At 44.0% G+C, this 133,982-nt stretch overlaps 22 protein-coding genes, 2 long non-coding RNA genes, 1 other non-coding gene and 1 pseudogene across 39 annotated transcripts; 17 read left to right on the forward strand and 9 right to left on the reverse strand.

The window, feature by feature from the left end:
- The first annotated feature begins 998 nt into the window (after positions 1-998).
- LOC133920854 (4-hydroxybenzoate polyprenyltransferase, mitochondrial-like) lies at positions 999-4,435 on the forward strand. Its single transcript, XM_062365432.1, has 9 exons — positions 999-1,537; positions 2,091-2,226; positions 2,365-2,486; positions 3,182-3,251; positions 3,348-3,497; positions 3,597-3,732; positions 3,816-3,912; positions 4,009-4,221; positions 4,320-4,435. The coding sequence occupies exons 1-8, from the start codon at positions 1,119-1,121 to the stop codon at positions 4,079-4,081; spliced, it is 1,203 nt and encodes a 400-aa protein (XP_062221416.1). The 5' UTR covers positions 999-1,118; the 3' UTR covers positions 4,082-4,221; positions 4,320-4,435.
- A 525-nt stretch (positions 4,436-4,960) lies between these two features.
- Positions 4,961-5,624, forward strand: LOC133920859 (uncharacterized). The gene has a single exon (XM_062365443.1). It carries the CDS (start codon positions 5,098-5,100, stop codon positions 5,326-5,328), a length of 231 nt encoding a protein of 76 aa, XP_062221427.1. The 5' UTR covers positions 4,961-5,097; the 3' UTR covers positions 5,329-5,624.
- Positions 5,625-6,461: 837 nt separating this feature from the next.
- LOC133920861 (uncharacterized) lies at positions 6,462-8,573 on the forward strand. Its single transcript, XR_009910173.1, has 3 exons — positions 6,462-6,878; positions 7,217-7,382; positions 7,449-8,573. It is a non-coding gene; the product is annotated as an uncharacterized LOC133920861 (long non-coding RNA).
- A 4,414-nt stretch (positions 8,574-12,987) lies between these two features.
- Positions 12,988-16,239, forward strand: LOC133920857 (transcription factor TCP7-like). Of its 3 annotated transcripts, XR_009910170.1 has the most exons (3): positions 13,002-14,251; positions 15,644-15,727; positions 15,877-16,239. XR_009910170.1 is itself a non-coding variant. In XM_062365436.1 (2 exons), exon 2 carries the CDS (start codon positions 13,190-13,192, stop codon positions 13,904-13,906), a length of 717 nt encoding a protein of 238 aa, XP_062221420.1. In that variant the 5' UTR covers positions 12,988-13,136; positions 13,173-13,189; the 3' UTR covers positions 13,907-14,538. The 3 variants fall into 3 exon arrangements, 1 of the variants encoding a protein (XP_062221420.1); XM_062365436.1 differs by lacking the exons at positions 15,644-15,727; positions 15,877-16,239 and having other exon boundaries at positions 12,988-13,136; positions 13,173-14,538; XR_009910169.1 differs by lacking the exon at positions 15,644-15,727.
- Positions 16,240-23,066: 6,827 nt separating this feature from the next.
- LOC133920852 (uncharacterized) lies at positions 23,067-26,035 on the reverse strand. The gene is made up of 2 exons (XM_062365430.1): positions 25,300-26,035; positions 23,067-24,792 (listed from the first exon to the last, which is right to left on the reverse strand). Exons 1-2 carry the CDS (start codon positions 25,875-25,877, stop codon positions 24,069-24,071), a joined length of 1,302 nt encoding a protein of 433 aa, XP_062221414.1. The 5' UTR covers positions 25,878-26,035; the 3' UTR covers positions 23,067-24,068.
- A 158-nt stretch (positions 26,036-26,193) lies between these two features.
- LOC133920850 (uncharacterized) lies at positions 26,194-34,977 on the forward strand. Of its 7 annotated transcripts, none has more exons than XM_062365426.1 (13): positions 26,197-26,320; positions 30,713-30,811; positions 31,623-31,878; positions 31,970-32,044; positions 32,210-32,268; positions 32,346-32,481; positions 32,634-32,730; positions 32,831-32,897; positions 33,122-33,220; positions 33,747-33,836; positions 33,995-34,149; positions 34,330-34,431; positions 34,622-34,977. In XM_062365426.1, exons 3-13 carry the CDS (start codon positions 31,626-31,628, stop codon positions 34,716-34,718), a joined length of 1,230 nt encoding a protein of 409 aa, XP_062221410.1. In that variant the 5' UTR covers positions 26,197-26,320; positions 30,713-30,811; positions 31,623-31,625; the 3' UTR covers positions 34,719-34,977. The 7 variants fall into 7 exon arrangements, with proteins under 7 accessions (XP_062221408.1, XP_062221410.1, XP_062221407.1 ...); XM_062365425.1 differs by lacking the exon at positions 26,197-26,320 and adding an exon at positions 27,572-27,683; XM_062365424.1 differs by lacking the exon at positions 30,713-30,811 and having other exon boundaries at positions 26,194-26,320.
- A 55-nt stretch (positions 34,978-35,032) lies between these two features.
- On the forward strand, positions 35,033-37,307 carry LOC133920849 (pentatricopeptide repeat-containing protein At5g38730). Its single transcript, XM_062365422.1, has 2 exons — positions 35,033-36,471; positions 36,666-37,307. Exons 1-2 carry the CDS (start codon positions 35,205-35,207, stop codon positions 37,181-37,183), a joined length of 1,785 nt encoding a protein of 594 aa, XP_062221406.1. The 5' UTR covers positions 35,033-35,204; the 3' UTR covers positions 37,184-37,307.
- Positions 37,308-37,515: 208 nt separating this feature from the next.
- Positions 37,516-40,255, forward strand: LOC133920846 (uncharacterized). Its single transcript, XM_062365417.1, has 8 exons — positions 37,516-37,840; positions 38,017-38,104; positions 38,228-38,316; positions 38,684-38,762; positions 38,846-38,905; positions 38,998-39,119; positions 39,201-39,272; positions 39,795-40,255. The coding sequence occupies exons 1-8, from the start codon at positions 37,581-37,583 to the stop codon at positions 39,895-39,897; spliced, it is 873 nt and encodes a 290-aa protein (XP_062221401.1). The 5' UTR covers positions 37,516-37,580; the 3' UTR covers positions 39,898-40,255.
- Positions 40,256-40,800: 545 nt separating this feature from the next.
- LOC133920862 (uncharacterized) lies at positions 40,801-50,358 on the reverse strand. Of its 2 annotated transcripts, XM_062365445.1 has the most exons (12): positions 49,787-50,357; positions 48,949-49,151; positions 48,669-48,861; positions 48,494-48,579; positions 48,099-48,190; positions 47,712-47,881; positions 44,317-44,561; positions 43,266-43,956; positions 42,841-43,195; positions 42,311-42,405; positions 41,744-41,938; positions 40,801-41,661 (listed from the first exon to the last, which is right to left on the reverse strand). In XM_062365445.1, the coding sequence occupies exons 1-12, from the start codon at positions 49,853-49,855 to the stop codon at positions 41,008-41,010; spliced, it is 3,048 nt and encodes a 1,015-aa protein (XP_062221429.1). In that variant the 5' UTR covers positions 49,856-50,357; the 3' UTR covers positions 40,801-41,007. The 2 variants fall into 2 exon arrangements, with proteins under 2 accessions (XP_062221429.1, XP_062221428.1); XM_062365444.1 differs by having other exon boundaries at positions 48,669-49,151; positions 49,787-50,358.
- A 6,493-nt stretch (positions 50,359-56,851) lies between these two features.
- Positions 56,852-59,209, forward strand: LOC133920863 (uncharacterized). Its single transcript, XM_062365446.1, has 5 exons — positions 56,852-57,246; positions 57,732-57,852; positions 57,983-58,258; positions 58,351-58,416; positions 58,852-59,209. The coding sequence occupies exons 1-5, from the start codon at positions 56,969-56,971 to the stop codon at positions 58,942-58,944; spliced, it is 834 nt and encodes a 277-aa protein (XP_062221430.1). The 5' UTR covers positions 56,852-56,968; the 3' UTR covers positions 58,945-59,209.
- Positions 59,210-59,638: 429 nt separating this feature from the next.
- Positions 59,639-60,280, reverse strand: LOC133920755 (transcription factor CSA-like). Its single transcript, XM_062365349.1, has one exon. It carries the CDS (start codon positions 60,278-60,280, stop codon positions 59,639-59,641), a length of 642 nt encoding a protein of 213 aa, XP_062221333.1.
- Positions 60,281-62,760: 2,480 nt separating this feature from the next.
- LOC133920308 (uncharacterized) lies at positions 62,761-63,420 on the reverse strand. The gene is made up of 3 exons (XR_009910084.1): positions 63,316-63,420; positions 63,058-63,183; positions 62,761-62,960 (listed from the first exon to the last, which is right to left on the reverse strand). It is a non-coding gene; the product is annotated as an uncharacterized LOC133920308 (long non-coding RNA).
- A 3,805-nt stretch (positions 63,421-67,225) lies between these two features.
- LOC133920756 (transcription factor MYB77-like) lies at positions 67,226-67,831 on the forward strand. Its single transcript, XM_062365350.1, has one exon. It carries the CDS (start codon positions 67,226-67,228, stop codon positions 67,829-67,831), a length of 606 nt encoding a protein of 201 aa, XP_062221334.1.
- Positions 67,832-68,082: 251 nt separating this feature from the next.
- Positions 68,083-72,928, reverse strand: LOC133920864 (sucrose transport protein SUT4). Of its 3 annotated transcripts, none has more exons than XM_062365447.1 (14): positions 72,259-72,921; positions 71,638-71,703; positions 71,434-71,532; positions 71,292-71,356; positions 71,126-71,210; positions 70,953-70,986; positions 70,765-70,864; positions 70,119-70,194; positions 69,608-69,964; positions 69,367-69,510; positions 68,930-69,163; positions 68,785-68,848; positions 68,662-68,705; positions 68,083-68,585 (listed from the first exon to the last, which is right to left on the reverse strand). In XM_062365447.1, the coding sequence occupies exons 1-14, from the start codon at positions 72,520-72,522 to the stop codon at positions 68,415-68,417; spliced, it is 1,803 nt and encodes a 600-aa protein (XP_062221431.1). In that variant the 5' UTR covers positions 72,523-72,921; the 3' UTR covers positions 68,083-68,414. The 3 variants fall into 3 exon arrangements, 2 of the variants coding, with proteins under 2 accessions (XP_062221431.1, XP_062221432.1); XM_062365448.1 differs by having other exon boundaries at positions 71,292-71,331; positions 72,259-72,330; XR_009910174.1 differs by having other exon boundaries at positions 68,487-68,585; positions 68,785-68,856; positions 72,259-72,928.
- A 4,474-nt stretch (positions 72,929-77,402) lies between these two features.
- LOC133920866 (plant intracellular Ras-group-related LRR protein 6) lies at positions 77,403-84,044 on the forward strand. 3 transcript variants are annotated; one of them, XM_062365451.1, is made up of 21 exons: positions 77,403-77,636; positions 78,179-78,242; positions 78,301-78,457; positions 78,549-78,635; positions 79,041-79,116; positions 79,260-79,334; positions 79,429-79,498; positions 79,581-79,658; positions 79,748-79,808; positions 79,899-79,977; positions 80,468-80,558; positions 80,835-80,895; positions 80,988-81,058; positions 81,211-81,284; positions 81,573-81,731; positions 81,822-81,926; positions 82,298-82,422; positions 82,530-82,626; positions 82,748-82,822; positions 83,181-83,236; positions 83,458-84,044. In XM_062365451.1, exons 2-21 carry the CDS (start codon positions 78,233-78,235, stop codon positions 83,531-83,533), a joined length of 1,683 nt encoding a protein of 560 aa, XP_062221435.1. In that variant the 5' UTR covers positions 77,403-77,636; positions 78,179-78,232; the 3' UTR covers positions 83,534-84,044. The 3 variants fall into 3 exon arrangements, with proteins under 3 accessions (XP_062221435.1, XP_062221433.1, XP_062221434.1); XM_062365449.1 differs by having other exon boundaries at positions 78,321-78,457; XM_062365450.1 differs by having other exon boundaries at positions 78,321-78,457; positions 81,594-81,731.
- Positions 84,045-84,286: 242 nt separating this feature from the next.
- LOC133920757 (uncharacterized) lies at positions 84,287-84,724 on the reverse strand. Its single transcript, XM_062365351.1, has one exon. It carries the CDS (start codon positions 84,722-84,724, stop codon positions 84,287-84,289), a length of 438 nt encoding a protein of 145 aa, XP_062221335.1.
- Positions 84,725-86,228: 1,504 nt separating this feature from the next.
- LOC133920867 (ABC transporter F family member 3) lies at positions 86,229-92,153 on the forward strand. Its single transcript, XM_062365453.1, has 18 exons — positions 86,229-86,497; positions 87,188-87,403; positions 87,520-87,709; positions 87,878-88,086; positions 88,214-88,378; positions 88,689-88,817; positions 88,887-88,988; positions 89,119-89,265; positions 89,822-89,884; positions 90,059-90,105; positions 90,187-90,246; positions 90,454-90,536; positions 90,637-90,731; positions 91,133-91,219; positions 91,361-91,448; positions 91,522-91,607; positions 91,709-91,771; positions 91,876-92,153. The coding sequence occupies exons 1-18, from the start codon at positions 86,279-86,281 to the stop codon at positions 91,990-91,992; spliced, it is 2,166 nt and encodes a 721-aa protein (XP_062221437.1). The 5' UTR covers positions 86,229-86,278; the 3' UTR covers positions 91,993-92,153.
- A 675-nt stretch (positions 92,154-92,828) lies between these two features.
- Positions 92,829-93,381, forward strand: LOC133920868 (uncharacterized). Its single transcript, XM_062365454.1, has one exon. It carries the CDS (start codon positions 92,993-92,995, stop codon positions 93,215-93,217), a length of 225 nt encoding a protein of 74 aa, XP_062221438.1. The 5' UTR covers positions 92,829-92,992; the 3' UTR covers positions 93,218-93,381.
- A 7,614-nt stretch (positions 93,382-100,995) lies between these two features.
- Positions 100,996-103,362, reverse strand: LOC133920869 (uncharacterized). The gene is made up of 6 exons (XM_062365455.1): positions 103,046-103,362; positions 102,502-102,661; positions 102,211-102,398; positions 101,952-102,075; positions 101,655-101,785; positions 100,996-101,431 (listed from the first exon to the last, which is right to left on the reverse strand). Exons 1-6 carry the CDS (start codon positions 103,271-103,273, stop codon positions 101,300-101,302), a joined length of 963 nt encoding a protein of 320 aa, XP_062221439.1. The 5' UTR covers positions 103,274-103,362; the 3' UTR covers positions 100,996-101,299.
- Positions 103,363-105,258: 1,896 nt separating this feature from the next.
- On the forward strand, positions 105,259-110,034 carry LOC133920870 (DEAD-box ATP-dependent RNA helicase 48-like). Of its 2 annotated transcripts, none has more exons than XM_062365456.1 (10): positions 105,259-106,425; positions 106,866-106,972; positions 107,339-107,394; positions 107,486-107,710; positions 107,801-108,007; positions 108,133-108,219; positions 108,524-108,619; positions 108,707-108,922; positions 109,027-109,209; positions 109,601-110,034. In XM_062365456.1, exons 1-10 carry the CDS (start codon positions 105,374-105,376, stop codon positions 109,829-109,831), a joined length of 2,460 nt encoding a protein of 819 aa, XP_062221440.1. In that variant the 5' UTR covers positions 105,259-105,373; the 3' UTR covers positions 109,832-110,034. The 2 variants fall into 2 exon arrangements, with proteins under 2 accessions (XP_062221440.1, XP_062221441.1); XM_062365457.1 differs by having other exon boundaries at positions 108,530-108,619.
- Positions 110,035-110,292: 258 nt separating this feature from the next.
- LOC133920309 (uncharacterized) lies at positions 110,293-112,673 on the forward strand. Its single transcript, XM_062364921.1, has 4 exons — positions 110,293-110,511; positions 110,921-111,317; positions 111,400-111,621; positions 112,100-112,673. Exons 2-4 carry the CDS (start codon positions 111,150-111,152, stop codon positions 112,409-112,411), a joined length of 702 nt encoding a protein of 233 aa, XP_062220905.1. The 5' UTR covers positions 110,293-110,511; positions 110,921-111,149; the 3' UTR covers positions 112,412-112,673.
- A 1,001-nt stretch (positions 112,674-113,674) lies between these two features.
- LOC133920310 (uncharacterized) lies at positions 113,675-116,047 on the forward strand. The gene is made up of 3 exons (XM_062364922.1): positions 113,675-113,828; positions 113,934-113,995; positions 115,632-116,047. The coding sequence occupies exons 1-3, from the start codon at positions 113,771-113,773 to the stop codon at positions 115,752-115,754; spliced, it is 243 nt and encodes an 80-aa protein (XP_062220906.1). The 5' UTR covers positions 113,675-113,770; the 3' UTR covers positions 115,755-116,047.
- Positions 116,048-117,170: 1,123 nt separating this feature from the next.
- On the forward strand, positions 117,171-124,152 carry LOC133920871 (AT-hook motif nuclear-localized protein 9-like). Its single transcript, XM_062365458.1, has 5 exons — positions 117,171-118,354; positions 119,273-119,340; positions 122,650-122,781; positions 123,161-123,322; positions 123,560-124,152. The coding sequence occupies exons 1-5, from the start codon at positions 117,766-117,768 to the stop codon at positions 123,782-123,784; spliced, it is 1,176 nt and encodes a 391-aa protein (XP_062221442.1). The 5' UTR covers positions 117,171-117,765; the 3' UTR covers positions 123,785-124,152.
- A 3,112-nt stretch (positions 124,153-127,264) lies between these two features.
- On the forward strand, positions 127,265-127,336 carry TRNAC-GCA (transfer RNA cysteine (anticodon GCA)). The gene has a single exon. It is a non-coding gene; the product is annotated as a tRNA-Cys (tRNA).
- Positions 127,337-127,816: 480 nt separating this feature from the next.
- LOC133920311 (cytochrome P450 714C2-like) lies at positions 127,817-130,041 on the reverse strand. Its single transcript, XM_062364923.1, has 2 exons — positions 129,376-130,041; positions 127,817-129,224 (listed from the first exon to the last, which is right to left on the reverse strand). Exons 1-2 carry the CDS (start codon positions 129,886-129,888, stop codon positions 128,160-128,162), a joined length of 1,578 nt encoding a protein of 525 aa, XP_062220907.1. The 5' UTR covers positions 129,889-130,041; the 3' UTR covers positions 127,817-128,159.
- A 2,652-nt stretch (positions 130,042-132,693) lies between these two features.
- Positions 132,694-133,911, reverse strand: LOC133920758 (putative chloride channel-like protein CLC-g; annotated as a pseudogene).
- Between the last annotated feature and the right edge of the window lie 71 nt (positions 133,912-133,982).

A 133,982-nucleotide genomic window follows, 5' to 3' on the forward strand; every position in this document is an offset into this window, starting at 1 on the left:
TATCTGCGGGCAGATACTCAAACCCACGAGCAGGATTGCGATCGCTAAGAGTTTTCTCCAAAAGCTTCTCTAAAACTCACTCTCTATATCTTCATATAAGGAGTCTTCCCAATAATATTCACTCCCTAAATCATCTTACTCTTCAACAGACTCTTAATACCGCATTCCCTATATTTCTTTCTACTTGTCACCGACAGTGAACCCCACCATCATCTCTACATTTTGCACCATATCCTACCTAGCTACTGAGACAGAACGTGAGACCAGAACCCGCCACTAGGCTCGTCGGCACGCACGAGAAACCCGACGGAGCTTGAGCTCATTCCCCCACAGTAGCCACCATTTTCCTCTCCTAGCAAGAAGTCTCCCTTCCATGTCCGCTTTTGCCTCCTTCTATGTCGTCGGGCTAAGCCCCAACTCAGTCCTAGGCCTTCGCTGGCGAGCCACGCCGGAGCTTGAGCTCGACGGCAACTTGGGCAGGGGGGAAATCCGGCGGAGCTTGAGCTCGTGTCGTGCAGGGGAGAAGGTTGGGAGGTGCATCCTCACCGTGAAGCTCGGATTTCGTCGGCAAACGATGGTCAGTTCGGCAGAGGCGAGCTTTGGCGAGGGAGAAGAAAGGAGAGGGAGGAGGGAGGAGGCTGAAAGGGAGAAGCCGGAGGAGTGTTGCTGCTAGGTGGGTGGCCGGGCACGGGACGACAGGTGGCGGCTGAACGGGTGGGGTCTGAGGGCGCTCGAGCTTTTTAAAAGCGAGGGGACGCTCACTAGAAATAGATAGTGGGAGGGGTGATTTTGAGGCTTGGTAAATATTGGAAGTGGTATCGAAAAACTGTTGGAGATGTATTTTAGGGTTAAAATTCTTATATTTAGCTATAAAAAATTTATTTAGTGGATCTCTCGGAGATACTGTAATGAATCCAAAGGTACCTCAGCTATCCAAGAAAGAGGGATGCATGGGTGAATACCCACCATATGGATCGAAAGGTACCTGGGCTATCCAGGTTGAGGTTGTTGCCAGGAAACTTGAGCTAGGCCCAAATACAGTGGGGCACCAACAGGGGCTGCTGGATCACATTCACATTCGATCCCTCCCGCCGCCGCAACTGATCTCATAGCCACCCATGGCGCCGCCCTCTCTGCTCCGCGCCGCCGCAGCCGAGCTCCGCCGCCGAGGCCATCGCGCACCTCTCCCCCTCCCGTCCCTCTCCTCCCTCCTCTCTCCGCCTCCCCAGGCCCCAACCTCCAGCTGCCCCTATCCCAACCCTGATGCCCACTGCCGCCACCTCATCACCCTCCGCCGGTGCCCGCTCCCAGCCTCCGCCTCCGACCTCTTTTACAGCAGGGTTCTACTCCCGACCAACTTCTCGCCCGTCTCACCCTTCTCGACCTCATCATCCTCTTCCGAATCCGCGGACAAGGCTTCGCCGCCACCACTAACGTGGGTGGACAAGTGGCTTCCGGAGGCGGCGCGGCCGTACGCGATGCTCGCCCGCCTCGACAAGCCCATCGGGACGTGGCTCCTCGCTTGGCCCTGCATATGGTATGTGTTGCATCCGGCTGCTTCTTACTACTGCCGTTGTCATGTGTCGCCTCGCGACCTTGTCTTTGTGCTTGTCTTCTCAGTAGGACTAGTTATGGAGTTCGTCCATGCGTAACACCAACTGAACCGATTTGCTCTCGCTCCTGATTGCTAGCATTTGAATTCAGGTGCTTAGGATTTCCTGCAGCTCGAGGTGGTTAGCAATTCAGCTCACATATATTGTACATGCCTTCCATTTGCCTGATAAAAAAAGTTACTAGATACAAGAGCAACTTTTGTTCCCCTATTACACATTGCCTACATACAGACTAAACAGAGTACTTCTAGCTAATGCAAAACAGTCCATTTGCAACAACTTCATCTAATGATACATGGGTTGGACGCTTTTTGAGCTAAATAGACCATCAGGCTGCTGTCTTATGGCTTATGAGAGCTTCTCATGATGAGAACAATTTTTGCTCTGCTATTCATGTGTTGGTTTCCTGTACATTATGTAGTCGATAGCATGTTTTACCTTCTGTGTTGAAGAGAGACAAGAACCTTTTCTTCACAGGTCGATCACAATAGCAGCAATGCCAGGGGAGCTGCCTGACCTGAAAATGCTTGCACTTTTCGGATGTGGAGCTGTCCTCCTCAGGGGGGCTGGTTGCACAGTGAATGATCTTCTTGATCGCGACATTGATAACAAGGTGATTTTGCTTTCTTTAGCTCTTCCGGGTGCAGATCCTGCCTGGTACTTTCACTGTACAAAGCTCAAATCTAAGTGATCTATGAACATCTTCTGGAAGCTGCATGCCTTTAGCTGACATGTTTCTCCATCTCCATAGGTCGAGCGCACCAAAAGCAGGCCATTCGCATCAGGTGTTCTTACTCCTTCACAAGGAGTGTGCTTCCTCGGATTTCAGCTTCTATTGGGACTGGGCATTCTTCTCCAACTAAATAACTATAGGTATACTATACCTTTATACTCTATGCTTCTTTGGCTAAAATGTAGATTGGCTTTTTTGGATGCATTTGAACTATCCATGCTACCGCAAATACTTATCTGTGAATGTACACAGCAGAATGTTATGAACAAATGCTGGATTGTTTAGCTACTCTTTATTCTTACTCTTGTTTCTTGAGGGTAAGCAGGATCATTATGTCACATCTGTGGTATAGATGCTCTGATGCTGCAACTCGATGTGATGGAAACTGCACTCAGCGTACTTTTCATATCATTATCCCGCTTATTTGATGAATTCACTATGTCTGGAGCTACACCCGCGTTGGCTGTGTTACTGATACAGTACTCAACATTTTCTGGGTATCTTTATCTCTGTCCAAGGATCATTGTGCTACTTAGAGCCCAGTGACATTTCCTTGATTGATAAACAGGAAATTGCCTTTGTCTATTTTATTAAGGAATGGCTGCCAGTATCTCTGCATATCTAATATGTACGACTGCCATCTTGCAACAATGTTAGTTCCTTGTGAATACAGAAAAGAATACCTACAATCCCAATATGTGCCTGGTAGTCCTCTCTCATTTTTGCATTTCCACGATATCCAAAGAAAGGAAGCTTGCACTGTATGCACATTGTTTCTGGTGATTTTATTACAGTTACATTCACATATCATTTTGTGTCATTTTTGTTCTTGTAGCCGTATTCTGGGTGCATCTTCACTTCTTCTGGTCTTTTCTTATCCCCTGATGAAGAGATTCACATTTTGGGTATGTATTAAAAGATAAAACATATGGGAGCTTGAAACACTATATTCTTGTTTACAGAATATAATGGTTTATATTCCCTCGCTGTGTTAATAACAGCCTCAGGCATATCTTGGCCTGACATTCAACTGGGGAGCTTTATTAGGATGGGCTGCTATTAAAGGAAGCTTAGATCCTGCCATCATCCTTCCGTTGTATTCTGCTGGTATATGTTGGACACTGGTATATGATACCATATATGCACATCAGGTGATTCACTATTGATGCTCTTTCATGTTTAATCCTCGGTGAAGTCATCTTTTCATACTGATGTGATTTCTTATCTGCATATATCTACATACATCTCAGGACAAAGAAGATGACCTTAAAGTAGGAGTTAAGTCCACAGCATTAAGATTTGGAGATTTGACCAAGTACTGGATTAGTGGCTTTGGTGTCGCATGCATTGGCAGCTTAGCACTCAGTGGCTACAATGCTGATCTTGGTTGGTGTTTAGTGTCATGCTTTAGTGAAGAATAGTATTATTTTTACTTAATATTGACTCTAGGCCTCAATCATGTTGAACAGGATGGCCCTACTATCCTTTTCTGACAGCTGCGGGTGCACAGTTAGTGTGGCAGATTTCCACTGTGGAACTATCTAACCGCTCAGATTGCAACAGGAAGTATGTTTATTGACATTTAAGACAATATTGTTCTTCTGTTGTTAAAACAATCCTATGAAGTGTTTAAGCTTAATTCGTTGAATTGATGTTTTGCAGGTTTGTGTCCAATAAGTGGTTTGGAGCTTTGGTATTTAGTGGAATTTTATTTGGTCGTCTTGTATCATTTTAGATTTATCAGGCATGCTCTGTAATGATATGTTTTTTTTCTGTAGCATATTGATTTTGATAGAACATAGGCAGTTTTGTAATTCAACGTGGGAAGAACATACCAAGCCCTTGACTCTGCAGCATGCTGCAAACTGAACTCTTGTAAGCTCCATTTTCTCCTACTCTCCTGACTTTTGCTTTTTCTGTGTTACTAGTAAATATTCATATTATAACTTTTGCAACTTTTGCCTATGAAGCAGGTTATTCTCCGAGCGCGCGTCTTGATTGTGCTCCCCATCCCCTGTGTACAATTTATAAGACAAGAAAATGACGATACATCGATGTGGAATACATATTTGTGTTCTGATATTCGTTCTATGTGGCAAGACAAGTCAGTCTTTCCTTTTGTTTCTGCTTTTCTTTTTTTGCACCCATAGCACAAAGTTGCTGTACAAAACTCTGTTGTATTAAACCTTTTTTTTTAATTTTTAAAAGGGTCTTTTTGACGAGCTTCGCAAATGCTTGCAGCTTCTATGAAAATCAACTGTAGAAGTTCTACACTTATTGCTGCACAGCGGAAAGGAACAGATTAGATGCCTGCAGCCATTAGATTTATGGCATAAAGTAAACAGGCGAAGAGATCGACCAATAGACACGCTTGTCTAAGGGCAACACTCAGACTCAGCTTGTTCCACCTTTATTTCATTCATCCAAACACCTGTCACGAAACCAGATGTGCATTTAGGGCAACCGCAATTATGAATCACCCCTGCCTAACTCTTTGTAAAAGCCATAAACAATGTACTAGTAACTTATTTGGACGCGGAGAGAGATAGAGAGAGATTTTCGAATGAATGGGGAGAGAGATATGAATGCTTGCTAATTTTTGGAATCTCGCTGCGTATTCTGTTGAAAGAATACGCCTTCCTTGAGCCAAAACGGGTTCCCACGTACGTTTGAACCTCGGCGCAGGCGTCGGTGACGTGCTCCTCCATTCGTTGGGTCGGTCGGTCCCACACAAGCCCCAGCGGCGGGGCCATGGTTTGGATGCAGTACACGGCGACCCGCTCGCAGCGCGCCGCCACCGCCTGCCTCTTCCTCACCGGCGCCGCCCTCATCGCCGCCGCCGCCCGCCTCTCCTACGCCAACATCGAGCCCCAGCAAGCCAAGGCCGCCGAGCGCCGACGCGTCCTCCAGGCCTTCATCCGCCGCAAGGTGGGATCGGATTCCTCAGACTCCGACTCCCCACAGGATCCACCCAAGCCCTAGCGCCAACTCGCAACACACGAGGGGAGGGACGGGCATGGCGCTGTCGGTTGGGGCCTCCCCTTCTGCTCGGCCATGCACCGACAACGGCAAGGAAGCACCGCACCTGGCGATGGACATGACGCCATCACGGAGCCCTTCGGGAGGTTCATGCCTAGATGATAGCCCCCTAGTGTTGCACTGTGATGCTTGCTAATTTTTCGTTTGTGCAATACCCTGTTGATGCAACCTAGGAACTTTGCAAGTGCTGTATACTTCGCTTGTTTTCACAAATTGCAATAATAGATTGTTCTCCGTTATATTCGTGCTGCTGCTATGCACCTCGCTTTCCCTATCCCTTGCATAGACTGTGCAGGGTCTGGCTTCTCTGCTTTCTTAATATTGTGGTGCCACAACAATGAGACTGATTGCGTTATTTTACTTCCCTTTCTGCTTGGAGTTTCATGCACTTCGACATTTTCCACTGACGACAGCAAGTAAAGAGTAATGGCATCTAAAGCCTGAAATCATTTATCATCAAACTTGTGTGCATAGGGAAAAAGTGGGAAATCTTGAAGAACGATCTAGCTTTTTAACATGTTATTATCCATTTCTTTGTCTCTTCTTTCCATTAGTATTATATTAGGTCATCAACATCTAAGTTTCCTTCGACTTGTGCTATAGGAAAGGAACTTCAGTCAGTTGGGAGGATTATGGTCCAGACATTTCAATATAAGTACTTTAAGATATTACTGAAAAACAACTCCAATTAGATAGCCCCCTAGAGCTCCTTGAAAGAAGTATTTGTTACCGCCATTTTGAAATTTAATTTGTTAAATCATCGTGCCATCTATGCTAGTGTTACTCCACTGAACACTTGAGAAGATTGCTTGTCAACTTGTATCACATTCGTTGCTGCATGATCTTGGTGAGCATACATTGTTAGCACTAAAACCTTTGTTACTGACATTCAAACACCTTTAGCAGAACCATTTGTATTCCTTTAACCTCTCTGACAGTCTTACTTTGCAGTGATACTTGCGTCCTGTTTACTTGTAGTTTTTATTCGCTGCACCTGTCACTACCACCCAATCTTAATTTGTTTCCATGGAAACTGCTCCACCTGCTATAAACTTCTGTGTTGACACTGACTGCTATAAACTTCTGTGTTGACACTGACTCACAGTTGGTTCTTCTACGGACTTTGGGTGTTATAATATTAGTCATTTAACTATTCACCAAGAGATCAGGTATTGGTACTGTGTGTGAGCTACTCGGCCAGATCGTCCTGTTTTCATGGTACATCTACATACGACGTTTAATCGTACATGTGGGTACCATTGCTGCTTCTGATTTGGTAAAATTTAGATCCTTATCATGTATCTGGATGGTGCAGGTTTTCCTTTTTTCACAACATCATTTGTTTTGGTTCATCATTGTGCTATTCTGAATAAGTTAGCGTGGTACTTGCTTGGTGTTCCACCAGGAGCTGTTATACCCTCTGTGTCAAGTACTCAAGTGTCAACATCGTGTAGATGAGCTGGACATGCCAGGAAAGCCATTGACACGAGGAGGTAAGGATCATTTTGTATTTGGAGGGGGTCTGTTTCTTCACCAACTGATTTCAATCTGCTAAAAACTGTCTAGCTCATGGCCTAAACTCTGTAATAAGTATTGGTTGCATACGTCTCCCGGATGTAGAGGCTTGGGATATGATTTATTCCATTATCTAAAAAGAAAAAAAAACTGGCCAACACCATGAAAAGATGGTTCTAATGAAATCTTCTGTTCTAGAGCTCGTATTTTTGCACTTCACAATCAAGTTACTCGTGACTCTTACTTCAATCAACTCATCAATTTCCCGCTGAATTTCTTGAAATGACCAGTTCAACTGTCCTTGTGTGCTATGCAGGATCGTTATGGTCAGCCAGTGCAATTGCAGCTTGCAGGCTTTAATGATGGCAGTTATCGAGGACTTGGACACGGATAATTTTGGAGAGCATCAGATGTATATGAAATGGTCCAATTAGCTAAGGATCATTCTTTCTGGATAGCAGTGCGCTTATGCCCCGCCTCAGGTCAGCTTGCATTTTCAGACAAGTTACAGTATAGCTGCAGCCAACATTCTCATGTGTGTACTGTAGGTGCGTGTGTTACTGTCCGTACGATTGACCTTGCTAGGAAGGGTTGCTCCAGTTCATTGGAGAACCCAGTCTCAAATATATGCTTTATACAAGAAGCTGTGGACTCATCCAGATTGACTGATCGACTTATCCAGGTAACTGAACTGCTCCTAGATGTTTACTTGTCGAGTTGTACTGTACTGCTATCCTTGTGTGGAATTCTTATGGCACTGTCCGCATGCATTTGTCATACGGGTGGAACCTGATGAGAACTTATGGGTCGGCGGGCCTGCCTCTTTCTGTTCCCCATCATGGGCCCGCCATTCATTCCATTCCATTCCATTCGAGGGGGCATAGTAAATCCTAAGTAGGCCCATTTCTCCTGATCTCCAGGATGTCTCCCTTCCCTGGAGGGTATACCGAACACCGATTATTCAACTAGCTGGGCGATTCCCTATGGTATGGTATGGTATGGCCCAATGCTTGCCAACTCGCCTGCAGTCAGGCTTAGCACACTGTTTAGTCCAACCATTGATAATTTGATATCCAACGATGTACACTTGTGCAGACCAACACACTCAGCTTTCACGAGCACACTGTTTTGTTCGCAGACAGCGACTTGTCAGACGGGTCAACGTCACTTGGGGTTTAGAGTCCCATTATGCTACCTGTTAATTACAAGATTCTTTAATTTCTTCAAGGATTAATTGTGTACGTAGCAATCTGGTAGAACATTATCATATAATGATGTATTGGCTCGCATATTTTGTTTGTAGCTACTTACCATGACGATGTGTGCAATACAACCTTGTTGCGGGAAAAAGTAAATTGTATTTGTACAGTCTCTTGCCTCATTGATATGTAATGGGAGATTCTTCATCCAATCCAATCCAGAACGCAATACAAACCCAAATTAATATAAGTTTAAAGGGGCTTATATTGCCCGCAAATGACGCGTACAAGTAGCAAGCTAACGCATTAGATTATCTCATCTTCATGTGGCAATTTAGTGGCCCCTATAAACAATTGGTAGCATGTCTGGCTGCCACTGAGCAGACGTGACTGAGTGCACACGACAGTGGAGTATTTGCGTGCTCTGCAGCTGCTCAAGGAAGGAATTGAAGCAGCTAGCTAACAAACAAACATCCCCGGATCCTCAAACCACCATCAAGAAATTAGTAGAATCTTCTATGTGCCTGCCTCCGATCCAGTCAAGAATAAACTGTTGTGCTGTGATGTCTCTCGTAGCATAGCACCCGTTCTTTAACCAACCATGCAAGTCTTGTAGAGAGATTTTGATGGATATGCAAGATCGAGCGAGCGATTGGGCAAGGTTATTCTGCGTCTATATGGAGTTGCTATTTGCACTACGCACGTTCCTTAGTTACAACCCGAAACACTGTGAGTTACAACTTATTAATTGCAACACGAGAAGCTGTTACTGTAAGTTACAACTTGTTATTCGTATTGCACACATCCCCCAGTTACAACTCGAAACACTGTGAGTTATGATTTATTAGGTGGATCAGTTACAACTTCACGTTTATAAATGCATAATTGCAATATAAGAAGTCAACACTGTGAATTACAACTTGTTATTCGCACTGCGCACATCTCCCAGTTATAATTCAAAATATTGTGAGTTACAATTTGTGGATGTACGTAGATATAAACTACAGTAAACATACATGTTCAATATATATATATATCTCGGATGGTTTTGCTTTGCATGCCCAGCTGGGTTGATTTCTTTCTGCTATAATTATTTGCTTTTAGCTGTTTGTTGTGTGTCAGTTAAATAGAATTAAGCTACTTTTGGAGTGGTACTGTACCTGGACGAGGCTTTTTTATTTTCACGCTGCTCTGCTCGGATGAGAAAGGAGATTGATGACTGGGATCAGACAGATTAAGCCACGTACGTACGTTCACACGGGCGTTGTATTCTCGCAGGCTCGCAGCAGATCACATCAGGTGATGGGATCTTCAATGGGCCCCAAATATATATGGCTGCTTCACCCTTTTTCCTGCAGCTACCTAGCTAGTTCTTCTGATGTACTATTCTAGCTTCAGCCCTAGCTTGACTCATCATTCGTAGCATCGACACATGAACGTGAAGCTGCTAGACCACTCCACATGTACACTTGTTGAGATTGGGCCTACTTCGCTCGTGATTATATACAGACCAGAGCAGGGCACAAGCACGTATAGATTTAGTTCGATTCGGTTTCATGCGTGACCTGGGTCATCATCTGTCAACTGATGATCTAGCAATTCCCTGTTGTCTGATCGAGAGTATAAATATATATAGTAGGTATATACATAGGTGATTAGTGGGGTCCGTTTGGATGATCAGCGCCTTATTTGTGTGATAAGCAGACAGGAAGAGATCGCATGACTTCAAAGATCTAAGGAGACAGAAATTTTAGAAGGGGATAATAATACAAAGTTACCAGGCCAAGGCTAATGGTAGAAGAAGGAAAACTAAGATTTTTTTCTTTACAAAATGGTGATGAAGTCAGGAAGGAGATGATGTGAAGAAGATCAGCAACCAAGATGCAGATTTCTTAGTCACACCTTTTACAATGGATGAATTAAAGCCAATAGTCTTTGAAATGGAGAAAAACAAGGCACCGGGCTCGGATGGTTTTCCCATCGAGTTGTACCAAAGGTTTTGGGATGTAGTGAAACAGGATCTAAAAAAATTGTTAGATGACTTCTACAATGGAAAATTGAATATACAGAGACAAAATTATGAGGTAATTTCTCTGCTTCACAAGACTAACGATGCAAATCAGATGCAATAATATAAACCCATTTGCCTTCTTAATGTGAGCTATAAAATTATTACGAAAATCTTGATGAATAGGTTAACTAAGGTGGTTAATCCTGTTGTGGCAAGAACACAAACTGCATTTATTCGAAAACAGATATATTTTAGAGGGTGTAGTGATGTTACATGAAACTTTAAATTCTTAACATGTGGGTAAACAATCAGGTTTACTTTTTAAGTGGATTTTGAAAAAGCCTATGATAAGGTGAAGTGGCCTTTCTTATATCAGATTTTAAAATTGAAAGGATTTCCTGATTTATGGTGTAATTGGATTATAAAGGTGGTTTTGGGAGGCAATGTAAGGATTAAAGTTAATGGTAGTATTGGCCCTTACTTTACGACACATAAAGAATATAGCGCGGTTAGGAAATGGTTGTGGAATCTTGAAAATGGTGATAGTATAGGCAGGAATTGCTGTATAATAAATACTTGAAAGACAAGCCTTTAGCTCATGTGAGCTTTAAGGCAGGTAATTCACATTTTTGGTCTGAATTGATGGAAATAAACGAATTTTCTTTTGCCCTTTTTGCAAGAAGAAGATAGGGAATGGAGAGAGTGGAATGCAGCCGCATCATCCACATATATGACACATATATGATAGTAGTATATATCCATCGTCTCCGATGATGACAGACAGGTACAAGTCGATGGACGAGTGGAAGTGGAGCCCACGTGACAGGTCACCTCTCCTCTCTCTCCTCTGCGGGAGGGAGGCAGGCAGGGAGCGCACGTACGGTAGATTGGGTTGGACAGACTCCCTCCCTCTCTACGACTAGTTGTCACCGCGGATCCCACATGGACGTCAGCAACACAGACTGCATTAATGGGGATGCGATGGGCCCATCCGGGCGACAGGGCAGACCCGTTAATTACTCTACTGGTGTTGTACTAGTACTACGAGAGCCACTACGCCCTGAAATCCAACGGTAATTCGGTAGTGAGGGATTAGAGGTCATTGGGTGTGATTAGATCGGAGATATCGTTGATTATATTTTCTTTTATCACAATTGAAGCCGGATATAGATATTGTCAAATATATATACGGATGTAGATAGTCTTAATCGTGAATACGAATAGATACCGATTGAATATATGACGAGTTCAGATACAGACAATACCGATCACGAATATTTATTTATATATTGAGTAAAAATAATTATTATATATATCGTATATGTTATAATTATTTAATTATTTCATATATTTAAAACTCAACTATATTAGAGATCTAACAAATAAATTAATAATATACTCATACGAAAGGAGTCATGTTAGATCGAAATATACTGACTGAAGCTTCTATTAATTATTTGAGCATATTACTAACTTTAAATAAAAAGATATCAACTACAAACTTATATATCTCATTAAGAGTTATAATTTTTATATATAGATCTTCTTCATCTAAATTCGGACGAAAAAGTTACAAACTACAGAAAATACACTCAGATAGTTTTTATGTATATTCGAATTTATTCACAGATATTTGATATCCTATGAATACTGACTTATTATATCCGAATCCCATATCCGATAGATAGATATGATATAATATCTGATTAGCATCTTAAATGGTTCGATCGATTAGATGGGTGAAAAAAATCCGGTCCATTTTCACGTTAGAAGAACAGTTAATTGCCATGGAACTGCCCTGCCGCGGTGAGGAGAGGAGGAAGGACTCGCCCCGTACCAAAATTACAGTGTAGGGTAGTGGTAGAAGCATATCGGGTGGGATCCACCAGCCCTACTCGGTCGGGGCATGGGACCCGACGCGATGCGATCGGACCCAGGGCCCCGCGCTGGTACGAAATAGTGGATGGCGATGCCTCACCACACCACACCACACCACCCCTCCCCTCCCCTCCTTGTTTGCTGCACACCACAGTTTTTTCACCGCAGGGCTAGGTCAACCTTTTTGTTTTTGCTGTGCTGCACTGCACTTAATCGTGGTGAAATTTCAATTTCAGGATCGTGCACGTGTCCAACCCGCTTCTGTATTTGGCGCGGCCGCTCTCCAGCACCACGTCACTAGCGTGCCCCATGCATGCCCGAGAGACACAGAGAGAGATCCCAGAGAGAGCACTAGCCATGCGTGTCGTGTTGACAATTTGGCATTGCCACTACAACACACTATTATTATCCACTTGCTGTGGCTGCTATGTATTCGCGAAACAACACAATATATGCATCATTTTCCATCACTTTCTCGATCGATCACGCAGCGGCAGCAAGGAGGGAGGGAGAGCGCTTCTACATATCCGGATTCCATTCCAGTTCCTTGCAGTTTTGCCGATGAGACTACCGACTTTGACTTAGTCTAGCTACTACTCATCAGTCTTAATGTAGATAACGTTTTAGCATCTTTTATAGTAATATTTAAAGTATAATACTTTATGATTTTAAAGTAATTTTAACTTAAGTTTGTCAGTAACTTTTTTCAATATAAACCTAATTTTTCATATAATAAATAATATTAAAAAAAATATAAGCGATCATTTTATCTCTGGATATTTATGATTAATTCGAAAATATCATTATCTTTTAACGGAGGCAGGAGGGGGAGAGTCTCACTTCAGTCACTCACTGACATGGTTGTCCGACCTCTTTCAGGGCCCACCAGTCATCGGGAAAACAGTCGAGTGGAGTGGAGTGGAGTGGAGTGTGGTCCCCACGGCCCTTGCCCCCATGTGCCCTGCCCGTCTGTCTCCACCGGCTAGGTTGGTTCCTCCCCGTCCCTCAATCATTAGCCGGCCCGGCCCTCTCCCCCCTCCCTCCCTCCCTCCCTCCATTGGGATTGAGATTGTTGGGATTGGGGTTGGGTCCTCACCTCCCCTCTCTCTCTCACCAGTCACCCCCACTCCCCAATTCCACACAGCCAGGCAGTCAGTCAGTCAGTCCTACCACCACACAGCCAGGCCCACACCCAAGCTTCATGACGACCAGGCCCGACGGAGGCGCCGCCGCCGCGCCCGACAAGCAGCTCGTCCCCGCCTCCGCCCCCAACGCCAACGGGAATGGCGCCCTCGCCGTCCGCAAGGCCCCCTCCAAGGACCGCCACAGCAAGGTCGACGGTCGCGGCCGACGCATCCGCATGCCCATCATCTGCGCCGCCCGCGTCTTCCAGCTCACCCGCGAGCTCGGCCACAAGTCCGACGGCCAGACCATCGAGTGGCTCCTCCGCCAGGCCGAGCCATCCATCATCGCCGCCACCGGCACGGGCACCACCCCGGCATCCTTCTCCACCTCGTCCCCCTCATCCCTTCGCTCCTCCTCCCAGCCGCTGGCTGCTTCTCCCACAGCCCACGTCCTGCCCCACGCCGCGCCCTTCATCCTCGGCAAGCGCGTCCGCGGGGCCGATGACGATTCCAACGCCGCCGCCGAGGTCACGGCGGTCGGGGCCGCGCCGGGCTTCTGGGCGCTCCCGGCGCGGGCCGACTTCGGCCAGCTCTGGAGCTTCGCGGCTGCGCCGGAGATGATGGTCGCCGCCGCGGCGCCGGCCATGGCCGGCGAGGCGTCCGCTGCCAGAGTCGGCAACTACCTCCCCATGGCGCAGGGCAACCTCAACCTGCTCGCCTCCTTCTCCGGCGGGCCCACTGGCGCCGGAGCGGCGGCCACCGCCGGACGGGCCGAGGAGGAGAGCGCCCGCTGAGGTAGGGCTGGCCACCGTCATCTCCGGCGGTAGGGTTTTAGGGCTTCTAGGATTTCATCCGTCCTTCCTTGGCTTCCTTCATTCGCATCTGCCGTTGTGTGTGCATCTGTCACTCAACTCTGGTCGCCTTCCTTGCTTGTTTTGCATCCTTCCTCAACTGGGCATCAACAAGAGCAGGAGAGAGCTTGCTCTCTTCTTCTTTGAGCTGTGCTGTTGAAGAAGAAGAAGAAATCTCCTCTTGGTTGCACAGAACGGCGTCAAATTCATCTCTGCAACTGCATCGGCTCCAACAAGAGAAGAAGAAAGGAAGAAAGCTTTATGACAGACAAACACACAAGGCTGGCTGTAAGCTGTCCATCTCTCGGTTCCTCTCTCTGCTTGCTGTCATTTCTAGCACTTGTTGAGGGTTTTTTTTTTTGGTTTCTGTTCTCTTATCTGGATTGGATTAGTGCTTGGGGATAATAAGTAGCAATCACTTGTTGGTAGCTCAGCTCCTCTGCTCCTGTACGTACGTATGTATGTATCTATCTTTGGATTGTTTCATGTGTCAATTGTCGATCATGGTGATGAAATTAATGGACAAAAATAAGGAGGGGGAAAAAATTAACGAGTATGAATGAGCTCATCATACATCTTCTTTTCCTCTTATTAGGTACTATTATACTGCCATATGTCTGATTGTTGCCACGTCCCTGTCTTGCTCGTACCATGATGATACATCTAGCAGCACTTATTATCATGGTTGCAAGTTTTGGCGATGAACGTAGTAGCCTTTTTAAGGACATGGTGCAACTGATAAGAGGAAGAGATGCACTGCACTGCATTGCACTTGAACCTAGCAGCTGCTGCCTTCTCATGTGGACAGTGTGCATGTGCGGTGTGCTGGAATTAGAATAATCTTGTGGGGGCGTCTCGGTGGCAAACCAACTTTTTCATCTTTTCATGACCAAGGAATCGTGTCTCTGCCTCTCTGCGCCTCTTTGTTTGTTTCTTTGGCTGGCTGGTTAGTTGGTTGGTGTCAGTTTTAATCATGGTGATGAGGCGCTCGAGCGCACCTCCCTTTTTTTCTGATGAGTGGGGATCTCTCTCTCTCTTATCTATTCCCCTTTTCTTGCCTTCTTTTTCTTAATATTTTTGGATTACACGGACGATGGTCAACTCTGCTCCTCCATCTTCTTTTATATATATATATTATATATACTTGTACAGTAGTATACTTGTCTCTTGGCAGTAGAGGTGGGACTTGGGCCGGGTCGGGCCGGCCCGACCTGACCCATTCGGGCTTCGGGCTTTTCGGGCCGTGCTTGGATGGCCCGATAAACTATTCGGGTCGGGTCGGGCTGGCCCAATCCTCCTTCAGCTAGGCCCAAACCCGGCTCGAATGCACGATGGGCCTTATCGGGCCGGGCTGGCACGGGCCCAGTACCACCACATTCCACCGCATGTGAGGTCGCGAACCCATTTTTTACCGGGCCAGACCGCCCATTGGGCCCCATATCAAGGCCCGGCCCGGCCCATAAATCGGGCCGGGCTGACCCGGCCCATCAGTGCTCGGGTCGGGTCGGGCTTAAGCTTCACCGGGCCGTGCTGGGCTCGGGCCGGCCCAAAAAATATGGCCCAAAGTCCCAGCTCTACTTGGCAGTATATTTGGTGCATGTGCTGCTGCTGCTGCTTTGGAATTCATTTTTCAATTAGATTACTTCTTTATAATCCAGTTGCATGCTAATTAACCGTCAGGTGCTAGGAGAACATCGAGGAAAAGTGAGCACGCAATGTCTTCTCTTGTCCAGTTTGTTTTTTTAATCCCTTCTAGATTCTCGAGTAAGTGCTTGTTTCCATAAGCAAACCAGTCATGTGGTTTCTACTCAGTTTTCTACTGCAGTTGCTTGCGTACTTCATGTTATGTGGTTTCTACTGTAGTTGCTTGTTAGTTCATCTAAATTCTAATGACTAAAACATTTCTTGGCCAGAAACAACGCTATTTTTTCGAGTTGACAGTCACGGATTTGGACAAGTGTGGAAATCATCGTGGGAACTATAACTGTTTATGACCTAAAGTGATCTGACTTGTAAGCTTTATATCTTCGGATGAGAAGATAAAGCCTGTGAAATGATGGATTCTGCATTCCCCAAGATTCTGTCTTGTGCCTTTCTGACATGGATGAGCATAGATACTGAATTAGAGAGGTTTCGGCGTCACACACACTCTGTTCAGATAATTAGGTGCTAGGTAGAATGAGATCATCATAGTGTTCTGTCTCATTCATGGTTTGTTTATGATGGAACTGGTGTGGGTACTTGGGAATCGAAGAAGCATTCCAGTGTCTTGAAAACAGGTGTGAGATTTGCATACGTTGTCAAGTTTGTCCTTTGCTAATAAAAATCCTTGGAAAACTGCACACTTGAATCATTGTAAATTGACTACTATATCTCAGGTCGTCACTGAATTCGATACCAGTTTGATTTCATCTGTTGTGTCCGTTTTGAGTTTCACGTGCACTGTACGCAAACTAGTACGCGCGATATTTAATCTCAGCCGTCCACGCAAGATCGATGGCTGGCGAATGGCTCTCCTGAGATTCAGTGGTGCGCGGCTTCGGCGCTCGGGGTTGCGGCGCTTCAGCGGAGACGACGAAAATAGCGCTGCGTGGCACGGGCGTCAACGGCGAACGGTGGAAGATGATCCTTGGGCGTCGGGAAGTCTGTTTCACTGGCACGTCGGCGTCAGAGGGCCATGGAGTGGCCTGACGACAACGAGCTTCAACGGGACGGCTTTAGTGGCAGCTAAAGCTTCGTGTGGTGGTCGGATTTTAATGGGAAGCGGCGAACGACGATGAGGTGTGGCAGGGAACGTGGGCGTGAACTCGGACGGCGTCGGGGAGCGGCCTGACGGTCACGAGACAGTGCTCGGAGCACGTGAAAGTAAGGAAATATGGAGATAAATAATTTTTTACCGAAGTTTAGATATCCACCGATATCCTACGTCTGTATTGAGGAAGATTGGTCACACTTGAGTCATATCTTTTTTAACCTTTTTCTCATGAAGTTGCACACATACAATTCTCATCTTCACTATAACCAACTCTTCCTCCACTCTAGAGATGATGAGTTCTGCTACCACTTTTGAACCTCTTCACAATTTTCACTTGAGGAGATCGACGACAATCCATTACCGAGCCATTTAGGAGACGATGATCTTCAAAAGTAACAAACTCCCTAACTCATGCACATCAACACCGAGTGCTCAAACACACACAACTAATACGCCAATCGCAGGCTACTAAAACACCACATATCATACTTTTCTCTCTACTCACTAAGTCATAAAAGCTTTAGATATCACAAAGCTATCCTAGAGAGAGAAAGAGAGCACTTAAAGATGGAACAACAAGTCACCAAGTTCTAACACCTCTCGACGTTGTGGAGGTCCAGCACTCTTCTAAACAAAGAAAGAGGGGATTCGCGCTACCTCCTACTCCTACAAAAGTCTCTGCAAGCATCAGAAAAAACACATTCAAACTCCTCCAAAGACTTGCCCCTATGCTAGGAGGTAAAGAGGTATTTATACCTAACTCTGAAAAACTAAATATTATATAGACTCTGCACTGATCGAAACTTTTGATCCCTAGATCGGAACATCTGATCTAATGAATCTCAACGTTTAGATCTGGTAAAAACAATACATCGAAACATTCGATAAAAAAAGAACTCAAACCCGATAGCCCTATATTTCTTAAAATGTGAGGTTCCGATATATCGGAACATCCGAACTCATATCGGAACATCCAAAATCAGCATAACTGACCATTAAAAAATGTTGATAACTTTTAATCCAGATGTCCGATTTTTATGATCTTGGACTCTACGGAAAGCTTATTCAGAGGACTACACATCCCTACCAAATTAATGACCTCAACAATATTGGATCAAAAATATGAACACTCTGAAAGCTAATTTAGACACATTCACTCACTATACAAAGCTTAACTCTCTAAAATTAACTAGATACCATATGGAATATGTCAAACACCACTAAGACTTAACCATAACTACTTTTTATCACTAAGACCGACAACAAAAAAAGATTAAATCTAAAATGACTTTTAGATACCCCAGACTCATAAAATGAACTCTCAACACAAACTCATCCCACACCAAACACATAATTTAAACACTCAACATAACAATCGAGCAACATTTTTGGTAGCCCCTCTTAATAGTACAACTATCAATCCTATAATCCGGTCTTCCATTAAACTACTTGAAATCAGCAAAACTAGAAAACTTATTCTAGTTATACATTTGCGTTAAGCAATCTCATTAGACTTGACGAACACATCATCCAAGCTCTGATGCTTTTTTTAGACTTGTCATCAACTCTTCACTCAAGCTTGAAGGGGATGTCCATCTCCGTTTCCCATCTCGATCCTCTCTTGATCTTTTGGAAGCTTAATGAAGTTTATTTGATTGCTTTCATGCACTAAGTATGGAAGACTTCTCTTTTTACAATATCTTCATTTAATTCAACACCAAGGTATGAATGGTAAGTATGAATCATATAAGTTGTTTACTAAGCTTATCTTGATCTTGCTCTTCTAACTTGGCATATTGAATATCTCAATTCAACTCATGTATTCTTATGAAACATAACCCTAACTCACTCTTAAGCATAAAGCATATGAGTTAGTCCATAAAACCTAATCGATAACTTTATACCTTAAGTCACTTGATCTTCACTAGTAACTTGATATTCACTCTTATTATCAATCTTCATATGGAATCTAACTCCACTCACTCTCAAGCACATAGCACATGAGTTAGTTCATAAAGCTCAGTCGATAATCTCATACATTTAGTCACTTGATCTTCACAAGTAACTTGGTATTCATTCTTATCACCAATCTTCTTGAACTTCTCCTTTGTCTTATGAGCATCACTTAGAACTCATTTATCTTGATGCATCTATCTTGATCATATGTCATTCCTCACAATAAATCTATACTTAATCTTCCATACATCACCTATAAAACAACCTACTAATAATTCTCAATAAAATTATTAGTTTATAGGTATTATCATTAATTACTAAAACCACGCTTAGGGGCTAGGTAAACTTTTAGCACACCAGAGGGCTCTTGGGCAGTGCTAATTCTCAGAAAAATGAGGGGAAACGCTACGGTGATGCTCCGGGGAGGGGGGGGGGTTATGGGTGCTTATATAGGCTGAGGAGCGGGGGAGGCAAGCTCATGTCGGATCTGGCGAGATATCCGTGAGCAATCCCGGGTCTTCCGTGCTTAATCCGTTGTGATTCTTCTCCTCTTTCCTCCTCCTTGCTCAGGCTTTCCATCCGCATGGTCGTTGTGGTCTTCTTCCCATCCTTGGGCGCAGAATCAGCGGGGCGCTTGAATCCGGTCGGTGCAGTAAAAGGAAAGGGTGAGCGGCCGGAGGTGGAAGAAGGTCCTGGCAGCTGGGGTCCATGCACAGGGAGAATGAGGCGTGAGTGCATGCGCGGACTGGCGTGCATGAGCGCGGTGTGGGCTAGGGTGGCTCATCCTGTTACGCAGGTGTGCGGGAGAGAGGAGGGAGGGTGGGCCAAGGGGCGCTGGCTCGGAGCTAGAAAGAGGGGGAGGCCAAGGTGATGGGCACGGGGCCGGGCTGGAGGAGGGGGAGTGGACTGAGGGAGAAAGGGAGAGGTTGGACCTAGGGAGGGGATTTTTCTTTGCCTTTTTTTATTTTCCTTTTTGATTTCTTTCCCTTTTTCCTTCGTGCTTTCTTTGCATTTCTTTTCTTTTCTTTATTTCTTTGAGAAAATTTTATTTTGCAAAGATTAGGGTTGTCACACTTGGTTCTGCAATTTAATTTACTAGTGCAATACTTAGATTGGAGACAAGAGTAGTGTGCATTCCATCCATTCGCCCCGACAAAAGTGGAACATGTATTTTTGCAGGGGCGCCTGAGCTCAGGGGCTTATCCTGCCCCTCGATGGATGCGTGAAGATTCGGACAGGCATTTATTAGAGAGAGAGAGAGTATGGGTGGAGGAAATGAATTTGTGAAGGCATGGTGAAATTAAGAAATTGATGAGCAGGCCTATCGATGGGGCCGAACCTGTTCCTGTGCAAAGGAACGGAATGACCGAAAGAGTGTTCTGGTGGACAATATGTGCGATAGGGACATGTCCTTGGGAACAAAATTTGGCGACAGTACGTACTTGTGCACACGGCAACTGGGTCACCGCATCAGAGCCTGGCGCCCACAGATTTGAAGAACCATATTTAACCTGTGCCCAAAGGGGAAAGTGGCTATCGCCGGCAGCTTGCAATGGCCGCTGGAGATTAGATTCATCAGACATTGAGGAGAGGAAGGGGCACTCATCATGTCAACATGCGATACGGCAATGAGGTGGCAAAGGTTGCTGCTGTGCAGCTGGAAGGATGGAGGAAATTGCGGGCGAAGCTGTCCATGGAGGAGGCAGGGTGTCAGCTTTGCCGATTAGGTCAAGTGGCTCTTACTCTTGCAGTACCGATAGCGGTGCGAGGTACCAGTGGAAGGTTGTCGATGACAGTGGCACACATCCGGGCTACGTCAGAAGGTACACGTTAGATACCTAGATCCATCAGAGAAGTTGGTCTGTACAAGCTATGAAAATATGTCTCTTCGGCGAGCATGTGTCTCTACATTCGTTCCATTTTATCCAAATATGGTATAACGGCTTGAATTAAAGGCTGAACATCATTAGGTGATTAGTAGATTGTAGTTCATGGTTGTTTGCTGCGCATTCCCCCCCACCCCTGGTGCGACGATGAGCAGACATGTATTGCGGCAAACTGAAATTGAACTATGCCTACTGCACCCCTTGTAGGCATCATTGTGTCAGCGGGCCGAATGAAAGAAAACACCAGCCATTGGATGGGTGACTGCATTGGAGGAAGTTCTCAGGTCTTTCGAGCAGAGGAAAGGATCTTGCATCATCTAGCCAGAGGAAGGCATGGTGTTTGACTCACTTGACGAGGCATTCAATTTCTACAATCTATGTTCATGGGAGAAGGGTTTTTGGATTAGGTACGAAAGCAACGAAACAAATGATGAAGGGTACCACCTTATGAAAGAGATTGCCTACATGTACGTCACGAACATTTGATAGTCCTTAATTTCATAGAAGATTTGTTGTCACATTGGTTGAACTATTACTGTGCAGGGGCATCCTGCAGCTTTGACGAAGAACTATGTCCTTTGTGGTTGCAAGGCTATGATGCATCTTCAATGCATAAATGATCATGGGTGGTATATTCGTCACTTCGTATCAGAGCACAACCACAAAATGTCTGAGACCTGTGGGGAGAAGAGGTATTGGCCTTCTCACAAGCACCTGGACATCTACACATAGGATGTTATTAAATACCTCCGACAGAACAATGCGAGCCTTACTAAGGTATATCCGATTATGGCCAGCATTTTCGGTTTAGTTCAGAAAACACCTTTCACAAAAGCATAATATGAAGACTCTCTGTGGTGAGCTTGCAAGGGAGAATGCCAATAATGATGTGATGAAAACTACGGAGGTCTTTAGGAAGATTAGGGATGAGGACCTAGAGTTCACATACAAGGTTGACTTTGACGGTGATGGAGCAATACATACTCTGATGTGGACAAATGGTAGATGTAAAATGCAGTATGCATATTTTGGCGATGTGGTCGCATTCGACACGACTTATAAGACAAACCTTTTATGGCATGCCGTTTGGAATGTTTGTCGAGGTGAACAATCACTTCTAGACCATGCTGTTTGGCGCAGCATTAATGAGGTCAGAGACAATAGACAGTTTCAAGTGGATTTCCCAAGAGTTTATTAATATAATAATATGATGGGTGGGAAGGAACCAGTAACAGTGTTGACAGGTATTCCATCTAAATATTTCTTATGTAATTGCAGTGTGCTGGAACATGCATTAGGTGTGTATACTAACAATTTGAATGAACATGCAGATCAGGCACGAGCTATACATTTAATTCTTCGGGGTCATCATCGATGTGGGTTCGAGGTGTTCAAGGCATCCACTGTGAATTTACAGGGATGAGAATGAAAGTAGAAGAACAAATCGCAGTGTGCTAGAACATGCATCTAATTCTTCAGGGTCATCATCGATGTGGGTTCGAGGTGTTCCGAGCATCCATTGTGAATTTTTAGGGATGAGAATGGGAGTAGAAGAACAAGTTATCAAAGATGAATAGTATAGCTAATTAACATCAGAACTATGTGAAAATAAGCTAAAATCAGAAGAATGGAAGCGTACACCTCAACTGTTGGCTCCAATCTGGCGACACGTATCTTATCCGTCTACCGGCTCCGGACGTCAGTTGAAAGCGAGAACTTGAGGACAGGCAGGTGACCGCACTGTGAACAGGGTGAAGTGAGAGTAGATTTTCTTGCGGGCCTCAGAGGTCCACCGGCTTTGGACCCCAATTCCAGAGGATTGGTGGTAGCAGCGAAGGTGCGTCGATTTATTATAGCGGTATGAAGTTTGGTGGCTGGGGTTGGTGGGGGGATTTTTTGGATTGCAGGTGTGGGAAGAAAAAATGAGTGAAGAGGTGCGGGAACAAGATAGTTCGCGATTTGTTCGATTGAACACGCCGGCCATGGGACAAAACGAACACCATCTACGCACTATCATGCGCTGCCAAACAGGACAACCCCACCGCGGACATCATTTCCACCCTAGTGCTAGAGAGAGAAAAGAAATTGTAAACTTTTCCCAAACAAAATTGCGCACGAATCTCGAAATGCACCAACGACCCGGATAAGCCACTGCTGTCAACTGCCGCTGTGAAACGATTTCTTGGACAAAAGTGCAACCCTTCGCCACCGCTGGAGGCTGACCTGCCGTGGGAGTCGGAGTACGGGGTCAGTGATGAATCGATGATGCTTGGAGTTGGTTGCGCTTGCAAAATCGAATTTGATCGATCGAATGCATTGCATGCAATCTTGGCTGGAGTATTCAGTAACTCCTGCATGCATGCATGCTTTACTGCTTTCAAAACCAAGTAGCAGTACTACTGTATTACTATTGCGTACCATGCTTGGGTTGGTTTGGTTTGCATGAACGATGAATTATTGAGACAGTGGGTCCTTTGCATCTTCTTGTAGAGGTAGAAACCATCCATCCATCCATCCATCACTTGCGATATATATAAATAAAATGCAGCCTCTTGGAGCTTGCTACTTTGCAGTGCTGTTTCATGGAGGGAGCCATCTGAAAGCTTGGGAAAGAATGGGCGAGCCTAGGGAGGCCATGCCAGTGTCGGGGCCTCCTCCTCCTTGCTGCTGCTGCTGCTGCTGCTGCTGTGTGAAACGCATGTATAGACAGATAGATACATAGATCTCCACGGGCGGCCTACTGAATCAAGCAAGCTTAGCTTCACGTAGTCGATCGCAAGCTGCATAGATCGAAGACGTACAAGTAGCTAGCATATCCATCAGTTCAGTTGCCGCCGTTGGCGACGCCTTGGACGAGTCCGAGGTTGATGACACCCCATGCCGTGCGCGGCCACTGCCTCTGCTTCGCCTTGTCCCTCATCACCCACTCCTCCCACGACATGCGCTTGTCCCAGCTGCTCCCCGACTCCAGCACCAGCCGCAACCCGCTCTCCGCCGCTTCCTCGTACCTCCGATCCCCGTATTGAGCAGCACCTGCGCCAGCACCAGCACCAGCGGCGGCTCCCCCACGAACGGGTTCTTCCCTATGCTCTCCCTCAGCAGCGCGTCCACCCCTTTGCATCGCCGCTCTTGTTGCTGCTGCAGATGGCCTCCCAGTACAGGTCCCTCGCCGCCTTCACAACCCTATAAATGGGCACGCTTGTACCAGGTAACCATATACCAAATAGTTGAAATTATCTCCCGTGATTTTTCCCCTTCACATTAAAGAGTTTTTCCACGATAAACTCTGTCTCCCGTGTCCATTAAATTCTAACAATTCTCCATGTTGATCCGTCGTAGGTTTATTATTTCATACAACTGGTGCTAAACAGTAACAATTGGTGCTGAGAAGACAGCATTGCAAGGGATGGATCGGCACTAGCGGCTGCAGCCTATCTCTCTCTCCATCAGCAACCGGACACACAGACGAGCTGCCATTAGGGGAAAGCTGCTCCTGATCTGCATGGCCTCACTTGACAAGCCCTAGGCTGAGGATGCCGAATGAGGTATGAGGCCAATCCTTCTCCTTGGCCTTGATCAGCATTGCCCTGCCCCAGGACACCCACCCCTCCCATGGCATTCTCTTGTCCCAGCTGCTGCCCCACTCCAGCAACAGCTTCAGACCTTCCTCTGCCTGCTTCTGTGCCTCACCATGCCTCTCCATGTTGAGGTATACCTGTGCAAGGACTAGGCGAGGCTCTCCTACAAATGGGTTCTTGGCAATGCTCTGCTGCAGGAGCTGCTCCACTTTGTGCCAGTCCGTCGCCTCATCGTCGCCACCGCATATTGCCTCCCAGTAGAGGTCTCGCGCCACCTTCTGGTCGTCAGCGTTGAGCACTTTGGTGCAGCCGTGGAACACCGGGGGTATCACCAGATCGATGTCCTCGTCACGGTTGGTGGAGCCATCGCCTTCTTGGCCGGTGGCATGTGCTCGGTGAGTAAGGTATATCTGCTCCTCGCGAACAATGAGGGTGTGGAGGGCGCCCATGCGGGAGATGGAGGTGACCCAAAGGCCGGGCTTGCCAGTGCCAGGCCAGAGTGAGGTCCAGGTGTTGCCACGGAATTCAAGGCGGCCGTTGGTGTTGTCAAAGAGGCGGTCCTGCCAGTCGAACAGCTGGTCACTGAAGTCTGCCATGGTCATGAGGAGGAACGCTGCAGCTACGCGCCTGGACAGTGCCACATCCTCCCCTGTCCTGCAGCATAAACATGCAAATCAGGTGTTCTATGCAATGCAAATCAGGTGTTCTTGTATGTGGTGTCATTACATGATATGAACTTTTACTGCATGGTTGATGGGGGATAGTTGTCTTGGTAAGTCTTAAAGGTGGTGTCTAAGTTATTGTTTGTTTGAGGCAGAAATCCTTTTGGTATTAGTATTTACTTAGTAGAGATCGAACGTCCTATAAAACTTTAAATGATCAATAACAAGAGGATGTGGTACTTTTTCTTCAATTGTCGAGTTATTGGTAACCCTGTACAATTAGATGTAAGTATCAGTATGTCAGCTCATCATGATATATTTGAACGACCTTGTGAGCTTCATGAATCATGATGGTTATTGCAAAATGAAAGATCAAAACGAATGTTAACATCACGCTGTTATTTTCATATGGTGGGTGGAGCATATGCTTAGTTGCTTGCGCAACACAACAACTTGTTGCTGGAATAATGGAATATAATAATGAAGCACTTGTGGGTACCTGATGTGCTTGACAGTGATGCCGGCGGCCGGGAGTAGCTGTTGGATCTTGCGTCGCCAGGGCTCGGCGTCGTCGAACACCCCGCGGCGCGCGTCCTGGAGCGACGCCTCTGAGCGCTCGAGGTCGGCGAGGAGGTCGTCGTCGGTGTAGTGGAAGAGCAGGTCGTCGTGGATGAGCTGCTGGCGCGGGACGATGCAGAAGAGGTGGACGAGGCGCTCTGCCGGGGCCCCGACGACGCCGGCGACGTGGTCGCGTGCTGTCCCTGGGTCGAAGATGGCGAGGTTGACGTAGGAGTTGGAGTATGCGGAGTGGTAAAGGCCGCAGCGGGCGACGGCGTCGGGCGCGCGCCAGAGGCGCAAGATGCGGTAGACTTCGAGGAGGTGGGCGAGGAAGGTGCCGTGCTTGTGCCAGCACTCGCCGGCGCCCGCGGCGCGCAGGACGGCGGCGAGGTCGGGCAGAGCCGGGTCGACCTGGTCCTCCTCTCCGCGCAGGAAGGGACGGGCCGCGGCGAGCGCGTCGTCGAGGAAGGCTGCAGCCGGCGTGGGCGCTAGGATCTCCTTGGTTGCGTGCGGTGGCATGGTTGGCTCAGCTTGGTCAGCTTGGCGCGAGCACAAGGGAGAGGAGGCAGTGATCAGTGGAGCGAGGAGAGGTGGTTGTTGGCAAGTTGGCTACCGATGGGAGCACTAGCGGTTGCTATTTCACTGACGAGTGACGAGCAGATGTTTGTCCAGGCAGATTTTTTCCCTTCCTTCCTTCCTCCCTTCTGGGCCAACGTTTCCGGAGAAATACAAAACCGCACGCACTCGACTTATCTCCAGGCCAATCGAGAATTCTCATTTCCTGGGCCAACACGTGGTTCCTACTTTGACAAATGACAACTGCAACTTTGTCACATGATTCAAGTGATTCTCAAGAGACGCTGAAAGAAACAGGTGGTTCATAACCACAGCCAGAAGCTGGCTGAGGAGGCATCTTCAAGAACAATTCAGATGACGCCCAGAAAGATGCATCACGCATGCAGGTTTCTTCATTCTCGCGCGTTTAGCCTTCTCTATCCAATTCCAATTCCAACTCCAACTCCAACTCCAACTCCACCCTGTGGTGTGGTCCAGAGGTTGGTTAGGCAAGCAAGCGATGGATGTAGTTTAGTACATCGTTGTTGACGTATTCAGCAGCATCAACATCCAATTTAACCTTATCCTCTGCAAATGCATGACAAGATATGGAACTAGACTATTCCAAGCAGACACACACACACACCCCACAGGTGAATCGTGTATGAATTAAAACAGTACCGAGTCACGTTCAATAGATAACATATATTAATCCAGTTAGTCTTCAATATCACCCAACCTTTAACATAGGATCGATCGATGCATACATTCTTTTATATATATATAACACCTTGGTTGCTGCCTGATTGGATGTTTTGCGTTCTTGGTTTTCTTTCCACAGATTGATTGGTTAATTTTGGCAATCTTTCCCTGAAAAGTTTCTTCTTGCTTCTAGTTTTGCTACAAAGGAAGCTATTAAAAATACATATATAACTTTGGAGTGTGCTAGCACCCAGTCAGAAGATAAACTTAGCAGACCTGGTCTGTCAGAACAAATTAAGCTTGAAGCGTCTCCAAGGGTTGCGTCAACTCTTACTTGTTAGCAACGATGCACGGATCATTTGATCCATCTTATCCACATGATCAAGCAGACCTTATCGCAGTGATTGTTGCATCATGACGACTTGCAAGATTTGCAGAAACTATGCTAGCATTATCGAGTTGCTCAAGAAAATTAGGATATTATATAGGCTGTGGTGCGCCTTTGCCTCCCTCAGAAAGCATGAGCAGGATTCTCAAAGGCATTTTCTTTTCTAGCATTACTAAAAAAAATAAGGCATTTTTCTAGCATGTTGTTTTCCAAAGGAAAAAAAAAGAACTTATTGTGCCAAAGGTTGGGCTCTGTAGAAATAAGGACTCAGAAAATGATAAAAAAGACTTGACGTCCACAACCATTGTTTGATCCTGGAGCTTAAAATCTGAATTTTTTTTGAAAAAGATCCTGCTTTGCTAGACACAAGTTCTTGTCAAGTTTTTTTCGTCTGATTATTACTGCAAAAAAAATTCTAGTGGATAGCAGCATAAGCACAAAACCAAAAATAAATCGAATGTAGCATGAACTCGAAAATTATGGAAAGATTTATTTTCTCTGGAGAAATTAAAGATATTAGAGAAAGGGAGACCCACTGGGCAGCCAGATGTCTCCTTCCTCCGTCTTCGTGCCCTTCAAAACGGCAGAAGCCTTTTCGCGTTTGGGCGCCGGTTCCTGTCTTCCCCGCAAACCAAACAGGAGAGAGAGGAGGAGGAGACCTTCCTTCCCTTCGTCTACAGGTAAGCGACCTCTCCCGCTCCTCCAACTCCAAATCTGTTCCCTTTCGAATCCTCTGTGCGTTTCGCTGATCCCACCCGATTTGGTCCTAACTAGTGTACTGCTGGACAACCCCCAAATCGGTTTTTTTTTTTTGGGTGTGAATAAGTCGTACCAGAGTGGAGCCGAACGATCTTCGTGGCCAACCATAGGAGCACCAAAGCGTGCTCCAAATAAAGTTAGTATTACGGTGAAAACCTCTAGATCCTTCACAGGTGTTATTTGAAGACTTATTTATAGAAAGAACAGGTACGAGAAATTGTCCGTTTGACTTTAAAATATTATGGTATAATCATATATATAGAGGAGTATTTTGGGTATTTTACTCTTTTACATATCACGTGGTGGTTATGATATTATGATAACTATAGTAATACCATAGTACATTGTCTAAATATCTCTAGACTAGGATATTTTTCCCTAACAGTACCTCTCATCCGCTGGTTCCAAGGTTCTGAGGGGCGAGCAGATGCACCATGAATTAGCTCTAGCCCCCTCGAAGTCTGGATATCCAGGGTGGCCTTTTGTTGTTGCAGCGTGGACATCCTTGCTCACGAGCGAGTGCCGCGAGATTCGCTGAGGTCATGTGCCAAATGGTAACAATGGTGTAGCTTGACGGAGTCGTGTCACCTGAAGCGTAGCTGCGGCGGGGTTTGATGGAGACAAGCCACGGGACTCCCTCGGTGACTCCAGAGGTGGAGTCCGACGGTGTTGCCTACTGAGGGTGACGGAGGGGTAGCCAGATGGAGTTGCAGTTGTGGTCAGTCACGACGAGGCTCAACGGAGGCAAGACCGTTCGGAGCCCCCCCTGCGACGGTAACTGGAGACGAAGTCAGCGGCATGCTGAAGGAGGTGGTACGCAACCCCCTCAGCGGTTAGCCGCTATGAGGCCGAACGAAGCAAGGCTGTCCGAAGCCCCCCGCGGCGGTAGCTAGAGACGGAGTCGACGGCGAGGCTGAGGGAGGCGCTGCAAGGCTCAACGGAGGCAGGGCCGTCCGGAGCCCCCCACGACGGTAGCTGGGGACTGAGTCGGCGGCGATACTGAGGGAGGGGTTACGCGACCCCCTCATCGGTTAGCATCAGCGAGGCTCAACGGAGGTAGAGCCCTTTGGAGCCCTGATAGCCGGGGACGGAGTCGACGGCGATGCTGAGGGAGGCAGTACGTGACCCCCTTATCGGTTAACAGCGACGAGGCTCAACGGAGGCAGGGCCATTCGAAGCCCCCTACGGTGATAGCCGGGGACGGAGCCAACGGTGATGCTGAGGGAGACGGTCCGCCACCCCCTTAGCGGTAGCCACGGACGGAGTCGGCGACGATGCTGAGGGAGGCGGTCCACAAACGTTAAGTGCTACCCTCCGGCACCGTCCACATGCACTCTCTAACGTAGACCATAACTATAGGCACTCTGTATGCGCATGGTAAGCAAATAAATATGTTACTATTTCCTACACCTCGAGGACAAATATCCCTGGGTCATGGTATGAATGTAGGGACTTTTAGTCAACAAACGCGGCGTCGTGCCCTGCTGCAGACAGTGCTTGTGTCAGGACCAGGAGCCCACGCCGAGTGGACATGGCCTACCCCCTAACACGCTAGCTATTTACATTCATCTGGGGAGAAGCAACTAGCATCACTCTATTTGTCTGTTTATTGCTCCTAATGTTCATGCACACTCACTTTCGCATGGAGTATAGTGTCCAAAGGTATACGCGCACGTATATAGGAGGCGATGGTCAGCCTCCTCAGTCTGCAGGTTGTGTGTTGCCGGTCAACAAGCCGCACAACTAAAGCTGTACTCCGCATAGCGTACGGAGGACATTAGGGGACGCCCAACGAGGGGCCTCCTCGAGCCTACTGCGCACGGCGGAGGGTCTGACGGGAGACGACGCGCTCGTACGCGCGGAGCCGCGCTGTTGCGGCCTCCCTATACTCGTTGTCGAGGCCGCAAAGGGCGGTGGGCTTGCTCGTGCAAAACCACGCGACCATTGCCCTCCACACGCGCAGTCCGGAGCACCGAGCTGCGTAGTATTCAACTCTGAGCTCGAGTATTGCAAGGGTGTTAGATTTTTTTTGATCGTGCTTGCTTAGCATGCTCTCAACTTCTCCCCTCTCATGGCTTCTTGTGTCGAAGTCCCTACGGACGGTGTGTTGTTGGAGCACGAAAATGTGCCCCGAACAGATACAGTGAGAGCCCTGTTCATAAGAGGAGGCTCAAGCTTAGAGCTGAACAGTGAGCTGAGATGAGAGAACGAGAGAGAAATGAAGCCAGTGTTATAGGTAAAACCTCTGGGGTCCTTCTCTCTTGCTCTTTGAGAGCTTATTTATAGAGAGAAAGGACAGAGAAAATTATCAGTTTGTCTATAAGATATTAGGTTACAATCATGTACATAAAGGGGTATTTTAGGCTTTTTAACTTTTTACATATCACGTAGTGGTTATGATACTATAATAGCTATAGTAACAGCTCAGTGCATCGTCTAAATATCCTTAGGTTAGTGTGTTCCCCAACACCAACCGATCAAATCTAAATCATTTAGTTCTTTTCATAGTTAGGGTACTACTCTCTATTTTTCAGTACCCCTTTGTTTGCGATTCAAATTCCTGTGGTGCAGCAGGTAGTTTGCTTGCTTCTAAATTTTAAATATGCTGACCGAATGGTGATTTCGGGATTCTAATGCCGATCTTCTCGTGGTTGGGATTGCCGTTGTGTAACTTGCTCTGTGGGAATTTGAACGGATAGAGGTAAAGATGCCACGATTGGTAAATGGACTCTAATCTTCTTTTGAAATTAGCGGTTCAAGTCGGTTTCTCATGTTACTTTTGATATAAACTGACGAGTCATTGGCGATAAACTTGCCGGTTCTTTTCCTTTTTCATTTTGGGTATCAAGCCGCTTTAACTTCCAGTTTACTTCACATAGAACGACCGACTTCTATTTTCCAGATTTTATCTTTTCCAGATATTAAGTTTTTTTAATTTGTGGAGTAACAGGTGAAACAATGGTTATATTGATTGCTGAAGCGACGATGTGGTATAGAGCCAAACTGTTATAACTGAAGTGGAGAGGTGAAAAATTCAGTTTCTTCGTTGGTGAGGCACTAATACAAACAAGTTACTGTTCATGTTGTTAAGTTCCTCCGGGTTAGTATCGGGAAGGTGGAGAGGTGGCAAGTTTTCATGAATGATTTCATAGAAAAAAGTGGAGAATAAAGTGACAAATCTAGTTGCAAGACTGTTGACATGTCTTCCTAGGGCATGTGAGCTTTCAGCCAATTTGGTTGCTTGATGTAGATGTGATGCTCGTGAATGACTTAATTGGCTCCCCCTGTTGGTTGGCGTTTAATTGACTAAATCACCGCACCATATTGGGATCTTCAGTTTCTTTTCCCTTTACCTTTCCCCCGTTTTCTTTGCACCACTGATCTTTGCAAGAGGTCTCGCCTTGTGTTCTCTGATGTAGTAATTTCCACCCTTGTTATTAGTTGCTGTGTTCATTTCTTGCTAGTGTTATGCTGCCTATGTTGATGGTCTAAAACTCGCCTCTCCATTCTTGTCTGGTATTTGATCGGATCCTTTTGTTTTTCGAGCAATAAAAAAACATTTAATTTGATGTGTTATGCTCTGTGGGTATGCCAGATTGTTATTCCTTGATAGTGCTACCATTTCAATCACCGGTAGCCTTATATTTTATTTTGTTCTATTGAAAGGAACACTATTCTTTTTTATTACCTAATCAATGCTTGAATACCTAAATGCATGTACACGTATTACCTTCTCCAGTTTCTATGTCTGATCAATTTTTCAGCCGACCAATTATTCATGTTCTGAGTCCACCACTCCATGTTGGTCTATATGCCATTTCTTTCCAAGTAACCTCACAGAGAAAGCTGCAAACTTGCAGGAGATGGGGTGCTTCAATTCCAAGCCAAATGATGCTGGTGCGATCAGAAGAAGACCTGGGAGCATAGGCGAGGTGGCTGTGTTTATACCTGGACTGCGAGTTCCTGAGAGTTTGGAGCTGTCTCAGCCGCTAGGTGATGGCCTCCCGAGGAGACTGACCGAACGTTTGGCTGCGTTGAGGAGCCGAATAGTGGTCATGGCTGCTCATGAGGCCCTATCGGTGACTAGGCCCAGGAAGCGCACCTTCACACAGCATGGTTCGTCAATGCTTTGCGTGGTAGCTTGATACTAATGCCAGTGTGCGAGAGCAGAGACAAGTAATTAACTATCTGAATATGGCGCCTGCAGGAGGATCTACATCAGCTGATCTTCTGCAGGCTTTGGACGAGTACTTGCCAGTTCTTCTAGGATTGGTAAAAGAGGGTAACTTCTGTATTCATTGCTCTTCCATCTAGCTCTGAATGAGGTCAAACAAACCTGTGTCAATCATTGTTCCCTTAATCATTGTCAAACAAACCTGTGTCAATCATTGTTCCCTTAATTTTGGCTTAATGAGATCAATTTTTTTTTTGGCTTAATTCTTTGCAGGGAGCGACTTGGAAGATAAGATACAGTTTTCATGGATGAACCAAGAGGATGATGCAGAGGTCTGGAAGCATCTGTCTGTATATGTCTTGCATTTTGCATCAATGGAGGTACTCATTAAGCTGGCTTCTGTTGCTAGGAGACGGCATTGCCCAGTGCTTGGTATGAGGTGCTGTCGATTCTGCACATGATGGCTATGCTGCGTTTATCTCAAGCAAACTCCCTGCTTCTTCCAAAGACATCACTCGAGGGATACCATGCTAAAGTATCTGAAGGTCTTGAACATAAAATCAATTCCTCACTGTTTCAGCAATGAGAAATCTGCATTGTTTTTTAATATGCTATGGAGGTGCATTTATAATTCTCAGATACTCTAATTCGTGTCTATTGTAGTTTAATAATTGGTCTCTTTGATTCCACTTTTCAGATAACAAACGAGCTTCTGTTGAATTATTTCTCAAGGCATCTGGGTACTTGGAGTGTGCTATTCAACATGGTCTTCCTAGGATATCCCCAGAAAATAGGTGGGTGGAGTTGCCTTCTCATTTGCAAAAGGTTTGATGAGCAGTATTCCATTTTGTAGTTAGTGCAGGAGTTATCGTTCTTGACTGCCATTTCGTGTAGGAAAGGTCTTCCTGTGGACTTAGCTGAAGGAGTCCTGAAAGCGATCTGCATGCAAGCTCTGGGTCAAGTATGGTCTTTGTCCCTTTGCTATCCTTTTCTTTTGGGTTAATCTTTCTTGACAATATCTCGAAGTCACACGATTCATGTGAATATCAGTTCAGATGTCCACTTCTGAGTTCGTCGTTCCATTTATTCACGCTGTGCGTAACCTTGTGTGCATGTTAGTATTGTGGCCTTTTTTTTACCTGTTTGACGTCTGAAAATGCATCCTAACAAATGTCGTGTTGCCAGGCAATTGATGTTCAACTTGGGTTGGCAATTGATAGCCCAAAGGCTACCCTCGCAGTGAAAAGGAGGTTAGCATGTGAGATGGTCAAGTGCTGGCAGCAGGTACTACTGATTGCTATGTTATAATTGCTTTGCTGTGTTCTGAACATATCAGAATTGTTAGGATGTTTGAATTTGTCAATTGACTCAGTTCTCTATCCTAATATTGACAGTTATAAGGATTTGCTTGGCAATTGGAACATGTTAGTGATGTTTGCACTTGTCAATTCTGTATACTGGTACTGACAGTAACAAGAAATGCATGGCAGTTATATTGACAGTTCTTTACACTATGTTCAACCTCCGATTGTAGCGTGGTTTTAATATAGGACTGTTTCACTCCTGGATATTACTTGATACCAATTAGTTAACGAAGATTTCTCATGTTCACCTAAAACTCTGAAACCAACTAGCTTTAGAACCAACCAAGTGACAAATGGTTTCAGGCTTTCTGCTAGTGCGTCAGTAGCAAGTAGCAACATCTGCCTTCTAGTGTGATGCCTCAAATGTTAGTTTGAGAAATTAAGGATTAGTCCATTTTTATAGTATATTTCATCTATCTTCAGAATCATTTTAAATTTATTCGCAGGCACATGAAAGTATGGCGGATCTACCTCTAATTGATAGCTGGGGTAAGAAGCACAGGCTCTTTGTGAAGTGGAAGTACATTGAAGCAAAGGTATAACAACCTTTTCATATTTCTTAAATATTATACTTTATATAAATTTTGTTGTATCTCAACAAAATCTGCATTTAGCACACTAAAAATATTGTTTCCAATATGTGTAATCAGAAGGAAATGAAGATAGGTTTAATAGCTGAACTAAAATCCTACAGGCTGCAGCATACTACTATCATGGGCTTATCCTTGACGAAGGCAACACGGAGAAATACCATAGGATGGCGGTCGCAGCATTGCAATCCGCAGAGGAGTTCCTCAGGGAGAGCAAAGATGTGTCTGAAGCCTTCCATGCAACACCTCCTGTTTCAAGGCAATATATCCATAATCCATCCTCGTTCTACTGAAATTTAGTTCATATATATATCTACTATTTCCCAGCAGAAATTTGAGGATATATAAGGAGTCAGGGTTGTTGCAGAATTAGCGAGAGGCATTTTTTGCGCCCCCTGGCTTTGTTGCTGCATTCTGAATTTTTTTTTATGGTTCGCAGAAGCCCACCTGTCTGTGGATCGATGAAGTATCTTCATGAGAAGATCCAGAAGGACACATCCTGCAAAGTACGCATCAACAAGGACCTCTACAGCAACGACAGGTGCTAGTGATCCTAATTAACATCCCATTGTCTCCTTTTGCTGGAAGTCGTGAATGTCATTACAAGCTGAGTCCATGAATGTGCTCAGAAGCAATTGCAGAGTGTTGAGTACTAGTTACTTGAACAAAAAAGCACCTGTGTAATTGCATGATCGAGCAGTTGCTAATTATTCGTGATGCATGTGTTACAGCATCCATGAGGCGGTGCCGGCGCTGCCGGATTTCGCGGTGGCTCTGAAACCTGAGGAGTACCGGCTTCCTGTGACAGACGGCGCTTCAAATGACTAGACATGCATGCATGCATGCATCATCAGAGCGTGTGGCTATTGCATCTGCAACCCTAGCCGCCTGACATGAGTTGACTAGTTACTGGAATACTATCTCATCACATAGGAGTATGAATGTCTAGTGGAATATCCTCTCCTGGGGATCTTGTGCATTGATTTTTTTCTTCTTCTTTTTGGGTTGGACTGAGTGGGACCCGGATGCCATGTTATATTGTTTATTTAATAGAAGGATATACAAATTACGAAAATGATTGATCTAATCTCTCCCATAACAGCTAACGTCGTCCGACTATCCTCTCGATTGATTGATGTTTACCCTAACAATTGGGTGATGTAAACTGTTTGTTGTTGTGCGAGTTTGACCTCCATAGGCTAATTCCATCTACTATTGCCATATTATATCGATGTAGCAATCTGGACCGTTCAATCCCCGGATCTGACGGCATCGGGAGGGGAAGAATCCAGAGTCGTCACCCAACAGTCCGAGATGCCGCCATCTCCCGCCGCCGTCGACCTCCCCCGCGCGCTTTGCGCCGCCGTCATCAAATCCACCTTCCGGCCGCACCTCCACCACCCACTCCTCGCCGCTGACCCGTCCCTTCTCACCGTCGTCCTGCACCGCCTCTCCCCGCTCCCTTCCTCGGCGCTCGCCTTCTTCCGCGCGCTGCCGCCGCCGCTCCCGCTCGACGCCTCCCTCGAGCTCATCCGCCTCCTCGCCCCGCACCCGCGCCACCACCCCGCCGCCCGCGCCCTCCTCCGTGACCTCTCCCTCCGCCACCCGCTCTCCTCCCCGCTCCTCCTCCCTTCCCTCCTCGCTGATGATCCACACGTCCCGAGCTGGCTCCTCCTCGCCCTCTCCCACTCCTCACGTCCCCACGACGCCGTCCGGGTGTTCGAACACATGCGCGCGCGCGGCCTCGCCCCCGACGCCCACGCCTGCACCGCGCTCCTCACCGCACTCGCTAGGTCCCGGATGACGGCCACCGCGCGCAGGGTGTTCGACGAAATGGCGCGGGCCGGGGTCGCCATGAACACGCACGTCTACAACGCTATGCTGCACGTGTGCTTGAAGGCCGGGGACGCCGAGCGCGCGGAGGCGCTCATGACCAGGATGGACGCGAAAGGCGTGCCCTTGGATCGGTTCTCCTTTAACACCATCATTGCGCTCTACTGCAGGAAGGGGATGCGGTACGAGGCAATGTGTGTGCGGGAACGGATGGACAAGGAGGGGATACAGGCGGACACTGTGACATGGAACTCCTTGATCCATGGGTTGTGCAAGGACGGCAGGGTGAAGGAGGCGGCTCAGCTTCTTACAGAAATGGTGGCGGCAGGGGTGGCGCCAGACCTCGTGACGTACACCACGCTGATTGATGGGTACTGCCGGGCGGGCAATATTGAAAAGGCGCTCAAACTGCGAGGGGAGATGGAGGCGAGGGGGATGCTCCCGGGTGTCGCGACTTACAATGCCATTCTGAGGAAGCTCTGTGAGGATGGCAACCTGAAGGAGGTCAATCGATTGCTTAACGAGATGGATGAGAGGAAGTTGCAGGCTGATCACGTAACATGCAACACGCTGATCAATGCGTACTGCAAGAGAGGGGACATGACCTCAGCTTGCAAGGTGAAGAGGAAGATGGTGGAATCTGGGCTGCAGCTGAATCAGTTCACTTACAAGGCTCTCATCCATGGATTCTGCAAGGCCAAGGAGCTGGATGAAGCCAAGGAAGCCTTGTTTCAGATGGTGGATGCAGGTACCTCAGATGTATCTTATCTATGGTTTCAGTTACCGGATAACATATATTCACATTCAGTAGTTTAAATGGCACCAAGACCATTATGTTACAATCAAAAGTGGCGATTTCTACTAACTTGTTCTGCAATTTACTGATTATTTGTTCGTAGCAATAGTATCTTGTGATGATGCGCTTACTTTTTCTGTGCGCAGGATTTTCACCCAATTATAGCGTATTCTCGTGGCTTGTGGATGGTTTGTGCAAGAAGAATAATGCAGATGCAGTGCTACTCATTCCCGATGAACTTATGAAGAGAGGTTTTCCTGCAGATAAAGCAGTATATAGGTCTCTAATTCGAAGGCTTTGCAGAAAAGGGTTGGTTGAGCAGGCGCAAAAGGTGTTTAACCAAATGCAAGGCAAAGGTTTAGTAGGTGACAGTCTTGTATACGCCACGCTTGCATATGCATATCTGAGCGGAGGAAAGGCAGTTGCCGCGTCGGATACCTTGGATGGCATGGCGAAGAAGCACTTGTACGTAACGGCTCAGATCTACAACTGCCTGTGTAGCTCTTACGCAGATGACAAGGAAACCCTCAGTATCCTGTGGGTTCGAGCTATTGAGAGAGGCCTTGTCACAAAAAGTGTGTACAGACTGATGCACCAAGCAAGGCTGAAATCAACGAATACTGCAGTTGAGACTGGGGGATATGCAATTGCTTCTGTTTCGTAGAATTTGTAGCTATAGCCAATTCCATTTCTTCTGTCATATTTTCTTGTTATTGTTGTTGTCGTAGTAGTTGTAGTAGTGTTGGCGGTTCCTTCATGATTGTACTACTTTGTTGAATGTTGAGAGAGGCTGAAATTTTTAATACATTTTTTGAATAAAAAATTGCAAATATTTTTTAGATTTGCAATTTTTAATTTAAAAATAAAAATAAAAAAGTTATTGTGTTACAAGATCTAATCCTTGACTACTGGGCTACTGGGCTGGCCCAAGACCAAGACTAGCCAGGTCTAGTCTAGTAGGAAAAAACATTTCCACAAGGCCCAGGTAAATAGCAAGTGCAGAACAAGATAAGCAAGGCGTCGGTCTCTCTCTGTCGGGGGTCTCACACTCTGATCATCTGATGCTTCCTCTAGGAGCGGCAAGGCAAATGACAATGTCGCAGCTACTCCCGCCTGCTACAACCCTATTCCTCTCCCCCTTCCCACCTCCTCCTCACCTCCACTTGTGCACAGCCGCAGCCGCCGTGGGGAGGCGTGGGGCCGGGGAGAACGCGGCGGCGGCTTCCGGGACGACGGCGAGGGAGCGCCGCCTGCTGAAGGTGCGGGAGGAGCGCCGCCGCCGCGAGTACGACCGGGAGCACACCTACCCTGGCTGGGCCAAGTACGCAACTTGTGCCTCCTTTTCCTATCTCTACTTGCCGGATGTCTCACTTTGGTTTTTCTTGCTTGTTTCCATTTGGTCTTTCCCCTTGCTTCCTGTCCAAATGAATCTATCCTCTGTTTAACTTGTGGAGAATGTGGGCTAATGCTATTCAACGTTGTGGTTTGGTAATGCAGGGTTCTGGAGAATGCCTGCAGGGATGACGAGGAGCTCCGCGCCGTTCTTGGCGATAGCATCGGCAACCCAGAGCTCATGAAGCAAAGGGTGAGTGCGTTCACTTGAGGAGGTCGCCTTACCCTTTTCGCACTCCCCTGTTTGCTCTATTACTCAAAATTCGTTAGCCTAACAGACAATACTTATACCTAGCCTCATGTACACAATTGGCAGATCCAAGAAAGGGTGCGCAAGAAAGGCAGGGCACAGTTCAATAAATCAAAAACAGGGTCCATTGTTGCTTTTAAAGTCAGCTTCCGAGAGTAAGATCTCTAGCCCACAAACCAACCACACTTGTATTTTGTATTTACTACACCAATGGATAAGAGATGGAGTCTTCTAGTATTTTCTTGAGCAAGCATGATAGTTTCAATTCCAACTGGAATAGCTAAACCTGATAGCCTGCGTGGATTGAACATACATACCAAGCCAACTTCTGTTTTCATGCTGAAACTTTTGTGCATGAATATGTTTCTTCATTTTTCATAATAAGTTCATGGCATTTCACTGGCAGTAGATATGATCATTGTTGTTACACCATTTCTTATTTGCATATGTATGGTTGTTCGAGTTCAAATGAGTTTGTGGTATGTAACCCTGATTACCATTTATTCTTTTATATCATTGCAGCTTCAACCCGTTAAATTCATTCATTTGGTTTGAACTCTTTGGAGAACCAACAGATCGAGACGTTGATCTGCTTGGCGGGGTAAAGTGACATTGCATAGTTTCATTGGATTCTCATCATTCAGAAAACAGACACGCTGTCTTGACATGAACTGTTCTCCACAGGTAATTCAAGCTTGGTATGTTATGGGAAGGCTAGGAGCATATAATTCTTCAAATTTGCAGGTTAGGTTCATTTAAATGCATCTTTTGATGTTCTTTGTTAGCTACTTGGTTCCTCAACTCTTTGTAAGACACCGCATCAATTTCATTTTCAGCTGGCCAATTCAATGTTGGAATATGACCCTTCATATGATTCTGACGAGGCTTCTGCTGTAATGCCTTCATCTTTCCATGATATCAGTGATGTCGAGTTCCAAGATAATTGGGCCAGGGTTTGGTGAGAATTGGAAACATTCAACAGTTTAGACACTTGTAGTATGATGTGTGCAGATTATGAAATTCACTTGTTTTCTTTCAGGGTGGACCTTGGAACCTCAGATTATCTTGCACTGGATGTATTGCTGAACTGCCTAACACAGTTGAGCTCAGAGTAAGGCATCTTTCACTGATCATGAAAATACCGTAACAGTCTTAGTTTGGAAGTGGCTTTGTTACTGATCATGTGATCATCAAAGACCAATTTGCGCCTGAAACTCCTTAAATTATATGTATCTAAACCCAAATTGTGAAGACTAACCTAGAAAAAGAATCAAAGAGCTCTTTAATCCCTCTAGGCAAGTATATACATTTTAACCCTGGATCTAAACTAGCCATTTTAGACCCTTGTTTACTGTGTCTTCCTCCAGTGCTAGCTTTATAATCCTGGGATATGGTATAGTACTATAGTAGTGAGATAGGTGACCACTTATCAGGGCTATTAGTGCTATACCAGGTTTCTGGTTCCATGCAAGCATGTCTAATGCTTGACTTTACAGTCTGTGGTACATCACCTGACAACATCTCTTCAAAGTTGGATACATGCATGCTAAAATGATTTATGTTATTGTTTAGATTTTTTTAAAAATCACATTATTCACTCTTGATTTCAATTTGGCTTTGAATGCACCTGCAGACACTTGGGTATCAAACAGGTGGTTTTTGGCGGCAAAAAAATGGGCGACTGGGAAGAGGGCATGACGAGCTCTGATTATGGATACAAGCACTTCAAGATATAATAGTTCACAAGGGACTTGCAATGGCGATGCAAGGCCGTCCTTGGTTCTCATCTGCGAGAGATGTTTTGTTGAGGACTGACTCAAGATTGTGCCTGGATTTGGATGTGCTCTTTTATGTAAATATTTTTCATATATGTTTTATTATCACGACAGCACCGAATCCAGCATTCCGGGGGGGGAAAAAGTGTACTGTTCAAATTAGAACTAATAGCAAGGCTAAGAGAAAATACGAATGCACCAGTGTTGTTTCAGACACGTCTGTTGCAGTATGATTAAAACATGAGGCATGCTGCAGGTTGATTGTTTGGCCACATAGAAAGTAAGGAATACTGTCTATAATGTAGCAAACTCTTGATTTCGTTTTGGAATCCTGTTGAAAGCAAGATGTTTAACGCGAGACTGCCAAAGCCGTTCTCCTTGGCCAAACGCTCTAATCGCGCGTCCTCCGCCGTCCACGCGCGCGGCAGCCTGAGGCGCAGAAGAGGACATGGAGTCGGCGGCGATGCACCTCCCGCGCGCGGTGGCCGGCGGCGCAGAAGAGAACGCGGAGTCGGCGGACTCCATCTCTCTCTCTGTCGTCGACGTGCATTGCTTGCTTGTCGTCCGGTGGCGCAGCAAAAGCCCTAGCTCGATCGATGGATGGAGGCCGCGCAATGGAATTCATGAAGTCTACTACAGCCACTCGGGCTTCTCGGCTGGGTTTGGAAAACCCGAAAAGTTAAAGCCAATCCAATCCAAACCAGCTGATTCTAATTGCTAGTCCGAACCAAACCAGCCCACTAGCCATCTCGGCTCATTCCCCACCAAACTAAATCAGTCAACTCCAAAACAAAATGCTAAAACCAATTTCAACCCAAACCATTTACAGGGCTAGCGGCACATGTGTATAAACTGTACTTGAAGTTGCCGTTGCATACAAGTATGCTTGTGGAATATGAAAAAGAAAGAAACAAGCATCCAGGGACTGGGAATCGTAAATGTTGCAAGAATAGCAGCACTCTACAAATCATACAAGTTCAGGCTATACACAATTTTCCCAATCAATGAAACAAGGGGTGAAAAAAGGGATAAGTCTAAGTGCACTCTACCGCAGCTCATCCTAAATCCTAATTAGCTGATAGTCCTCTCCAAGCTGTTCGTCCTAGCATTTTCTCGCATCTTTTCCACGATATGCCTCCCTTTCTCTTCGAGAGTTCGTCTCTTCTCTTCCAGCTTGTCCCCCATCCTCTTCCCGAAATCCATCATAAGAGCTCGCCGGCGGCTTTTATGCTTCGCGTCCTCTGCAACAAAGGATGCTGACGGCTCACCCGCAGGTATCACGGCCCTCAAAGATGTGTACATGGGAGAACCAACTCTACTTTCTGAGGCATCTTCCCGAAGCTTTTCTGTGTGCAACAGTGGCTTCCTCAGCTCGTCGTTTGGATCGGTATGAGAAGATTCACCAGCTGGGGCCAACGATGACTGGCTATGCGATGATGCTTCTACCACAGGCTCTTGTTTCGGCTCATCAATGGATACCACTGTTTTCAGTGAATTGTCGCTCCCAGCCGACGAATTGGGCAAACTCGGAATTGGCTTTTTGTTGCTAGCATCATCCTTCAGGTCAGCTTCCTCAGGCTGGGCTGATGCCATAGCTGTGGGCTCATGATCAAGCCAAATAAAAGGCCCGTCCTTGCGAGGAACCCAGTCGTCCTTTTCTGCCAACATCCATGGCATGGGAATGCTTTCACAATTTGGAAGTACTAAGCTATCACGAAGCGAAGCCTGAATGGTAAGGCGTGTTCCACAATTAGGCAAGCAAAGTAGGAAAGAAATAACATGTTTAGAGAAAGGGTATATTCAATACCTTGAATCTGTTACCAATAAGTGTAGCAATATGACTGTTGGTGATCTTCCTATCCCCAATAGAAGCTTCCAAGTTCCATTCTAGATCAGGCATTGACGTAAATCCATACCAAATTTGATCAGAAGGAGGGGGCTTCAGATGTATCCGCAAGATACCCTGAACAGATGAAATTCTTATCGCCAGAGAAAGTGGAACCTGTCGTGGAAGAAGGAAAGGTATCATATATGTAGAATATATACTTTTTTGTGAAACATGTGAAATATTTTTGGTGGTCTTAGTAACATCTAAGATTTTGAAATTAAAGGTCTTCTTTATAGGGGTATGCATTTAGCCTAGTGGTACAGCACAGGGTTGTGAGGATTGAGGTCATAGGTCCAAGTCCCCACTCTCCTTATAATCGAAGATGCACATTGTATTGTCATTTACAATATCTTATTTCTGCTTTCATAAGACATATAATGTATAGAAGGGCTATTATAGTTACAAAACCAAGAACTAACATCCGATAAGAAAGTGGCGTAATGCAAAAACAGGCAGACAAATGCAGACACTGAGGGAGGAACAAACCTGTGAGACATGATCAGCTATTGAATGCAGTATGCTCTTCCATCTTGATACATAAGCAGATGTCCATCCAGTACTCTTCAACTGACTTGATGCATCTGATAAAAAAAAAAGATGCTAGTTTCTCAATTATGATATCACACTACCAATGTTTGATGCATAGGAGTTTTGCCCTTTTTTCTCATAGCTCAGTGTTTTGTCACATTAAGATATCAAATACAGAATTAATAAATGAAGAAATGGGAAATCATAAATTCTACTAATGTGTACCGCAAGTCTGTAAGGCATACATAAATTCTAACAAAGTATACCACTAGTCTGTGCAGGAATAAATAAGCAAAACAGAAAAACAACGTGCAAGGTACTGAATACAAGAATTGATCCAACCATTTGGCCAAAAATAATTAAAGAAATTTCTCTTCATTATTTTTAAGAATCATTTACACATTTGGTTAAATGAGCCTAAACAATGATACCAATGAAGAACTGACATATTAAAGAAAATACATAAGAAATCGAAACAGATTATTGACCTGCTTCATCCTTTTCCTCCACAGAATAAACTGAGTTTTGTGAATCTCTAAATTGGTTACCATACTGTTCAAAACTCTCAAGAAGATCTGAATTAATCTCTTCATCAGAGTCTGCTCCAAAGCTAGTTTTTATTATGTCGTTTTGCAACTCTGGTTCTTGAACCTCGAGCCTTGTTTCAAGGTTCAGCAGTACTCCACCTGAATATTCAAAATCAACTTCAAAGGCCCATAACTCATTCAAGTCCAGCGGAAGGACTCTCATCGCATGTACATAAGGTGGAAGTTTCCCAAGACTGAAGTCAGAAAGTGTAATTTCACCCATGTAAGCTGGGGTCCTCATATTTGACAATGTCCTCTGACCAAATAAAAATCAATCAATAAAAGGTATGGCTAAGAATGGATTGAAAGTGAGCAGTATATCTAACCTGAATGCGTGCTTTAATGGCCTTGTTTATCTCATCACTCATTTTAGCATCAAAAAACAACCGTGAAGATAGTAGGTTCCAACAAAGTGTGCCTTCATCGGCAACTCGATCATCTGCATTTACATCAGGCAAAGCTGAAAGCTGTCCAGTGTGATTCAAAGCAGAAGCTGGGGCGGTAGCTTTCACCGTATCTTGCAATGAAGCGCAACCGAACTTATCCTCCTGTGGACCTATTAATGCTTCAATAAATGGTGCACCCTGATAGCTACGTAATTTATCAAGTATCTTCTTTTCTCCTTGCACTGAGGAGCCCAAACTTGTTTTACCCTCTAAGGGAGCCTTTGTAGACGCCTTCTTTGCCAACTTCTTGAGGAAAAGGCGGACTTTTGAAGATCCATCAGCCTTTGTTGTCCTGTCCATAACCTCATGGTCCTCATGGTCCTCACCAGAGAGTACTGGGGGTTTTAAGAAACATGGGTATTCAGAATTCAACGATGATATGTAATTAAGAAACTCTTCACTCAGCTTAGCATGCCAATTCAATTTCTCCTTGTCAACAGTAGCTGCAATGCGAAGTGCTTTACACCATGATTCCTTCTCCCAGGAAGTGTCAGTATAAAGATAGCACACCTTGCTTCCATTATAAATATTATATTCCTTGCTTTCTAATTTTATTGGATACCTCTTAGCCCTGATAGTTAGCAACAACAATAAAGTTACATGAGAGTGAAGTATACAAGTAATTATCTACCAGCAACCCTAAAACTTAGTGAAAGGTACCAAAAATTGATTGACAAGCACTCTTAACTACCTTGTAAAATAAACTTCGTTTCTATAGGAGTTCCTTTAAGAAATGAAGAGTACTTAACCTTCAGCTGATTGCAACATGTAAGTACCTCCAAACTGAAGCTTTCAATGCCGTTAATTAAAAAACTTTTGATATTTATTGATAATTAAGAATACATGGCCAAATTTAAATAACTTCCATGTGTCACATGGCAAGAGATGGTTGATGAATCATTGATACATGATATATGTTGATTGTACTAACCATTTACGTGAGGGCATACTTGATGCAGAAACAGCAAGGACTGTGCAATTCAGAAGCTCAATGGTTGCCGTGGAGCCATCAGGACCAGACAAAGTGAGTGAGTGTCCCTTGATTTTAGCCAACTTCTTTGCAGGGAAAACCTCCACAATATTCTTTTTCTCCTTCGTCTCTTTGAGGCCTCCAATTGACGAGCGGTCGTTAGTAACCTTTGGTATTTTTTCTGGTTCTAGTATCCACAGAAAACCCTGAAAACATGTGACATCTGAGTAAATAGATTTGCAAGCAACGAAATAAATCATATATAATATCAAAGGCATGCCAATAGCTCAGATTTCCCATCAAACTAGTAATGCAATTCACACAAAACCTGTGCTGAAGCAACTCAATGAGCTATGAACTGCAGATTTATTTAAGTCCTTAATGTGAATTTGTGAATACTCCATGACAATATTATTCAACTGAGTTTTTACCCCCTAAATTGACCTATTGCTATTGATACATCTATCAGGTACACACGTCAAAAGGGTAGCATCACAACACATAAGTACCTGTCAAAGTTAGAGGCAATCAAAAGTTAAGACAATAACAGCCAGGTATTTGTTCATTTTGTCACCTACTGCCTGGTATTTGTTCATTTTGTCACCTGAAGATGCTGTCCCAACCAGGGTTCACGTTACCGACCTCCGGCGGTAACCGAAAAACCGCGGTAACCGCGATTACCCGTCAAAAATTCAAAAAAATTCGGAGAAAATTCATTCGGCAAATTTTGAATTTTTGCGAAAAAAATCGTGTTTTTGCCCTCTCGGTAACCGCTCGGTTTTGGTCGGTTACCTAGTGGTTTGGGTCGGTTACCGAGCGATTTTCTTGCATTTTTTATTTGGTCGGTTACCGAGCGGTTTGGGTCGGTAACCGCTCGGTTTTCTCGATTTATCGAGCGGTTTTATCGAATTTCAGCGCAGTTCAACAAAAAACCTAAAAAAGGGTTCAATCTTGTAAAATCAATAACTAATTCATCTGAGCTTCAAATCAAGTGAAACAAATTTTGTTGGCTTCCTTGTAACATGATCTACATGATAAAAGTATTTATACTCATAAAAAAGTTCAAAATTTTCTGTGAGAAATTTTATTTGTTAAACCAAGTTAAATGCATAGTTTACTCTTTGCTAATCCAAAAATCATGAAAGTAATTTTGTTAGTCTTCTTACATGATCCTATATCTTTTAAAAATATATGAACTCATGAATTAGTTATTGTAACATGCATGATTGTGTAAATGTGTTGCGACTAGATTAATTCATAACTGACCCATCACACCTCAAAAATTAGTGAAACCACTTTCATTAGCTTATTTATATTATGATTTACGTAGAAAAAATAATAGTAGACATGAAAAAGTTAATTACAGTGTTGTTTCTTAACATATTCACTTTATGCTTGTGAACTTTGTAAAAATCATAGAGAATTTAATAAAACTCTAAATAAAGTGAAATTAATTTTAAAGATTCTCTTAAAATACATTTTATACAAGAAAAATATGTGTTTACATGTTACACTTTTCCTTAACGTGAGTTAATAATTGAGCCGCACGCTTCAATTTTTTTCAAACTTTCTCCCTATAGAATATGATGCAAACGACATTATTTTTGAAATTTTTTTTCACAGAAGGTCTTAGAATTGTGTCTAGATTTTTTTAAGATTTTTTTTGAATTTTTTATTTTTTCGAATTTTTTAATTCAAATTTCGGTTACCGTTCGGTTTCTGAAACCGGACCGGACCGGGAAGGTCGGTAACCGTGATTTTTGAGCGGTTACCGACGGTTTTTTGAACCCTGGTCCCACCTCCCAAGCTTAACTAAGTCATGAGTCAACAAATGTGTGATATGTGCAAACTCAAACATGACTTAGTTAAGCTTGGGAGTTGGGACAGCATCTTCAGGTGACAAAATGAACAAATACCAGGCAGTAGGTTTACTCAAGAGCACGACGTTCAGAGGGATTTCTCTATAATGATGATCAGCAGTACCAGGCAGTAACAAAGCACAAGCAATGGTATAGTAGCAGCTACATCTAAGATCCAGACACGAACCCTAATCATTTTCACAATTCAACTACTCAAATTAGGGGGAATTTAACATGAACGCGCATTTTCGCTCCTCCCAACCAACAGCAGTGCAAGCAAGCTACTAGCGTCAGCTATACAAGTTCCATGGCGCAAGTTTGTACAGTCGTCAGTCTCTCCGCTCTCTCATAAACGAAGAAGCCAAAAGCAAGGAGAGAGAGGTGATCGATCCCTAGGAACCGCATCTCCTTCAAGCTCCAAAGCAGTTACTACTCCCATGGCATTCGCCCTGAGGAATAAGAATAGAACCGGATCGAAGCGAAAACTACGCGCAGCAACGAAAGCCGCCTCACGGACCTGCTTCTCGTATGGGAACGGGCGTTCGCCGGGCAGTTGGTCAGCGTCCGGTGGCAGCGCTGCCTCCGCGGACGCCTGCCTGCAGCGGAGGCGGCGGAGGACTAGCAGGACCGCGGCGGCCTGGAGCGCCGCCAGCGCCAGGACGCCAAGGAGGAAGCCTAGCAGGAAGGCCAGGGCCATGGCCGTGGCCGCGCCGGCGATTTTTTGTTGTTGAGTGGGAAGGACCGGATTGTAAAAAGGGAAAAGGTGGGGGAGGGATTTAATAAGTGGGTGGGGAGAAGGAACAAAAAGAGACGCGCCTCGGCCTTGCCTCCGTGTCTCTCTGGTGCTTTCTTGAAGGTACACGCTGCCTGCACCGCTGATGGACGACGTGTGAGTCCGGTTACGGTGTTGGGCTTGGGCCCACTTTTCGGTGCGCAAGACTGTCATTGCGCGTGGCTTTTGGAGTTACAAGTACCAGTCATCGGAAAGGAAGGTGATATGATTATAATCTTGTAAAGATCTTTCGGTGAAAGATTTTATAAAAAAAAATTAATCTTCTGAGCTATAGAATCTTACTTTGTTTGGTCAAATATTTTAAACTTTAGCTACAAATTATCTTTTATATTTTGAATTTGAATATTTAAAAATAAAACGAGTATATCTATCTCGAAAAATATTTTCTTAATAATATAATTTTGATGTGTTTTATTAATATAATAAAAAAATAGTAGTTGAAATTGTATTTTGAAAGACTCTCTCCATGTGTAAAATGACACTCATTTGTGACACAATGGATTACTCGATCGATCTGTAATGTACTTGTGTCCATCCGAGATTTTACTTCATTTCAAGCTGTCCTTTTTTGTCATTGACAGGTACAAAAAGAAGGAAAAGAAAACTAGTACAGCTCTGATGATATGCCATATCGTAAGAGTGCGTCATCTGATGGCAGAGCCATGAGATGTGAAAAATTTGAAGTCAGGATGGTGTGCTCTGACTTGCTTCAGCCAAGAGGATGCCGCCCAGTACAGGTCGGATGATCCACCACCACCATCAGTTGCAGGGTCGCTCCAAAGCTTCCCTTCCATTCTGTACGTCGCCAGTCCGAATGGGGAAAGAACCACGGTCCTGCTGTCGGAATGGGATCCATCGCATTGCACTATCTTGTCTGCAACCAAACCATCCATTCCGCGTCAGCGTCAGCAAAGAATGTGTAATCTTCTTACATTTTTTTTTTATGATGATGAAATCTTCTTACATATTTAGCCTGCTTTGTAAAAGTTAACTACTGTTGGCTAAGAATTTAGATAGATAGGGAAGGCAAAAATGTTTTCATGTCTGAATAGAGTTTCTTTTAGCCATGTATAAGACCAGATGGCAAATACCTTGGAACACTGACGAAATAGAATGATAGGTAAGAAAACACGTCGAGATCCCCTTCAGGTTTCCATGAGCAGGGATATGATAAATAGGATACCTGATTATGGGTAAGATTAATCCAAAGTGAATATCTCAACTAGTCAGTTCTCCAAAATAAAAAGGAAAGTAGAATCATAATCGAGGACTCCAAAAAAGGTGATGAAATTTCTTAAATATGACTAGATCTGTGCAGCTTCATGTTTTATTGGATTCTCTAGCCTCGGATAGATAACAGAGATTGTTTTGTCATAATCAAAGACAATTACATAATTCCCTTTTATCTACAACTGCTGCGATATTAAAAGACGGGAAAAAAGCATGGCTTATACAAAGCAACGCAATGTGGTGTAAGATCATGTACCATGCTACAGATAGCCAGCTTGAAGGTGACAGTTGTGCGCTCTTCAGCGATGTCAAGCACGGATAATCTTGAGCGAGCTCTGCCACCTGGTCAATAAACAGTACTTCAAATTTACTCGAGCAATTTTGATACTCTTGATCAACTACAGGGCTGAAAAATATATCAGGACTAATACCTTATCGGCCAGCGGAGCTCTCTCATAGGGTGGATCCCATTCGCTGTACTGGAAATTCAAGTATGCACGTTGCTTTGCAGGAGTAGAATCGAATTCATCGTAGCTCAGATCATCTGATGCATCATCCCAAGACCTAGAAAGCCTCTCACCGGTACTATCATCACTCCAAGAATCAGTCTCACTTCCCATGCTCCTGCGTGTTTCCATCCAAGGGCCACGAAAATGGTCAATTTCCAGGGTGTCCTGCAATTGACAAAAACTAAATGCGAGAAGAACAAACCTGGTGGTGGTGTATATCTGAATAGCAGATAAGTATGGAACAAAATGCTGAGTGATGCTCTTGCCAGTTTCAAGACGGACAGGGACACTGAGGCCATATACGCTGCTCTCGGAATAATGCTCCCACAGATCCTCAAGGGTGAAGTAGTCAACCGCATCTTTCTTATCGAGTTGCCAAACATTGTTTGGTCCTTCGAAACAGTCCTAGTAAGAGCAAAAGAAAATATATATATATGATCATTGAATTACTCAGAAAGAGCCTTTTGCTGGTAACAGCAGAGAACTTTCCACAGTAGCAAAATGGCATTGTCTGCAACTACTAGACACCATATCAGTCAGCAGGGGAATAAAAAAAATTTGAGTTACAATCGAGTATTCAGCAGCAAGTTAGTCCATATAGACTCCATGTAGCCACCCCTGACCATGCCGAGGCCTCCCAGAGCCTGCTCGAATGATCCAACAAGGTAGCGCTAGCATCGCAGCAGACAGCAGCAAGGCTAGCCACAGCTCACAAGCCCACACAGAGCTTGTAAACCATACCATCACCTCGATATTGAATCAGGAGGTGGACCATCTGGCCTCCAAAAGAACAGGTACTACTGATTGCAAGCAATCTTCAGACTACAGTATGACATTTACTGCTTAGTGAATCTTTAATAGAACAGTAGAGCAAAATAGAATATAATCATATAATAGAAATAAAAAATGGACAGTGCAAATGTCTAAATAGAGCACATGCCTAAACAGAACAAGATGGGGAAGAAAATTAAACGGCAGTACAAGGAAACCAAACAGAAACTTAGTGGTCTGCAGTGGTGGGAGTGCGTGAGAGGTCTCACCAATGGAGCCGAGCACCACCGCAACTGTGGAGTAGCGGCCTCCAGGAAGACCTCAAGATTGCTCTGCATCCTTTGCCCTCTTCAAGTTGAAGGACCTTTGTTCTGTTCTCCTACGAGGCCAGGCAACGATCGCCGCCTATGCTGACAGTAGAAATAGTAGTAATCCAAGTGTACAAGGCTAGGCGAGCATGGATAGGAACAAGATCATGCCCGGATGCGAGAACCTCATCCACAGCATTGGATGAACTGATGCCAGTGCTAGTGCATTCAGATTTCAGAGTAGTCAAAAGCACAGTGGTTGATGATGGACCAAAAAGATGGCACAATCAAGAAACTGTATCTGGAAGAGATAACAGTGATGAATGTGCTGGATTGGGATCTCTGGAGGTTCTACTCTTGTTTGCCTTGGCCTTGTTGCGTCCAGTGATGGTCTGGTATAGTCTGGACCGGCCGTTGCAATCTGAATAAACGGCGGGTTTGCTCCTCTGGGTTTGCGGTGTTGGAATGGATGGGAGAAGGGGAAGGGAAGAAGACCCTCGCGCCTTTTGATTCCTACTTGTGGCCGTTGGAGTAGGACGACCTCAACATCAATGAAGACTACTGGTTGTAGATGAAGATTTGGGAGTAGTGGTGGAGAGGCGAAATTGTCTAGCTCCACTCCACCCCGCTGTCCACACACACACTGTATATTTTCCACTTGTTTCTTTGCAGAGTAGTAGGATATAGGATGCCCGAGTAATATAGTAGCTAGGATGATAGTGCATACCATACTCTTAAGCTCAAAAAAGAACAAGTTGGAGTTTACAAATTTCCAACATATATAAAATCACTTGTGCAAATGTACAATGCAACATAAATATATTCTAAGGATTAAAAAAACATAAATACATTCTAAGGATAAACGAATCAAAAGGGGTTACAGTAATACTTTTTTTGGAGAACACGCCTGAATATGTTTTTTCATTAAGAGGGAAGAAACTCGAAACAAACAGACAACGACATTGTGTCGTGTATGGCACCGGACCAACCGAAAACGAGTAACGCTTACATGGCTAGAAATAAAAAACGACCTACTGCAAATGGAGAACGCAAACTAAGCATGGAGGAGCTCCACCAACCGCCGATTTCCGGCTATCATCCAGTAGCGCCCTTCGTCCATGATCCTTCTGCTCAGGTCAGCCGGTAACGTTGCTGAACGTTTGAAGATGCATTGGTTTCTCTCCTTCCATAAACACCAGCTCCCAAGAATGAAGAGGGAATCAAAACTACATATGATGCTCTTCGGTAGCCGTTTGCAAGTCAGAAGCCACCAATCGGCAAGGTCCATATCCCCCGGCGGAGTGAAACGCTGGAGCCCTGCCGGTCGCAAGAGGAGAAACCAAACCTAACGGTTGTAGACACATCCGAGGAGAAGGTGTTGAACAGTCTCTGGCGCCTGATTGCACAGAGAGCAAGGGCCTCCATTCCTCAAGCTATGCCTCTGCAACCGATCGTTCGTCCAGCAACGACCAAAGAGTGCCAACCAAAAGAAAAATTTGCATTTCGTCGGTGCCTTCGTTTCCACAGCTGTTTGGCTCCGGGGAGCTCGGTTTGTCCATGGAAGAAGGCACGATAGGTAGCAGACGACGAGTATCGGTGATTGTAAGACCATTTCTAGATGAACTTGTCTGGAGTCTCCGACAACTGGACCTGCTCAACAACGTCCCAAACTCGGATATACTTGACCACGACCGGCAGTGTCAAGGGCCCAATGATGTCATGCACCCACCGTCTATTGGTCAAGGCAACAGCCACCAATCGCGATTGCGCGGTGCGCTTTCTCACAGCCTGATAGAGGTGCGACGCAATTCGCTGGATGAAAGCACTAGCCAACCACCTATTAGTCCAGAAGAAGGCATTGGTGCCATTGCCAATCTCGACCGAGAAGGACGCATCGAACATAGAACGGACGATGTGCTCGGACTTTGTCAGTAGAGTAATCCAGGTTTGCGAGCCATCCACCTGGCGCAGCCACTTTCAACGGAGGCGAAGAGCGAAACCTAGATACCATAAGTTGAGAACCTCCAAACCACCAAACAAGAGAGGTCAGCAGACACACGGCCAAGACACAAGACAATGCCCACCACTCATCATGTTTGTGCCTCGCCAAAGGAACGCACATTGGATTTTGTCAATAGCCTCCAACGCCCATGGCGAAAGGCATTGTGCGATGGAAATGTGAATTGGGATTGCCGAAAGTGTCACCTTTGTGAGCACAACGCAACCAATGGTGGTGAGGAGGCCCGACTTCCAAGTCGGTAGTCTATCAGCAACGGCATCAACGAGCGGTTGGATGTTGCATTTCTTGAGTTTCTTCAGAGATAAAGGAATACCAAGGTACTTGACTGGGAACATGGTGACTTGGCAAGGGAAGAACATGCTTATAGTCAACAAGTCCTCATCCCGGCATCGAATTGGCGAGAGCTGACATTTGGTCAAATTGGTGTAGAGGCTCGATACCACCGCGAATGTGTCGAGGATGGCCTTGATAAGCACAAGGTCATGTGTGCCTGACGAGAGGAAGACCACCAAGTCATCTGCGTAGAGCGAAGCTCTATTTTGGATCCCAGCCTCCCTAAGATTAGTGAACAACCGAAGCGTATCAGCCTTGGTAATCAAAGCGTTTAGTGCCTCCATGACCAGAATGAATAGCAACGACGACAGTGGGTCGCCTTGGCGGAGACCACGGGCATGGCAAACCCGCCTGCCAAGGTGGACATTGAGAAGGATTCTAGTGCTAGAGGTGAAGAGAAGAATGGCAATCCAATTGATCCAACGACGCGAGAAACCCAGGTGCTAGAGGATGTCCAAGAGGAATACCCATGAGACGGTATCAAAAGCTTTCACAATGTCGACCTTGAGGGGCACGCTTGGCCGTTTCTTTCGGTGCAAGAGCCGCGCCCCTAACTGGACAACTTTGAAGTTGTCATGAATGTGGCGACCCTTAATGAAAGTTGATTGGTTTGGTTTCACCAATTGTTGCATCCGCGGAGCTAGACGCATGGCAAGCACCTTGGCGAATAACTTACTGAAACTATGGATTAGACTGATCAACCGGTAATCTCTGATTTCCTAAGGTTCTGTTTTCTTCCTAAGCAAAATCATTAGGGACTAATTGACAAGATGAAAGCTCCTGCTGTCCAGTGACCACATGACATTGAAAGCACGAATGATATCCGGCTTGATTACTTCCCATGTCGTTTTGTAAAATAAGCCTGAGAACCTATCCGGCCCCGGAGCCTTATCGGCCAGGATTTGTTGGATGGTCATCCAAGTCTCAGCCCCCCGAGAAACAAATGTTGAGATCGGAGAGGTTCAGAGATGAGATGCCCAAGTAGTGCAGATCAAGAGCCAAGGACCTTTGCGCGCTTGAGCCTAGAACCTCATTGAAGTAGTTGAAAACCGCAGCTTCCTTGTCAACTTCAGACACCATGGTAAGTCCCTGGACTTGCAACGACTGAATGAGGTTCTTGCGTCGACGGTGACAAGCCTGCAGCTAGAAGAATCTAGTGTTGGCATCACCTTCGTAGAGCCAAGAAATTCAGGAGCGCATGGTGCGTGCCAAGGACGCCAAGCCCAGACATTTACATTTGAGTTCCTTGCGCAACACGTGCTCATCTGGTGAAAACTACCATGTGTCCATTGCACTATCAAGCCGATAGACAAACTCTCTAGCAATGGCTAGCTGGAGGCGCACACTGCCAATAAAATTTTGGTTACAACACTTGAGGGCCTTTGCGGTGTTGCGCAATTTGTAGTCCAAAGTCCGGAAAGCATCAACCTCATTGAAAGGGCACTATCGTGCCTCCCGGACTGCATCCAAGTACCCCGAAAACCGTGGCCAAATGGACTTGAATCGAAAACGATTCTTGAAGGTGGACATCATGTTTGTATGGAGTAGGATGGGAGCATGGTTTGAGCAGTCGGAGGAAAGGCTGCGCAAATGGTGATCTGGGAAATCATTCTCCCAATTGACATCATGTCAATGCGCTCCAAAGTCGGGTGCTCGCGCTCGTTGCTCCATGTATAAAGTCTACCATGAAGGTGGATTTCCTTGAGCTCGAGATCATCAAGGAAACGCTGAAAGTGACCCATCGAGTGTTGGTGTAGAGCACGATTATTTTTGTCCTCTCCCTTGTAAATCATATTGAAATCACCGCATAGCATCCATGGCCCGATGCACCCTTGCCTCAAGTCATGAAGCTCTAGAAGGAAGGCGACCTTTTCATGCTCCCTTTGGGGCCCATACACCGAAGTCAGCCACCACGACGACCCACTCGGCAGCGAAACCTTAATGGACAGAGAGTGTTCCCTAAGCATGAGGTTTGAATCAGCCCAAGGCAAAGCAAAGAAACTCGTTTTTGCTCCACAGTAATACTTTATAGCACCAATTTACTTAGTTTTAAGCTATGCAACCTAGAAAAAAGTGGAGGGGAATACATACTAGTAGTTGGCGAACTAGGTGGAACCTCAGCGTTTTGGTGTTGTGTGCGGGGTGAACCTGCACCTACCATGGAGAGGAGAGGAGCGGCACCCACAAAAATGAGTGGAACTGTGAACGCTGAGCAAGGATGAACACAAACTGCATGCGTCAGAAATACAGGGAGCCGCGTGTTCCGGACCAGGAAGGAGTCACTCGTGCTCCCAGATTGCCGTCTCCCTTTCCCTTGAGTACATAAGGCATTAAGGGGGTAAGGGCAGTGATTCGCAGGTTCAGACTTTCATTTATCATGTGCTGCTGCATGAGCTTGCTCTGAGGATCGGTCAACATTTGCATGCATTTCAACGCCGCCGGCGCCCGCATAGGAAAAGCTCTGTCAAAAGATACAGACTTTTTTTAGACGGGGCAAACGATGAAACTAGAAGAGTGCAGGTGGGCGTGAAGTACACCTAAAAGGTTTGATTTTGGCAATTTTCTTGTGGGACTAAGAGTCAAATGCAATGTCAACTTGGAAACCCAAAGCTCGATCGGTGGAAACTTCTTCCGTAGCAACTCAAAGTTTTTAAAAACTTGAAATGCATCTAAAGTCCCAAGGATGAGCTAGCACTAAAACAGCAGGGTCCGAGCCAAACCAGGTGCTCCATATGCAGCAGCAGCAGCAGCAGCAAACACTTGTGTACAGCACCCAACACACTAAAATAATTTAGTCTACATCCTCACCGTGCATGATTGGCTTGACCAAATCCAAGACTCTGAAATAGTGCCGTCCAGGCTCCAACCACAGTGGTGCAGTTCCCGGCCAACAAGGTTGTTGCTAGGTTGCCTCCATTCACCAGGTCAAAGCTGCCATATTTTCTGACGAATGATTCAGATCTATCACATACAGCAGTCTCAAGTTCTTCACTTCTTCTCAAACAACGTGCCTGTTTAGGTCTGTTCCTCCAGTATTCCCATTCACTTCAATTCTTGGTGCTGTTAATTCTTGCCTTCATATGATAGCCGCGAAAAACGAGGAACTACCTTATCCTGAATGGTACCGCTACTATGTTCAGAGCTGAAGACATTACCGTTGCAACCTTCCTATCCAATTCTGGATAGACAATTCTAGATAGCATCTATTAACGTTAGCAGTAACTGAAAGATTCAGATAGTCCCAACATTATCCACATTGTGAAAACCAGATGATCGATGGTTAAGTTGGCTGGTCACTGCCCTACGTTGCTCTAAGCAAACTGAGAAGATAGGTCCCAAGATTGACAAAAGGCTCAAGATCATGAACGAAGCAATAAGACACTTAGTTGCCTAGTTGATAGTTTTTCCAACAGAGTTGGGCACCATTCACAGATAAGTGCAAAAGTAGAAGTCGGTAGACCTTTTGCAATCCCCAAAATTAATTATGTGCGAATCACCATAGCTTGGTTGATGAAATGGACCTTTTGCAATACTTCAACTTCCACAGTAGTCTATAAAAGTTCTATATCTCAACAAGACATCCTGTAGTATGCTTACAATGTTGAACTCCAACCTGACCTCTTCCCAGAGACATGATAAAGAAATATCACCAACATAAAAAGTTTCCCTAAAGTCAGAAATGAAATGAAGCATTCAGTTATGGTTAAATAGCTAGAGCTCACTAGAAAAAACAAGAGAAACAAATTGCCAAGTAGCCTGGACTGCCAAGTGATATCACTTAACTAAAAACAACTACTCAACAGAAAGTGCAAAATGACTCCAGTGCTAGAGTTCACATAACAAAGTGGATAGCTGACGCATAAAAAGCGAAAAGGTCAAGTGCAAGTGTAAGAATGATTTGAATGAAAGAATCCAGAAAAGAAGTAGACAATGGATAAGAAGAGTGCACATACAAGTTACGCAGATCCCAATGAGCTATAGCTTTTTCTCAGTCAATAAAAACTGTTGGGCTTGGCTAGCCGACTCCATTTTGGATTGAACTACCAAAAAATAAAAGAAGTAGAACAACCAGCAAGTCTGACATTGTAGCATCACTAATCATCAATAAGTAAGCAGCTACGATTATCTTTATCCTTCTTTTGGCATAAATCATTCATAAAAATTCTACGCAAGATCTGCCGAAGAAAACTACTTTTTAGAACAATGTACAGATGGTTAATCAAAGGAGCAGAACTGCAGAAGCAATATGTGAGACGCAAGTAGTGATGCTAAATCAGGTGATAACTATAAACAAACTACTGGATCATTGCAAATATGTCGTAAAACAGAGAGACGTAGTGCCAACTGTGACCGAATGTTAACGGGGTCCTGATCGGTGATTGCACACAAAGCGGATAAGAAAATGCCATAAATGCTTACTCGAAAAATGCCAAGCGATGGGGGTTTCGAGGAGGAGAGGGGCGGCGGCTTCATCGCCACCGAAATGTAAGGTTCGCCTGGGCTCCGATGCATCAGCGTAGAAGGTTGGAGAAGGCGGACGGAGGGAGAGGAGGAAGAAGGGGACAGCAAAGCAAATGGACGTCGGCTCGGTTCACTTCCAACAATCGAAACTTTGAGGCCCATGCTTCGATTTGGGCCCAACTCTGCTCAGCCCAGCACGCGGCGCAATGTCCCAAACAACAATGCCCTAGCTCGCTCGCTCGCTTGCTCTCGTTCCCTGCCGCCGCCCGCTCCCCGCGTCTCCGCCCTCCGGCGCCGCTGCCCCTCCTGCTCCCAACTGAGCGGTCAGGATGAGGGTGAAGAAGCGGTCGAGGCACCGCAAGGCGGTGAAGTTCTACGCGACCTGCTTCGGCTTCCGCGAGCCCTACAAGGTCCTCCTCGACGGCACCTTCGTCCACCACCTCCTCTCCCAACGCCTCCTCCCCGCAGACGACGCCCTCCGCTCCCTCCTCTCCGCGTCCAGGACCCCTGCCCTCTCCACCTCCAAGTGCGTCCTCGCAGAGCTCAGGCGGCTCGGCAAGTCGCACGCCGACGCCTTCGACGCCGCAAACCTGCTCGCCACCACAAAGTACCGTGGTTTCTTTTCCTTTTTCTTTACTGTCTTGCCATTTTAGCTGCCTGCTGCTGCTATTTTTTTTATGCGGTCCAATTTATGCTCGGCTTTGCCTGCTAATCCACTGCGTCATTGTAAGTGCATCACTCTGAGACTGCTGTGGTATTAACCTGATTAGGGTACCAAAGCCAAAGAAAGAACTCGACCATTGTTGGGTTCACGGATGTAATTATGTGAGCTTACTTACCAATTCTATATACTAAAAAAATGAAATTCATACTGCAGAGAACCAAATTAGGATGTTCTTGCGTGTTATTATGGAACCTGGTTAGTCAGTTTGATTCGGTCTGACATTTGAGTTGCCTGGAACCGAAGCTGCAATTGGAATTTGGGTCATTTCGGAACACATTCTTTTTGTAGGGATGATAATCAGTTGATCAGATGAGCCTGGTGATGATGCACTAACTCTATGTTCTTCTGGACTTCTCTTTTGGTTTCAGGTGTGAGCATGACAAGGTGGTCAGTGCAGTGAACTGTATCCTTTCACTCATAGGTGATAAGAATCCCGAGCACTTCTTTGTTGCCACCCAGGATGCTGATCTCCGAGAAAAGTTACGGGAGGTATCGACGATCCTCATCCGTCGTGGCTATTTCTACTTTTTTTTTCTTACTAATCGAGTGAATCCTATCTACAATAGATATCATTTGGACTGCAACAATTTGCTCATGTACATTGTTTGCTTCCATGTAGGTTCCTGGGGTTCCTGTAATATATGGTCTGAAGAACTCCTTATTTATAGAACAACCCTCTGTCCAGCAACGCAAGTTTGCCCAACTGGATGAGGCGAAGCGTCTCAATATGGATATATCTGAATATAAGAAGTTACTGAAGGTTGCATCAGAAGGAAAGACAGACGCCGATGAAAATGGAAGTGATGGAGGACAAAACGAGAGGCCTATTAGTGCTCTTGTAAAAAATGCACTTGGTGTTGCTGAGAAAAGCAAGTTTAAAAGGAACAGAGCAAAGGTTGTATTCACAGTCGATTCCATTTGGTATCTTTTGTCATGTGGTTGACTATATTCAATGTTTACCAAATGTTAACACGTATCCTTTTGCAGGGTCCAAACCCACTCTCCTGCAAGAAAAAGAAACCAAAGCCCGAATCCTCTGGTGTTCAAAATCAGGTAATGGAATGGCTATACGTACGACTTCAATGTACAACTGCAGCGTACGACCAGTGATGATCAGTGGTGTGCTGGCCTTCTGCCTGTCATGCTGGTCGTGTGATGCCCAGTTGTACGTATAGCATTACTCTTTTTGTTATGTGCCATTATTTGCTTGCTTGGCTCAGTAGTTGAATGCGACACACGAAACATGTCCAGCATAATCATCTGTCATCATATTATAAAAACAAGTTTGGAGCTGTCTGGTTTCTGATGTCTCTTCATAGATAGAAGTAAATGGAAGACAACTAAAATAACATGAAAAAAATTAAAATAGCATGCCCAAGTTTTATTGGCACTACAGTGCTGCACCAGGGTACCGTTACACCAGAATCACCGATGTTTTCACTCTTTAATCACGACTTGCAAGCACTTATGACATCATCTGTTCTGCAGGGGGCTAAGGCTGATGGGGAGTCGAAGAGGAAGAGGGTTCGGAAACGGAAGAGAAGCCACAAAGATAACACGCAAGCAGAGACAGCAAACTAGAGGATGGGCTTATGAAGTTTCAGTGCTCTTGCTGCGCATCCATCCTGACTCTTGAGCCAGAACTCCCTAGCTAGTCAATTATGGAAGACATACCCCACCAGATTCAGGATGCCATGTCATGCTCGTTGTGTCGATGATGTTCCTTGAAATGTAATACTTGATTGTTTGCAGCAATCATGATCTCTAGAGGACGTAGCTGGAAATTTTTGTGGCAAGGTGTAACATGAATCTCTTCTCAATCAAAGTTTTGGTGCCCATCTATTAATCATTCTCCCAGGCTCCTATTTGCTGGGTTATGTGGGCAATCCTGTTCGTCAATCTTAATATCTGATTGTCTAAATGGATCTTTCTGAAGTATAATCGCGACCGATATTGTGCAACTCACAGCTGGGAACTGTGAAAGTCGTACTCGTTGCGACATGTAACTTCCGTCGAGGAAACAAGACGTGGATGGATGTTTCGCATGTTCATAGCTATTGACATGATCGCAAAGTGTAGAAGAAATGAATGATCAATCTGCATCGTATAATACGTTCTGATCCGTTTTATTCATATACAAATTCTAACAACTAATACATAGAGAGTTCTTGCTAGTAATCACCTACAAAAAAAATCATGGAATAGACAACTAGAACTAATAATTTCCTCAAGCACAGTCATCCACGCGCTTCCAGAGTTGCAGCAAGCAGCGAGGTCAAACGATGGCCACGCAGGTGAACCCTGCTGCGAGGGACGTGCCGGCGCCGGCACCCTTGGCGTCACGGCCAAGGCTGCAAGAGGCGACGGCAGGGGCGACAGCGTCGGCGTGCGGCTCCTGCGACGACAGGGACGTTGACGAGTCCGAGTGGGCTTCCATCCTGACGTCCTGATCGGCTGGCGTCGGGAGCGGCCGCCAGAGCTTGCTCAGGAAGGCGTCGCTGCCGCCAAGCTCCTTCCAGCGGCGTCTCATGACACGCGAGGTGCGGCCGTGCACCGCGCGGCTGATGTCCTTCCATCGGCCAGCGTGGCGGAGGTAGAGGCGCGCGAGGTCGTCGTCGTCTTGGGCGGTGAAGGGGCGGTGGTAGACATCGCGGGCGAGGTGGTGGCGCCACCTGTCACGGCACTGCCTGGAGGACCGGCCCGGCATGCGCGCCGCCACGCCGCGCCAGTGGCGGAAGCCGTGCTCCCTGGCGAGGTTCTCCAGGCGCGCGTCCTCCTGGGGCGTCCACGCCGGCGGGGGCCTGATGCGGAGGACGCACCTCACGCGAGCGACGGCGGGCGGCAACTTGATGAGGAGGACGCACCTCACGCCAGCGGCGGCCGGCGGCGCAGAGGACGCGAACACTCCGGAGTCCATCTCCAACGGAGTGAACCCTCGCTTACAACTTGATCGCTCCTCGCGACTTGATGGATCGATGGATGAAGCGAGTGATGGAACGGATTGTATCCCCGATCCCGGCAATATATAGGCCTGGGGCTGCATTCGTAGCTAGTTCGATTCCGAGTCGGCACTTCACTGAGCCCATTCGGATTACGCCGCCATCTGACATTGAGTCCAGCAAGCAGTCGGAAACTAACTAACTAATCAAAGCTGAAAGATTCTTCTTTTTTGCTTCTCCCTCTAGAGAACCGAATTCATTTGGGCTAGAAATTTTTAGGATCAGTTTCGCCAACATACTCCCCAAGTTTGCACATCCAAATCCAAGCGAGCAGTTTCCGCTGGCACCACTCTTTTCCAGGAAGTCAAACGTTGGCCTACGGTCAATAGAGTCATAAAAGCAGATATAAAAAGAAGTAACCCATTGTTTAGTCAATATTATGACTGTAACATTACATGATGGAGTCTCGTTTGAATACATTCTTCTTTGGCACCTACGGTAGAGATCGGAGGTATTTGGCCCCAAATTAATCAACTCGGCCAAATTGAAATCAACCAAAAGAAAAAGGTGCAGCCTTTACCTCCGCTCCCGGAGGAGAGGAGCTGCTGCACGTTGTCTTCCCACTCCCAGACAGACGGCGGCGAATTCGGAGCCCTGCCCCTGGTCGAGCCCGACGGGGGTGAGGTTAATCAGCGCGGCGACCACCGCTTCGTTACCGAGATCTCCTGCCTGGTTTCTGAACCCTCTGAGCGGACGCCGGCGGCGGACGGGGAGAGAGCGCGAGTTGGTTTGTGTTGGAAACTTTGCAGGATGTTTCTCCACGAGTTCGGGTTTTTTTTTCAGGGTGTTTGGCCACTGTACTGTGCTGCTGCAATTTTACAATCTATGGTGGTGATTTGGATCGTGAAGAAATCGATTTGGGTGGCTGTGCAGCGTGCGTCTTGTCTTGGGATCCATCCATGTCTCGGCTTGGGATACTACGGTTGGATAAACTCTGAAATTAGTTAGGTAATTAGCCCATTTTCGTTTTCAGTTTGTTAGGCACACGGCTGGTAGTTTGGGCGTGCGCAATTTCAGCTCTGAGGCGTGCTTCAGTTAACGTCGGAGCATTTTCAGGTCCACTCGTCCATGCCTCGGTTCGTGTGCTGAACGTGCGAGTCATGGTGAGATTTTAAGGGGGCTCGATGTCCATGATGTACTCCTGGGATCGAATGAATAAAGAGAGAAGAAAACTCAGAAAAGCTGCAGCTGCATCACAGCACAAATCACCGAGTTCAGAGCACATTCGAGTTTCAGTTTCGTCAGAGTACTGTAGCTCGTCCGAAATCACGCTGAAGTTCGCCAGTTAGCCAATTTCGCCTGTGTGCATCTGAGCTTTTCGCTGATCGCGTTGAGTTGCGGTTCGAGGTGGCTGCCAGCAACTACTGCTGCCTGATGCCCTTCACTGGGACAACCCAATTCGTTGCATGCATCGGTCCTCCCAGCTGTTGCGGCTGACGCCAAGCGGCGGAGGATGGTTTCCGATAGAGGTCACGGAGGAAGGCAGGCGGTCACACATGGTAGAGGCAGCCAGGCGAGGGTACATGTTGCAAGTGATGCATGGAACCAAAAAGAGAACCCAACCGATCACTCTCAAAAGAGAGTGAAAACAAATGGAGCGCGGTAGCAAACCCAATAGACCCAAGCTTCACAGGAAAGGAATGGCAAAGGGAATTTGAACATGTCCTCAGTCGACAACATGTTCAGTACACAAGTGGCAATATACAACATGATCATTTGATACCATCACGCGCAAAAAGCTACATCCATGCATGCGCGTATACATACATTTAACACCACGTCTTATTTCGCCCTTGTTTTTCAGAAAGGGCCTCTTGCGATGGCAACTCTTTTACTCTCCTCAAAGACTGGTAGTGATGAAGCCAAGACGATCTAGAACTTGAATTCCTTCTTTTTTTTATTTCCCATCCTTCTCTTGTTTCCTCTTCCTCTTGCTTGCATTCTGCAAATCATTCATTCATTCAGAAAGGGCCTTGCTTCTCCTCTTAATCAAAAACCATGCGAGGGAACCAAAGAAATGTACCTCCACCACCATGTCACTGAAATCTTCCTTCTGATTCCGTACCTTCTCCTCCTCTCGTGCTTCTTCATACCTATTATGTGGTTCAAACATTATGACTCAGGGCAACTGACATGGTACCAACTTGACAAACACCGAAAACAGGTAATCAATCTTACTTGGTTGCCAATACATCATCCATAACCTCCAGCTCCTCAGGTTGTATGGTGACATCCACTTTATCAGACTTCTGGTTTTTGAGAGCACCACTATGGACCAAAAACAAAATAAAGTGTACTGCTATCCATCGCACAGCTAATAATAATGGTATGCTGAGAAAATTACATGCCTGAAACTTAAAACAAATTATCGGAAGCAGTTTTAATTGCATCATCAGGCACATCTCTGGATTCACTTCGAATCTATCAAGATCCTACTACTGGCCGACCTTGGCAATGCAATGCTAGATGGACAAATATGGGAGGAAGAAAGGCGGCAAATTCAATTAAGCATAGGTAAAATAGGAGAGGTGCTACCTCAACCACATCCGGCCTGGCGCATATCTGTTTCAACTTTGCAATCTTCATCCTCCGTTGCAGCTAGAAAAGGAAAACAAATCAGACAACATTTTCAGGTAATGAACACAGCATAATCCCTGATAAGATGTTATTAACAAACAGAGACAAAAGAACAAACTTTCTTCTGTTTATTGGATACGCCTCCTTCCTTCTTTTGTTGGGCCTCCTGTGTGTCGTCGTCCGAGTCAGATCCGTCCCCCTTCTTCACCGCATTAGTGCCAGCCTCATCCTTCTTATCATCGTCCTATGAGCAACTGTAACTTCAGCCTGAAAAAATCTAATAGCCCTTCACTCCAAGTTAATTGTAATGGTGAAAATAGTGAAACTCCAAGTTAATTGTAATGGTGAAAATAGTGAATATTGAATACTGAGATACCTCGGCGGCAGCGGAGGAGTCCTTGAAGGTAAACTTGTCGAAGATGTTCTTGAAGTCAGCGAGGATGGCGTCGTCCAGGTCGGCCTTCTCCGGCACGTACTCCACCTCCACATCCACCTGCAGCGAAACCCAACACCACGTGGTTCCTAGGTCTGGCCAAGAGCAACGGCCAGCAACCTAAACCCTACGTTGTGAGGTGAGGTGCTAACACACCTGGGGTTTCGGATCGGAATTCTCCTTGGCGGCATCCTCGTCGGCATCCGCGCCCCCGGCAACATCTGCGGCGTTGGAGGCTGCCTTGTTCTTCTTCTGCTTGCGACGGTGGCGGCAGCGGTCGAGGTCGGAGGAGGAAGGGTTGGGGGCGGGGCCCACCTCGGCGGCAACCATGGCGGTGGGGGTGAGAACGAGGCAGGAGGAGGCCACTAAACATGCTTAAGGTCATCTCTATCTAGTGCTACAGTGCTGTTACAGCGTTAGGAGAGAATCTGATACTCCAAAAATTTGCTGAAAGACTGTAGCAACCGTAATACTGTTCATAGAGGCTGACTGTGGGTCCGGAGGGAGTAGAAGAGTAGTAGAAAATAAGAAATATGGTAGCTGTTGGAGATAAATAAATAAATAAATAGTATTGTAATAGTATTAGAGGATACTGTAATAATGTTATAGGGGATGAATTTTTAGAGTATCTATTGGAGATAGCCTAAGGATTTAGGTTGGAGGTTCGATGGAATATGTCATCTATGTTTTCTGATTAGGTGATTTGATTTTTTGTTTGGTTGAAATAGATAGGATGAGTTAGTTTTCTGTTTGATTTGTGGGATTTAAGTAGATAGGATAAGTCAATTTTTTATTTGGTTGGTGGGATTAGAGTAGATAAGATGATATATTTATATTTATATGTATTTCATAAGTATTTAGATGAATTTGTGCATGTTTGAATTTAAATTGAATTAAAAAGATAATATGACATGAAATAATAAAAATACATATAAATAAAGTATTACAAAGAAACTTATTTTTTTACAAATAACCTAGGGTTCGAAATACTTTTATAAATGAGTACATTATATGAGAAGAATATTAGTGATTTTTTCTAGATTTTTAGGAATTTATTTGAGACATTAAAAAAATTGGTGAAAGTTATAAAAGTAGGGTTTTTGACAATTTTAATTAAATATTGGCTCAGGGTTTTTGGATCAAACCGATTAAAATGAGTTGATAGTGAGCTCTAGTTTTCTCATAAAAATATTTAGAATTTTTGGACTACTAATATACTTCGGATAAAATCGAGAATTAAATAAAAAATTATTAACATACACGAGCACATCTTAGCCGAACATGGATAGCTGCGCCCGCCCATTTTTGCCTGGCTCCCTTCATCCGACATATGAGAGAATATTCTCTGAGCGTGGCCGCCCCGTCCAGCTTATCCCGTGAACTAAACATCTCAAAAATCGGATCGCCATCACCCGGATGGACTTGTCCAGCGAACCTAACGCACCCTAAATGTGCCGGCTCTGCTGACCGGTCCGAGGCATGATACTGTAGTTACGACTCAAACACAACACGACTGTGTTGAGATAGGTCGGGCTAGCACGGCACGAGGCTACAGGTCGAGCTTGGGCCGAGCGCGTGTACGGCACGGCCCTTCTGAGTCGGGCCGGCACGAGCACGACCTAGCCTAGGTCGGTACGGGTGTCGGTGTATCAGGAACCAGGGGTCCCTGAGTCCCGAGACCGGGCCGGCCATCCGCCACGCGTCACCATCCCGCGAGGTCCGCCCTGCAAGATAAGAAGAAGTTAAGTCCCGGGAGAAGGTGCTCGGGGCCGCCACCTCTGGTTCCCGAGCACCCCAGTTCCCCGATGATCCGCAGAGTTCAAGTACCGGGAAGAAAGTGCTCGGGAGAGAGTGCTCGGGGCTGCACGTGGCAGCCCCCGAGGGCTCGGTTCCCCGAAGGTTTCCCCCAGTGCTCGGGAGAGAGTGCTCGGGGCTGCACGTGGCAGCCCCCGAGGCTCGGTTCCCCGAAGGTTTTCCCCAGTGCTCGGAAGAGAGTGCTTGGGGCTGCACGTGGCAGCCCCCGAGAACTCGGTTCCCCGAAGGTCTCACCAGAGTGCTCGGGAGAGAGTGCTCGGGGCTGCACGTGGCAGCCCCCGAGGACTCGGTTCCCCGAAGGTTCGCGCAAGATCGTTCGACGACCCGAAGTGTCCCCTCGCCGGGGTGTCAGCCAGTCAAAGACGCAAATGCCGCATTTAATAGGCACGCGCGGCCTGACATCCTGACATTCTCAGCTGCCCACGCCCCTAGTGTCAGACCCTGCCATGTTCTGGCAGGGGGGCGTGGGTCCATTAAATGCACAGGTCCCGTCCCGTTTCGCCCGGGTGCCTCGGGATAACATTGCCAGAATCGAAGCGCTCCGCCTGCCACCCTGCCCCGGCAGAAGGACAAGACAGGGTGGGCGCACCGGGCACCTCTGCGGCTGCCCGGTGGGCCCTCTTAATGGCGCCGGAGGACCTCCGCAGTGGCGGGTGGTCGGATACACGCCGCAATCTTCCACCGCCCCTGTCACTTCGCCGAGACGGAATGATGACGCCTTTCTCTGTGGCACCTCGGCACGTACGCCCCCTCTTTCCCATTCAGGATAAGTCAAGGTCGGCGCGCCTATAAAAGGAAAGGGGCTCACAGCTCACAAGACAGACAGCTGAAGAGGCACACACTCACGACTCATCTTGGGAGAATTCCCCCTCAGATCCGGAAGCCCTCAAGAAGCATCCGAAGCCCAGATCAAAAGACGGAGAACGTCACGAACAAACTCAAGCCAAGCTAGAACATGAGAACCTCAAGCTCTCTGTAGACAGCTCACTCATGTAACCAGATACATCCTTGGAGAATTCCCTTCAAGAAGAGATATAACACACACACAGGAGTAGTGTGTTACGCCCCCGTGCGGCCCGAACCTGTCTAAACCCCGGTGCACCCATCTTTCTTGCACTAGGTCGATCATCTCCCACCACTAGCCACTGCATTTATTTCCGTTCCCATTTATTTCCCCGGCAAGCTCGTTCAGGATCATCCCCCGGCCGAATCTCTAAAAAGGGGTCTCTCGGGATCCCTGCGACAGGAGTTCATCCTCCGACAACGGGCATGGCACGGTTAGACACTATCCGACGTGGCACGTATGGACTCGGCTATTTTCTATATATTTTTTAATTTTGTAGCTATTTGTTTTATCTATTTTCTATATTTTTTAAATTTTGTAACTATTTTTTTATTTTATCGAACTGGTTGTGCCGACAGGTCACCCGTGTGCCGTTGAGCTGCCCGTAGCGCCATGCTCACCGTGTCTATCGTGCTCGCCGAGTGCAGCCGTCGAATCGCAATCGTGCCTGAACCGGCTTGACACAGTACGGTGAGCAACTGACGTACAGGGACCGATGAGAGGCTGAACTAGCATAATACAGCTCGTTACAGTAAGCATGCCGTTCAGACCGTGTCAAGTCGGATCCATGCTAGACCGACCCTGAGTGGTTTATTTGGGCACCTCTGGAGGTCACTATACGACCCCGGAGAGCTGCTACTCTACTAGCCTTTGAGTAGTTGGGCTGTTTGGACTTGTTGGGCCCAATGGGTAATCAGCTTTGATCACGACATGAAGTGAGTGATCAGCTTTGATCACGGAATCCAGTGTCAAAAAAAAAAAAGATTACGGAATCCGACATGGAGTGAGTGATCAGCTCTGACTTCCGATTAGCGAAGAAATTAAAGGCGAGTGGTTAATCCGAGTCGAACTAAGCATGTGTTGTGCGCTAACGAACAATACCTATATCAATGTATCAAGAAGAAGAAGAAGAATACAAGAGTCTTGGAGCTAGAGGAGCGAGTTGGTGCGGACGACGACCAGACCAGTGTCGAGATGGAGGACTCCGCTGCAGTCGCGTCCTCTGCCGCCGCGCTCGGGAGGTGCATCGTGCGCCTCAAGCTGCCGCGCGCGTGGACGGCGGAGGAGGACGCGCGCCTGGAGCGCCTGGCCAAGGAGAACGGCTTCGGGCACTGGCACCGCGTGGCGCGCAGGATGCCCGGGCGATCCTCCGGATCCTGCCGCGACCGGTGGCGCCACCACCTCGCCCGCGACGTCTACCACCGCCCCTTCACCGCGCGCGACGACGAGGAGCTGCGGCGCCTGGTGGAGCGCTTCGGCGGCAGCGGCCGTTGGAAGGACATCGGTCGCGCGGTCTACGGGCGGACGTCGCGCGTCATGAAGCGCCGCTGGAAGGAGATTCGCAAGGCCAACAACAGCGGAGGAGGCGCCAAGATCTACTACCCGCCCGCGCTGCCATCCGACGACGATCAAGACTTGGAGTCCGGCGAGACGGCGGCATTGCAGCAGGGTCCGAGTAGTTACTCCTACGCCGACGACGTTCTGGCTTCGAGCTTCGCTTCGTGCAGCCCTGCCACCAGCGGCGCCGTGGACCCCAGGGCTGGAAGCCTCGCGTTAGATTTCGCCTGCATGGCGGTATAATTTGAGGAGCATGCAATGCATGGTTTGTGTCATGTCTAGTTCAGCATGCATGTAATGAAGCATGCATCTGATATTTAGCTAGATAGGCATGGCATGTCATGTCATGGCCTGCTTCGATCTCAGCTCCTCATCCACTTGATTTATCTACATCACTTCATGCGTGTTAATTTTGTTGTTTTATGTATTTGTTCCAACCCTGTTTTCAAGAATCCTGTCAATAGATGAATCTATGCATGCAACAAAAGTATACATATCAAACAACTTTCCCTTAGAAATGCACAGAAACGTGTACAAACGAGGGCAGGTTAGGACAAAAACTTCTTATACAACTGTAAAATTTCTCTGTCGTACGAGCAGCTCTTACATATATTGCCAAAAAATAAAAGATACATCTTTTACACCTTTGCATTGCCTTGTATGCACATGAACCTAACTAGCCTCTCTATTTAACGTCTACTCTCAATATTACTCTGTAGTGGCAGGAGGAAAAAGAATCATTTCACTGTAAACGAATGGCAAAATGGACCTCAGTGTTGCCGAGAATATCCGAATGTTACACAGCAGCCGGTTTTGAGCACAAGCATCACCCAAATCCATGGAAACCGGCAGATCTGTACGAGTTTGACAGCTTCGGTAGCTTCAGAACTGCAAGCACACCAGCTGCCAGGGAGAAAACCGAAGCCAAGGCGAACGCAGGGATGTTTCCTCCCCCATAGAGAGCATCCCATGGACCTGCTCCAAGTGAGACTACTATCTGGAAATAGAATAGAGCCAGTCAGGACATTTTCTAACAATGCATAGAGGAGACCGTTCAAAACAAAATGGCTAACCTGGGGAACAACGATACCAAGATTGAGGACTCCTGTAGCTAAACCTGAATATGGGGCGCAAACATTATCAGTCACTGAGAATCACACGAGAATAAATAAAACTTAAAAATCTGCAACACAAACCTTGCCCACCACCTGTTCCAGCAGTCAGTTCGGCAGTTACAGAAAATGGAACACTATAGGTGATCTGTAACACTTAAGAGCGAAGTGTAAGCCAACTTCCAACACAATAAAGCAAAAAACGTGCGAGTCTGGTTCTGGTACTTACGGAGAGTGGCAATCCAAGAAGAGAGAAAACAATCAATGCTGAAATTTTTACAGTTTTATTTGCTCCAATGATGTGATGAAGTTTACTTGAATAAAGATCCGACGAGATCCAACTTAGTATCGTTGTAGCCACCATGCAGATAAACACTGTGAAGTTGCTGATTGCCCAAACCAATCTTGCACCAATCATCCGACATAGTGGATCAACAAGGAAAGAACCAATGCCAAGGACAACCTATACAAATGTACCAAATATTACATCTACTAAATCGATACAATGCCAGATAACCAAAGTAGATAAGTTCAGATCATTTTTAAATGTATGTCATGAACTACAAAATTGTAGTTAAACAAACACCAGAATTGTTAGGCGGTGCAACTGCATCTAAACATAGTCGTATACAGGTTTTAGTAAGCAAATTGATCACGAGTTCTTACTGAATTCAATAGCAAACCAAATGCACCTTCTCGGACACCATTGTCATAAGCTTTCCTTTCACTCAGGTCTCCATTTGGGTCCCCATGGTAAACTTCACGCCCCATCCAGTCAGTATCAAAAAGGAAAAAGGGAAACCATGACAACTGCAAAAAAAGGGGTAACATCATCAATCTCAAAGGTAGAAAATACACCACCAGCAAGTGGTCGGTAAACATCTATCTATGTAATTTGACAGCATACCCATGTTAGAGCCATAACAATAAGCACAGAATGCATTCCGGGAGGTAGGTGCCTCATGCTGGTCAAAATGTTAACCAAAACTGCTCCTGGTCCATCATTGAAAACTTCTCCATTGTCTCTGTTCAAGTTGGAACTCATATCTGTAATATCCTCAGCGTTGGGGTTAGCTGAGACGTTGTCTCCATTCACATGACCATTAGGAAGTCTTCCATTATTTGGTTCATGCGATGCACGACTGTCATCTCTAGAACCATTAAGTAGAGGGGAAGAATCAGATAATCCTTGTGCATCCTTTGGTTCTAGTGGGATCTCTTCAGCAAAGTACAGGGTAACAGACATACAAAACAAAAGAAATACCTGCAGAATATAGCATACTCAGCTTTTGCATATCGGAGTAAACAATACTATAAAGAATGAAAGATAACTTCTAAGGATTCGGTTAGCCCTAAAAAATGCATTAAGAAACCAAGCTTCGAATTCCTAGGGTAGTTCAGAATATCTGAGAACTTACAACTGCAACTAAGAACGCTGCTTTCAAATTACCACAAGCTTCACAGCAGGCTCTTGTCATTAGAAAAGGAAACCACCTGCAGAAATAACAAGAAGCAGGCAAACTCAGCTTTCGTACAAGAAAAAAAAAATCATTGACTAGAGAGAATTTGGGATATATTATACATGAACTTGATGGAGCAAGAAGCACTAAACAAGAGGACCAAATGCCAAAAGATAGCAGGAAGTGCATGATGTGTCATCACTGTATGGTTCTGTTTGTAAACTTCTATTAGTATCTTCATCATGAAAAACAAAGGTGAAGTAAGAGGACCAAATGCCAAAAGATAGCAGGAAGTGCATGATGTGTCATCACTGTATGGTTCTGTTTGTAAACTTCTATTGGTATCTTCATCATGAAAAACAAAGGTGAAGAAGCAAATTTATCATATTGCTTGTTTCCTCTGCTACCTCTAGACTGTTCATGGAGTTAATGGAAAATAGTTCAAAATGCCACATAAATTTGAGCTTTGCCAATGGCACAAGCAACCATTTACATCAACTAGCACAAATTATATAAAATGCATTAATATAATCTTAAGACCACCAGGTGCTGAACCATAATCATGTGTATGTAAGCACATAAGAACACTCATAAAAAGACATACTTGTGCCAATTCCCGCTCGCACCAGCTGAAAAACCAAGAATATTTCCAACAGCCATCCATGAGCAGAATATTGCATTTGCAGAATTACACTGATCAGGACCTGCATAATAGAAGGTACCATTCAACAAGTGATACTTTAAGGGTGAATCTAGCATTAGCAAAAATTCTAAATTTAAGGTAGCAACCACCTGAAAGATCGGCTAGAAGGGCACGAGCAGGACCCTGAACATGACAGGAAGGAACAAAAGTGTTATGAGAACATCCATTAAAAAGCAACTTTCCAGTAAAACTTCGGCACCAAATTTGACAAAGATTTGGTGCAGGCACACCAGATCACATGCAAAGTTTCGAATAAGCTTACTTGCACTGTATTGTTGGCAAGGTCCAACATCCAGAATCCAAGAATGAAAACAGTAGCAGCTCGGTATCTTGAACCTTTATATGTACTGAGTAAGAAATTGTTAGCATTTTATTAACAACACACTTGATGTTAATAAAACAACCAACAAGGAAGAATCAATGATTACCTGCAGTGCTCAGTGGTATCTCCTAAAAGGTAACCAAGGTCTGCAGAAAACCCGATTAGAGTTACCTACGTATGAAGTCTATCTATTAGAGCATGAAGAGAATGGGGAAATATAATGACCTATGGAACTTCATCTAACTCACAGCAGCACATATCATCAAGCATCCGGCCAAAATAAATGGCCTTCTTCTTCCATACTTTGAACGGCATTTGTCACTCCACACGCCAACACATGGTTGAACCTGGGTAAACATTATCATTTGAAGAGGAGATGTGAAGTGAAGGTTTTATACTTTTATATGATGGCTCTGAACAAAACAAGTAATATTCTCTCTGCGGTAACTTACCACAAAACCAGTAATAGGTCCACAAAGCCAAATGAATGATGCCATGGCATGGTCTATTCCTAGGGTCTGCATAAAAATCAGAAATGATCAACCGGAAAATACATGGCAAAAATGCCACATAGCACATGACCCAGGTGGTTCTTCCAGCTTCAATCGTTTTTCCAGCATTTATATACGACATCAATTGAAGCTTCAGGCAGACTACCGATGTGATGTTGATGCTAAAACCAGGTAGCCTTTTAGCCTGGCCAATCTAGAGTCCAGACTCTCGAGATGTGTTAATTGCGCGTAGAGTTTCGTGTGCTAGTCGAGTGTAGCTAATTTCAAAACCAAATAGTCGCGATTCTCACTATTTCTAAGCAATTGTATTTCTCCGTCGTTTGTCAATTAGAAATGTTGGTGCAGAGTAGACGAGTGTAGTAGAAACCTGCGGTAACCGGTGAGCACCACCAACAGACCCAAAACAGAAAGGGGGGACAGGCCATCGATGCTCCTATCCTAAATGCGCAGACCGAAACGAGGAGTGGGATCACAACTCGACGGGTCCAATTTCCAAACGGGCTGGAAATGGATCCTTCGGGAGCGAGGCAGAGCGGTCGAGGCATGGTGCATATTACTCACCTGGATGTAGGGCGTGAGGAGGGAGAGCTGCAGCGCCCAGCCGAACTGCACGCCCGCAGCCACCATGCAGGCCAGCACCAGCTTCGTCGTGGAGGTGCCGCTCCCGCTCCTCCCCGCCTGGCCCTCCCTAGTCGGGTCCTTGGGCGGGCCTTCTCCAGGGGCGCCGCCTCGAGGGCTTCCGTTGAGGCTGACGAGCTCCATCTCGGCGTCCCGGAGATGGCGGTACGGCAGGCGGATGGCCGTGACCCCACCGCCGGAGTCCATGGCGCACGGCAGATCTGGGGCTAGGGGTGGGCGGCGGCGGTGAGATCTGGCGATGGGCACGGGCAGGCAGGAGTCGCTGCCTCACTGGTGGTCGGAGGAGGAGTCAGGGCCGATGGGGGAGGAATAAGAAATTGCAAGGAGCGTGATGCGTGGGAGTCGGCAAACGAGGGAGGGGGAGGGGAGGGCTCACGCGCCGACGCCTGCCTGCCCGCCCCTGTTGACTGCATTGCCGCGACCATTTTTTTTTCTTCCTCCTCCTCCTTTTCCTACTCTAGTCTCATGTGATGTGAGGCCGCGATTGGCGCCAACAGTCCTTGGTAACATGGTGATCGATTCCTTCACATCACAGGAAACAAATAGCTTGCTCCTGTTGATTCCTCCTCCTCCTCCTTTTTCTTATTCTAGTCTCATGTAATGGTGTTTGGTTAGGTTTGGCTGATTAGGTAGGTCATGAGGCACTTGTGCTATAAGAGTCTTGGGACTAGGAATCTTTCGGTACAAGTGCATATTCAGTTTGCTGTCGACTCCTTTTATTAGCTTTGCCCTGCCACTCCCTCTAAATCAGTCTGATCCCTATTTATTTTATAAGTTATAAATTAAAATAAACATATTGATTTATTGTTAGTTTTTAAAAGGGCAGTATTTAATGAAATAAATTAAAAACTGATAAACTGATTAAGAGTGACTTTTAAAAAAACGGATATGTCAATAACTTAAAAACCAACGTCTTTTAACATAAATCATAAACATTTTTTAACAAAAACTCATACATTTGAGCTACACCAAATAGAACCGAAGTTTCGTTATACAGTCAATTCATCTACCTAATTTGCCAACTGAAGCGCAACAGGATCCCCTTCCAAACCAAGTGCTACCTCGCAACTCTCAAGTGCTGCATGCAGATTCCTAAGATCGGTACAACACCTGCAGCTGAATTGCAGCACCACCAGGCCACCACCGACATTTATGTTCAACACTACCATCTGATGTAGATGTGAACTCTAGGCCTCCTCATTCATTAGCAACACAACGTATAGCATATTAATAAGCATTACGGTACTAATGTTAGCGGCGAGACAAGAAAATAAGATACAAAACCATTTCCAAACCCTATGCTCCAGCACTACATCGTTCCTCTATAATTAGGGGTACTTGTGACAGCTCAAGATCTTTAAACCTATCATTAAGCATTAATAAGTATCATTAGATTCATGTTTAATTGTTTTGAGTAAATTTTGGCATATAATTTAATTGAACCTAAATTGTTAAATTTAATAATATCTGATGCATTGTGAAGGAACTCGCAATTTTGCTATACACATAGGGTTGAAAATAATTTTAGAGATTTGTCCATGCATGTGAGGAATATTGGTGAATTTTCTCAAATTTTTAGAAATTATTTTGAAGGCATAAAAATTATGGGAAGTTAGAAAAGATTGCTACTTTGGAGAATTTTAATTTGAAATTGACTCAGGTTTTTTGTTCAAACAAGTTAAAATTAATTGCACGTGAATTATAGTTTTACACAATTTTGGAGGTTGGGAAGACTTCTTTTAGATTAAAGCAGTAATGGGATATTTTTCTCTATCGTTCACTTTTCACACGCCCCACCAGTCATCCCCTCACTCTACCTGCTCTCTCCGTCGGTTTTGTTGATCGTGGAGGTCGACCAACGCGCCATGCCAGTGAGTCACGATGCCAAGGTGCTTCCAGGGTATTCGGCCACCCTTATCCCCTCCCGTAAGGTCTCTCCCTCACTTCTCTCTCTCTCTGCTTCGTCCCTCACTCAACCGAGCAGCGCAGAGCATGCACACGCATGTTGCTGCCTAAATCCACCACGCTCGAGCTCAAATCTACCTCGGTCAAGCTCCCTGAAGCACTGAAAGGTGGCACTAGGACCCTCACTGAGCTCCCCTCGCGTGTATCCATCTATTTCCCGCTGGATTTCACCGCCTTCTCCAAGTCCAACGGCTTTTTTGCTGCCTCACCGTCGAGCCACCGCATCCCTGCTTCTCTACCCAATCAAAGCACACAATGAGCTTCACCTTGCACATCTCTACCTTTTGCGTGCGGTCCTTTTCCTTTGGCTCGTCAGTGGTGTGCTCCTCCTCGCACGACCGTGCGTTGCCGCCCGCGTGTGCTCATCGCCAGCTGAGCCGCCGTTGGGCCCCTCGGCCAAGAGGTAGGCTGTTGCGTCCACACGTCCGCATAGATGCTGTAGAGGTGCTCGACCGGATCGTTCGCTGTCGGCCCGAGTTGCCGCCGTTTGTTTTTCGTCTTTGACTACCCTAATTATGAGAAAAAAAACACGTGCAGGGGAGGTGGTGGAGTATGCACATTAAATTTCAAGCCCAGACTTTAATCTCCTTGTGAGATATGAAAATGACAAATTATGATGCAAGAGGGAAGAAAAAGATTAAAAAAACGGAGATGGGTTTGGATTTGAAATTTTATATGGATGTATATCACCACCTATTCTACATGTTTGATGTTTTCAGATTTTTTCAAAACTTATAAAAAAGTTTTTTTTGGGGGGGGGGGGGGGGGGGAGGAGGTGTGGTTCATGATTCTGCCAAAAGTAGGTTTCCACTGAATATTTCCTTTAAAAGTTATGTCATAGTTGCTATTAAATATAAGTTTTGAATACTCTGTCCAATGCTATATCTGTACTAGATACTCAGGACTCGTGACGTTCTGTGTAGAATCTTTACGCAACAAGTAGAAAATCGATGAGAATCGTGATGCAGCTACTCGAGGAACTAAAAGTAAGGTAGCATCATTTTACTACAAAATTTGGGTGCTTCCATTCCAACGGAATAACGAAACATATTTGAAAAACTCTAAGCGTGTCCTTCGTAACATTGTGTGGTTTTTGTTCTTCTTTTTTTCTTCTAAAAAATGCTATGATGAAATAGCCTACACTTTCTAGATGCACACATGTATGACTTTAAATAACATATATAATGTGGTGTATCAGGTCAGCTTAGCGATGTTATAAATGTATGATCTCGTATTTGCTAGCTCGATAGTAACCTTTTTTTTAATGGTCGATAGAAGCTTTTTTTTAATGGTTGATAGAAACCTTATGTAGAACTAAGACACCGCATTGAAACGGGAGATAACAATCAAATTATAATTGAACCCTAGAACTCCCGCTTAGTAGAGTGGACACCAACTTGTTCACATTTGCATTGCCTTCGAGCAAGCCCAAGCACCTTAGGATTGCTCGTTAATATTTTTTTAGAGCTAGATGATAGTTTACTCTATACCCTATTTTTTTTTTAAAAAAAATCATGGCTATTTTGATGATGTTTTGAATTTTGAAGTATTGGAATGTTGTATTTTTATTTGTTAAAACATGTCATTTATTGAAAGAGTGACATGTTTCTGACGGGGAATAAAAATACAAATTTATAAATTTTCAAAATAGACACATAAATTTATAATTTTCCGATTTTAAAAATATTTTTTTTCAAAACAAACATATATATTTGTAATGGTTACAGTGTGCATTTCTATTGGAGAAGGAAAGAAAGCCGAACAGCTGATAGTCTTGTTCCTTACACTAGCGCTCGTGTCTCATCCAAGGTTTGGCTTACCAACTGTAACTCGGTTATCCAGCTCCGATGTTAATTGAAAAATCGCGGCTACTGCAGTAATAGGTCAATTTTTTTAAAAAGTTTGGACAAAATTTATTTGGAAATTTTTGAAATTTGAGAAAAAAATCGTGATTTTAGTTGCTGGACTGGTTATCGAGCGGTTTTTATGATTTCAAGCAGTTTTCTTAAATTTTTCGTATTGTCGATAACCGCTCAATTTTCTCGATTTATTGAGCGGTTTTCTCGATTTTCAGTGAAGTTAAAAAAAATTCAAAAATTATCTCAATCTTGTAAAATCAATAACCAATTCATTTGAGATTCAAATGAAGTGAAACAAATTTTGTTGGTTTCCTTGTAACATGATCTACATGATAAAAATATTTATACTCATAAAAAAATTCAAAATTTTCTATGAGAAAATATACTTATTAAACCAAGTTAAATGCATAGCTTACTCTTTGCTAATCAAAAAATCATGAAACTAATTTTGTTAGGCTTCTTATATGATCCTATATCTTTTAAAAATACATGAATTCATGAATTAGTTAATGTAACATGCAGGATTGTGTAAATATGTTGCGACTAGATTAATTCATAACTGACCCATCATATCTCAAAAATTAGTGAAACCACTTTTATTAGTTTATTTATACTATGATTTACGTTGGAAAAATAATAGTAGATATGAAAAAGTTAATTAAAGTGCTGCTTCTTAACATATTCACTTTATGTTTGTGAAGTTTGTAAAAATTATAGAGAAATTAATAAAACTCTAAATAAAGTGAAATCAATTTTAAAGATCCTCTTAAGATAGGTTCTATAAGAAAATATATGTTTACATATTAAACTTTTTTTTAACATGGGTTAATAACTAAGCTGCATGTTTCAATTTTTTTTCAAACTTCTTCCCTATAGAATATGATACAAACGACATTATTTTTTAATTTGTTTTCACAGAAGGTCATATAATTGTGTCTAGTTTTTGTTAAGATTTATTTTTGAATTTTTTTAATTTAAATTCAGTTTCCGTTCGGTTTCTGAAACCAAACCGGATCGAGATGACCGTGCCTCTATAAATAAATATAAAAATAGTTGTCTCTCGTAAGTGCATCCATAATAGGAACGTGATATATCCATCATTTACGGAGCTCTAATTGATTTTGTCAATCTCATTAAGGATATGGTTCTTTAAATTGTGTGTAGTTTGTAGGTCTGATTCGTATATAAGATTAATGTAGGGATATATATACATATACAGATACTACAGTTGTAAGCAGGAAGCGGCTGTTACAGGCTGGAAGTGAAATTAAACAAACTGGAATCACTCAGGATTAATAAGGATCAGAAGAGGGAGAGCGGTCGCTGCCCACCTCCATTCCGTAACACCAATGGCGATCTGAATGAACCTTCCAGAAACATCTGGAAGCTTCAACGAGGCCCTTCGGAACTCATGGACCGGATCCTCAAGTCCGCCAGGGAGTCGGGCTCCCTCAACCTCTCCAATCGCTCCCTCAGGTCCAAATCTCATCTCCTCCTTCCTCGGCAGGTTCCGATCTGTTCCATTTAGCCGGATCCGATCCATCCGGGACTGCCGGACCTCGCGCTGTAACTAACGGCTCCTTGTAGCTACCGGGGGATCGTGCAGGGAGATATCTGCTTTGTGTACCAGCAATTGGTAGTCTATTGAGTGTCGAGAGTATTAACATTTAAAGGGAACTGCATCAAACGACATTTACTATATGATTTCTAGAGTCTTGCTGCTTTTAGAGTGCATGGAGTTTTACTACTTAACACTGTCATGTGAAGATACAGATACAAATACCCGTCCCATTCATGAGTTCATCACTTCGGCAATCCCGTATTGTTTCTGCCGGACCTTGCTACCAAGTGACCGCCTTTACATGTTTACCCCGGCCCACATTCAGAAGAACCAAGATTGTTGGTGGATTTTAGTAATTTCGTACCTAAAAAGATACAAATTCCATCCTTCACTGCTGTTATTGTTATCGCTTGCTAACAGTACATCTGATTGTTCTTTTTTTCACCGTACCCTTCAGGGAGATACCCAACGAGGTGTACAGCAACTTGGACACGGGCAGCCAGGGTGAGAAATGGTGGGAGGTAATTTTCTCGATCCGCTATGTGCTATACATGCCTACAAGTAACACTAGATAACCAGATCACACGTGCAATTTTCAGGGAGTAGACCTCCAGAAGCTCATATTGGCTCACAATAATCTGGAAGTGTTAAGAGAAGACCTTAAGAATTTGTCTTCTCTTGTTGTATTAAATATAAGTCACAATAAGATATCTTCCCTTCCAGCAGCTATCGGGGAGTATGCAGTGCACTGTCCCTATTGAGTAACTTCATTGATAGATATGAACCATTAATATCACCTTAATTTTCGGTAATCCTCTTTCGTGCAGCCTTCCATTGCTAAAATCACTGGATGCATCATTCAATCAAATAAACACTCTGCCCGAAGAGATTGGCCTGGCAAGTGCTTTAGTCAAGTAAGCTCACTATGAACTTTATATTGTCCACTTCCATTAATTTCCCGTCATTATACCGTGTTGCTACATAAAACAATTTAATTATATTCTATAGTTTGTTCATTTTCTTTTCTGCTGAGTATCTTACAGGCTTCTTTGTTTCCTTCTTGTTCAGATCTCATCCCTTTTTGTGGAAACACACTTAATTGAGAATAAATAGTATCACTTATCACTGCAACTTGTGCACATTAACCATACGGCTATATCAATAATTGATGTTTGCCAAAGTGATAAAACTTAGCTATTTTTATTTCTATACCATTTTCGGGTTTTAGAAGTGCATAGCCGTTGATGATTAGCACATCATGTAAAACTAGAAGCAATGTAAATGCTAAATATTCTATTTCTTTTCCATGTTTTTGGTAGAGTTGATCTCTCAAATAATTGCCTTACTGAGCTCCCAGCTAGCCTTGCCAAGTGCATGGACTTGTCAGAACTCAAGGTAAGCTGCAATGGACGAATTTCTTTTTTCTTTTTTCCATAGCATTATCAGGTTTCTATTGTACTGCAGTTGATCAGTTGCCTATTTATCACTGGTTCACTCTAGTCTAGACATGCACAAAGTAATATATGCATTGTGTACAGGCATCAAATAACAACATATCCAAAATACCAGATGCACTTGCTGGTTGTTCCAAGTTAAGTAAATTGGATCTGGAGGTAAGAACTACTTATAGAATGTCAAAGATGGAGCTATCTTTTTGTTATCCCAGTTGTCTGTTCCTCACAAAATGCATTTGCTACAAAATGCCAGGGCAATAAGCTTGTGATGCTTTCAGAAAACATGTTTGTGTCATGGACCATGCTTACAGAGATGAATGTTGGTATGCAGAAATACCAAAATATTAGTTGAATTTATGTGATCTCATTGAGTTTCACCTTGAACTAACATTTATATTCTTACAGCAAAAAATCTGCTTACAACCATCCCAGATAGTATTGGAGCACTTTCAAAACTAATTCGCTTGGACCTGCATCAGAACAGTGAGTTTGCCTACCACGTTGTCACATTGCTTGTTGTGTAGTACCACTCTTCACTAGCACTGATTGTTTTCTACCTTTTTCCATATCAGAAATAACTTCGATTCCTCCTTCCATAAAGGGCTGCTCTTCTCTAGCCGAGTTGTATATGGGGTTGGTTGTCTATTCAGGACATAGTTGCCTTGTTTATTGTACATTTACTTTTATGTGATGTAAATTCACCTTTTCTATTTTGTTTTCCAGAAATAACTTGTTGTCTTCAATACCAGCTGATATTGGCACAGTGTCAAAATTAGGAATACTTGATCTTCACTCTAATCAGGTTCTACCCATCTGCTACATAACAAAATTGTCAATTTGATCTTCTCATCATTCCCCTGGTACACTCAATACGTATTGATCCTGCATCATTTAAAAAGATTAAGGCGTTGTTGAGAAAAAGTTGCTACTTCTAGTTCTTTGGTTTGGAATGTCTAGTGTTTCGTGGGAGTTGTAAGTAGCGGATAGCACACAGCAGTTATTTGGGCCTTTTGATAAATAATAAATCATCTTTCCTCTCACAATTGTGAAGCACTGTCATTCTGAATAACTGTTGTAAATATTGATCCATTCTGTCACTTTATGATGCCTTTCAGAACAAAACTTTATTTGTTACAATTTTGGATTACACTTCTGGCATCAATCCTGCTAGAATTAACGGAATGCCATATGAACCTTTCAATAAAAAAGAAATAATTCACAGAACATCATAGAAGTAACAGTTTTTTGCTGTCACTCTTTTATTTCCTGATGAATATGCTACTGTTAACCAGCTAAAGGAGTATCCTGTCGGAGCTTGCAACCTGAAACTATCTTTCCTCAATCTGTCGAATAACTCATTATCTGGTCTACCACCTGAATTAGGTTAGTTTTATTCTGTGCAATGCTGCTTTCCATAATGCTATTCATGCTGTTTCTCTGTTTTGTTATGAATCACTATGCTATGATCTTTTTGTTTGCATATTCATGTAAGCACATATTTGCTCATGTATGCAATCCTCTGCCTTGTTCTATGTAGTGGATAGATCGTAGGGCTGAATTCTTGCACGAGTGATAAGTGTATGCCTTAAGAACTTGGCACAGTGTATGTTACTGCCTTACCGAAAATTCTAATTCTGGACACCCCGTTCACTACTCCAGGTAAAATGACCACCCTAAGAAAGCTTCTGCTTACTGGAAATCCTATGAGGACACTTAGGAGGTATATGCTATATCCCTGTTTCTCCTACTGTTTCGCAAACTGATTGTAGGAATCTATGACGAGCTGCCAATATTAATCTATTATGTTACCAGTTCATTAGTTTCTGGACCAACAACAACGTTGTTGAAGTATCTGCGCAGTCGACTTTCATCTGACGAGGAAGGTAACTCAAAAAGCTAAGTCAACATGCATTTCATCTTTGATGGCAACATTTATATTGTTCGTTGTTTTTTGCATGCAATATCTAGGATGGTCCTAATTTGAGAATCATTTCATGATCACTGAAATAATACTTAAAACATATTTCCCGAACAGCATCAGGATCTGGAAGCACTCCATCAAAAGATGACCAAATTGCTGCAGCAAGGCGATTGTCCTTATCTTCAAAGGTGCTTCAATTATTCTGCCGATATATAAGCACTATCATGAGATATATATTTCCCTTTTCTTTTTCTTTCCTTTTCTTTTTTCTCCTTAAATGAATTGGTCCTCACATGGTTCAGGGAACACAATCATGCTAACAAAGTAAGAAGTAACTAATATGAGGTTGTGTTTTTTTATCCGGTCTGTGTTCCTTATATTCTCATAGTCACTAATGAAAAACCAAATAAGTGGCCTTCGAATCTTGCCGACATTTTCCTGGAGTAACAAATGATAATTTGGTTTTCCAACTATAGCTGCTGATAATCTCATATCAGGAGTTAGACTTGAGCGGTCTTGGTGTGACCAGTGTACCACCTGCGGCATGGGAGACAAGTGATGTGGTGAAACTTGATCTTTCTAAAAATTCTATAGAAGATCTGCCAAATGAGTTGTCATTATGCTCAGCACTTCAAGTGAGTTTCTTAGCAGGGAAATATTATCATCTTGTAGTATTATTAATCATGCTCGACTTGGTTTTTTAGCTTTTGCTTCTTTTTTTGCAGTCTTTGGTTTTGTCTAATAACAAGATAAAACGGTGGCCTCACACGGTGGTCTCCTCCCTTCCCAGTCTGTCTTCCCTAAAGCTGGACAATAATCCCTTGTCTGGGGTAATATAACTGTCATGTCTCTGAGGGTTTTTTTTTTTTTTTTTTTTTTTTGTCTTTTGGCATATATGACAAACAGATGGCCAGTCTCTGTTGTTCTCTTATTTATTTTGGAAAACTCTGGAAGTTAATCAATGTGGTTATTGTATTTACAGAAGTTTTTAACAGTTATAGGACTGACAAGCAATGGAAAATAAGCAGAATCACACAGTATACTTCTAGCCACTAAAAGCTCCAAAGAGCTAGAAGGGTTTATAGTACAAAACAAAAGGAGTATTAACTTTGAGAGAGCATACTTCAATATTACGTGCGGATATATGATAATATCCTGCATGCCATTATGCAATATCGTAACACTCTTACTTTTCTCGTAGATATCATCCACTGATTTTGTGTCTCTGTCCAAACTTGAAGTACTCGATTTAAGTGGCAATGTGTCTGCACTTCCTGAACCTTCTGCAATTTCTTCATTACCACAGCTGCAGGAGCTCTACCTGAGGTTGGAACATATGCAAATCATCTATGCTACAACTATTATACGAACGTAATAATGATTTCTTTAGCAGTAATAAAAAATCTTATTTCTCTCTCTCTTTCCGTGAGCAGACGAATGAAACTCCATGAATTTCCTAGTGGTTTGTTGGGCTTAAAACAGCTGCGGATTCTTGACCTGAGTCAGAATAACCTTACAACTGTACCAGAGGTAATTATCAGAATTTCTGGCAAGGGAGGCAAGATTTTGGCAGGTTTTTTTTAAAAAATCTTTTTCATTTCCTGATACTGGTTTTAAAGCTCAAAGTTTTCATTTCACTGCACTTAAGCAGGGTATCAAGGATTTCACTGCTCTCATTGAGCTTTATCTGTCGGACAACAATATAACAGCGCTCCCAGCAGAGCTGGTATGTTGTTGGCTTTAATAATTGAGCTTAAATTCTTTCCCTATCTATGTCTCTTCTTTTTTTAGCTACTAAAAGGTTATATCATGACATGTCTGCCCATGGTACAAGAACTTCTGCGTAACATCATGCTAGACATGGTTTATATGATGCTACAATACGTTTTGTTCTGTTCGCTTACATGATCTGATGCCTTTCTCAACTGCGAAACATCTTTTATGTACCACTGTTGCTGTTCTAATGGTAAATGATTTCGTTAGCAGTAAATCACTTATTTCACAAGTTGTGTGTTTCTCAATCTTATTGGTACCTTCAATTTATTTATTTATTTTTATTTTGTGTGTGTGCCTTTTCTCTGCAGGGATTGCTTGAGCCTAACCTGCAAGTGTTGAAACTTGATGGAAATCCGCTAAGAAGGTAAGAACGGAACCTCGAGCTAATTTGATGATACCTATGTTGAATAAAGAAACCCAACATGCACAAGAATGATGCTACAGAAATTACAAAAACACACATAATAACCACATGATCTATTAGTGCAATTCCATAAATCCTTACGACATAACTAGAGCAGGAATCTGCATTTGATGAAAGAAATAAAAGAGAAATGCTCAGGTTTGGGTTGCTTTCTTGTGCAGCATAAGACGAACTCTGTTGGAGCGAGGAACAAAAGCAATTCTGAAGTACCTCAAAGAAAAATTGCCCACTGAGTGATGGCATGAGAACAAATTGTTGTGGGAGTCGTGCAATAATATGTTTCTTGGTCACTATCTTTCTTTTTACCCTTTGAAATTTTCCTGTGTGAATTTTGTGGAACCTGGATCTTGTGTGAGAACGTGGGTGTCTCTTATGTACGTTCTGATTTGTGTGCGTTTGCATCTTTCGCTCCGTATGATGCATATTGCCCACTTGCCTCATCGAAAGGTAGCCTTTGGCAGAATCCAGTATCTGTCCACTCTTTATGAATCCACGGCACGATAAGACGCAACAGACGAGTTGTTGAAGATGAATGGCGGACCGCGGACGATAAGACGGCATGAATTCTGAAAGGTACACTTCAGAGTTGGTTCTCTATCTTTCTAGAAATTCAGAAAAAGTCAAAACGTTTTTCAGCTGTTAGACACCACATTCGTATGTAAGTTATGTTGCTCTGGACTTGAACGACTCTGTTATCTGTATTGAAATTGAAATCATGATGCTTATGGATTCCTTTTTCTTCTCGTCATCTTCGCGTGTGAGATGTCAAACGAAGGTCACTGTTGAAGCCTGTGCAAACGTAATGATGCAGTTTGCAATTCTTTGCCTTTAGATAATACCAAGATGTGACCAATCAAATCCATTGCGAAAGGAAACACTGTTAGCAAGCTTACAAAATGCACCTCCAACTTTTACACCAGTACCTTCGCTATTGATTATGGTTGCATGTATTACAGGCACTTCTTTGCATGCGAATAGTAAGTGACTATCTCAGAGCAGAAGGAAGCAGAGCAGTGCAAGCATGGCAAGGAAAAGCCATAACTGCTGCAGCGAGTCCTCCACCCTCCTCTGCCGCCGGCCGTTGCAGACGATCACCGGCCGAGGCGGCAACGGCAGCCGGCCTCCCGGGAACGCCCACGGTAGGACGGCCACTGCTGCGCTGGCAATGACGTGGCCGGCGGTCGAGTGCAACATCCAGCCCCAGTGGTCCACAGCACCACCACCGTAGTGCTGTCCGAGCTGGTTCTGTACGCCGTATACCTGTTGGACGTCAAACCACAGCTTGCCGTCGCCGTCGTGCTGGCGACGCTCCACGTTGCAGCACGACGCAGCGCTGCGGCGACGGCCGCAGAGCGGCAAGAGGTGGTCCTCGCACACGGCGGCCTTGCACACCGGGCACTGCTCGGCGCCGGGGTGGCCTGAGCGCATCCACCGGCTCACGCAGGGGCGGCAATAGAGGTGGCCGCAGGGCGTGACCACCGGCTCGGCCGCGGGCTCCAGGCATATGCTGCAGTCGAAACAGGGAGGCACTCCATGGCCACCATAGTTCGCCCGACAGCCGCCGCCGGCGCATAACTTCGCCGGCGCCTCGTCGCCAGCTGCTGGTACCTTCATCTCCATGATGAGGCGATCGGTCGGACGGTTGGACGAACTTGATATCGAGTGCAAGTGCAGGTAATGGAACCACCACCCAGGCTGCGTGAGAACGTAGTATATATGTGACAGCTTGCTATATCAGTCACTGTTGCTGATACAGTATGCTGAATGAAGTGAGCACACGTCACACGACAAATTAAGGTCTGGGCCACATTTCAGAGTCTATCCCTGACAAGATCAAAATGGCAGAGATTTGATTAGGCAGTGACAGGAAAATTAATGCACGATGAAAACTCAGCTGCCGCACGCCCAGCAAAGTTGGGAGACGAGAAATGGTACCTGAAGTGAATCTTCAAGATGGAGCCTGCCCTGAATCGTACCTAAGCTTCAATTTGTTGATATCGATGATATCTATAATATCGATGAACGAGGCCAGGTACAGGCGCCACACAGTCAATGTAAGTAGATGGATGGATAGATGGATCAATCAGCTACTACACCTTAAAAAAGGGCTACTATTCCATCCGCCCGTTGCCGATTAAAGAGACAAGAAAGTACGACCACATGTATCATGAGCTACCTACTATTATGATCGATGTGACCAATGAAACGACGGTGTTATATCTATCCATCCATCCATCCATATATATATTCGGTAGGTATGCCACATAACGCACAGGTCAAGCACGCTCGGCCGATCGAGCAACCAACCAGATTCTAACACGTACATCAGCCTCACTGACCGAGCATAAGTCGGCACTCGCGCCCCCAAGCGCGCTTCCACCCATCAACCTTACGGGTCCGCTGAAAATCGAGTATTTGTAATTTCGTGCATATAAGAGTTATAATTATAGCTATAAGTTCAGCATATTATAACTAGATTGTCTATTATATTATAACTATAATGTTCAGTATGTTATAACTAGAGTATCTACTATATTATTGTAACTAAAGTATTTATTGTATTATAATTAAAATATCTACCATATGTGTAACTGTAGTGTTCAATATATTATGATTGGAGTGTTTCTTATGTTATAATTAGAGCTTCTCAACTCAGGAGCGCGGAGAGAAAGAAGCCTGGCTCGATTGACCGGGCAGTGCACAGCCAAGATCATATATATAAAGTTTCAAGAGACCTGAAGCATGCACGATCACGTAGCTGGGCCTTTAACTTTTCTTTTCTTATTCCGCGAAGCAAAATCCGTCCCTCCAAAGCCCAGCTGAAGGACCTACCACCGATCCATGGCCCACCACAGCCCACAGAGCCATTTCGGTTCGGCCCATCACCACCGTCCACGCAGCCATCGGATGGCTTTCGTAAACCCACCCGAGGTGGTCTGGTTGGTCACGCCGGTGGAGAGAGAGAGAGAGAGAGAGAGAGAGATGGCGGCTGCGGCGGCGGCGAGCATGGGGGTGGTCCGGGAGGTGCTGGGCACCGACGTAGTCGACGAAGTTGACCAGCCCATCATCGACTATATCGCCAACGTCCTCGCCGACGACGATTTCGACTTCGGTGCCCCCGACGGGCACGGCATCTTCGACGCCCTCGGAGACCTCCTCATCGACTCCGGCTGCGTCGCCGACCAGGACCACTGCCTACAGGTACCTTATCACTTCCTAACCCTACCGCTTCGGCTTCGGCTTCCCCTCGATTCATTTGCGTTTCTAGTACCATCAGCACCAGCCGTCTGCTGTCCTCTCCCCGACCTCAACATAGATCGCCATCTCGCTGGTCGAAAACCCAAATGGTTCTGGCTTCGGTTGTTAGGAGGTAGTTTAAATACAATTATGTGGTTCCTGAATTGTTTGAGTAGGAGGCTCCTCCCCCGGTTCAAGCCACCTGTGATGCATCACCAATTGTCTGTATGCTTTGGGCCTATAAATCTGAACTGCACACAAGGATAGGTTGTTTGGTTTGCCTAATTGGTGGCTGTGCCATCCCTTGAAACACTGGGGATACCTGTTTTGGTGAGCCAAATTCCTTGATTTAGTGTGTAACATTTTGCAGGGTAACATGGTTTGATTGTCATCAAAGTAGAATTCTAGTCGAACCCGACCATTTCGTGACGCTCTCTGCTATTTGGCTGTTTTGAGGGGCTGAGACCAGTCAAATTGTCTTTCATTGCTGATGGTTATCCTCTATCTGTCATTGTTGTGCTGCCACATTTCTCTCTCTTCTCTCTCCATATTATAAGATCTACAGAGAGCCCTGTGAAAATGTATACAGAGTTTGTTTGATTCAGATTTTGATGCAGAAGCTCTTAGATGTGTCTTGCTTCCTTTTCAATTTAGGTCTGTACTAAGCTCTGTGAAAAACTTGGAAAGCATGGTCTCGTGAAACCTAAACAAGCTGTGCGGAGTCTTGTTACACCATTACGTATGAATGAGGGGATGGACAATGATGTTGCTCCAAAAAAGCAACCTGATGTATTCGAGGGACCCTTGCTATCTTCACGAGATAAAGCCAAGATTGAAAGGAAAAAGAGAAAAGATGAGAGGCAAAGAGAGGTAATATGTTCATTGTTTTCTGATGAGTCCTCATATATTGCCACATGATGATTTTCCTTTGCTTGTCTTCTTTCTCGATTATACCTTGCCGTATACTGTTCTCCTTGGTGGTGCAGGCTCAGTACCAAATGCATGTTGCCGAAATGGAATCGCTTAGGGCTGGAATGCCTCCTGTTTATGTAAATCACAGTAATGATGGTGGGCCAGCTGTTAGGGATATACATATGGAGAACTTCAACGTCACAGTTGGTGGTCGTGATCTTATTCAAGAAGTCACTATAACACTTGCTTTTGGAAGGCACTACGGTGAGTTACAACTTAGGATACCTTTTGAACTATGTGGTGTTTGATATCTCTCAAGGAAGAACTTAGCAATGACTAAGGGAAGTATTTTCACTTCATTTGTACAGTTCAGTGGACATGTTTCCTTTATTATTATATCAGTTCCCTTAATTTCTTATTTACCCGCTTCAGGGCTTGTTGGAAGAAATGGTACTGGAAAGACTTCTTTTCTCAGAGCTATGGCGATGCATGCAATTGATGGAATTCCCAAGAACTGTCAGATATTGCATGTCGAGCAAGAGGTCGTAGGTGATGATACAACAGCTTTGCAGTGCGTTCTGAACGCCGATGTCGAACGGGTTCAACTTCTGCAAGAAGAGGCCCGTCTGGTTCAACAACAGGTTGACTTGCGCAGAATTTTCTTTTCTAGATATCTGCTGCTTGTTGTCTAATGTTTCTTCCTTCTTCGAACTTCCACTCTCTGTCAGGTGTTCTGCCTATCTGCTAATTGTTGCCACTGTTGTGCAGAAAGATCTAGAGATTGAGGCTGAGTTCGGGCAGGGCTCTGGCTCGGACCAGAGCAAGGGTGGTCTTGACAAAGATGCTATCAGCAAGAGGCTTGAGGAGATATATAAACGGCTTGAGTTCATTGATGCAGATGCAGCAGAGGCTCGTGCGGCATCAATTTTGGCGGTCTGTTTTATTTTCCTTGTCTGTACCATTTGGACAATATCTTGTTATTGGTTTGCTTTTGCTCGCGTTTTAAATGCAGTACTTACCTTGATTACACATCTATCGTTCTTTCAAACATCAGTATCTGTCTAAAATGAATAATCCCCCAATAGGGGCAATCACATTTTCTTGATGGTTTGTACTTGAAGTTTATCAATTTGTATCATAATTGTTCTAGTAGGATCTGCGCATGTTGAGCTCAAAAACGACACTGGATCTGCACATGCTGGTTACTTATATTGTACTTTTTGAATGGTGGAACTATTTCCAGGGTCTTAGCTTCACTCAAGAAATGCAACTCAAACGTACAAAGGAGTTTTCTGGTGGATGGCGCATGAGAATAGCTTTAGCACGTGCTCTATTCATTGAGCCTGATTTACTGCTACTTGATGAGCCAACAGTAAGTTTGGAAATATGATTTTTTTCCCCTTCACTTGCTGGCACATCGTGACGACATATCACTTTTCAGAACCATCTTGATCTTCATGCTGTGTTATGGCTAGAAACATATCTCCTGAAGTGGCCTAAGACATTTATTGTCGTATCACACGCTAGGGAGTTTTTGAATACGGTACGAACACCTTATGTTGTTACACGTGAGCTAATTTGACATTTTGCTTCATTTGTATCTAATACTTGCATTAGCATATGTTTTTCTTGTGTTGTTAATCACTGAATAACTAATGACCAGAATTTTTTAGGTTGTCACCGACATTCTTCATCTACATGGTAGAAAGTTACATGCTTACAAAGGTGACTACGACACATTTGAGAGGACAAGGGAAGAGCACCTTAAGAATCAAATGAAAGCCTTTGAAACAAATGAGAAGGCCAGGTCCCACATGCAGGTTGGTTTGTACTTATAGCAAGTAACATTAGCCCTGAGAGTGCTTTGATGCCCCTTTTAAAGAAAACTATGCTGTTTCTGTAGCAAACAATGAGTTGAAAGGTGATCTGTACAAAAACATAAGTGATCACATGTATTTTCAGGGTTTATATACTTTTCAAGAGCACACAAGCATATCCCTCATTAACCTTCTTACTTTCAAGTGCACCATATGGCTCTGTAAGATGTTTAGCACAGAAGTCTATTTGACATCGATTATACTGTCCCCATCTTCCATATAACGGAATAATTCTGATTGAATAATAAAATACTGCATATTTCTTTAGCTTGAACCTGGTAATAGGTCATATAACTACTGTGTAGGCAGCTGGAGCTTGCGCAGGTGGGTCTAGCCTTGCTTGTGTTATCTAGTTGAGGCCAAATGCTCAGGACAAATCTTGATCTGATAAAGATGAAAGCAAAGTTAAACTATCTAGGAAATGTTGAAAACCTTAGGTGCTGCTAGATATTTTTCCAAAGATCAAGGGATGATATTTAATTGTTTATTTTCTGTGTAGGCATTCATTGACAAGTTCCGCTACAATGCAAAGAGAGCATCACTTGTTCAATCAAGAATCAAGGTACATTTTCTCAGTCCTGTCTAATATATTTGCTGTTCAAAAGGTACCATTCGTTATTGTTTCACTTAACTAATATTGCATGGATGATTTTGAACTCTGAGCTTAAATTTTTGTTTTAGAATGTTGCTCAATGACAAATTTGATGTTTCACTTGTTATTTTTATCCGTACTAAGGCATTAGAGCGAATGGAACATGTTGATGCAGTCGTCAGTGATCCAGAGTATGTGTGCTCCCTAAATCTACTGTATTTTGGTATTCTGTCTACAACCAGCTTATCAATTGTGTGAATAATCCCTTGCAGCTATAAATTTGAATTTCCAACCCCAGATGATCGCCCTGGACCACCAATCATTAGCTTCAGGTTTCATTTCTGATCACTTGTATTTTTATCATTTATGAAAGCTTGATCTCCTTTTCCGATATGCACCTCATGGCTTTTGTTCCTTTTTTTTGTTCCTAATTCTTTACCTTTTCTGTTAGGACTTACCACTTATTTCTACACATTATTTTTCAAGGTGTCTATGTGCTATGTTTGTCCTTTGTTGATTAATGCTTTCCATCTTTGTAGTGATGCCTCGTTTGGTTACCCTGGAGGGCCTATCTTGTTTAAAAATTTGAATTTTGGTATTGACCTCGACAGCCGCATAGCAAGTATGATTTCTTCGCTCCCCTGATCTTATTTTGACTGAAGATTAATTTCTTCTTTTTTTTTTTTTGCATTTTCCCATCACTCATTGACCTATTGTTTCAGTGGTTGGTTCTAATGGCATTGGCAAGTCCACTATACTGAAATTAATATCCGGAGATCTGCAGCCAACTTCAGGAACAGTGTTCCGCTCCCCCAAGGTGCTTCATTCTTCTATAGCTACAATTGTGACGTTTTACCACTATGTAACTTGCCCTGCATTTTTGTTTGTTTTAAGAAAAAAATTGCATCAATTCTGATTTACGTCTTTGTAAAGCTTTCTGCTGTGATGGTCATAATAGTTTTGTATCGAGATGCCATGCCACTATGTGCATTTTCATGCTTCCTTTGTCAAGGTGTTTTTAGGTCTATCAATGTCACTACTGAATTAGACAAAAAACTCTTAACTTATATCCATATAAGATTGAATGTATTTTTTTCGTGCTATAATACTGCCAATACAAATGACAAGATCGATTTACTATCGTTGTTGTTTGTCATGGTTTTCTCTGCAGCATCCTCTCTTTTGTTTGTTGAAATTTTCTTACCGTTGTTTTTACAGGTCCGCATGGCTGTATTCAATCAACATCATGTTGATGGGCTTGATTTAACAGTGAATCCCCTTTTGTACATGATGAAGTGTTATCCGGTAAGTTCAAGCATCATTTTTGGTGACTGTAGAATCTGAAGTCCACTTGGAGGATAGTAGAGATGAGTATGTTCTTTTGTTATGTAATCTAAATCAAGATTTCAGCTTTAGCATAAGAAATGTATCTGGTGCTCTTTGCAGGGTGTACCTGAACAGAAACTGAGGGCACATCTAGGTTCCTTTGGTGTTTCAGGAAATCTTGCCCTCCAATCTATGTACACTTTATCAGGTAGAAATGGGATAAATTTCTGCATGTCGAATTTTTAAATTCTTGATCCTAATCAAAGCAATTCCAATTTCAGGTGGTCAGAAAAGTAGAGTTGCATTCGCGAAAATCACCTTCAAGAAGCCACACATTATTCTTCTTGATGAGCCTTCTAACCATCTTGTAAGTGAATCACTTTGTCTTTTATTTTTGTATCAAGGATGAGGAACCTCCGGTAGGCAGCTATTACTGAACCTTCTGAACTGAACCTGTCCATGTTGCAGGATCTCGACGCAGTTGAGGCCCTCATCCAGGGTTTACTCGTTTTCCAGGGAGGAGTGCTAATGGTAAAACCGCGTTGCTTCCACTAATGTGTTAGTTTCAGTATGGTATGCAAAACCTTGTGATGTTTGCGTAAAAAAGAGTCACCGTTATACAAATGCTTTTGCAGGTGAGTCACGACGAGCATCTGATCACCGGAAGCGTGGATGAGCTCTGGGTGGTATCAGAAGGCAAGGCCACCCCGTTCTCAGGCACGTTCAAGGATTACAAGAAGATGCTCCTATGAGAGAAGGCAGAACCGAGTTTTAAGTGATATCCTGTACCTCTGTATCGTGACGGTCACATCGTCATCATATGCTTGCTATTTTTGTATGGAGTTTTTGAGTCTGAAAAATGCAATTTTGGTGCATGGACCTCGTGATTTTATTTCATGAAAAGTTGTGGTGATGCCTTATGCTGTGGTCGACGTTACCGTTGGCGTTGGGGACTGTCACGGGACTGATGAGGATCGCCAGTGCAGTGTAAAGGAGTTGGACCAGAGAAGCGCAGCTGCTTCCATGCTAATGTCCTATATGGTTGGATTTTTTCTAGCTTCTGTTATCAGAAGTTTAATCAAATAGGCTACTGAGAAACTGGTTGAAAGTTTAACCAAAGGAGTTTTTCTGGTTTTTTTCTATTGAGAAGTTAAAAATTTATTACAAAATCAATAACAAAAAGCTATCAGTCAGAAACCAATTTTTTAGTCTAAAAGTTAAAAGCTTTAGTTCAACCAAACATAGTCTAAGAGTATGTCCAATTATATTCCCTTTTATTCTTTTTCCAATATTTCTTTTTCTTTCTAATTTTTCTCTTTATTTTTATTCTTTTTTATTTTTTATCTAAAATAATTTTCGTTCCTAAAAGGAAAGAGTAGAGAATTCTATTTTAGAAGGAATGGCTTCGTAACGGAAACTGTGAAGAAAAATCATTAACCAAATAAGCTTCTCTGCGACATTTGTGAGTTGGATGGATGGATGTTGAAAAAATCACTTATGTTATATATACAAATATATACATGTATTGCACGCTGGAAAAATACCGTCATAGGAGCAAAACCGTGAGCTCGAAGGAAAAAAAAAACCGTGAACAGGAAGGAGAAAAAAAAAACCTCCACCGGTCTTCGTTCCCCTCCTGCTGCTGCCTGCTCTCCTGGAGTCTTCCTCCTCTCCTGGAATCTCCTCTCTCCGCCTTGCGTTTGGTTCGCAAGCACTCCCTCGCGACCAAGCCCTAGCAGATCGGCGCCGGCCATGGAGAGCTGGGCGACCTGGGTGGGCGCGACCGTCACCTCCGCCTTCTTCACCTCCCTCGAGCGCTGCTCCTGCATCAACCTCTCCACCCAAGACGACGACCACGAGGACGAGGAGGAAGCCAAGGACCGCCCCCTCATCCTCTCCGCCCCCGCCTCCCACCACCACGACCCCGACGGCAAGGAGGATCAGGACCAGAAGCAACCGCCCCTACCGCCCGTATGAATTGAATGGCTCGCTCATTACGACTTCCTGCTGCTATACTCCTCTTGTTAAGACTCGTTCCCATTGTATGATGTGATGAACTGTAGTAGGTGTTATATCCCTGTCCTTCCTTCATCACCAAATAAATCTTGTGCTCTTTTGTGCGATCCATATTCTTCTGTGTCCGTGCCTGTGAATATCTTGTGTGATCCTCTGTCGTTTGAATTGGATTAGTGTATGCAATGAAAAATTGGGGAGCTAAATCACTTCTACACTTCTCTTAGCAAATTGCCGTACCAGAAACAGAAATTTGTCCTCTTGCAGTGGTTTACTGATCGAATCAATGGTTTACTGGTGAAATCAAGTGATTTCGGTTTACTGGTTGTTTATTGCATGCTTAAGAATTGTTGGGATTTGTCGGCTTGGTGGTGGTGGCCTGATTTCTTCCAAATTGCACATGAAAATGAGAATGGCCCGTTTGTTTTGGTGCTTGTAAGAAGGATTTTTCTTATTATCCAATCATTCGATTGTGTAGTTCGCAAAAGAGATAAATGAGCCTTTCCAGTTTGGACCAAATGTTACATGTCTCAGTTACCTTAAAACAGTAATTGATTAGGTCCTTAAAAACTAGTGCACTTCAGGATTTCACACACGTCAAATTCTGGGTTTTTGTTGAAAGGCAATAAGGTATTGACGGTAGATAGCACCAGGATTTCAAAAGCAATTCCTATGTGGATTAGTTTTAAAGCCTCTTGAATTACTGTTGTAAGGGATCTAAAATTTACAGGTTGATCATTTATGTGAGTTCTTCTATGTTAAACATTGTCCAGATAGGAATGGATTCTTCTGATCTTTTTTCTTTTTAGATAATGCATACTCGACGTTTTCTATTTCTTCCCAGTTTTTTTTTTTTGTGGTTAAACAGACCTGGAGATTCTTCTATTTTATCTGTGGGTAGCAAAGATCTTTTATCGATGTCCTTACTTCTGATTGCTATGCAACTTTGAGACGCACCCTTGAATGTGGAATCATGTCAATGCCCTCATTTTCTGCTCTCAGATCCGCCATTGGTGAGAGAGGGACTGGCCTATGCTTTGCTACCATGATTTTTGGTTGGTACAGAATTGATTGGTCGGGGTCTTGTTAGGGCTTGTTTGATAGAGTTTTTTTTATTCAAAATTCTCGGTGGAGAGTGATTTTTCGAGGGAAGTGATTTTGTGACTGAAAGTGATTCTGTAGAATAAACTATATAGAAGAAGTGATTTTGTGCGGAAAATGAATCAGAAGAAACTATTTTTTCAGCTCTCAGCTTCTAGTTCATTTTAGAAAATCATTTCTACGGATTTCACTCGGGAAGCTAAAAGTTAAAAATTGTTGTTTGATAAAGCTCTCTTGATTTCAGTCGAGAAGCTGCTTTGGAAGCGCTGTTAAAAGGCTCTTAATGATATGAGTTGTCAGTTGCCTTTGGACAGAGAGGCTGATCATCGTGCTGCCCCAGCCCGTGCAAGCTCTGTGCAATTTGTAGTTGGAGGTGGTGTATGAGCAGTGCAGAGCAGAGCTGCTCGTGTTGGTGGATGTCTTGCCTCTTGGTGGAGGATGCAGTTCTCTCTTCCTCTGGAAATTCATGGCTTTGTTGACAAGAAATAAAGAAAGAAAGAAAGAAAGAAAGGTGTAGGATTAGGACGGGTAGGCAGGGATGTCGGCAAGAAAGACGGAGACGACGGGATGCGACCTGATGGTTAAACATCACATCGCATGCATGGTTACCTCTACGGCAGGCAGTTGGCGACAAGGGTTGATGCGCCACTGGCAACAAGGGCACAGGTAGGCCTTTGGCCTCTGTCGCTCCTCAGCTCGCTTCTTTACATCTTTCTTATTCACCACCATAGCTCTCGATCGAGAGCGAGCTTCACAACGAGAGCTCAGATGTGAACATGGGGTTGAACTTGAACTTGGCACGATGATGGTCATCATGCGACAACAACTGCTGACTCGCAGGCTTTACCTTGATTCACAAATCAATTGTTAGAAATAGTAACTTGTATTTAATAATATTTTTATGATAATATATAGAGTATTTAAGAAGTACAAGATAAAGATTTAATAACATTTATGTAGAGGATAATAACTTTATATTCTTAACATCCCTCAAATACAAGACGTACAGTGGGAAGCGGGTGTGTTGGGAGGAGGTGGCCGGCTAGGGGCTGCAGGGAGAGCCTCGGTCGGTGAGGAGCGCAAGGTGGAGAGGCCAAGGAAGAGAGAGAAAGAGAGCTAGCTGACAAGAGGGATCTGACCGTAGATTAGGTCTACAGGACAAGTTACATTGTTATAAAAAAGCATAGCTCTAATATCATGTTTTTTTAGAAAAAACCATCATAGCAACTTTATTAATAATTAATCGATAGTTACATCATCTAAGATTGTGCTAAGAATAAACTATGGGGGTTCATTAATCCAATTACATGAATCCTTATGAAGAAAATTAAACCTAGCCCAATTACATGAATCCTTATGAAGAAAACTAAACCTAGCTATTTCATGTGCCGCTTCATTTGCTTCTCTTGGACAATGGGTAAATTGAACACTCCCTATCTTCTCAATTAGCTCTAACATCCAGTGAAAATCGCCGCCACTGCATTCCAGATTTGATTCTGCCTCGTACAAGCATTGATAATTTCTATAGCATCATATTCTACTCACACCTTGTTGCATCCAATACTGTTTACTAAGATCAATCCATTTTGCAATACTATAGCTTCTGCTGTCGTAGCACTCAAAACATGAGGGAGAAATGAGCAGGAAGCATCAACGAATCCCCCTTTCGCATATCTGATAATTGCTCTCGTTGTGCCTTGTTCTAAATCTGCATAAAAGCTTGTATCAACATTAAGTTTTACTTGGTTAGGCAATGGTTTCGTCCAACGACTAGAGTTAGTTCCAGTCTTTGAATTTGCCTTTGCATGGTTCGCAATGAGGCCCCAAATTGACATGGAGCATCTGTCAATCGGGAGGATAGGCTCCCCATTTACCTTCTGTCTTCGCAGCCACCTAAGGTACCAACAGGTCACTACCACTATTTCTTATAGACCAATTTGTTTGATCTTCCGGACACCTTGGAGTGGTAAACACAGAATATGGAACCCGATCGATCAACAGGGAGAGCATCTCTAATAACATATTGGAGTCCCAAAGCTTTTCAAATTTCTCCAGCACTAGCACATGAGAACAAATGTTTCAGGTCTTTTGGTCCCTGTTTACATATTGGACATTGGCTGATGTGGCCTATATGTCAATTTGCAAAAATTGCTTTTATAGGAACAATCCCATGAAGCATCCTCCAACCAAAAATAAAATAAAATTCAATAGTAGTATTTGAGAGCAATATATAGAATACATAAGGGAATACATGATAAGAGCTTTAATAACCTATATGTAAAGGATAATGACTCTATATTACTAGCACATTCGACATTACATACTCCCTCTAATCATTAATACTTGACATTCTGGACAATATCCGATCAAACTTTTGAAATTTTGATCATCGATAACTTTTAAAATGTTTAGTTCAAAAACATAAAAAACTTATGTGAGATTTATCTTAAAAAATACTTTCATAATCTCATAATTTTTTTAAGAGTGAATTACATAAAACTACAAGTATTACGCTATTTTTAACACAAAACTACAAGTATTACGCTATTTTTAACACAAAACTACAAGTATTGTGCCTAGTAACACAAAACTACAAATATTGTGCATTAAGTTAACACAAAACTCGATTTTAATTGAATTCACCAAAAAAGTGTTCTTATATTTCTAAAAAAATCATAGAATTTTTTGTAAGTGTTCCATAATTCATATGAAACCCATTTTAATTGGATTCATCTAAAAAATACTTTATAAAAATGAAGCATATAAATAGAGCATTACAAATGAACTTATTTTTTTACCATATAATCTAGTACTGAAAATAATTTATAAATTAATCCATCATGTAAGAAATATATTAGTGATTTTTCTATATTTTTGTGATTCTATTTGAGGCCTTAACAATTATTAGGTGTTATAAAAGTAGCATTTTTACATAATTTTAGTTTAGATTTACACATGATTTTTGGGTGAATTCAATTAAAATAGTTTGCACATAAATTATGAAACATGTAAAAAAGTTCTAAGATTTTTGAAAAAACATAAGACTATTTTTAGATGAATCTAATTAAAATTAGGTTTTATATGAAATTAATCACAATACTTATAGTTCCGTGTTACTAACGCATAATAACTGTAATTTTATGTTACAAATAACACAATACTTATAGTTTTATATAAGTTACTCTTTTTTAAAATTATATACATATATTCTTAAAAAATAGTTAAATGTGCACATTGGAGAACATATATGTCCAAAATATCATGTAATTTTGACTGAAGGGATTACTCTACTCTTTCTTCAACATTAAACACAAGATGCTTGCGCCGACCATGTCAATGATGGGTTCAAACTCACCCGCATCATGAATTCATGATACCTGCTGAGGCAACAAAAAAACCCTAAAAAAATTTATTTGCACCCAACCACTGTCTCATCAGCGCGTTCTCCGGCCGGGAGATGCTGACCGGTACTGCTTACTATGTTCCTAGTACTTTATTTCCTCACCTTTTTCTCCCTACTGCTTGTCCAAATTAGACTAAAAACAATCAACTTACTACAGCTAACCTCTCAAAAAATGACAAACAGGTCATTAAATCTCTCGATAAAACGACATGAACTAGATTGTTTTCCGCAGATGGAAGCCCTTCAACTACCAAAAGATAACACAGCCAACTGAGATGCACCTTATTTGACAGAACAAAACAAAGAAGCAACCATCGAAACATCGTCCTGTCTAATCAACTTTTCTTGAGCTAAAAGCAAAACTGACTGAAATCTCTAATATATGAGCTACAGTGATATGCAGATGCTTAAGCTAAAGCACAACAACTTTTACACCTCAATATGATAATATGTATATACAAAATCTAACACTGCAACAAAACACATTACACCATTCCTTAAAAAAAACACATTACACCAGTAGTATTGAACATATATGCATCTTTATCATGACCTCCAGCTAAAAGGAGAGGAGCAGGTATTGATGCATGGTGCTACACCTGTAGAGGAGCCAGATAGCTGATGACCATACCACCACCAGCATGCTCATCTGTTGTGGAGAGGGTTTGGTCCTTGAGGAACCATTCTTCTTGAAACAGCGTACTTATTGGCATCGTCGTTGTCGCCCACCTCTTGAGAAGGAGATTTGGTTGGAGGAAACTCGTGGCGTCTGAAGTCACTCCTTGCTTCTTCTCTCAATGTTCTCAAGCCAAGGTTTGAGCTCGGCGAGTGTGACATGACCAAGAGCAGGAGGATGCAAGGGAGCAAGTACTGGAAGAACCTCCTCATGGCATACGAGAGAGAGAGATAGAGAGAGAGAGAGAGAGAGAGAGAGATTTGGGAGGCAAGGATGGGAGGGTATTAAAAAGGATTTAGCCAGGGGTCCATATCACATCCCTGTGTGTGTTGGGGGGAGACACGGGTAACAAGAAATAGAGCTCAAAATGAACCTCCATCCTATGGTCCATTTACTCTGGATAGATGATGACGCGTTTGGTTCACTAAAAGTTTGGCTTATGGAACCCACTAATTTCCAGATTTTTTTAGTCTTAGTAGCTGGAGTTTGATATGGAACCTACCATGGACTGGGGGAAAACAAAGCAAACACGCAGTGCCATCCTAGTAACCGATCAGCTTTGGCATGTCTAACTTCCATTGGTTAGGTAATTTGGAAGTACGTGTCCCCTCTTAGGTTTGTATTGACTCTGCACTTTTTTTTTTAAGAGATCTTGCAGTAGGATACTTTGGTATCTTTCTCCGAGACCTATACAGAAAGATCCATGAAGCTCGTGTTTCAGAAACAATGCCTAGGCTGAAGTGCTGAACAAAGGTTATTGACAATGATCCTTTGAAAAGTTACCCCTAGCAGACTTTGATTGCAGTTACAAGCAAGCAAGTATAATGTTAGCCTGATCAAGCAAGCAAGCAATGGTCCTTTGAAAAGGTACCCCTAGCAGACTTTGATTGCAGTTACAAGCCATCTCGATAGGGTTCATTGGAAAATGAGATGGCTTCTATTACCCTCTTACCCTAAAACAGCCCTGGGATCAGACTTTCAACACAGGGTAGTATAAGCTAACTTAACACCACTAGTTTCCCTACCGACCAATCAGCCCACACATCTCTTGGAAATCCAAACACTGAAACACACAACAGGTGCTCGGTAATCTATCATAAGACTTCAGGGGCCAGGGAAGAAATGTAGAACGTAAAGAGAGGCTTGAAGTTATGAGCATCTACTGACATTACTTAAATTGGTCTAGGGGGCCATTATCCTTGCGAAATCTTAACCCGGATGTTTATTTATCACATATAAAATTAAAGGCAAGTTAAGATGACAAATCCATGCGAGTTCCAACTATTCTAAATTCCAATAACCAGCAAGGTTGAGTACAAAAGAATGGGCAGCTGAAGATTGCTGACTACAGACTGACATAGGAGACACTAGTTACAAATTTCTATTTCTACTGTTCGGTCAAGTCAATGTAAGCTTCAGCAGATCTGGTAGCAGAAGAAAAAAAAAGGACCCGGACAGCACTATATAGCTTTTCATTTGACGTGCAGGATTGTTAATTGATGTGTCTCTGCACCAATCCGTGTGACTGCCCTTATTCATTAATACTGCCTCTCATTACAGGCAGGATTAATGGCAATTTAATATCAAGCAACCAATTTAGTACCCTTGATGAGCAATTGCTTCTTTAGCTGGAGATTGACTGGAATTCTACGAACCATACACTGACTTAATATGAATGCTTAGCTGGAAAGGTCATCCAGTGATGCATTGTGCACCTCATGCTTTGATGATGTGACGATAAATATCTCTGAGCACATACAGACCTACGACAGGAACAGCACCTTGGCTCTTTGATACAGTACCTGCCAAGAAGTGCATAAAATGAATACTTCTCTTGTACTGATAGTGATAGAAGCAAACACTGTTAAACTGCAAGTATAAGAGTTCAAACTTTCACGGGTCCAATCTTTGCTGCGTATGCATATAATGTGCATGTTTTGTATGAATGATAGAGTATTAGAGCTACTAACACAGTTTTGATATGGCCCTGGTTTCTGCAAAGTTGAGGCAGCTTGTCCTGGTAGATTTGCACCAAAAAGTTGGTGTACCTACTTCCGCTAGTGTAATGTGTAAGCACACGTGGTTCTCCCATCTCCCTCTTGTTTTCCTACAATGGGGTCAAAAGCAACGCAATTTAGTCACACCGCAGGTGCTAAAACCTATGTTCCAATACACGCCTAATGTAGGTGATGGTCCTTAATCTCATATACGGCTGTGATAGCCTGATTAGCACTGTGGTAGTACTTAGCTTTGCCAATAGGTCATTCTACAAGCCAAGGGTTTGAGTCAAATCATGTTGCTTCAGCAACAGGCATGATGCCCTTCTCATGGACATGGTCGTGTGAATACGGCAACTTGTGTCGCCTGGGCCATATTATGCCCTGTAGGTAAGGGTAAGGTGACGCATTGCCAAACCAAGCACTTCTATTCAATCTAATTTAGAGTTATTTGCAATATAAAACACTAACTCACCAAGGTATGGTTAAAATCACTCACTGGACACATAGTAAGTTTTTAGTTAATCTGGATAGCAATATATCTTAAAATTATGAAACGATCAAATTACACGAGGTTAGAGATTCTTCATTAATGGTAACTCATAACAGTATACATGGTACAATAAAGTTACAGACTTCTGAAAAATAAATATAAATGAATGCCATTTTTTTTATTCAGAATGGTACAACCAAGCATTAATATCGATGACATTGGTGTTTGATGAGTACAAAGTTACATCTTTCACATAGACTCAGCAGAATTTACCATTGCTGCAATTTTGCAAACTAAATATGGTTCTTTATATCACACTTCCGAATTTCGATTCAAACAGCTCTCTTAGGAACTCGAGCAAACCGTTATGGAAGTATCATGTACTGGCTTGTGCATCAAGTGTAGCTCTGACTCCATCTTGAAATGAGATTGGCTTGATACCAAGCATCTGAGCTAGTTTGGTGATATCCATGGATATATCTGATGGAGAAGCTACCCCCCGGTCAACCTGGGTAAGAAATGGATGGGGCCATTAGATGATGTTATGATGGTAAAGAATAATATCAATGCACAATGTCTCAATGCTCAGGTTGCAAATTGATAAAACACAAAATCATGCTCGTTAATTGCATAGTGAACTAAAGAACTGTGTCTAGAAATAGTCCAGACATGTTAACAGGCAGACGAGTGTGCTTCTATGCTACACTCCAGGAAAGAGACAAGATTAATACCGATGATGCAGACACAGATTTAATTATAGTGTGGTTGTATCCACGAACACCAGCAACAGCTTCAGCCATCTGCAGTCTTGATACCCTATCCGGTCCACCGACATTCAGAAGTACCTGAATTTTTTTACCATCTGCATCATGTGCTACAATGTCAAACACCATGCAACTGATAAACAGGAAAATAGAAAGCATTTATAATGAGGATGACAAATATTTAAAATGTTAAACATATGGAATGTGTTCTACAAAGTGTTGTTTATAGATATAGTGAATACGTCCACCATGTTGACCTCATACCTGATAACCAAGTTTTTGTTAAAGACAGTATTACATCCACCATATCTTTGACATAAACAGGGCAGCGGAATTCATCATTAAAGAACTCAACTTGTTGGCCTTGTGAAAGAACACCATCCATCCACTGCATCCAAATGGCAAGTACTTATTATTTAGACGCTACTCTGCTAGTATGGTGTTTCAGCGCACATATCCAGTTAACAATTTCAATTCTAAAGCATCAGCACCAAGAGCTTCACCTGCCATAAGTTTGTCTTACCTGAACGGGAAGAGATTTTGTCACAGGAGTTATCGTTTGTGGCCCATAAATAATACTGCTTCTCAAGATTGCATAGTTTGAGCATTTTTCAACAATGAACTTCTCTGCAGCAACTTTAGATTTTCCGTACATGTTCACCGGCAAAGTCTCATCCTCTTCTTTGTAGAATGATTTCACCCCCTCATAAACTGTTGCAAGAGAGCCATATTTAATTGTACACTTCAGTATAGGATGTACCACAAATAATGGTTTGCATCGCATCATATTACATCAAGTACAAGAGTACTCTACCTTGATCTGTAGAGAGATGAATCAATAGAGAGTTGACATTCCCAAAGCTTAGCAACCAATTGACAAGTGAAGAAGGTACATTGGTAGCCATAGCAGCAGCTGGATCCATTTCACATGCCCGAGGAACTGAGATTGCGGCGCAGTTCACAATTACATGTGGCTGAACAGGTAAAGGTTAACTTTCTCAGTTAAGATGAAAACTATGCGATGTGTTAATTCATGGGACGGGAAAAAGGCAAGCAATCAGCAGGCCTCATCTTGACGGGTGGGTGGAGCACTAAAACCAAGTAATCCCGGAAGGGGGCTTGCGAAAATTGCTGCCTACACAAAAGCGCACGCACACGCCCAGGAATAAATCTCACATTCCCTCTTCGCATGAAGTGCTCGAGAACATGCAGCATGCGTCGCGTTTTCGCTTGAGATTTTGCAAATGTGTTGCAGGAAATGGGGCACCTGCCACCGTCGCATGTAATGTACACTGCCCAAGTGTTGGAGGAAATGGGAGAGGAAGGACGCCACTGCACGAGCTGCGGTGGATCCGTACCTGGCCGAATGACGTGGAGATGGCGCTGAGTCCGTCGCCGGAGCGGAGGTCGGCGCGGAAGGCGCGAAGGGAGGGGAGCGCGTCGAGGAGTGTCTGCGGCGGGGCCTCGCGGTGGTGGGTGAAGGCGACGTCGAAGCGGCCGTCGCCGGAGGCCAGCACGGCGAGGAGGTGCTGGCCCAGGTAGCCGCTGCCACCCACCACGAGCACTCGCTTCCTCTCCTCCGCCATCGATGAGAGATCTGCTGCGACCGCGAAAGCAAAGCAGTTGGAAGGGGAACGGTTGGGTCCCACTGGTCAGTCAAGCTACTAGTACTCGAAAGCAAATTCTATATGCGCATGGTAAATGAAGTGTGGGAAAACAGAGCTGCAATCCTGTTTGGATTAATCTGACTTGAATTGATATGGGCCTACCTTGCTCTTCATTGATATTATTGCTCCTCCCTTAATTTTTCAATGGTTTGCGAGAGCCGTCCAAGACAAATCTTGGACCCAATGTTAAGATAAGGAAGGGTTTGGCAAAGACTAATCTCAGCTCACTCAAAACCTTTACTCAGGCCTGTCTTTTCTTAGATTCTGTATGTGTTGATTTCTTGGGAACCTAGGTGGATATGGTTAGCAGCTTGCAATAACTTCAAAGCATTGTAGCATGGCTTAATTCATAATTCGTTCTTGTCTCCCTTGTGTGTTTATGGGCTTATAACTATATCCATATGTTTAATTGAACCTTTTCTATTGGCTGCAGTGCCTTGATTTGCGTATTGTTGTAGCATAAATATGCACTAAGATGAGGATTAGATTTACATCATACATCACTTACACATTTTCATATATGCTCCATTTGTTGAGCACAGACGGTCATCCGAGTGATCTATCATTTATGCAGAATATGTTGTAGCACCTGGACCCCATCATCGATCAATTGTGTGGCAGGTGCCTTTTGTTTCTTTCTCCAAAATGGTTCCAAAGGAGTGTTTTAACTTTCCTTCGCAAGTCTGTGACACCTATTGACAGAGAGATGGGGTTGGTCGGTGGGTGTAAAGCAACGCCAAAATTTAGCATTTCATATCTAAGCTTTCCTCCAAGAAAACTTGAATATATGTAGATTTTTGTAATCTGTCGTTCATTGGCTGACTGACAATAAAGCATCTCCAACCCGCTAGGCAAAAGGTTGAGTATGACCAAATTTATCGAGCCAGTTAAAAAAAAAAAACACCTCCAACTGATTCTCTATCAGCCTCATCAAATTTAGTAGCTCCTTATCCGCTCCGTCCAGCTCGCTACTACCAGCGAGCCGCTATGAACAGTAGACACTCGTTATCTCCAGTTCGACACGAACGAAGCAGACTATGACTAGTGGACCTGTTGTTCAAAACAATAGTCTTATGTTATTCTAAAAATCTTAATTTTTTTACATGTTCCATAATCCATGCGCCACTCATTTTAACTAGATTCACCAAAGAGCCTACGAAGAATTCAAATTAAAATTCTCAAAAAAATGATATTTTTATAATTTCTAACAATTTTTAGGTATAAAAAAATTCCCAAAAATCTACGAAATTTCACTAATATTCTTCATGATAGACTAATTTCTAAAATTATGTTCTGCCTTAGGTTATATGATGAAAAAATGAGTTCATTTGTAATGCCCTATTTATATGTATTTTTATTATTTTATGTGAAAATTTTCTTTTAACATATACAAAATTTAGCAATTGAAAGTATAACCGTTGCAAATATTTTTTATTTATAGGATACTAATAAAATATAGGTGAGTAAAATTTAAACAGCGAGATTTAGGAGCTGATTAGAGCGCGCAAAAAAAATGAGAGAGAATTTTCTAAAGAGTCAGTTGGAAATACTCTAACTACTACTCATTTTCTTGGTAGAAATGATTTTGCATAATTCTTGTTCTTGACATCTAGTTCTTTCGGTAATGTCATGCTTGCAGTGGTATTCATAAGTAGATGAATTTTTAATAGAATTGTGTTTGCATGAATTGAACTTTTATGATCTTGTGATATAAAGATACGTAACAAGTTTTTCGTATTATTGATTTTTTATTTCCTCTACTTTTTTCTGATTGTTTAGATATTTTTGTTTCTCAAAATTTTCATGTCCTTAGTTCCTAAACAGTAGCGAGAAACAAAATCAGAACAAAAATATCCTTAAAAAAATAAACTACCCTCACAATCCGCCTCGGAAATTCCCTCGATTTCCCTAGCCTGAGTATCCCCCCTGCACCTGCACTGGTCTATTTTGCTTTCGCCGTCAAAACCCTGAAGAGCAGCGAGGGATAAACCCTACACGCCTTCTCTTCTCCCGCCGGCGATGGGGGGCGGGCCGCGCACATTCCCGGGCGGGCTGTCCAAGTGGCAGTACAAGCGCATGCACGAGAAGCTGGCGCGGCAGAAGCAGCACGGCCTCCTCCGCCACGAGAAGCAGCTCTACCTCGCCCGCCTCCGCTCCGAGATCCGCGCCTCGCGCCTCCCAGGCGCCGACCCGGCCGCTCCCCCGGGCGAGGGGCCCACTTCGTCGCGCGCCCACATCCGCGCCCTCGCCGACCGCTTCCGCAAGCCCGGCGCTGAGGACCTCTGGAACGAGGACGACGGCCCCCTCCGCCGCGCCAAGAAGCCGTCGACTAGGATCTCGTCGGGTGACCGGCAGCAGCATTTGGATTCCGGGAAGCTCCGGGGAGGAGGGGATTGGAAGGATTGGGATAATTTGGCTCTCGAGCAGCCGAGGGCTGGGAGGGAGGCTGGAGCCGGCGGAAAGGGGCCCAGCTTGGTCACGTTCAATCCGAGGAGGGATTACCGAACGGTGGCGCCCTGGTGCTCCCATTGGAGTTCGGCTTCTCTCAGTTTCTTTGGTCCGAAGAGGTCTTACTCGGTGATGTCTCCATGCTCAGCGAGTCGACAGTCGGGGGTTGAGTTGAGTTCATTGAGTGCCGGAGGGCTTACTGCGGTTGGGAATGGAAGGGAGGAGACGGCATTGGCGCTGTTTAATCAGGAGAGGTTGTACTCGGTGGCTGTGAGGCGATTTGGCCGGAAATGGAGGCCGGATTCATCGGATGAGGATAAGGAGGGCACATCTACTGCAAAGAGGGGTCTGAAGTTTTGTAAATTTGGAGCATCAAGCGAAGATGTTTCAGAAAGTGATGAATTGGGGGAAACAAGTGCCATCAGGAGGAGATGGAGTAGTGCTGCTCTGAGGAACTGTGATATGAAGAAGGAAAGACGGGTGCCCAAGTCTCATGAGGAGGAAAAGAATGATCTGGCAGGTAGAATCCTAGAGCTGCGAGAGGAGATTAAAAACAGGGAGGTTTTGGGTACTGAGAGGAGGCGTTACGAGTCGAGGGGTGAATCTTTGCTTACCAATAAAAGGTTACATTCTCACAATCATCTTTGATTGTAATTTATTTCTTCATACGCTATTGGTTAATTTGTTCTGGAGCCTAGCAACTTTCATAGAAAGTCGTATCTGTATGGTTGATCATGAAATTGGGTAAAGCAACAAGAATACAAGAGATTGTTGAAATGCGTAGTTGTATTGTATGAAATTGCTTATTGATCTTTCTGGAGTTCCATTCTATCCCGATGCTGATCTGTAACCATAAGAATTAACCATAATGCAAAGAGTGGGGAGAATACTCAATTATTAGTCACTGCAAATCATGATACTTCTCCTTTCAACTCGAGGTTAATGGATGATTGGTGTATACATAATTTAACTTTTGCATATCAGTATATCACTCTCTGTCCTACTTTGATATACAGATACTATCCATCTAACCAACAAGTTGTGTTTTTTACTTTGTCTTCAGATTTGATGAGTGTGGTATCTCCCCTATGACGGTCAAAGCGCTTACTGATGCTGGATATGTACAGACAACTGTGGTGCAAGAGGCAGCTCTTCCTATATGTCTTGAAGGTATTATATCTTATTTTACTTTCTTTAGCCTTTTTTTTTTAAAGAAAGAAGAGGGAAAGAATGTACATCGTGAAATGGGGAAAATGTTTGTATGACTGAAGTTGATGTTACTCTTAATCTTATGCATGTGCATCTCCCAAGAAGTCTGGTTGTCCAATCTCTGTTTTTACATTTGAGTTATTTGCTATGAAGCATAAGTATATCTGTATATGGTCCATGTGGCTTGAATTCAGTAGTTCTGCATTTAGTACTTTATGCCAGCCTTATGATACCATTGTATCTCTGCATGAACTATATGAACATGTTATCACTGTAGTCATTAAGAAAACAGGAGGTCAGTCCTCACTCACTACTATATATAAGCAGGTAAAGATGTTCTAGTCAAGGCCAAAACTGGAACTGGCAAAAGTGCAGCTTTTCTGGTAATGTTCACTCGCAATTACTTTGAGATGTTTTGTTTCTTTTGGTGTTATTGTCCTTCAACCAATTTATTCAAAATGGATTGATAAACAGCTTCCTGCAATTGAATCAGTCTTGAATGCTATGAAGAGCAATTCAAATCATCGAGTGTCTCCAATATTTGCTCTTGTCCTCTGCCCTACAAGAGAACTAGCCATCCAGCTTACAGCTGAGGCAAATGTCTTGTTGAAGTATCATGAAGGAATTGGTGTTCAATCTCTTATTGGTGGTACTAGATTCAAGCTTGATCAGAGACGTTTAGAGTCTGATCCATGCCAGGTTTGTCACATTTATTGACCTACTGAAGATGAAAGTAGAACTACTAACTGTTAGCCTGACCTATGTTTTATGGGGGTTTTTTCCTATCAGATTTTAGTCGCAACACCTGGTAGACTGCTGGATCACATTGAAAACAAATCATCATTCTCTGTCCGCTTGATGGGATTGAAATTACTTGTGTTGGATGAAGCTGATCATTTGCTAGCATTGGGCTTTCGTAAAGACATAGAAAAGATTGTTGATAGCTTGCCACGCCAAAGACAAGCATTGCTATTTTCAGCTACCATTCCAAAAGAGGTAGTATAATCAGCATCACTCACATCATTTTTTTTCTTTTTGTATATCTTTGTCTATGGTGTACTATATTTGTGATAACCAGAAGTCTGAAATTGGGAGTGTTGATTGTCATTTGTAAATGACAGGTTCGAAGGGTTTCACAGCTAGTTTTAAAAAGGGATCATGTTTTTGTTGATACAGTGGGCCTGGGAGCTGTTGAAACTCCATCTAAGGTGCCTTATTTTCTACTCAATGCCTGACACCTTTTACAATCCTGATAATCTATATCCACATAGATATTCTGATCCATACCCCCCACTATTGTTTTGGCCATTGAATATTTGATGCATTTGCATACTTTTTTGTGGCGACATGAACGGTACTCCTAAATCATTTGTAGCTTAAAATAAAATACTGTGGTCTCTGCTGGCCTCTGTTCTGTTCTCTGTTATTAACGGTTAGCCTCTTTTTCTATTCTCTGTTATGGAAACAATTTTTATTGCTTGTTAATCCATTGCTACCTCCTGTTGAGCTTAGGTTCAGCAGTTGTATCTTGTGGTACCACATGAACTTCATTTTCATATGGTTCATCATCTACTTCAAGAGCATATTGATCGTGAAGTCGATTATAAGGTCACCCACCCCCTTTCTCTCAACCAAGCAGTAAGGTTCCTATAAGAATTTCAATGTGTTGTTTTCCTAATAATCTTCTGATCCCAGGTGATTGTTTTCTGCACAACTGCCATGGTGACTGAATTTATGTATATCATGCTTCGAGATTTGAAGCTAAATGTCAGAGAAATTCATTCAAGAAAACCTCAGCTTTATAGAACTCGCATATCTGAAGAGTTTCGAGACTCTAATCGCTTAATTCTTGTAACGTCAGATGTTTCCACTCGTGGAGTGAATTATCCGGATGTCACACTAGTGATTCAGGTGGTAATTTTCCATGGTTAATATAGTTGAAGAAAGTTTAGGACAATATCATTTATCTGCCTAACTCATGAACGTAGCTCTGACGTACATGGTTGTTTGATTAGATTGGTGTTCCTCCGGATAGAGAGCATTATATCCATCGGCTTGGAAGGACTGGAAGAGAAGGTAAATCTGGCAGAGGAGTTCTCTTGATTGCCCCATGGGAAGAGTATTTCTTGACTGAGATAAGTGATCTCCCAATAGATAAGTATCAAGCACCAGAAATTGATCAGCAAATGAAACAGAAGGTCTGAATTGCTCACCTAACTTGTTCTTTTTATTTTTTTTTAACTCGCTTATTGTGCCCTTCTGTAACCATCTCATCATGCAATTTACTGTTAGTGTTCCATATTGGTGCAGAAAAGTTTACTATTGTTACGAAATTTCTTTTGAATAATACCTCATGTATACCCATCACAGCTTTTCTTTGTTGATTTGTGACATCACATTTCTAGATTTTTATTCATTTCAGCGATTAACTGTTGCACAAAGTGTCGCAGATGTACTTATTGCTGTTGTCATACTGTTCTTTATTTTGCTGCACTTTTCAGATTTCTTAGGTTATATCATTGCCAAAAAAAAATTATACGGCTATGTATATTATTTTGCAACACATGACATTCACATTTTGCAATGCAGGTTGATGATTCAATAAAAATCGTTGATATGAGCATCAAAGAAGCAGCATACCATGCATGGCTTGGGTATTACAATTCAATTGCAGACATAGGTAGAGACAAAACCATGCTTGCTGACCTAGCAAACCGATTTGGTGTTTCGATTGGTTTGCAGAAACCTCCAGCGATATATAGGAAAACCGCCCTAAAAATGGGGCTAAAGGATGTCCCTGGGATCCGAATAAGGAAATAACTGGCCAAATGTTCCTCTATCGAACAAGCATCTCTTTCTGTATTCCCCTAAGCCTCATCCTAGTGTACAGACTTATTTTCATGGATGTGTAATATATGTTCTTTTTTCGCCTCAAATGACATATGTACACTGGTGATGTTTGGTCCCATTGAACAGGTTTCTGTTCCACGTTATACCATTGAATAACACGGGCTTCAGTGTTATGGCTTCGCAAAAATGAAAAATGTTACCCTCTGTCATGTCCCGTTATGTACTTTTATAATCGGTATTACACCAAATTGAGGTACGAAAATCATGTATTCTAATAGACAAGTGAAAGACTCGTATACTATTTAAAGTTAATTAGTAACATTTAGAGGATGAACAAAGAATTCACAGACCAGGGATCGTTGATTCGTGAGTTGCTAGTAGCTTTGTCATAAAAGGGGGGGGGGGGGGGGGCGGGCGAGCCTCTAGAATTGAGAGGTTCCTATCTCATTCATTCATTTGTTATCTACCTCCCACCGTTCACAACTAAACGGCCACGGCCAAGGCCAAGAGCACCTCACGCCTCTTCTTCTTCCTCTGCTGGAGTGCTTACTACCTGTTTGTTCCTTCATCCCAACCCACGGCCATGACTCAACCCGCTTGGTACTGCGGCTGGTCTATTCCTGTGCGGTGAACTTCACTGCAGTCTTCAGGTACATAGCCAACAAACTCGAGAACTCTTCCATTTTCATCGGCGCGGCGGCGAGAAAGAGGGCCCTTCCCTTCCGTTTCCATTGGTCATAGTCTTATAATCCTAATTTTTAGCTTACGATATTATTGCTCCACGAAATAATAACATTTGTCCTTTCCTTTCATATCACTAAAATCTATTGCACCAGATGATATAGAGCATGCTTGTTTTAGCTTGTAGAGTATAGATTATAATCATAATTTGCAAGTTAAAACAAACAGATATATTACGTAATTCAACTTTTAACAATTTAGTCTTTAGATTGTAACCATTCAACAGTCTATCTTTTATCACTTTATACATATTATGTAATCCAGTTTTTACAATATACAATTATAAACTGTTTTTTATAATCTTTCCCTGAAAAAAAGGGGCTCACGTGCACCGATGTACTTGTCCAAAGTCCAAACTGCTAACCGGTGGAAGCCCATTGTGGTCCAAGGCCTCCTCCCGGTTGTCCAACGGACCGAGCGAGACAGACACGTGGGCCCAGCTTCCACCCCCATCTCCCTCCTCCATAAATAATCCCCCACCCCACCCCACCCCGATCGCAATCACACGCTAACCTCCCGCCCAATTCCAAAGCCAATTCGCACCGCCATGGCCAAATCCTCCGCCGCCGGCTTCCACACCCCGCGCCCCTCCTCCCTCCGCTCCTCCTCAGCCCCCCGCAGCTCCGTGGGGTCCTCCTCCTCCTCGTCGGCGGCCGCCGCAGCGAAGCTCCCCGTCGCCGCCTCCTTACCCCGCGACCTCGCCTCCAACGCCAAGGTTACCTCCCACCTCCTCCTCTCACCTTAGCGGCCCCGTCTCACCGAGTAACCAGCCTCCTCCTGTCCCTCGTGCTGATCAGGTGGTGGCCAAGTGCCTGGCCTACGACGACGACCTCACCCTCCACGCCGCCGTCTTCTCCACGCTGCCCCCGGATGCCGTGCCCAAGGAGGGCTTTGCCGCGCAGGAGGACGACCTCGCGCCACTTCTCGACCTGCCGGACCCTGACGCCTCCTCCACCACCGTCATCTCCGCTGCTCCCGATGACGCGATCACAGCTTCCGCCGACTCGTGTGTCACCGAGGTGGGTGGGGGTCGCGACTCACTCCTTTCAATTCGAATTGTCTCTCGAGTTTGGGTCCGCATTTGGAGCTTTCGGTTTGGATTCGGGTGCTATTGCAACTTTGGTTGCCCTGAACCATTTGAATTTGGGTTTGCTCTCGAGTTTTGACGTTTCAAATCTGGGAGATCGTGCTGGAAATTTTGGATGCGGGCCCTCATTCGTGCCATTTCAGTTCGCGATGGAAATGCGGTTTTGGCGTTCCTTTCGTATCTGGGAGTTGTCGAGTTCGTGCTGGGGTTTTGAATGCCGGCTCTCATCGGAGGGTTTCCGTTTGAATTCTGGTGTCCACGCCCATTTGAATTTCAGTTGCTTCTCCAGTTTTGCGTTGAATTTGGGAACTAGCGCTGGAGATTTGGACGCAATGGGAATGGGGTTTCTTATTTGGGTTTTACATATGAATTTGAAAAGACTCTGACCACTCCGGTTTGCGAATCCGCAGGTAGCGGCGCGCGGCGACTCCACCGCCGACAGTAACGCGCCCCTCCCGGAGCAGATCAACCACGTCCTGGCCGAGCTGCACGCCTGTGGCCTCAGCCCGCGCTCCAAGCGCCTCCTGGCCGCGATCGCGGAGGCCGCCGCCTTCGAGCTCGCCCCCGCGGCCTCCGCCCGCCGCGCCGCCTTCTGGGGCAAGGTGCGCGTCGGGGTCCTCACCGCGACGCTCGCCGCCGTGGCCACCGTCGACGTCGCGCTCGCCGCCTACCTCTACGCACGGCGCGTGAACGAGCGGTACCACGTCCTGCCCCCCACCTGATCCGACCGCCGCCGCGCGTGCGCCTCGATCGTGCAGAGACGAAACCGTGATCGCTTCCTCCCGTCACGTTTTTTGTTGCCTTACCTGATATTTTTGTTGTTGCAGTACGTAGCTAATGTAATGTTGCTGCTGAAGTGTTAATTGCCGTAGTTACATTGCTGGTATAGGCCAGCTAAGTAGATTCAGAAAAGAGGTGGTGAATGAATAGGCAACTGAACTTCACACGAGACTTCAACTTGTCATTTCCTACACCTACTATCAAGATACGTTCAGCAACGGTCGGAAGATTGACAGCTAGTTAAGATCACGTTTGGCGACCAGTTTCAGTCTCACCAAGTTGAGCTAGCTGTTGCAAGCTCCGTCGCCCTGATAAGTGGTTATGATTTTGTGAAAAGATGGAAAAAAAGATTGAGACCTCTCGTTCGCAGGCAGCTTTGCTTCATACTGCCGCCACCTTTGTGTTCTTCCACGAACGAACAGTAGCGGATCCAGAGCCAAAGAATTAAAGAGTTGTTCATATTCTTCTCCTCTTCTTTTCTCTCCTCATATTCTCTTCTTGTTCTTCCTCCTTTATATCCAAAAGTTTAGAGCTGCTTGAACGTAGGAATGCAAGTTTTTATATTTTTTGGATTATTGGATCGACCCTAAACTTTAAAAAAATGAAATAAAGATTCGCTTCCACTAATTAAGTTAAGAAATAAATGAACTAATTAAGTAATAATTCAGAGAATATCTAATTGAACGTCACCGGAATTTAAGCAAACAGAGAGACAAAGCAGCTGCCAAGTAGAGGATCTTACTCTTGGCTACTCCACCGACATGGCCTGCGGCCATATCAGCTCTCGTCGGTTCCTGGGACTCCGTCGATCTCCCCGGGCAGTAGCAAGACTGGCAGTCTGACACCAATCACCAAACGGCGATGATGACCAAGCTGCTAATCTCCTGGTCCTTTTAGACGCTCTCGGAAGCTCTCTGCGTGTACACTAACTAGTCCACAACGCAGCCTTTTGCAAATTGCTTTGCTAGGCTGTTGCCTACCGGAAAGCGCGGGTAATTAATGACTAAACGAGGCGGGTCCGAGTTAAATAATGTCCCTTAATCGTTGGTGCATGGAATGATGGATGACACATCATCACCGGCCACGCGTCCGCATGATTGGCCTCATGGCAGAGAGCTACGTAGCCGCATGATGAAGAAGCTTATATCATGGGCCTTCAAGTGGGCTCAAAAGCCACGTAAGCAGGCCGCATGTTGCGGCCCAAATCCATCAGGCAGCGACGGGAAGGCACAAATTCTCGGCTAGGGGTTGCTCGCTTCTCCTTTGCTGTTGTCTCTGCTTAGGGTTGGCGGCCAAGAAAGATGTCGAAGAAGAACAGCCTCGCCAAGAGGAAAAAGCAGCACGAATTCGACCTCCAGAGTACGATTTACCTTCCTCTCTTGTGCCCTTTCTTGTTGAGTTTTCATTCGTTCGGTTACTTACTTGCATTGGAGTAGTTTGGTCTGATTTGGTGGTGATGTGCAGGGGAGAAGGAGGCCAAGGAGAAGCAGAACAAGAAGCTGCAAGACAAGAAATCCAAGATGAAGGTACCAGTCCTGTACTAGACGTATAACAACGCTTAGCAATTCCTCTCTCTCTAAACTAATACTCCCTCCGGTTTTAAATATACGACACTTTGATTAAATCTGGTTAAACTTTTAAAACTTTTACCGTCAATAGCTTCTAAAATATTTACTTTAGAAACATAAAAATCATACGTATAGATTTTTCTTGAAAAATACTTATATAATATTATATTTTTAGGAGTCTAAAATAAATATTTTAGAAGCTATTGACTGTTAAAGTTTTAAAACTTTAACCGGATTTTGGTCAAAGTGTCATATATTTAAAACCGGAGGGAGTAGTTTGTGATGTATTGTACCATAAGGCTGACTAGTAAAATTAGATCCCTGATTGGTATGATTGTGTGCCTTTGTCTTCTGAATTAGCATCTGGTGTTTTAGAATGCTATGCCATGTAGTTTGATTTTAATGGTTTACATTGGAATAGGCGACTTCAGGCTACTTTGTAACCAGCATAACCAGCTACTAGATTTTATTACCAGGACCTGACTTGCCAAGTGACTGGAGTTACAAAAGATACCACGCTAGTCCTTTTTATTCTGACTAAGAGGCTCAATACTTGTCATATTTTGCTAGAAACGGGCCTTGATCATGATTGTTTAGTCTCCACGCCCCTGTTTGGGGGCACAGCCAACCAACTAAGCAGGCAATACGAGATGTGTGAAATGGTTGGTGCGTTTATTCCTTTCTCATGTGGTTCTGGGAAAGATTTACAGTTTGCAACACTTTTAGTTTCTCCCAAGTTGTCTATCTTATTCTCAAGTCTCATGGGCATAGTGTTTATACAATGAGCACATCTTTCCTTCCTGGATTCATCCCTGAGGAAACATACTTTTATTCCTCAACTTGTCCTGAGGAATAGGCATCCTGGCATTTTTGTAAGTACCTGACAAGTTCCAAGAGTCCTGTTACGCCTTTATTGTTAATGTTTCATGAAAATGCCATGCTCAGTGGTCATTAGGCATCTTCTGGAATTGCATACAGCCGCTTTAAGTATGAACTAGGTTCATAAGTTTAACCGTTATATATCGTGTTATTGTCCCAAATATTTCCATATGTCTGGTTTTACTGACACGAACAGTTTAGTAGTACTAGGAACCGTATGTGGTGTGTTTTTAGGTGGATAAAAACAACCTTTTCCTCCTAAGTTTCATCTAGTTGTTGTCTTGTTTGTGCTATTCAGCATTATTCCTAACTGTCTACTTGTCTGATCTGAATGTCCCTGTTAACCCTTTGAAATACTTATTGCGAAGTTTGTTGTGCCTGCTATACGACTCTTTTGTTCATTCTGATCGCCAGAGAAACATTGCTAATCTGCTTTGTTCTAAAACAAGAACTGTTATTCCTTGGTAGCACTCTGACAGGTTACCATCGGTATTATGAAGGTTTATGTTTACTCTCTGGAACTTCACTAGTTACTCCTAATTTATGCGCTTGCAGCTTTATATATACCTCGGTACTTTAGGTTATTTTGCTCACTAGTTACCCAAATTTTACTACGTGTTGTTTGATCATGATAGTACACTGTTGCTTTTAGATCTGAACTACCTAACTTTCCCACATTTGTGTTAATGCTGTTTTCTTTCATCTATTTTATCAGATCGATGGTGCTGAGATGAAAAGAAAGGGTGGCAAATTTAAGGTTGGCAAGAAAAAGTTGAAGACTAAACTTTCAGCCTTAGCGAAAGCCAAAGCTGCACAAGCCATGGCGGTCGACAAGTGACTGTAGGGCTTTGCTTCATATAATCTGCATTCCATTGGCTGAAGTGTTCAATTGATGTTGATTTTCTGAAGGAAATGAGAGTTCTATGCTCAGCATTTGCTCACTCCCTCCTGGTGCAGCTTGTTACCCTTTTGTGTTGGCTTGTACTCCTGTAGTGGTTGAGTATAGATGAGCTTGTCAAAAAAAAAAAGAAGAATACGGCTCGTATATTTCTGCAGTGAGATGAGATGGTTACCGTCTTGGAATATTTGGTCTCGATTTCAGATTTGTGATCTCTATGCTGCTTTTGCTTTGCTTGCTGCTCTGTCATTTGCATGTGTCAATCGTCTCTAGACTGTGTGGCTCCACTGAATCATCAAATGCTTTTCTTGCCTGTGCAGCCACTCAATGTTGACAAATGATGCTCTGCATCTCCTTTTTCACCTGTTTTCCTCCTGTTCTCGAACGTTTTCAGACTGGAAAATTCTTAAGCAAACTGCTATAGGAGAAATGCAGGTCGGTCTGCCTGCCCATTGTTTCTGGCAGCAAGTAGTATCATACGCCTGCGATTTTGTCTCGTTGCTCATTGTTTAATCTCCTGGGAAGTAGCGACAAGGTGTCCAAACCGCCCTGGCGCATGTTATGTTTCAAGCTGTACTCCATTGGAACTTACTGGTGGTGGCCTGGCCCTGACCTGAGGATGATGCCATTTCAGCGTAACCGTTTGTGAAGAAAAGAGTTTGGGTACCTTCGACCATGCTGATATGCTGATTTTTCGTGTTCCATTTCCAATTTTCCATAGCAAGAACTCGACTGAAATGCATGCTGGTAAATAGATTGATACTCCACTTCTTTCTGTTTGGACAAGTACACTACAGTATCTCTTTTTCGATGGCAAATTGGCAATAGCCTGCCCATCTATATCTGGGTGGGCTCTCGATGCAATTATTACTGTCATCCTAGCTTACGCGTGAACAAACAAAACGATGTGGTCTCTGTCTGTCTCCGTACCCGGTCAAGCCTACGATCCTTTGTGGTAGGTTTGATGGAATGCTGTTGCACCAGCACAAACCTGAAACATGCAATCTGGACACGGATGAAATGAAAGGAACTAATGCAACACCTTTTCTTCAGGAAATGGAACACTAGGTAAATTACATTCTCCCTCTCACATTCGTCGATGGTCATACGTATTTCTTTCATTCTTCACTAGAACAAGCGCACATTTCACATTACCTTATTCATCTAGTAGTAACAAATTAAGATGACAATTTATTTCTACTACCTCAACTAGACCCATTTATACCTCACGAAACCATGGAAGATGGTAACCAATGCATGCGTTTCGAACTGCGCTACACTCAAGTCAACAGAGGACGTGAATCTCCTCGCCCACACACGCACAGTGGGTAGAAATGTGCCTTTCACAGACAATCCTTCTCTCTCCCCACGCACACACACTCTCTCTCTCTCCTCGAACGCACACACCATCCATGCGCCCTCTTCCTCCTCTTCGGTTCGTCCCTGTGATCCCTCCCCCGATCTCTAGGGTTTTAGCACCCCCATTCCCCCACCGCCATTTCGATCGGACCACTCCCCTCCCGCCCGCCGCGAGCGACCCAAGCCTCCGGCGCCGCCACCTTCGTCTGTGAGGCCACCGGAAACCTCGCACAAATCCCCTCTTTTTTTCGGTCATTTGTTGCAAAGATCGGTTCCCCCCCCCCCCTCCTTTCTCGTGTTTCATTCCTTCGGTCCCCGGAAATTTCAGAGCTTTCTTGAGATCTCGCGTTCCTCGATCTGATCTTGCCTCGTCTCGCAAGGAGAATAACAGTTTTGTTTTGTGCGAGAGTTCGTGAGGAAGATCCTCAGAGTCGAGATTCTTGCGTCCATTTTGTCGCGCCAATAGCTTTCGGAGCATCTGATCTCGAATAGTGAAGGAAAGTTGTCACCTTTGTGCCGTTTCTTGCAACTAGGCTTGGCCCGTGCATATTGGTGGGTGGCGGTGAGCTCTGCGGTGCTGCCCGTTCCATGAATGGACGGGAGGGAGTCCACGGTGGCGTCGGGGCCGAACTTCTCCTCGTTCTACGCGCAGCACCGGGGCATCGGGGGTCCGGGTGTCGCGGACCACTCGGTGGGGCTCCACGGCCCGCCCCCCGGCGGATACCGTCAGCATCTTGACGCAGTCTCTGCGGGGTACGCATTCCAGCACCCGCACATTGGGCAGGAGTACCACCATGTTGAGGCCTCACCCCCTGTGGCGCAGCACAGCTCTGGTGGTGGCGCCGGCACCGGCGGTAATATGGACATTGGCATGGGTGTGGCCGTGGGTGCTGATGCTGAAGGGGATCAGGGGAGTGGGGCTGGCCAGGATGAGCAGGTGAAGAAGAAGCGGGGCAGGCCAAGGAAGTATAAGCCTGATGGGGCGGTGACACTTGGATTATCACCCTCTTCATCATCAACACCTCACTCATCAAGCCTGGGAATGGGTACCATGGTCAACACCCCAGGTTCAGGCTTTGGGTCAGGGGGATCTGGGGGTTCAGGGTCTGGTGCCCCATCAGAGAAACGTGGGAGAGGGCGACCACCTGGGTCTGGGAAGATGCAACAGTTGGCTTCGCTCGGTGAGCTCCTGCAGCCTTGTAATTTCAACAGTTGGCTTCGCTCGGTGAGCTTTATGGTAATTTATTCATCAAGTGCGATTAGGTATGCAAGTGGGTACCCAATGAGTATTTTTGGGTCACTACTTCAGTTCATTTACTTTATCAGTTTAAGTTGGTGGAAGTGCATTTTTAGTTCAAATGAGTGGGTTTTGGGTCGACCCAATGACCCCCCAAAACAATTGCATCCCTGAGTGCGATAGTACTTCCATATGATTTATGTGCTCTCTTTGTGCTACTGAAAAAAATGCGCTAGGCAATGGTGCGTAGATTACGATTTCTTGGTGCCATGAACTTCTTGCATGATAGCATTGCTTCTTTGGTATGAATATGCTCCGCCTATTATGTTGTGTTTGACATTCCTTGAATCCAGCCACATTGTGTATAATGTAAGAAACTTATGGACTTAGCTTATATTTTTGTTGAGTATCTGGATCACTCTGAACACTGTGCTCTGTTATACATGTCCTTTTAGTTAGTTTGTTTGTTTCATTACATCCCACTAGTTTTGGTAGGTTGTTGCTTTACCTATTGTCCTCTGGAAGATATGACTGTCATCATGGCAAATACAATCCCCCCACATGAATTTTGTTGTGAATTGACATTTCTTCTAAACATCTTTCTTTATTCCTTTGTCAAACTGAGATTATAAATTGGCAGTTCTTGAACTGAAACCTATTCAAATTGTCTTTTGGCTCTGTTATGTTAAGCAAGCAGTAAATCTCTTTTACCACCTTGGGTTTTCACACAATAATAAAAGAAAGAAGTGGACCCTTTCCGTGACTAGCTCTTTGGTTCTTTAGCATTCCCTTATTTTATATTCATGAACTGAGGATTTTGCTGTTGCTGTTATCTGATGAAGTTCTATTGTGTATTCTTTAGGAAAGTGGTTTCTTGGCTCTGTTGGAACAGGTTTTACTCCTCATGTGATTATTATTTCACCAGGAGAGGTAAGTTAAATGATCACTAAATGATGATTATTTATTTCTAAAAGTGGCTATGCTGCACCTTTTGTCAATTTATGTATTATTGTTCAGTAGGTCTTCTTGTTTGCTTAGTGTCCATATATGATGATTGTTTGTATCTGATGCTGCAAATTACCTTCAAAATGTTATTCTTGTTTACCCTGTGTGCACACCCAATCAATTTCCTGTTGTGATTAAGTGAATCTGATAGATGAGGTGTCTGAATAGGCAATGCCTCATGAATCTATAATGTAAGGAACCATCCAAACAGTATTCTAATTAATTATTAAATGGATCATTTACTTAATCACGACTTCAATGATTAATCAGAATAACTACTCTGGTAGTCCGGGCACGTGTTTTGTGCCCAAGATCGGAACACGTGCCTTTCCAACATATCACATCACAACAAAGCTTAATAAAGAACGAGTAATTTAATTATATTATAAATTCTTAAGCATCCACAATTTCTTACAATTTACAGCAAAATAGAGTTAGGAGGAGACTGAAACTAATAAACTCTTAGACAAAAGAGAACTATGCAGCGGAAGCTAAAACTATCAACAATAAAAGGAGTATGGAGTCATATACCTTTAGGCTCCATCACAAAAGCACAACCTCCGAGTAGTTACCTACTCATGCTCATTACCACCCTTAACGGGCGTGAAGTAGCTAAAGATCAGCTCCTCCTAACCGGTAAAACCTGAAAGTGCAGCGTGAGTACGAATGTACTCGCAAGATTTAATCAGTAGTGGGTACTTATAGATAACCCGACTCTAAGAATTATGAATTGGAATGTTAGAAAGAATATGACCACATGGTTAAATAAATTTATATGCGAAAGCAAAATTTGACAAAAACATGTGTGAGCACCTAGACTTAACCAACATAACTATCTAATCCATAATCATGAACTGAACATATATGTAAAAGAAACCATAATAATAATATCTGTAAAGATCCATCTCAACCTATCAACCACCTTAAACCAAACTCGAAACTCTACGACTGTTGCAAATGGACAAAAGCATGCTCATGACCGAGAGCGCGGTATTTTGAAATGTTTTTACACCCTGTATGGGGGTATAACTTTACCCACAAGACTCGAGGATCATACGGCTTGAGTAGCCACACATGTCCATCCAACGGGGTACTCGTGTCAACCTTTTCCAATAGACCATAGCCATTTGAACCAGGCATCTCTCCGTGCGAAGCCCACTTAGGCTAACTCCCGGAGTAACCTCAAATGTCTTACAAGCCTGTCCGTTCACACCATCGATGTGCAAGCTCAAATGATTACAGCTACAGAGGTATTCGACTTATCTTACTATTAAATCGACACAAGGTAAGCGCTAGAGCTAACTGCAACAACGATCGGTGCTTAAGCGACCCAAGCGGTCTATGGTGTCCGGGTTCCTCTCTCGACCTACTCCGAGGAACTCCACATCGGGGCAAGATAAACGCCTCTAACACCGTCCACATCTCGCCTCATCCTCACTAAACCAACCACCACCATCAACCCAACATTGTCGAGAGACCTACTCCGGGGAACTCCACATCGGGGCAAGATAAACGCCTCTAACACCGTCCACATCTCGCCTCATCCTCACTAAACCAACCAATACCATCAACCCAACATTGTCATTGATGTGACAGTAATTAAAGCATATAGCTCGCGAACGGGGTTGAACCACCGCTCGACTTCTACCGAAGAAACTATGCATGACTAAGCATTTCGGTTAACTTTTAAACTAGACCATCATCAAGTTAAACCCCGGTTACAAGAAGATGGATCACCAATAGCTAAGACGGGGTGTAATGTATCAACATAGGTTCTACCTATACAAGACCCGACGTTGACTCAACAATATGCATAATGTACATAAAACATATTTTATCACATTAGACACATATGATTCAAATTAATAGGAGAAATATGCTTAGATGCCTGTCTTGCTGCTTAGATGGTTGCCTGATGCTACCCACACACAATTCACAGAACCCGTGTGGCTCGGTGTCACCTTCAACCACACTCGTGTCACGTTTCGGATCTTCGTTCACTAAAGAAGAACACATGTAATGATGAGCATGAATGAGGTGCAACAATGAATGCTACAATATGCACAACAACATGCTAAAAGTGCAAGGCATACGAAATAACAGTAAATTTTGCGATCTAAACGGCTTCGGAAAGCTAACAAGAGGCCGGAGACTCCGTGTCGAACTCGGTGGTTCTTGGTTAGCTATTTTTGAATTAACTTGGAAGGTTCGGGCTGAGTTCGGAACCTCCAGGTTAGGCTGGAATGTCCGGATGAGGCTCCTAGCAAGGGTTCTCTACTAAATCTAAATTGAATTAACCCAGACCTTCCGGGTTGAACGGATAATCCGGGTGAGGGAGGGAGTTGGTGGGGGCTGCTACCCCAAGAGGAGATGGGGTGGTTGGCCACCCATGTGGGCCCTCACATGTTAGAGAAAGAAGCCTGCTTCAACTGCGAATTTATTTTTTCGTTCCCGAATTTCTTTCTCTCATCCAATTGACTTAAAATCAAGTGCTCTAATGCTCCGAAATAAAATTATTCAAAATTAAACCTAATGCTTATGAAGCATGATTAGGCTTAATTCTTTGGTGCTCAAGACAGCTTCTTGTGTTTGAATTCACTGCTGGCAGTTAGTGGTTTGTATTACCGCTATACATTGAATTGCAGATATTTTGTTAGCTGTCAAATCAGGAATTTATCATTGATGTTGAAGGAGGTGTAATGTGGGATACTTTCGGCAGCATTAGCATCATTGTTACGTTGTGCAAGCTAACTTCTCTAGATAACTGTACTTGCTGATGATGCATGACTGGGATTGTCTCCTCAAAAGCTACTTGATGTGACATTACAATTTTATATCATAATCTCAGCTTTTATTATCTTGGCAGTTAGACACCTAATCCAAGAAACTCATCTATCCTTGAGGACCGATGTGTTTTATGAATTTCTTTAATAAAAATAATATTTTTTGCACTAACAAGGTAATGGTCCAATCTTTCTCACTAAACCTGGGTTAAAGCGTGGTTCGACTTCGTGGATTATCTACTTGAGAATATTCCTTCGATTTTTGTTACTATGTGGTTGATACAGTACCACTTGTTAACTTTGGTAAATTCCATCCTCGGGGGTGCCAACCACTCAAGAAGCGAAATTAGAGCGTGATAATCTTTTGTCCGTTTCAGGAAATACTAAATTGTTCTTATTATTCTTGTATATTCCCTTCTGTTTTGCGATTATAGCTTTCTTGTCTGTGCAGGACGTGGCTGCCAGGATAATGGCCTTCTCACAACAAGGCCCAAGGGCAGTATGCATCATTTCAGCAACTGGAGCTGTTTCTACAGCAACCCTTCATCAGGATTCGGAATCTGGTGGTGTGGTTACATACGAGGTATCTTGCTACCGGTTATCATTTGCACCAAACTACTACATGCATGTGTTTTGCTCTTCTTTTGCACATTTGAATATGACATATTTGCCTACTGTCCCAATTGAACAAAAGGCTTTGCTGATGGCTGTTTACCTGAATAGTGGAATTGCTTGCTGATGTCCTAAACTGTTGCTGTCAAGTAAAAAAAATTATAAAACAAAGCATCCGTCTGCATACTTTTGCTCCAAATTATTTATCTATCCTGAGAACGTCTGCTTGATGTCCAAGATTGTTATATCCATGTGTGAGGTTGCAGCGCAGGCCATACTTAACTGAGAACGTCTGGTTGAACGTCTTCTCATTTAATTTATGCCTTTATGTTTTACTATTGATTTGGCAGGGTCGATTCGAAATCCTGTGCCTTTCTGGGTCATACTTGGTGCTGGATGATGGTGGCACACGGAGCCGGAGTGGAGGCCTTTGCATAGCTTTGTGTGGTCCTGACCACAGGGTTATCGGTGGCAGTGTAGGTGGCGTCTTGACAGCAGCTGGAACAGTTCAGGTGATTGCCTTTTTTCTTTGATAGCTCATCCAATCTCTTCTATGAAGTAGTAACAATATACCGTGGGCATCATAATTTTGCTGTCATATGGTTTGTTTGTTATCCCAACTGATTAAAAAAAATCATTGCAACCATCTTGTTAGTTTTCCGTACCAGTTTCTTCTCCCAATCAGGGACCCAGCTATGAGTTTGTTGTGCTTGAGTTGTTTCTTATGCATTGCTTTTGCATTGCTGCAGGTGATAGTGGGGAGCTTCATGTATGGCGGTTCAAAGAAAAATAAAGCGAAAGCCGAGCCAGACATGGAACACGAAGAGGCGAATGCCGGTGAGGAAGAGGCCCCTGCAATGCCACTGCTGGAGCACAGCATGCCACCTCATCCGATGAGCGGATGGCCACCTGGCATGATGAGGCAGATGGATTCGAGGTCCTCAAACATTGATATCAACTCGATCCGTGAGTAGTTTTTCGCGGGATAAACATATGCAAAGACTCAGGCCAGGGTCTCTTGACTTGGAACAAATCCTCCTCTTTTCCCTTGGAAGGCACGGCATGTACTAACTTCCTGTAGGTCCCGTGAAGAGTTATTGTGATTGCTGTGCTGTCCGTGTTAATTAGAAACTCGACATATCATATTATGATTATGTACTTTAATGTTGTATGAGGTAACGAGATTCTACCCACTATATAGAAGAATGAACCTGGGTATCGAGTTGGTCATAGAAGGTTGTTCATCGGATATGGGTTGCCTTGGTTGGTTTGGTGTTTGTGGAATTTGGGTACTGTAGCGAAAATAGTTCTATTAAATTATAATTGTGATTTTATTGATTAATGATAATATAGTTATTAGAACTAATATGTTTTTTAAGAATATATGTAAGCAGTTCTTATGGATGTAATATATCATTAAACTGTTGAAGTTGAGATAAAGTTGGATTAAATTGAAAAAATCTTAGAAAATTTTGTTTTATCGGATGGTTCGGTGTAGAGAAGGTTGTACTCATCAGAGTATTATGTTTGGAGGATGATAGTCTTATCGGATAGTCTGGTGAATAGGATATGAGACCATCGGAGTGTTCTTGATAAAAGGAGTAGAAGTCTGAAGATCACATCGAATAGTTCGGCGATGAAGGATATAAATTATTGGAATATTTTTTGCAGAAGCGATTCCAAGTATTGAAAAATAAAGATCAATTCACCAGATAGTTTGGTGATCATAGAGATAGTTGCACTAGAGTATGATCTGTTGTACATAGAATGAACATCGGATGAATGGAGCAGAGCATTTTACATACAGGATGCAAAGGCTCGGATGTCTTAATATAACTCACCGAAAGGTCTGGTGATAAATTTAAAGGTACACCAGTGTGTCCGGTGTTTACATACGCATTGAGTGAAAGTCCAATGGTTAGTTTTTGAGTGGATTTGAGTAGAAGTCCAACGGCTAATTTTTGAGATTGTACTCACCAAATGATCTGATGTTAGTACTACAGCTTTCATTATATGATTTGGTGTTAATAGTTTTTATGAGTTGTTGGGAAAACAGCTAGTTAGCTGGTTTGAGACTATAAATACCTCTTCACTCAGTCATCTGAATGTGTGGCATGCTGTTGAAGTCCTAAGAAACCCATACACACTTGAGAAATATCTAAGTTACTAAAGTGCTTAAAGTGACCATCTAAGATAATTAAGTATAATATTATTGAGTGATTAGTGCTTATAGGTCTAAAGAGAGTGTTGCTAGGTGATTGCTACCTAAAGAGTGGATAAAAAATGATCCTAGCTTGAATCAAGTGGTATACCGATGTCTTAGAATCTTGATGACTCGTCAGCAACTTGAGCCGAAGTTGCTCAAACTTGTTGACCCTCCGACTTGGTGTGGAGCGACGACAAGACACGTGTATGAGACGCGAATACCTTTGTCTTAGTGGCTCAAGCTCCAAAGTGATCATAACGGCAAGTGATCGGAAGAGAGAGTAGTGGTGAGACCTTGACTTGGTGGCTTGATAGCTTATTCGGCTTGAGGTCTTGCCTCGGTAGTTTAGTGGCTCAAAGAGTCGTGATCGGGTGTCGACTGAGAGTATATTCTTAACGAAGCTCTAACGTAGATTAGGAGTGATATTCGTGCCATCAATATCACGAGATAAAAATCTCTTATACCGAGTTTATCTTTCTATCTTATTTACGTTTCTATATATATATATATATTTTTAATTTACCTTACTAGAGTAGCTTGTAATCCTATTGAGCGGTAGAGTAGACACATTAAATAAACTTAGAGTATATGTAGATAGAAATTAAGATAAATTTATCTTACAAAATTTTTAAAATTAATTAAATTTTAAATATCTTAATTCACTTACTTTTAAGACACCACCGTTCCTGGCAGGTACTATAAAGAAAAGAACGCATGTCCTTTGTTGGTCAAAAAGAAGGTAATTGCCGCGCATTCTCTTCGAGAAAAGAGAGCAATAAAGAAGACGTGGTTAGGCGGTAATGTTGAATCGAATTTGAATTTAAGGAGTCCTAGCATTCGTTAGTTGTCTCCTTGGACTCAATGACCTGGATAGATATATGGTCCAGTAATAACCCGACAAATGGACATAACACCTCTCGTAGTTAACCTGGAAACGGACATTTACATCGACATAAAACAATGAAGTAGTGGTAGTAGCAGTAGTAACACAAGAATGTCCTGATTAACCATTGGAGAAGAAGAGGGAACACGTACCTGCGCAGCATACGTAAAAATAGCGATGCAAGCGGATAACTCACATACTACTTTAATTTTCACCAACTAATATGAAAGTAGATAAAAAAAATATAATTACAATTATAGTTAAGCTAACCTCGAAGCCCGCAGGTCCGTCCCGCTGGTCTCGCTAGGTAAAAGTGTCGAATGGACCGTCATCTTGACTGGCTTGTTGCTATGAGTCCATCGTCAGCAGCTATGGCTGTACGATTTTACGTCACGGCGGCTGTGGCATGCACATTGAAACAGCTCCAATGGTGGATGCAGTGCAGGACATCAGTGTGTGCCCTTGGATTATTTAGACTCTTTCTTTTGTTCGGATGGTGATAAAGTTGAGTCCCATGTAGTACTGGCGATGGACTTGGAGGGACTTGTCATCATGACTGGGAGAAGATGCGGCGTGGCCTGCCAATGCATCGGCGGCTTGACTCGCACGCGCAGCACGGCAGCATCCCCACCGAGGCAAAATTCAAATCATCGCGTGTCAAGCAGTGAAGTTAGGGGGAAACAGTATTTTGAAGGTGGGTGCCGTAGTAATATTATAGCATTAAATCCTATCTATCTAACTACTTCATCATTGTGAAGTCAGAGAATTCGGATTCAGTTAAGATAGGGATAAGCTAAAGTTAAAAACACTGTAAACGAAGGAGAGAGGCATGGTTTATAAATTTGTCGAAAATCGCTTGAAATTCACAGTTTTTGATGAATTTGGTCCGTACCGTATTTAGAATGCGATTTTTATTTCGTCCGCTTCAAATTTAAAAATCCAAAAATTAACAAAATTTATCCAATTTTTACCGAATTTCACCAAATTCGTACCAATATTTATAAATTTAAGAGAATCCTTCTGTTGCGAAACGAATTTGTGAACTTGGAGAGAAGATCGACTTCTTTTTTACTAGTAGCTACCTAGTCAGCCTGGCTGAATTCTTGTTTAAGTATGAATATGTTGATTAGACTATCTCCAACAGTTACCTCAAATTTTCATTCTCAAAATACTATTACAGTATCCCCTATCACTATTACAGTATCTCTTATTTTTTTTCATTGTAGCACTGAATAGAGAATCTGTTGGAGATAAATTTCCAGTACTACAGTAAACCGCAAAGTACTGTAGTACTAGAATGTGCAAATTTGAGGACTCTCTTGGAGATGGCCTTAGAGAGGAATATGGACTCCGTTCGGTACAAGAGGGTTCATAGCTCAGTGGTAGAGCAATTGACTGCAGATCAATAGGTCTCCGGTTCGAACCCGGATGGGCCCTTCGTGTTTTATACTCCTTTTTTATTTTTGTTAGCTACCAATTATTTTCGTCAAATATTATTACTTGTTTTATTTTTTCCGTTGAACGGTAAGTATGACTAGTTCGTGTTATCACGCGGAAGCTAAGCTAAATTAAATTTGGACCCGGCATGACTTGGAAAACTCAAATTAAAGTACGTGCAGTGGTCTCTGATTCATATACACGGATCGGATCCCTTGACAGCGGAATTCAAGCAGCTTGTTCAATCTAATTTGTGTACGTCGCATGCATGCAGTGTTATTCCATGCATGCCCAAGAAAGAAGCCAACAGATTGTATCGAGGCTGACCAAGAAAACGGAATCGCAATGCCATCTAGATCCTCCCCTGGAACACATGCATGGAATAACCAGATGCACATATATACAAAGCGCAGCTAGCGTTCACAAGAGCTAATTAAGCTGATTGCATGTGTAAACACATTGATATATTTTTTTTAAAAAAATTGGAAAAATATATTTCATTAACCAGATGGTGCCGCTAAATCGCGAGCGACCGAGTTCTGAATACAAGCCGGTAGATTGTCCATAATTGGTATCAGACACGATCGAACAACCAAGCGCTGCCAGGCATACAATCGATCTCTAGGATTAAAAATAACAATAGTACTATGAAAATGTTGGTGCATCAAATTCTTTACTCCCACACGAGTCCACCACCTAGCTATAGAATTAATTAATTAACCATCAATGCATGCATCAGTCTAGGCTAATTCGATTCTTCATGGGTGTAGCTAATATATAATTTCCACTTACAGTAATAAAGTCGATCAGGTTGAATAATTAATTAATTGTGGAGCGGCGTGAGGCGGAGTTGGATGCCATTGGAAGGCCTGAGGGAGAGCATGATCCTGGGCGCGTGCCGGTACTGGGGCGCCACGGACAGCTCGAACCGGCGCAGCAGCATGGCCAGCACGACGCGGTACTCCATGCCCGTCAGGTTCCGCCCCACGCAGATCCGCCCGCCGAACCCGAACGGCAGGAACCCCATCCGGTGCCGGCAGCCGCCCTGCACCGGGTCCCGCGCGAACCGCTCCGGCCGGAACTCGTGTGCATCCTGCCCCCACAGCGCCACGTCGTGGTGCATCGCCACCACGTCCACCCACATGTTGGTGCCCCGCGGGATCGTCACCGCCTCCCCCTCCGTCGCCACGTCCTCCAGCGCCTGCCTTTGCACGTTCGGCGACGGCGGGTAAAGCCGCAGCACCTCGTTCATCACCCATCCCATCTTCGTCAGCCGGCCCAGCGCGCCCGCGTCCAGGTCCGCGCCGGCGGCCACCTCCAGGACCTCCTCCCGCAGAGCCGCCTGCCACTCCGGGTGCGCCGCCAGCATCAGCAGCGTCCACGACAGCGCCAACGCCGTCGTCTCGTGCCCGCCGAAGAAGAACGTCTTGCACTCGTCCACCAGCTCCCGCGTCGTCAGCTTCCTCTCCGCGCCCGCGCTCGCCTCGTTCCCGGCCAGCAGCAGCGACAGAAGGTCCTTCCCGTTGTTCTTGTTGCTGCTCCCGTGGCGCCGCCGGCGGCGCTCCTCGATGATCTCCAGGAGCAGCGCGTCGATCTCCCGCCCGAGCTTCCACGCCTCGTACGTCTTGCGGACGTGCAGCAGCCGCGCCAGCGGCATGCCGACCAGGCGGTTCGACCGGAACAGCATCGCCTGCATGGCCTGCAGCTTCTCGAACACCTGCGCGCCGCCCTCGTCGTCGGTGATGCCGAAGCTCGCCTTGGCGATGATCTCGGCGGCGTTCTTCACGATGCCCCTCTCCACGTCGATTACGCTCTGGCCTGACGCCACCGCCTCGCTCCACTCCCCGAGCATCTTTGCGGTCGTCTCCTGCATGAGCCCGATCATGTCCTGTACGTATATATGCGCGCGAGCGATTACATTAATTAGTACTATTCATGCATACTTAATCACGCAGTTAATTAGTGCATGCATGCATGCATGTGTAGTCATTAATTAGTGAACCATTAGTACGTAATTAGAGGGTCGAGAGCAAACATACGTTGAGGTTCGTGGCGGAGAAGGCGGGTGCGATGATGTGGCGATGGCGGGCCCACTCGTCGCCCTCGGTCATGACGAGGCCCCTGCCGAACATGGGCATGCGGTCGCGGCGGAACACGTCGGGCTTGCCCCAGCGCTTGCCGAGCGCGCCGGCGGTGGCGGACTTGAGGAACTCCGGGTTGGCCACGTACAGGAAGGGCTCTGTGCCCAACCAGTAGACGAACACCTTCCCGAACGCCTCGCGCCACCGCGCGAAGTACGGGAACACGGCGGCGTGGATGTCGCTGGTCACGCCCGCCGCCGCGGGTAGTGGTACAGCTCTGTTCTTGGTGGCCAGCGTGGCCGTGATCTCGGCCAGGTTGCCAAAGGGGAAGGACGGTCTCGGCCCGTCGAAGCCGGCCCGGCGGAGGCGGCGCCTGATCGCGGCCGGCGAGATCCATGCAGCGTAGATGCAGGAGCAGAGCAGGATGGCCATGGCGACGCCGCACGCCAGGTTACCTGCTGGTAGCTCCATGTAGCTAGGTGGCGTACGTGCGTGGTGTTAGTGCAACGAATAATGCTTACGAGTGCAAGATAATTAAGGTGGGGACAGATGATAAGGAAAGGTGGCACGCGAGTGAATTAATTGAAGCGAGGAATGTTGCTGGTGCTCGTTTGTTTGGTGAGAATAATGGGATGATGGTGGTGCCGTGCGTCCATGGGGTTTATATAAGCGCAGCGCAGGTGGGAGGAGGACGAAGATGGCCTGGCCGGAGCTCAGGCTCCCCCGGATCGTATCGTATGGGTGGGGCGGTCGTACGTGTGGTTTGACCGGCCGGGACGCGGGCGTGAACCAAGTCAAACGCCGACCTGGGCAGCTCCCCCACTGGAAGCAAAGCATCGATCGGCCCCTCCCTCCATCTCTCTCCCCTTTCCCGGTCAAAATCGAAGGCAAAGGCCGATATGGCGATTGTCTATTCAGACTGCGCGCGCTAGCTAGCTGCGAATATATTCGGCGCCGCTAGATCGATCCTTGATAATTTCTTTCCCGGCTAGACTTATGATTACACTACACTAATCTTTAATTTGTTCATACTTATTGTGTTCGAAACATAAAAAGGGCACCGTGTGCTAGCTATAGTAGTTAGTCTAAAAGAACAGTCAAAAGATGAAGATTACAAACGATCTGGCTCACTAGCTTTTTCCACTTGTAGTCAAGTACCGTACATATCAATACTTCAATACTAGAATTCTCGGACCTCTGATGTATATATACATATACGTATATATATATATATAATTTTCTTTTTCGGAAAATTCTAGAAAATATCGAAATGAGTATTATTTATATTAATAAATCAGCTGGAAAAAAAATCTAAAATGCAAAGAAAAATATCTAAAACTCAAAAAAAATATGAAACAAATTTTTTTAGTTAGTATTATTTCACCTACATGTTAAAACTATATGTATGCATAAAAGTACTATTGTTTTCTCTATAATTAATTAAATATGTTTAACATTAGAAATTTCATAAATAAATATTGAAATATGCTAATCAGACTATAGTATAGTTCTATTCTAGGTGTTCCTCGCAAATTAAGAGAAGGTTACGAGAGCATCTACAGTCAATTAGACTTATAATAAGAACGGACGGCCGTTTGGTGTGGTGTGCCCAATCTAACTAATGGAACGATATATATATTAATCTTGCATTGTCGTGTGCGCAACGAATCCTATATATTTGGTATTTCCAGATGCTTGCCGCACTGAATTTCTTCCTTAAGGATTGGTATTTGTAGTAAAAAAATGCACTCAAGCATCGGCCATGTGTCAATCTCCAGGAAAGCTCATCGATTGCATGTGTATGCTCGTGTGCTCAGTTAGTGAAAAGTCTTAACTCGATCTACCCATGATTTATTCATTGTTTTCGCAGCGTTGCCGTTAAGTTGCTATATAGAGTAGTAATTCTTGAGAAATACGAGCCTCTTTACTAACTAGTAGAGCACTGTATACTCACTCTAATATGCACTAAAGAAGGTGTCACCTTTGCACTAAAGAAGGTGTCACCTTTGCTCGTATACTATTTTTATTTTCAAATAGATATTATTTTAAAATATGTACAGTTAAATTTTAGAAATTTTTACGAATACACAAAATTATTAGAATTTAGTATATGAAAATAATAATAATAAATTTGTCATAAAAAATATTTTAATATCATCTAATTTTTATCAATTTTTTTCATAAGTTAGTTGTCAAAAATAATAGTTAAATGTGTTTGTTGAAGATCATATCAATATCCTAAACAACTAGTAACAAAAAAACGAATGTATTCCTCCCCTCTCTCTATATAGACTCGCTAGAGATTCATATATATTAATTAGGCAGAAGGAAAATACAAATGCATACGGATAAGGCACTATTTCTATATGTATTAATTACAAAGCGAATAAATTATTAAATTAAAACTTCCGTACACTAGCATTTTAAATTATTACTCTTTTAAACAAGTAGGCCTTAGTAAGCTAGTATCTTATATCTCTGCGAGTAGTATTGTTGGAAGTCAATTATTTTGCACAGAGAGAGATTGACGTGTGTGTTGTGGGAGAGCTATAGATATTGAAGCACATACCAGCCATGCATGTATAGCCTGGCCGTAAGCATCAATATATATAGGTACGCATGACCAGCTTAATTAAGTAGGTGCCGTCAGTGCACTCGATCGACCTTAAAGTCCAATTAGTTTTTTTAGACAGTTCAAATAGTGTTCTAATTAATGATTAAATCATGATCATGATGATTAATTGAAATACTATTCTGGTAATACTGACATGTGTTTTGTGTTTAAGACCAAAATACATACATTTCTAACATATAGCATCACAACAAAACTTTAAAAAAATGAGTAAATATATTATATTACAAGTTCTTAAATATTAAACTATTAATAATAATTTACATTAAAAGAAAGTTAGCAGGATAAAGAACATATCACCTTCTAACCAAAACTAGAAACTACACAATAGAAGATTAATATCTATCAATACCAAAAGTTAGATGAAGACATATATACCCTTAGACTCCACCTAAAAGCATGCCACACGAGTAGTTTGCACTACTTATTCCCTCCAATTGCATCGGCGATCGTGAAGTAGACAAACACGAGCTTCTCCTCACCGGTAGAATTTGAAAAAGCAGCGTGAGTACAAAAGTACTCGTAAGACTTAATCCATAATAAGTACATATAATAATCCGACTCCGAGAATTATGTGCTTAAGTCATTAGCAAGAAGAAGATCAAAAGGTTAAGTAAATTCATATACGTAAATAACCTAGACTTCTACTTGGGAGCATATATGCTTAACTCAAAGCACAGCTGCCCTGCAACATCAACATGCACATAAATGTAAAAGAAATCATATCATGTAATCAATAAACCTCAATGACCAAACCCGACATACCATACCAATCAACCCAAATCCAGAAACTCTACGATCGATGCGGATGGATAGAAACATGCTCATAATCGATAGTGTATCAATTCGAACTAATTTTACACCCTGCAGACGGTACAACTTAACCCACAGCCTGGATCCTACCGTTGTCGGCACCACATACACCGTTAGCACCGCCACTAACATCGTGAGCGCAAAGTTGGATGCCAGGAACACCGCAAACGCCGACCCATGTCTGACCAAACTAAGTTCTGAGTCAACATCAGAAGCTCATATCCACACCTAAGTTCCAATCGATCAAGTGCTAGAAACCTCTCTGTTGGTGCTTCTTACTTGCTGCCGAGCACGAGGTTAGAGATGACAAAAAAACTTGGTGTTGTCAATGTTCTCGACACCGAGGTTGGTGACAAAGCCGGTGGCGGCAGCGAGGGCCCTGATGAGGAAGCAGAGGTCCCATTTGAGCGCCACGTAGCACAGGATGTGGCCCCGCTCCCGCGCCCCAGTCTTGCTTAAACATGTCATTCTCGATCAACTTGCACACACAGCACACACATCGATCGATTGAGGCTAAGGCCAAGCGGAAACAAGAAAATCATATTAGATTCGTGAGGTCGGGGAGCCATACTCGTAGTCAAGGCTCTCGATGGGGCAGACATCGGCGCCGGTGAGCGTGACCTGGGAGGTGGTGTTGGACTGCGAGCGGTTGCCGAGGAGGAACCGACATTGCCGTCGACACTGCTCCTTGTCGCCCTTGCCCTCACCCTTGCCTTCGTACTTGTACGCCGGGTCCAAGAAGAACGACGACTCGGAGGAGATGAGCGGGGCCTCGATGTAAGTCTCTAGATCCACCGCGCCGCCACCAACGTCCCATCCTTGGGATCCCTCAAACCCATCGCCTCGGGCCCTCCGCTGCACTCCGTCGCTGCCGCCACATAGACAACTGACACAAAGCAGATGGGAAGTGGTGGTAGTTTGATGTCCAGCATCGGTGAATCAGGCAGGGACTAGACGTCGCGCGGGTGCCTCCTGGCAGCGGCGACGACCGACAGCTTCTTCTGTATGGTACCCTGGTCCTTAGTCAGAGCCGAGTTGGGCACCCCCATCGTGGGCATCACGCGAGGGGGTGTTCATGGCGGGGATGACCTGCGGTGGTCAATCTGAATGGAAACGATGG

This window comes from Phragmites australis, chromosome 6 (assembly GCF_958298935.1).
Source record: "Phragmites australis chromosome 6, lpPhrAust1.1, whole genome shotgun sequence".
NCBI classification, from domain to species: domain Eukaryota; kingdom Viridiplantae; phylum Streptophyta; class Magnoliopsida; order Poales; family Poaceae; genus Phragmites; species Phragmites australis.

Excerpts from the sequence above, each read along its gene's own strand:
- LOC133920310 (XM_062364922.1), top strand. The coding sequence starts at position 113,771 with ATGTCGAAGAAGAACAGCCTCGCCAAGAGGAAAAAGCAGCACGAATTC. Across the intron at positions 113,829-113,933 it reads GCACGAATTCGACCTCCAGA|GGGAGAAGGAGGCCAAGGAG; the intron begins GTACGATTTACC and ends GGTGATGTGCAG. Across the intron at positions 113,996-115,631 it reads ACAAGAAATCCAAGATGAAG|ATCGATGGTGCTGAGATGAA; the intron begins GTACCAGTCCTG and ends CTATTTTATCAG.
- LOC133920309 (XM_062364921.1), top strand. The coding sequence starts at position 111,150 with ATGGCCAAATCCTCCGCCGCCGGCTTCCACACCCCGCGCCCCTCCTCC. Across the intron at positions 111,318-111,399 it reads ACCTCGCCTCCAACGCCAAG|GTGGTGGCCAAGTGCCTGGC; the intron begins GTTACCTCCCAC and ends CGTGCTGATCAG. Across the intron at positions 111,622-112,099 it reads CCGACTCGTGTGTCACCGAG|GTAGCGGCGCGCGGCGACTC; the intron begins GTGGGTGGGGGT and ends GCGAATCCGCAG.
- LOC133920862 (XM_062365444.1), bottom strand. The coding sequence starts at position 49,855 with ATGCAGAGCAATCTTGAGGTCTTCCTGGAGGCCGCTACTCCACAGTTG. Across the intron at positions 43,957-44,316 it reads AGTATGCCCTCACGTAAATG|GGCTAAGAGGTATCCAATAA; the intron begins GTTAGTACAATC and ends GCTAACTATCAG. Across the intron at positions 43,196-43,265 it reads CCATTAAAGCACGCATTCAG|AGGACATTGTCAAATATGAG; the intron begins GTTAGATATACT and ends TTATTTGGTCAG.
- LOC133920867 (XM_062365453.1), top strand. The coding sequence starts at position 86,279 with ATGGCGGCTGCGGCGGCGGCGAGCATGGGGGTGGTCCGGGAGGTGCTG. Across the intron at positions 89,266-89,821 it reads AGGCCAGGTCCCACATGCAG|GCATTCATTGACAAGTTCCG; the intron begins GTTGGTTTGTAC and ends TTTTCTGTGTAG. Across the intron at positions 89,885-90,058 it reads TTGTTCAATCAAGAATCAAG|GCATTAGAGCGAATGGAACA; the intron begins GTACATTTTCTC and ends ATCCGTACTAAG.
- LOC133920864 (XM_062365447.1), bottom strand. The coding sequence starts at position 72,522 with ATGGACTCCGGCGGTGGGGTCACGGCCATCCGCCTGCCGTACCGCCAT. Across the intron at positions 70,195-70,764 it reads GCGAGCGGGAATTGGCACAA|GTGGTTTCCTTTTCTAATGA; the intron begins GTATGTCTTTTT and ends TTATTTCTGCAG. Across the intron at positions 69,511-69,607 it reads TTGTTATGGCTCTAACATGG|TTGTCATGGTTTCCCTTTTT; the intron begins GTATGCTGTCAA and ends CTTTTTTTGCAG.
- LOC133920854 (XM_062365432.1), top strand. The coding sequence starts at position 1,119 with ATGGCGCCGCCCTCTCTGCTCCGCGCCGCCGCAGCCGAGCTCCGCCGC. Across the intron at positions 1,538-2,090 it reads CTCGCTTGGCCCTGCATATG|GTCGATCACAATAGCAGCAA; the intron begins GTATGTGTTGCA and ends TTTTCTTCACAG. Across the intron at positions 2,227-2,364 it reads ATCGCGACATTGATAACAAG|GTCGAGCGCACCAAAAGCAG; the intron begins GTGATTTTGCTT and ends CCATCTCCATAG.
- LOC133920850 (XM_062365423.1), top strand. The coding sequence starts at position 27,468 with ATGAACTCGAAAATTATGGAAAGATTTATTTTCTCTGGAGAAATTAAA. Across the intron at positions 31,879-31,969 it reads GCGCACCTTCACACAGCATG|GAGGATCTACATCAGCTGAT; the intron begins GTTCGTCAATGC and ends TGGCGCCTGCAG. Across the intron at positions 33,221-33,746 it reads TGGTCAAGTGCTGGCAGCAG|GCACATGAAAGTATGGCGGA; the intron begins GTACTACTGATT and ends ATTTATTCGCAG.
- LOC133920757 (XM_062365351.1), bottom strand. The coding sequence starts at position 84,724 with ATGCGCTCAGGCCACCCCGGCGCCGAGCAGTGCCCGGTGTGCAAGGCC.
- LOC133920859 (XM_062365443.1), top strand. The coding sequence starts at position 5,098 with ATGGTTTGGATGCAGTACACGGCGACCCGCTCGCAGCGCGCCGCCACC.
- LOC133920870 (XM_062365456.1), top strand. The coding sequence starts at position 105,374 with ATGGGGGGCGGGCCGCGCACATTCCCGGGCGGGCTGTCCAAGTGGCAG. Across the intron at positions 106,426-106,865 it reads TCTTTGCTTACCAATAAAAG|ATTTGATGAGTGTGGTATCT; the intron begins GTTACATTCTCA and ends CTTTGTCTTCAG. Across the intron at positions 108,220-108,523 it reads CTGTTGAAACTCCATCTAAG|GTTCAGCAGTTGTATCTTGT; the intron begins GTGCCTTATTTT and ends TGTTGAGCTTAG.
- LOC133920863 (XM_062365446.1), top strand. The coding sequence starts at position 56,969 with ATGAGGGTGAAGAAGCGGTCGAGGCACCGCAAGGCGGTGAAGTTCTAC. Across the intron at positions 57,247-57,731 it reads AACCTGCTCGCCACCACAAA|GTGTGAGCATGACAAGGTGG; the intron begins GTACCGTGGTTT and ends TTTTGGTTTCAG. Across the intron at positions 58,259-58,350 it reads TTAAAAGGAACAGAGCAAAG|GGTCCAAACCCACTCTCCTG; the intron begins GTTGTATTCACA and ends ATCCTTTTGCAG.
- LOC133920846 (XM_062365417.1), top strand. The coding sequence starts at position 37,581 with ATGCTTCCTCTAGGAGCGGCAAGGCAAATGACAATGTCGCAGCTACTC. Across the intron at positions 38,763-38,845 it reads ACGTTGATCTGCTTGGCGGG|GTAATTCAAGCTTGGTATGT; the intron begins GTAAAGTGACAT and ends TGTTCTCCACAG. Across the intron at positions 38,906-38,997 it reads ATAATTCTTCAAATTTGCAG|CTGGCCAATTCAATGTTGGA; the intron begins GTTAGGTTCATT and ends TTTCATTTTCAG.
- LOC133920871 (XM_062365458.1), top strand. The coding sequence starts at position 117,766 with ATGGACGGGAGGGAGTCCACGGTGGCGTCGGGGCCGAACTTCTCCTCG. Across the intron at positions 118,355-119,272 it reads GCAACAGTTGGCTTCGCTCG|GAAAGTGGTTTCTTGGCTCT; the intron begins GTGAGCTCCTGC and ends TGTATTCTTTAG. Across the intron at positions 122,782-123,160 it reads GTGGTGTGGTTACATACGAG|GGTCGATTCGAAATCCTGTG; the intron begins GTATCTTGCTAC and ends TTGATTTGGCAG.
- LOC133920852 (XM_062365430.1), bottom strand. The coding sequence starts at position 25,877 with ATGCCACCGCACGCAACCAAGGAGATCCTAGCGCCCACGCCGGCTGCA. Across the intron at positions 24,793-25,299 it reads ATCACTGTCAAGCACATCAG|GACAGGGGAGGATGTGGCAC; the intron begins GTACCCACAAGT and ends TTTATGCTGCAG.
- LOC133920869 (XM_062365455.1), bottom strand. The coding sequence starts at position 103,273 with ATGGCGGAGGAGAGGAAGCGAGTGCTCGTGGTGGGTGGCAGCGGCTAC. Across the intron at positions 102,662-103,045 it reads TCTCCACGTCATTCGGCCAG|CCACATGTAATTGTGAACTG; the intron begins GTACGGATCCAC and ends TTACCTGTTCAG. Across the intron at positions 101,432-101,654 it reads AATCTGTGTCTGCATCATCG|GTTGACCGGGGGGTAGCTTC; the intron begins GTATTAATCTTG and ends TTTCTTACCCAG.
- LOC133920866 (XM_062365449.1), top strand. The coding sequence starts at position 77,572 with ATGGACCGGATCCTCAAGTCCGCCAGGGAGTCGGGCTCCCTCAACCTC. Across the intron at positions 79,499-79,580 it reads GCTTACAGAGATGAATGTTG|CAAAAAATCTGCTTACAACC; the intron begins GTATGCAGAAAT and ends ATATTCTTACAG. Across the intron at positions 79,659-79,747 it reads CTTGGACCTGCATCAGAACA|AAATAACTTCGATTCCTCCT; the intron begins GTGAGTTTGCCT and ends TTTCCATATCAG.
- LOC133920756 (XM_062365350.1), top strand. The coding sequence starts at position 67,226 with ATGGAGGACTCCGCTGCAGTCGCGTCCTCTGCCGCCGCGCTCGGGAGG.
- LOC133920868 (XM_062365454.1), top strand. The coding sequence starts at position 92,993 with ATGGAGAGCTGGGCGACCTGGGTGGGCGCGACCGTCACCTCCGCCTTC.
- LOC133920849 (XM_062365422.1), top strand. The coding sequence starts at position 35,205 with ATGCCGCCATCTCCCGCCGCCGTCGACCTCCCCCGCGCGCTTTGCGCC. Across the intron at positions 36,472-36,665 it reads GTTTCAGATGGTGGATGCAG|GATTTTCACCCAATTATAGC; the intron begins GTACCTCAGATG and ends TTCTGTGCGCAG.
- LOC133920755 (XM_062365349.1), bottom strand. The coding sequence starts at position 60,280 with ATGGACTCCGGAGTGTTCGCGTCCTCTGCGCCGCCGGCCGCCGCTGGC.
- LOC133920311 (XM_062364923.1), bottom strand. The coding sequence starts at position 129,888 with ATGGAGCTACCAGCAGGTAACCTGGCGTGCGGCGTCGCCATGGCCATC. Across the intron at positions 129,225-129,375 it reads TCTCCGCCACGAACCTCAAC|GACATGATCGGGCTCATGCA; the intron begins GTATGTTTGCTC and ends ATATACGTACAG.
- LOC133920857 (XM_062365436.1), top strand. The coding sequence starts at position 13,190 with ATGACGACCAGGCCCGACGGAGGCGCCGCCGCCGCGCCCGACAAGCAG.